The sequence below is a fragment of the Ictidomys tridecemlineatus genome, chromosome 7 (assembly GCF_052094955.1).
Source record: "Ictidomys tridecemlineatus isolate mIctTri1 chromosome 7, mIctTri1.hap1, whole genome shotgun sequence".
NCBI lineage: Eukaryota > Metazoa > Chordata > Mammalia > Rodentia > Sciuridae > Ictidomys > Ictidomys tridecemlineatus.
Window position 1 is genome coordinate 30,873,631 of NC_135483.1, and position 144,179 is coordinate 31,017,809.

At 35.0% G+C, this 144,179-nt stretch overlaps 1 long non-coding RNA gene across 1 annotated transcript; it reads right to left on the reverse strand.

Annotated features, from left to right (window-relative positions):
* Positions 1-20,118: 20,118 nt before the first annotated feature.
* LOC110597874 (uncharacterized) lies at positions 20,119-90,325 on the reverse strand. Its single transcript, XR_002483666.3, has 4 exons — positions 90,180-90,325; positions 86,478-86,522; positions 81,849-81,976; positions 20,119-20,817 (listed from the first exon to the last, which is right to left on the reverse strand). It is a non-coding gene; the product is annotated as an uncharacterized LOC110597874 (long non-coding RNA).
* Positions 90,326-144,179: the final 53,854 nt, after the last annotated feature.

Here is a 144,179-nt window from a genome sequence, read left to right on the forward strand (position 1 = left end):
ATTTACCCTTTTTGGAAATTCAGCTTATTCTTTTTGTCCATGACAAGTTGACACAAAGTCACTACCCAACATATATAATGGTCCTACCATTATTGTACTCCATTTGGATGCTCTCAAGAGGCGATGAGAGTTTGTGCAATTTTATAAACAGGTACGTTCTGAGACAGTCTTAAAAAATTTACAGTAAAATCATGATTCTCATACAAGTGCAAAGTAAATAAATGTCAAATATTTTATCTAACACATTAATTAATGAGAGATTCAGTAAAACGTGCTAAAAACTGATTTAAAAGAAACCCAGAAAAGTAAGCTGGGAAGTTCATGGTATTCAGTTCACCCTTTTTCTGTCTTTCTTCCATTTCATGTCAAGACATTTACAAGAGTAAATTCAGATTTCAGTTCCACAAAACCACTAAACTGAATATTATGCAAATGTTTAATAGAGTCATACACATTTCATCTTCTCTATATTTACACAGGAGATCCACTCAAAGTTAGCTAGAGTAATTGCTTATAAATACTGATGAATCTCTTTGAAGCAGAAAGCTGCTTCTTCTCAATGACTGGTTTATTATTATTATTATTATTATTATTATTATTATTATTATTATTATTGCTATTTTATACATTCAGGCATCAAGAGCTAACTGTTCTTGTGGACTGGTCAATTATCTGACACCTGGCCCTTATTTTTCACTTCTATTTCTCACACCTCAATCCAACTCTTTAGACAATAAATCATGGGGAATCTGGGTTAAGGTGCCAGTGGGTCTACCTTCCTTGAATCTGTCTTCACTCCAAAGTGCACTGTACTGCTATATTAGAAATACTATTTTCATGTTACTATCCTACCCAAATATTTTCTCACTTCCCAGTCTTTATATCTTCATATATAAGGGCAGCTGGTTATTGGAAAAGCAAATACAAGATAGATGAACTACCTTAAGCCCCCCCCCCCATCTTTTTTTAACAAACCAGTGGGTAACTAAGCAAAGAGAGCAATTAAACTTGATTTATTATGAGTAAAATACAGAAAGATTCATGGGTTTGTGAAATAGGAATTCTTCCCCAAATATCATTTAGAGGCTATCAGATTGTTATTCTTTCCTTTTTAGGGATAGCTGTGACATTTAAAAGAGAAGTCCAAGTTCACGGAAGTGCTGACATTCTTCATCTTTACTGTGACAGTGTGGCACAGCTTGATTCAGAAGAGCTTACTGGAGCTTTGGTACATGACTAATTAGCCAGTGACTCTGCTCAAATTGATTAACCTCTCTGAGCTGTATTTTTATAAAATGAAAATACAACTGATAGCAGTCCTATCTACCTCACAGAGTAATTGTAAGGATCAATTGAGATTCTACACATTAAAACAATTACTAATTCACAATCTATGATCAAATGCAAATAGTAATAAGCACAGTAGCACTGGCCTTTCCATACCTCTTCAATATAACTTATTCCTTATTGGACAAAGTTACCAGATATCAATGTTTACAAAAGTTGCTAGGAAGTATACTACCTATGTCAAAGACTCTTCTGCCATTTTCTTCCTAGGGCAAACACATGGTTTATAAGATTTTCCCAACTTTTGTTTTTGTTTATCTGAGAATAAAAATTACATTAGTGCAAAGACTTCCAAATCATAGCATATATCCAGAGGATGAAGTTTGAAGTGTTACCTTGGCTTCTTACAATTATGTGAAAATTTATACTACATTTTGTATATTTGAATTTCATTCATAAGAAATCCATATGAATTTCATTTGTAAGAAATTTCAACAAAGAAAATTGAAAATGAAAGAAACATATTTAATATAAGAAGAGGATTTTTAAAAAATTATTAATTTATAAGAAGAGAATTTTTTAAAAAAAGATATTAATTTAAGTCCTATGGTTTGGAAACATATCAAAACAATTAACAATCAATGACTATGACTATTCAAAAGGCAACATCTCATATCGTCCACTCTATTTAATCTAAATGGATACTACTCATCAGTCACAGTTTTCATTTGCATTGGCTGGATAAAACCTTGTGGAAATGCTTTAGAGAGTTAAGAATGAGCTCATTATTTATTGTATTTGTTTGAGGGCCTCATCAACCAGATTGTGACACAAGGCTTTGAATACAAGATGTTTATTTTGGAAATGAATGCAGGAAGAAAATTTCAGGAGTATGGAGGTAAGAGAAGAAATTGAGGACCACAAATAGTGTGCTTGGGCAGCATAGGTAAAATCCCACTCACAACCCTCTGAGAGACTGTATGAAACATACATTTCCACTGAGAGTAAAGAAACTGGAGTTTTAATCTGCCAACCACTGACCTTCTTGGTTAAAGATTTCCACAGGTCATTAACACTTCAGAGTTTGCAGTCTGTTTTGCAAAAGTACTAGGTACTCCTGATGCTCAGAGAATATACTTAGGCACAAATACTCAGGAAGCCATTGGCCTGTCAGGGGACTGTCTGCAGGAGACACTGCATCAGCAACACTAAACTGATGAAATTTGTCGTTATACTTACATTATGGGTACTCCGACAAGGCAGACAGACTAATGTGTTCCTTTTCATAGTTGAATTCCTTTCAAGAGTTGTATTTGTCATGTACAGACTATGCGTCAAATATTGAACAAGGTAGTAAGAATGTAATAAATAATAAAGCACAATATGTGTCCTTAGAATAAATAATAAAACACATTTTGTGCTCCAGGGGGATTATTTGTGCATCAGAAGATATACAAAAACTGTATTAGTCAGCTTTTCATCGCTACAATGAAATATCAGCAATAGGCTACTTATGAAGAAAAGGAAGTTTATTTTAGTCCACAGTTTTAGAAGCTAAAAGTCCAAATAGCATAGTTTAGGCTTAGTGAGGGCCACCTCTTAGCTGTATCCCTTTCTGGTGAGTGGCAGAGAGCAAAATGGAGGCAGTACATGCTGGCAGGAACAAAGTGATTACAACTCCAACCAGAGCAGAGAGAGCAAGTGTGGAGTGAGTTTGGGATTTTATAACAATCTTCTCCTGAGAACACCCAGGAGTCCCCTGATAACTACCTTCCAAGGGCATGTCCCCAGTGACCTGGGGACCTCCCATTAGCACAAACCCCTAAAGGTTTCACCACCTCCCAATAGCACCACCCTGTGGACCAAATCTTTAAGAAGTGGGCTTATAAGGGACAGTTGACATCCAACCCATAGGAACAATATTCCAACAAAAAGCCTGTTTGTATTTGAGACAGAGTGAATGTCAACCAATGAAGAGGGGCTATGGGCCATTTGTTGGTTATTAAAGAAAGAGAGAAGGTAGCTGCTGGCTCTCTAACAAGTATGAAATGAAGCCATCAGTGAACATGATTGGCCTCAGAGGAAGAAGAACTTGAACTTCCTCAGAAATTAGAGGGAAGGAAGAGAGCAGGGCCAGTAACACATATCAGCCAAGAGGGAAAAGGAGCTCTACCTCTGTGTCCTGCAGATTATCTTGTAAAGGATGTTTTCATAGCAAAACTCAGGAGAGATTGAGACAGTTTCCCATGTTCATGAATTAGTCAGCACACAGGAACAGGTTGAACATCCATGTGCTAGCTATTAAGATAGGTTCTGGATATGCTGCTTCAGAGCCCTAACAGCTTTGTGAGGGTAGGTTACAGAAATAGAAGCCTGAAGAAATTCTCAAACTCATCTTCATGGTCTAGCTGGGATTAGTGAATGGAGTCATTTTAGAAAGGGAATATTAAGTTTAGTTTTTGAAAAGTAGAATGTCAAACACAAATTAAGTATTCTAAAATATGTCACAATTAGTATTTTTGAAAGGAAGAATAAGAATCGTTTTGGGTCACCTGGTATAACTCCCACAGAGAGGCTGCCAATAAGATCTTCATAAAGTGCCACAGGCACATCGGGAGGTGAGGCTGAGGGTTGAAGGAAAAACACAGCAAAATTATTTTAATTTAAATACGGGGGCCAGTGAATCGAGGTGAGGGTGAGGAAAAGTAAGTGTTGAGTATGATCTGCAGAAGAATATGATGTGCCAGATTTTCATTTTAGTTTTGGCTTAATATAGGTTTAATGCTAGGACTTTATACCAGTAAATATGGCAGCTGGTTGAAGAGAGAGAACTTGAAGATCAGATCAGCCTATTTATGTTTAAGGAGACTGAAGCCTTGGATTGCAAATTTAGGCTTCTCTGATTGAAAAGCCTCTGTGTGTGTATACACACACACACACACACACACACACACACACACATATATATATATGTACTGAAAAATATATACTATGTATTATATACATAGGTATTAACAATTACATATATAATATCTACATTATATATATAATTAATAATATGTATAATATGCATATATTATGCATAATATATGAATACATACACAATATATTTCATATATGTACACTGAAAAATATACATAATCATATTGAAAAGTATATACATAAATGTATTTTATAAGAAAACACTAGAATTCTCATAATGAGTCCTTAGCTTCTGGAGATAATTGTTCCTTTATTGTAGACATGATATGATTTGCAGCCTGAATAAAAGATCTCACTGGGAGCTGAGGTGAGCGGAAATGAGAAAACTGTTGGATTTGGGTACAGTAGATCAGAAATACACCTTTAAATTTCCCAAAGGGCAAAAACAGCTAGAGGAGATGTCTCAGCCAGGAAATCCCAAGTAACGTGACATGAACTTTAACCATTGTTACAAAGACACCAAATGCCATGACAAGACCTGCCAATATTAAGTGATAATAAGGTCCTGCAAGTGTGATTTATACTTGGCTGCAGAAGTGCAGAGCACAGTGTTTTTCTATCCCTGGCTGCATCTCAGACATTCTGAATTCAACAGTCTGGGATGAGCCAAAGGTGTCAGAGATTTCAAAAATCTCTGCATATGACTCTAAAGTGTTGTCATGTTTGGAAAATGTGGACATAATGAAACACTGTATGGATGAATACATTTTAAATATTTGGAAAGGAGAAATTGTTATTTGCCCCAGCTTCTATTGTTTCATTCCTTACCATAAAATGTGCACATTTTCTATTTGTGGATGAGTTTTAAGTGCAAAGGAACAATAACAATAAATAAATAAATAAATAAATAAATAAATAAATTAATTAATTAATTAATTAATTAAAAGGGGTGTTTATTTTAGGCTTGTGAGTAAGTACAATGTTTCAAAATTTCTACTGTGTTGTCCCTCAAAAAGAATATACAGGTAGAACTCTCACTATGGAGCTTATTTCAAGCAAGTAAACCTTGTGTAAATGCGCATATGTACATATATGTATATGCATGTATATATTTATGCTTGTCAAGTTCTAGATGTTTCGATGGACTGATTTCAATTTGAGGATGTATACCTAAAGCAATAGTGGCCTGAAGATATGCTGATTTTATTTCCTACTTCTATTTCTTCATGTCATTCAAACGATGAACAAGTGCAGAATATACTCTTGAATTGAAGACTCCATTAGTCCATTAGTTCCCACATCTGCTGAAAGGATCCCTCCAAGAGGTATACAGTGTTTCAAGAGTTCACGGATTTGAAAAGATGAGAATGGAAAATGAGGGATCTAATATAGATGCTTTGTTCCTTCTCCTCCTTTCCCTTATCCAAGTTTCTATTCAAGTAACACTGCATTAGGTATGATATTAATCTAGTTAGTCATCTTTAATTCCCCAAGGATGACTTCAGGTACTCCAAGGGACATTTTCTTAAGAAAAAGGTCAGGTCCTGCATGTAGTTGAGGATGAAGAGAAAGAGGGATTAAGGAGGATGATAAAAATCATAACAATGAGTACAGATTTTTATTTGTTTTGCTATATTGTCATGCTCCCTCAAAGGAATGCATTAAATTTTCGTCATTCTCTTCATCTATTTTTAGATTAGAATATATATTATTTCTCATGATTATATTTTGTCAAGTGGACATTTTATATTGCTCAGAATTATATTTGATTATAACTTGTTTTGGGTGGTGTTGAGTCATCATTTTAGATCTCTCTGTCATATCTTCATTTTCTGTTGATGTCAAAGTCAGGATCATTCTATCCTGGAAGTGACTAAATCAAGTTAGTTTAGTCTTTGTGAGAAGTTTATTATTGAAGTCTAGAACTTTTGCCTTTCAGGTCACTGCAAGAATAGATTTCTAGGTCACCATTATGGTAAGCCTCAAATGCCCATGAGCAAGTTTTCTGTAAGGTATTAATTTTCCTCTCCAACTTCCATTATTGCCAGTATCTACCACATATTGGGATTTCTCCACTTATGTAGTCCAGTGGAAAAGTGTAGTCCACTTGCTTAAATTCTTACTGATGGACCTAAGATACACCATTATGATGATACATAAAAAATTACTGTGATCATGAAACTGACTGTTAGATTTTACATTTTATTCTGAAATTTTCTCTTAATTTTCAGTATTTTTTTTAATTCTTAAAGTTCTGATTTCAAAAACTTTCCCTGATTGCTTTAGAAAACTTTTTATTCTTCTCAACAATATTCCCTCTGGATTTCAAATTGGAGCTTGCAATAAACAGAACAGATATATTTAATAATTAGAGAGTTGTTAATAATTAGTGAATTTTTAATAAAAATAAACTAAATAGGGCCTACTTTAATCAAGGGTAGTTTAACTCATAAATAATAGAAAATATCATGTTCTTCTAATTTAGGGTTCATGTCCTCTCATAAAAGCTCAGAATGTGACGTCGGGAGAGATCATGATCTTTCCACATACTGAGGTTTGCTTTAGGTACCTTTAGAGATAGCAAGCTAGCACAGTGATTGGATATAAGATACTGGCTGATTCCATGATCTATTATTTTTTCTGTGTGATTTTGATGTACAGATCAACTAGGTCTCCATATTTTTTTAATTTTTTAGTTTTATTTTTTAGTTGTTGATAGACCTTGATTTATATGTGGTGCTGAGAATCGAACCCAGTGCCTCACACATGCCAGGCAAGTGCACTACCACTGAACCACAGACCCAGTCCCAGTCTCCATATTTTTAATCTATAAAATAAATAAAACAGTGCCCACCTTGCATGTTTGTTCTGTGGACTGAAATCGTGTCTGGCCTATAGCATGAACTCAGGTTGAAGACCCACGCGTGCCGTGAGCTCTTTACAGTTTAACTTACTCTTTATTAATATTGAGCTCTTCTATGCTTCTTTCACATTTGGTTTATCATAAAAAAGTCCAACATTTTTGGTTGTAAATAGCTCTTCTGGAATAACTTTTCATTTTCTCTCTACACCAAAAGTCAACTCTTCCAAAAACATTGAATTCTGTTTTTATAAATTTTTTTCTAGCAAATAATTTTATCCCACAGACTTATGGCTTAGAGTAATATGGCTTAGAACTATTTTCCTTTAGTGGTAATGTATTTTAAAAGAAGCCATGTTTTTTAATGAACTCTTTCTATGTATAAAAGTATTTCTTTGCAGTAGTGAGCCCTTGAAATGCAATGCTAATACTGTACTATAAAGTAGTAAACCATTTTTCAAGTCCAGCAAATTTTGAAGGTAAAAAATTACTTTTAATGTTTTTACTATCTGGATTATAAATGATGTTCCCAAATATATAAGGATAATGGCTTCTAAATACATAGTTTGAAGTGATTCTTCAGTACCTGCATATGATTAAATTAGATGTACATCTCATTCACAGAAATATTCATCTGTTGTCATAATAACTAACCAAGCATATTATAGATGGTAAAAACACTGCATTAATTGCTGATTGACCTTTTGATCTGCATGTAAATTATCGAATGAATGGACAGTTTCAGGTCAGTAGTATAACCTAAATTATTTTCATTGTGTCTTGATTATACTTTAATGTGAGCCACTTCCACTTATGGAAAAACATGAAATACATTAAAACAACACAGGGTGCTAGCTGAAGAGTTACTCAGGGGAATGTGGTGAGAGTATCTGATTGCTCATTCTTGGGTATCTGAGTGGTAACTTTATTTGGGTTATCATCTTGGTAATGATTTCATTTAAAAATGTATATGCACATCAGGAAAGTCCAGAGAAGCATCTTACCTTTGGATGAATTTTATATCGTGTGAGATGCAGCAAAAGATGACTTTCCCCAAATAATAATGCTTTTATAGACTTTCTTCAGTACAGCTCTGTTCAATCATGAAAGCAGTACTATGTTCAAATTGCTTTCTTAACATGAATTTGTGTATAGAAATTGGCTGATTGCATTAACCCTATGCTGAATGTGATTACAAGGGCAATATTCAAAGCCAGTTAAGATGGCTGCTGACAATTATAATACTTTTATCTTGAGAGTAGAAAAAGCAACATTTTTACTATTTCATGTTAGAGTTGCTTCCCAAGACTTTGAATGTTTCATCATAATGTTAAGAGTAAGCTTTGATTAATTAGTAGTTTATATCTCACCTATGACTATTTCCTTCTTTGCTAAAAATGATTTATCAAGGTTTTTTTTTTTTTTAAACTGGGGTAGAGGGGCCATGATTTCCTCATTCAAACTTGGCAGTTTTTACACTATGAATAAAATTATACTGATCAGAATCTGGACCTATTGGACTTGATAAAACTAATGATAGTTGTATTAGAAGCAATGACCTTATTTTTGGCATTTTTTTTAATCTTGTAAATCCATACAGTTAATTCAGAATTCTGCTTGTTACATTTGACTTATAAATGGAGAAATATATATTTCTGTGAACTCTGCCCAATGTTTCCAAAGAAACTGAATAAAATGGAGGATATTTTTAGATCTCATATGCAAATTAGGAAAGCAAGTTACAAAGAAGTTAAAATAACTTGCCTGATTCCACTCATTCTCACTCTTCAGGTCATCTTCAGAATGACCCAGAGAGAGTGGAACAGAGCTGGAATTCGTAAGTCCCTATGTAAGGAAAACCAGAAGAGGATGCTTTGGATAGAAAAATTGTGACAAAAGCTGTTTGGATGTTGGATAAGACAAGACCAAAACTGCTTATTGGAATTGTTAACATGCATTATACTATTTGGGAATCAAGCTGAGAGCAGTTCTGGAGAACTGGTCAGGTGGAAACTGCATTGCAATAGGTTGAAGATGAACTGAAGGTTGAGAAGGCAGCAATATCAAGTATACATGCATTTCCAAAGTGTGACTATGAAAGTGTACAGATCTTAAAATAAGGGCCACCAAAGGGGTCCAACACAGAGAAGACTTCATGCACAGCCTTTTGGCAGTTAACAAAGGTGTTATGTGTTATAGGTACTTAGATTGAGAAAAAAAATTACTAGCACACAAAAATATAATGTGAAGCAAATATTCTGTCTTTACTTCTCAAAAGTAGGTGCACCATGGAGAAACAAGTCAATAAAATAGGTTCTGGGATTTAAGTTTAGCAAGGACATTGGACAATTGAGCAAAGAGAGTATTCTCTTTAGTTTTCAATTTTACAATAAAAATTAAGACTAGGAACTTTCCTGGTATAGGGTGTTTCAAAAAAAAAACATGAATGAAACCATAATGGGAGGTGAATTTAGAGATGAAAACTATTAGAGCATATTTAGTCTCCAAAACAGAAAGACAGGTTGATTATGCAGGGAAGGAAGGACTAAGAGATGAAAAAAAAAATCTTTGAGAAGTAAAGAAGAGATAATTCCAAGATACAGGCAAGTCAAAGGAGCTATCAGGCTCTAAAAATATTTTTAATCTACAAAATTTAAGAGTTGGATTATATTTTTCTCTGAAGTTCACCATAGTCTACATATCTATGCTTATAATTGTCTTCTTAAAACTTGCTACAAAAATTTTAAAGACTTCTTTCTTTTGTTCTTAGGTACTTTTCATGCCATACTTAAAAGCTCAGAAAGTCTTTTTGGCTTTATAGTTGTCATAAAATTTAGAATTTTGAGGGTGATTTTCCTTTAAAATTTTTTCTACCTCTCCCTTTTGTCTCCTTCCTGAACTCCAATTACACATACATTAGGCTGCTTAGAGCTATTCTTCAGCTCACTAGTGTTGTTTTAATTTTTAAAATTATTTTTACTCAATCTTTTATTTTTGATATTTTTTATTGTCTTGTCTTTTAGAACATTAATTTTTTCCTATAATGTCCATTCTTTCATTAATAATAACCAATGTGGTTTTTTGCTTCCAGGAAATTGTAGTTTTAGTTTAAGTTCTGTTTCCTTTCAATGTTTTTCATGAGTTTTAGTCAGCTTTTTTATTGCTGTGATTAAAAGACCCAACCAGAACAATCATAGAGGAGGAAAAGTTCATTTAGGGGCTCATGGTTTCAGAGGTCTTATTCCATAGACAGTCGGCTCCATTCCTTGGGCCTCCAGGTGAGGCAGAACATCATGGCAGAAGAGTGTGGTGGAGAGAAGCAGCTCACCTTATGATCAGAAATCAGAGTTCAGCTTGCCAAATACAAATATACACCCCAAAGCTATGTCCCCAATGCCCCACCTCCTTCAATTACCACTGCTTCAATTGCCAGCCACACCCTACCTGCCTTCAATTACACTCAATTAATCAAACCAGGTGATTAATTCACTGATTGGGTTAAGGCAACATAGTCATTTCTCCTCTAAACCTTCTTGCATTGTCTCACATATGAGCTTTTGGGAGACAACTCAAATCCAAAGCACAACAATATGACTACACCTAGCATTTTTAACATATGGAATACAGTTTTGTGACTATTTAAAAATTCTTATCTGCTAGCTCTAACATCTTCCTCAGTTCAGGATAATTTTAAAAATTCTTTTTCCTTATTGTGTATTATGTTTTCCTACATATTTACATGGCTGGAACTCTTTTGCTGGATGCCAGAAGTTACAGATTTTACCTTGTTAGGTGCTCAGTATGCTTATATTCTAATAAATATGTATAAGCATTTTGAAATTCTGTTAACTTACTTGGAATCAGTCTATTTCTTTTCTTTTTTTTGTGTGTGATATAGGAATGTGTTTTTCTCTGTGGTCCTCTGTGAGCACCACATATTGTTACTTCTAGTTTATTCACATGAATCTTTTCCATGGAATCTTCTAAGATCTTATAATTTAGATAATTTCCTCTCTTTTTTGTTGTAATAATCTTTATTCATTATTTTAAAATATACATGACAGGGCTGGGGTTGTGGCCCAGTGGAAGAGCACTCACCTAATGTGTGAGGCCCTGGGTTCAATTCTCGGCACTACATAAAAATAAATAAATAAATAAAGGTATTGTGTCCAACTACCACTAAAAAACAAAAATATTTAAAAAATATATGGCAGTAGAGTATATTATGACATATTATACATAAATGGAATATAAATTATTCTAATTAAAATCTCATTCTAGAGGTTGTACATGATTCAGAGTACCACTTGTGGTGTATTCATATCTGAACATAGAAAAGTTGTGTCCAAATCATTCTACTGTTTCTTTGTTCTTGTTAAGGTCTGTAAACAAGTCAAAATAACACCTGGTATTTTGCCAGGGGAATGTTAGAGTTCCTAAACAAGTCTGGATGGTGCCTGGCAAAATGCCAGAGGGAGTGGTTTGAGAAGTAACAAAAGCGAGCCATTAAGTGTGGAGATTCCTTATTGGTTGACTGATGTATCTAGTTTATGCTAATTAAGATAAGCTGTGCAAAATGTATAAATAGCTCTGTTGTCCTACAATAATCGGCTTCTACTCCTGCTGTGTCAGTGTGCACAAGTTATTTGTCACCCCTCGGTTATTTTGCCCAGCCAGCCGGACTGCGGCAATTCTCATTCCCTTTCTCAACCCTTCCTTTCCCTTTGTCTAATCCAATGAACTTCTATTCTTCTCTCCTGCCCTTATTTGTGTTAGCATCCACACATCAAAGAGAACACTTGGCCTTTGGTTTGGGGGGGTTGACTCATTTCACTTAGCATGACAGTCTCTAGATCCATCCATTTACTGGCAAAATTCAGAAAGTCATTCCGTTTGTGACTGAGTAGTATTCCATTGTGTGTATATACCATATTTTCATTATTCATTCATTTCATTTACCTCTAAGTATTTTTTTATTATTTCATTCATCTGTTGAGGGCATCTAGGTTGGTTCCATAGGTTAGCTATTTTGAATTGAGCTGCTATACATATTGATGTGGCTGCATCACAATTCGCAGTCCCACCAGCAATATATGAATGTATTTTTTCCTCCGTATCCTCGCCAAAATTTATTGTTACTTGTAGTCTTGATTATTGTCATTCTGACTGGAGTGAGCTGGAATCTCAGTGTAGTTTTAACTTTCATTTCTCTAATTGCTAAACATTTTGAACATTTTTTAATATATTTGTTGACTGACCATATTTTTTTTTTGAAGTGTCTGTTCAGTTCCTTTGCCCATTTATTGTTTGGGTTATTTGTTTTGGGTGGTAAGTTCTTCGAGTTCTTTATATATCCTGAGATTATTGCTCTATCTGTGGTACAGATTTTCTCCCATTCTATAGTCTCTTTTTTCACATTCTTGATTGTTTCCTTTGCTGTGAAGAACCTTTTTAGTTTGATACCATCCCATTTATTGATCTTTGATTTTACTTCTTGTGATTTAGGAGTCTTGTTGAGGGATTCAGTTCCTAAGCCAACATGATGGAGAGTTGGACCTATATTTTCTTCCAGTAGGGCCTACATTTTCACTAGGACAAAAAAAAAGTGCCTAGGTCCTTGATCTTCTTTGAGTTGAGTTTTGTACAATGAAAGAGGGGTTAAATTTCATTCTGCTACATATGGGTTTCTAGTTTTCCCAGAACCATTTGTTAAAGAGATTCTTTCCTCAATGTATGTTTGTGGTACCTTTGTCTAGTATGAGGTAATTGTATTTATGTGGATTTTTCTCTTTGTCTTCTATTCTATTCCATTGGTCTTCATGTCTGTTTTGGTGCCAATACCATGCTGGTTTTGATATTATAGCTCTGTAGTATAATTTAAGGTCTGGTATTGTGATACCTCCTGCTTGACTTTTCTTGCTCAAGATTGCTTTGGCTATTCTGGGCCACTTTTTTTTTTCCAAATGAATTTCATGACTGCTTTTTCTATTTCTATGAAGACCATCAGTGGAACAATTTTAATAGGAATTGTCTTAAATCTGTGTAACAGTTTTGGTAGTATGGCCATTTTGACAATATTAATTCTGCCTATCTAAGAACAAGGGAGATCTTACCATCTTCTAAGATATTCTTCAATTTCTTTCTTTAGTATTCTGTAGTTTGCATTATACAGGTCTTTCACCTCTTTTGTTAGATTGATTCCCAAATATTTGTTCTTGTTGAGGCTATTGTAAATGGGATAGTTTTCCTAAGTTCTCTTTCAGCTGATTTATCATTTGTGCATAGAAATGCAATTGATTTACGGGTGTTGATTTTATATTCTGCTAGATTGCAGAATTCATTTTGGAGTTCTATAAATTTTCTGATGGAGTTTTTTGGGTCTTCTAAATATAGAATCATGTCATCAGCAAATAGGGATAGTTTGAGTTCATTTCCTATTTATGTCCCCTTTAATTTCTTTCTTTTGCCTAATTTTGCTTTGGCTAGAGTTTTCAGGACTATGTTGAATAGAAGTGGTGAAAGAGGGTATCCCTCTTTTGTTCCAGTTTTTTGAGGGAATTCTTTCAGTTTTTCTCCATTTTTAATGATGATGTCCTTGGTTTTAACATATATAGCTTTTACAATGTTGAGGTATGTTCCTAGTTTTTATAGTGTTTTGAAAATGAATGGATGCCATATTTTGTCAAATGCCTTTTCTGCATCTATTGAGAGAATCACATGATTCTTGTCTTCAGGTCTATTGATCTGGTTAATTACATTTATTGATTTCTGTATGTTGAACTAACCTTGCATCCCTGGGATGAATCCCACAAGGTCATGGTGCACTATCTTTTTGATATGGTTTTGTATGTGTGCCAGTATTTTATTAAGAATTTTTGTGTCTATTCAATATCATCAGGGATATTGGTCTGAGATTTATTCCTTGATGTGTCTTTGTCTGGTTTGGGCATCAGGTAATAACTAGCTTCAAAGAATGAGTTTAGAAGGGTTTCCTCCTTTTCTACTTTATATAATAATTTGAGGAGTATTAGTGTTAGTCCTTCTATAAAGGTCTGGTAGAACTTGGCTTAGAATGCATCTGATCTTGGGTTTTTAGGCTTTTGGTAGGATCTTCAATTTCATTGCTTGAAATTGATCTATTTAAATTGTATATGTCTTCATGATTCAATTTGTATACGTTATATATCTTTAGAAATTTGTCAATCTTTAAGATATTATATTTAATTGGAGTACATATTTTCAAACTTGTTTCTGATTGTCCTCTGTATTTCAGTAGTGTCCATGGTGATAACCCTTTCATCACAGATTTTAATAATTAGAGTTTTTTCCCTCTTTCTCCTGGTTAACTTGGCTAAGAGTTTATTGAGTTTATTTATTTTTTCAAAGAATCAATTTTTTGTTTTGTGGATTTTTTTTGAAATTTTTGTTTCAATTTCATTGATTTCAGCTCTGATTTTAATTATTTCCTGTCTTCTATTGCTTTTGGTATTGATTTGGCCTTCTTTTTCTAGGGCTTTGAGATGTAATGTTATTTATTGGGCGACTTTCAATCCTTTTAGTTAATGAGCTCAATACAGTGAACTTTCCTCTTGGAACTGCCTTCATAGTGTCAGTAGATTTTGATATTTTGTGTTGCTATTCTCATTTACCTCTAAGTATTTTTTAATTATTTCATTCATGATTTCTTCAGCTGCATATTGATCATTCAATAGTGCATCAGTTAGTCTCCAGGTGTCAGAGTAGTTTCTATTTTTTAATTTATTGTTTATTTCTAATTTCTTTCTATTATGATCTGATAGAATGCAAGGTATTATCTCTATTTTTTGTATTTGCTAAGAATTTCTTTGTAGTTTATGATATAGTATATTTTAGAGAAGGATCCATGTGCTGCCAAGAAGAAAATGTATTCAGTCATTGATGGATAAAATATTCTCTAGTCAGTTAAATCTAAATTATTAATTATATATATTTTTAGTTCTATAGTTTCTCTATTTAGTTTTAATTTGGAGGATCTATCCAGTGATGAGGAAGGTGTGTTAAAGTCACCCAGTGTTATTGTATTATGGTCTGATTCTTAAAATTAAGAAGGGTTTGTTTGATGTACATAGATATTTCATTGCTCCATTGTTTAGGGGTATAATTAATTATGCTCCAAATTTATGCCCCCATTTTTTTGATGAACAATTCCTTTAAGAAGTATGAAATGAACTTATTTGTTCCTTCTGATTAACTTTGTCTTGAAGTTCACTTTACCTGATATGAGATAGAAACCTCTGCTTGTTTACAAGATCCATGTAAATGATAATTGTCTCATATGCAAGAAACAGTCAACACTCTACTGGTCACAAAAGAAAGAACTTCTGTAGATTTTCAGTTTTAACTCTAAACAACTGTTTCTTCTCTGTGACTATTTCATGAATTCTAGGAACATGGTCTCTTCTCTTGGGATTCTGATTTTACCTCCTTAGACAGAATTGTCCCCTTGACTCCCCAGGATTCCCTTTTCTGTGTCATTGACTGAAAACTCAAGGCAGTACGTTGGGCAATAGTAGGGCTTGGCTCATTTGTTTCCCACTATTCAAGTTGACTGTCTTCCATTTTCAGATGTCCAGTGTCTTGGAAAACATTACTGCTTATATTTTGGCTGTTCTTTTATTTCATTCAATGGAAGTCTAGATCTATTCCTGCCCCAAATGCATACTTTTGGTTGTGGATTTCTTTCCTAACCCATTCATCTGAAGAATTAGTGTGAGATACTTTTTTTAGATTACACTTCTTCCAGTTTAAATATCACTCTGCCCAGTTATCTGCTAAGTTATTTCAAATTAAAACTTGATTCGTTAAATGTTTGTCAGTAAAATTCCATCATGTATGCAAGAAGAAAGTATTTCATTTTTCTAAAATATGTGCTTTTGCCATCACCTTTATACATCCAGAATGAGATATAATTATAAGAAAGTATCAAAACAAATGAAGCACATAGAAAAGAACAAAACGATGACAGAATATTTAGATAGATGCTTATGGTAACGCGTTCTATTATAATAATCTATAACTATGAAAATTCAGAATTCAAATAGTTTTTTGGTAAAAAAAAAAAGTAACTGCATACCTATCTATCACTGTCAAAAAGTCAAAATATAGAAAAATTCAAAACCACAGATCACTGGAAAAAGTAAATGAATCCACAGAGTACTAATTATTTTATGCCTGTTTGTATCTTTCCTTAAAGATGAAGACTGAAGATGATTTATATGCATTAACTTACTGTACAATTTAAATGTCCGAATATCTATTATATGCTTTATTCTGAAAAACATGAATGCTATCTGTTAAAAATTTTAATGGATATTTTAGACATTTTTAATAGCAGCTTTATGTTAAATACTGAAGGTCTAATGTATGCTTTCATTTTAGAAACAAATATCAAATGTCAGAAAATTTAATGAATATAGTAGACTTTGTTTATAGAGCCTGTATGTTAAATATTGAAAATCTTTCCTTAATGGCAATCTTAAAATTGAATTTTTTTCCCCCAGATATTTTAGGTAGTTAGAAACAGAAGGCTATAGATAAAGTGACACATTAAAACAAAGTTTAGGAATCATTCTTTGAGGAAATTCAGATAAATCTGTATTTTTTTCCTTCTTTGGTGTCACTAATATGAAACAATGAAAATGAAGAGCAGAGGGAGAAGGAGCTGTTTAGCATAACAACTGGAGGACATCACCTCTAACATTTTATCATGTCAAACATGTGTAACAAAAAATGTTGTGTATTCCAAAAATTTAAAAAGAGTTTTATAAGTGTGCAGGGCTGACTCTCACTTTTCTATTTCTTTTCTTAAGCCTTTCCCCTGTCAATAATTACTCTAATAGCTCTGTCCACATGCAGTAAATTTTCCTTTCTCAGTCACACAGTGTTCGTTTCTTACTCATACCTTTTAAACATTATGATTTAATTAATCATAATGTTTAAAGACAGTACAATAGCAACTACATTGGAAAGCTTCATTTTCAACATACAACTGAAAAGAAAAAAATACAAAATATTTCTTAATGAACCAGGAAGCAATGAAGCTCTTGCTAGAAAATTATTTTCGAGGATGATATTTCAATGTATACATTTTAAACTCTTTTTCCAGTGATCAGTTGAAATGATGAAATGATGTCAATTTCATGTTTGAGATTGTTTCTATTGAAAGAATTACAATTTAAAAATTTTACATTTCTACGTCAGAGCAGGTATCCTGCTTAATCACCATCTTCCACAGAGACAAGGGAAGACCCAGTGTATTATCTCCCGAGTCTGCCATTTTTTTTTTTTGGCAAAAATCTGTTTTCTCTATTAACTTGGGGTAAATCCCTGTGAAAGATGGAAGCAAATGAGAAATTTTCCAAACAGGTGAATAAGCTTCTAAAACCTGAAAAGAAGGAAAACCTGGATTTCCACTTTCAGTTTGATGTAGAAAGATATGAAATATCTTATACTTTTTACTCCCAGTGAAAAACTAAATTACTGCTTATACAAATCTAGATAATTATATCAGTACAGAGATGCAGTTATTCATGCACGTGTACATATACATATTTTATTTAAAGAGTTTAAGCACAAAGGTATTTAAACCCTAACAGCACTGAACTCAGATGAGTGCTTCTGCAGTGAACAAGTGGATAAGGAGAGTAAATGTTTATACCTGACTTATTGGTCAGCTGGGGGTTGGGAACTGGGAGCATAAGGCAGTTAAAAAGTGTTCTGTAGGATAAAAAATTTTGTTTAGATAAAGTGAAAACAACCAAAGTTGTGGCCAACACATGGAGCTAGTGTTTCAGGTGGTCTGCATTCAAAGATAATACTCTCTGTCAAGTAATTAATTTACACAGAAATATTGCTGAGAAATCAGAGACTAGAGACAGCATTCTAAAAATGAAAGAGCTTTTTGGTGTCATAGAATCACTACTTAAAAACCTGGAGATCTCAAGGTATTTTGCTTTACTTTCTCACTAGGATTAAGTCTTTCTCAGACATTGTCCCTCTAGCACACATTGCTATCTTTCTATCTCAAAGTAGCAAAACCTCATAGCCTTGCAGCCCCTTAATCTAGAAATCTCACAATTTATTGAATGGAAATCCAACGATCTGTCAAACACATGGTCTCAAAAAATCTTAAGATCTTAACTTTCTCAAGTTCAAGTTCTCAGTTTTAAGGTTTGATCATATCATAATGTTTAGTTCCAGGGCACACCTGAAGGAAAAGCCTGAATTCACTTTCAAGGTATTTTGGAAACCATTGCAACAAAATTCTCACATAGTTCAATTTACAGTGTAATCAAAACTATCAGCCTCTTATCAGCATAAAAAATCAGGGATTGAGCTGAAAAATTAAGTGTGTTAAACATCTGGTGCTTAAAGTTCAAGCATAGCAGGAAGATCAGTGAATATTTTCTAAGTGAGTAGAACTCAAAATCATAGTATAGAAACAGAACAAAGGCATGATGAACGTGGGTTAGTCAAAGATTTCTTAAACAGGGTATAAAAAGTCATGATCATAGAGGAAAAATAGGTTAGGCTTCAGAGTACACTGTTAAGAAATGAGAAGTTAACACATAAAATGAAGGGAAATATTTGCAAAATGTTTATCTGATAAGTGACTCACATCTAAATATAGATAGCAAATACATAAAAAATCCAATAAAAATTGGCAAACAATCATTTTACATAAAGAAACTTCATATTTAAGTAGATATATGAATGAAAAATAAGCATATCAAAACATACTCAAGATTAGTTATCAGCAAAATCAAATTAAATAATAATGTGATACTATTTCATACATGCTTTGTGTGTAGTCTGAATGCCCCAAGGGTTTTGTCTATCATCCCAGATGTGGACCACGCATAGAAGCTTGAAGTATATAATTTACAATTATGTAATTTATAATAAGATTATATAATAAGAATATAATTGTATTATAATATAATATGGTATACTAATGGTATATATGAAACCTAGATTATGATCTCCAACTAATTTTAATGCATGTATGTCAATATGGATGAAATATTTATATGATTGACAACTTGGGACTTAATGCATTAAAGTCTTCGTCCCTAGAATGACACTGTTGGGAGGTAGAAGGTCCTTACATTGTTAGAGGCTTGAGATAGTTTGTGTGCTATGCTTTGAGTTATTGAGAGATGATTGTCATAAAAGGAGCAAGTCTGCTCCCCTATTTGAAACATGACTACTTCCTCTCAAATGTACTCCTGTCATTGCTCTCTGCCACCATGTGATGTAGCCAAGAGCTGAGCTGATGCCATCAACATGTCCTTGAATCTCTGAAACTGTAATCCAAAAAAAAAAAAAAAAAACACCCAAAACAAACAAACAAAAAAAACAGTCTTTACTTCCTAAGTAGCAGGTATTGTCTCAGGTATTTCACTATAGTAACAAAACTCTCTAATACAAATCACATTTAAAACTTGAAAGTACCAAGTTCTGACAAGTCTACAGAGCAAAGGGAAGTCTCATACATTGCTTATGGGAATTAAATAGTCCAACCCTAAAGTTGAACACATGCCTACCCCAGGACCCTAGCATTTCCACACTTGGGTACTTACCCAAGAGAAGTAAAAATACGTGCCTACAAAGATATTTATCAATGTTTATAACAACTTTATTAATTTTATAAACAGTTAATGACTCAAATGTTCATCAGGGTCTGAGCTGGTGAGTAAATGTGGAATATTCATGTAATTCATTCATTGAATGCCCCTTCGCAATAGAAACAAAGAGACACCCAATTTCATACAGCAACATGAATGAAACTCAAATATTATATGGAGGGAAGTAAGCCAGACACAAAACGTGCATACAATCATCTTGCAATTATTTGAAATTGTAAAAGTTCTAACTAAATGCTCATAAAAGTAAAATCAGTGGGTAAACATCATTGATGATGGAAATATCTCCTATCTTGGCTCAAATGGAAGCTATATGATGCATGTATTTATCAACTGTCACATAAAATACACACATTGTATCATATGTAAAAGCACATTCAGTAAAGTTTATTAAAATAAACAAAAAGAAACCAGTTTACACAATCAGAACAAGTGTAAAAAATCCTGTAAAGGTGTTTATCATCTCTACTTTTAATGAAATAACTGCCATTTATTAATGTTCAGTAATGGTAAAGGACTAGGATAAGCATTATATATACTTGATCCCTTTCAAAACATCACAGTGAAACCATTAGTTTATGTTAGACTGCAATACATGGATAAAACAGTTTTTACTTAATCAGATTAAAAATATCATAAGACACACACAGAATTTTTTCCCATGAAATACTCCATTCAGATATGGACTGTGTCCATATTTATAGCTGTGTGACCCTATGTCCATGAGTTTACATCCTGAAACATTTATTTTGCCCACTCTATTGCCATCAGCAGCAACAGTCCTCCATATATTCCCCTTCCGTGGACATCCTATGACTTCAACCTCCACAGCTGATCAACACTTCTACCTGACTGTGCTGCCAAGGTCTCTTCTAACTGGACCATAAAGATAAATCAAAGGTTGTCATCTGTGAGAAGAGCTGTCAGCACATGATGAAATCTTGCTTTGTCTTCTCCTTGTACAGCAAAGTGGCTAAGAATTGCATCTTATCAGTTTTGTGTCCTCTGTTTCCATCTTTCAACACACTCTTCTGGAAGCAGAAAGAAATATATGTCCTTCTAGTTCTGCAAAAGTCCAAAAAGACTCAATTTGTTCCTCAGTCTAAGGTATCTTTAAACATTTGAATTTTAGATTACATGCGGATCCTTGACAAGTTTATCAAATGCTGCAGTCTCTCTTCTTGGACTGCAGGGAATGTCATAGTTGAAAGTGACTTTCTATTATGAATGTCCTATAAGAAATAGTAAGACTTGCCCTTCTTTTCATGTATATTACATAAGCAAAATTGGAGACATCAAACCTATTGATAAGTAATTAAGCAATAGCTTGATTATTTATAAAATAATTTGTCTTTAATTTCATTTATCCGACCATAAGCTTGTTCTGACCCCACCCTCCACCATTTTCTATATTGATATAATTTATTTCCAGTTGTCTTTATAATAAGAAGTGGGTTATAAATTATTCTGATTGGTGAAAAAAAAGATTGAAAGTCACTTATTATAAAATGTGCTTTAAAAATGTTATGGCATGTTCTCTAATGTACAAAATAACACATATAATTTGATTACATTCCATTATTAAAAGAAAATATAACAAACAACATAGCCACAAAAAATGGAACTAAAATAAGCTGTAAATTTACAAACAATAAAATAGAAAATCTCTATTTTGATTGAGGCAAGTTTAAATGCTCAATGTAAATGAACTTTATCAAAGCAATTTAAAAATAAACCAAATTTGACTTTTGTATTAGGATGTTACAAACATTATTTTTAATAGCATTTCAATATTTAGAGCTGTACACTGGAATATAATTTTATTATTTTTTTTTAATTTTGAGATGGGTGTTGCTAAGATATCCAGTTTTTCCTCATCTTTGTGATCCTCCTGCCTCCGCTTCCCAAGTAACTGGAATTATAGGAGAGTTCCACCATGCCTAACTTGGAATATGATTATTTTCAAAGAATCTGTTACAAAGCTATGCCTGTTTGTTCATCTTCCTGAAAAATGTAACTCATGGGCATGATTTTTTTATTCCCACCATATCCTCCACTTAGCATGAAAAATTCTCTCTCACAGAGAAGATCTCAAATTATATTTCATTTCTATCTCCAAAATAAGAAAGACCTACTAAGCCTTGCTCCTGCAATATAATGGTGTAAGATGAACAGTGATTCAGATTTATGATATCCTTCTTTTTTATTATGTGAATCAAGAATGGGGTCTCTAATTTTATAAACAGCCATATATTCATCCTTTTAAAATATATCCCTAAGAAAGTCAAAACTATGGCTCATTACATTTCCATAGTTAGGAGGTAAGTGACCTCAGTTTCAGTGTCTTTTTTTTTCAGTGTCCCACCTAATATTCTCAGTGTATGATTTCCAGAAAATTTCTTTATACATTTTATCATGGATTTCTTGTGATACAAATGTAAAAATATATGGTGTATATGTCTGAGCTGTTCCTGGGAGACACTGATATTGTCTACCTAATACCCATTTAGCTCCTTTCTTGCTAACACAAATCCAGTTGTGTTCGGAGTACCAATGCACCCTGAGAGAAGAGTTAATCTCTCATCTTCAACTGCAGTTAATAATGGCATGTGTTACACTTTCAGAAGATAAAATGCTGGATCTGACTTTCTTCATGAATAAAAAAACCAAGTCTTTCATGCCAGAAATGTGGATATAATAGGCACATGAATTGTGACCAGGAGGAGAAAAGATCCACGTTAAAGCAGCAGATTAAGATGATGGAAAGTACAGGAAATTTTGAGGGAAAATATGAGCAGATGTCCATTTCCTTATTTTATGTTAAGCAAGAAAAGCTAAAGCACATTCGATTAAATTACTGTTTCTGTGATTCTGCTAAATGCTATGCACACAATCATGCTTCAGTGTTGGTATTACCTAGTTTGGACAACAACTGCTCATTATCAAAATTTGCCAGACCAAGGTCTACCTTGAGCTTCAGTCCCACCCAATTTATGGGTCAAAAGCAAATAGAACAGTAACTATACTAGGCATTTCAACATGACCACTCTGAAGTTCTTATAGTAAATCTTGCTTCCAAAACATAAGGACTTAGGATCTGAGCAATTTAAAAAACTTTTAAAATTTGTTTTAATTATTTATACATGACAATAGAATGCATTTATGCACTTTGATATATCATACATAGATGGGATATAATTCTCATTTTTCTGAGAGTGTACATGTTGTAGAATGATATTGATCATGCAGTCACACATATACATAAATTAATAATGTCTGCTTCATTCTACTATCTTTCCTATCCCTACATCTCCTCCTCTCCCCCTCTTCACTTCACTCAACCTAATCTAAAGTAATGATATTCTTCTCTTGTGCTCCCCACCTTATTGTGAATTAGCATATTAGAGAAAACATTTGGCCTTTGGTTTTTGGGGATTGGCTTATTTTGCTTAGCATGATATGCTCCAACTTCATTCATTTACTGGAAAATGCCATAATTTCACTCTTCTTTATAGCTGAGCAATATTCCATTGAGAGTTATATCACATTTTCTTTATCCATTCATCTATTGAAGGACACCTAGCTGTTGTGAATTGAGCTGCTATAAATATTGATGTGGCTGCATTGCTGTAGTATGCTGATTTGAAGTTCTTTGGGTATAATCTGAGGAGTTGGATAGCTGGGTCAAATGGTGATGCCATTTTAAGTTTTATGAGGAATCTCCATGCTGTTTTCCATAGTGGTTGCACCAATTTGCAGTCCCACCAGCAATGTATGAGTATATCTTTTTTCCCAAATCTTTACCAACATTTATTGTTGCCTGTATCTTGATGGCTGCCATCCTGACAGGAATGAGATGAAATCTTAGTGCAGTTTTTATTTGCATTTCTTTAATTACTAGAGAAACCAGACAAAGATACAACAAGGAAGAGAAACTTCATAATGATATCCTTGATGAACATAGATGCAAAAATTCTCAATACAATTATGGCAAATCACATACAAAAACATATTAAAAAGATACTTCACCATGATCAAGTGGGATTCATCCCAGGGATGCAGGGTTGGTTCAACATATGGAAATCAATAAATGTAATTCATCACATCAACAGACTTAAAAATAAGAATCATATGATCATCTCAATATAGATGCAGAAAAAGCATTTGACAAAATACAGCACACCTTCATGTTCAAAACACAAGAGAAACTAGGGATAGTAGGAACATACCTCAACATTGTAAAAGTTATAAATGATAAACTCAGGACCAGCATCATTTTAAATGGAGAAGAAATTGAAAGCATTCCCTCTAAAAATTGGAACAAGACAAGGGTGTCCTCTTTCACCACTTCTATTCAACATCATCCTTGATACTCTAGCCAGAGCAATTAGACAAAAGAAAGAAATTAAAGGGATATAAATAGGTAAAGAAGAACTCAAACTATCACTATTTGCTGATGACATGATTCTCTACTTAGAAGATCCAAAAAATTCTACCAGAAAACTTCTAGAACTAATAAATGAATTTAGCAAAGTAGCAGGATATAAAATCAACACCCATAAATCAAACACATTCCTCTACATCTGCAATAAATCCACTTAAAGAGAAATTAGGAAAACTACTCCGTTTACAATAGCCTCAAATAAAATAAAATACCTGGGAATCAATCTAACAAAAGAAGTAAAAGACATCTACAATGAAAACTACAGAACACCAAAGAAAAGAGATTGAAGAAAACCCCAGAAGATGGAAAGATCTCCCATTCTCCTGGATAGACAGAATTAATATTGTCAAAATGTCCATACTACCTCAAGTGTTATACAGATTTAATGCAATTCCTATTAAAATCCCAATGGCATTATTTATAGAAATAGAAAAAGCAATCATAAAATTTATTTGGAAAAATAAGGGAGCCAAAATAGCTAAAGCAATCCTTAGCAAGAAAAGTGAAGCAGCAGACATCACATTACCTGACCTTAAACTATAGTAACAAAAAGAGCATGGTATTGGCACCAAAATAGACTTGTAGACCAATGGTACAGAACAGAGGATTCAGAGACACACCCACATAAATACAGTTATGTCATACTAGACAAAGGTATCAAAAACATTCACTGGAGAAAAGATGGACTATTCAACAAATGATGTTGGCAAAACTGGAAATCCATATGTAGCAAAATAAAATAAAACATTTGTCTCTCCCCCTGCACAAAAAAATCAATTCAAAGTGGATCAGACTTAGGCACTAGGACAGAGACCCTGAACCTAATAGAACAAAAAATAGGCACATAAATAGGATTTTTATGTCCTGAAATTATATTGACTTAGCTTGAGAATTTGTTCTCTCTCTCTCTCTCTCTCTCTCTCTCTCTCTCTCTCTCTCTCTCTCTCTCTCTCTCTAGCATTGAAGTTTCGTCCATCACTGTAGGGTTGCTTTAGCCTCAACCTATTTGAATACAGACTTGACATTAGGACTCATATAGCCTCATTCTTGTCAGTGTTCTCCTAGATGAATGGATTATTCCAGCTAACAAAATAGGAAGATAAGAGGATACTCTTCCACCAATGAGGAGAGTCCGGCTGTGAATGATCAAATGGTTGTATTTTCTATTTTCTTAGAACTTCTTGCAATTATACCACAGTTATAACCTGGTCTATCCTCAGACGTTTTAAAAATTTACAATCCCTGAAAAAGAAGAGCTTGCTTCATTGATTTAACACTGTTTTGAGGCATGCAAGTGTTTTATTTTAGGTCAATTTTTGCAACTGTTTGTTTACTTTAATATAAGATGGTGTGAGCTGCTGAGATTCCATTGTACTTCATGGCCCAAACGTCTCTTATTAAGGTGAGTGACTCAAGAAGCAGATAGTACTCATGAATTATAACGCAATTTAAAGTCAGACTCTCCTTGGAAAATAAAAGTTTCAAATAGACATAGGTGAAATTAGAAAATCCACCAGGACTAGTAATATTAAAGTCTTGACGTGAAAATAACATAAAATGACAGCGTTTTCATAACTTTTGGACTATAAAAACTGAAACTTTCAAGAATTAATGAGACATTGAACTCCAGGGGCAGAGGCTTATTCCTTTTTGTCTAAAAGATTTTTTTTTATTTAAACCAGAAAGATTCCCCAAACATTCAGAGAAGCTGTAGTGCTCTGTTGAGTTCTGGGGGCTCTAGGCTTACCAATGTCAAATGAGAAAGAAGGTTTGAAGCTCTAAACTTTTAACTGTCCCCATTATTGTTATAAAGATTTCAACACAGATTAGTAGCTGCTTTGTCATTTTGGGAAAGCAACATGAATGTGAATGGTACAAGTGTATGTAGATATAAATGTATACACGTGTACAATTTCTGTGAAATTAATTGATGATATTTACATTTTAAAATCTAGATTCTCAGTGAAATAAGGACCATACACTCAAAGACATTTTGAAGAATTATCTGGAATATCTGAGTTAAGATATCCAATAAATTAATTTTTCTTCCACTAAATAAACTGACCCAAACAAGCTCCAAAACAAGGACATTTTGTAACTTAAGACTACCATAAAAGTGAGGAATGTGAATTTATAGTCTTGCCCTAAATTAGTCCAGATAAGAAAGTGCAATGTTCACACCACTACAGCTTTGTACCCATTGTTCAACTTCATGATGTCACTCGTTAACGGGTCCTCAAAAAAATGACAGATTTCATCTATTTTGAAGCTCAGAGTCAGAGCATTCTATGATATGTAAAATTTTATCAGATAATATGGTTGTTCCCTCTCTTTACATTATTTCTTACTTTAATGTTTAGTAGAAGGTGCCATCTAATCCCTTTTCCTAACACATCTATTTTCATTTGTTTTCTATGTGGTTTTTAACCTATTGTTTATCTTAAAAATTGTTCTCAATTGGATGTTTTAAAATTTTAACCTATGTAATTTTGTGAAGGCAATTTAAATTCAAACTCTCCTTGACAGTAGGTGGAAAAACAAATGCATGTACAGCTATAGTAATTCCATTGAATTGTAAAAATTGAAATAATTTGATATTATTGTGAATATTAAAATCATATCTAAAATATCACACAATTAGTTTTCATACTTAAAATGAATTGTTGTTTCCTTGTATATTATTTACAAACAGGTTGAAAAGTTGGATTCTCCCATTGAATCAACCATGTAAGCAACACTATTTAAATAATAACAAGAGCAGTGTGAAATTATATGGAAAAAATATAACATAATTCTCTATAATTGACCCCATTTGAGCAGCATTTGAAATTTAATTTTGAAATACAAGTAACAAAACTAAGCACAATTTGTGATGATAAATTCATATGAGAAATAATTGTTTCTGTGGTACAGAAAATTTTATAGAATCATTTTGCATAATCAAAAAGATTTATTCAGAAGAGTTATTGTTGACATCATTTGGTTTTAACTAAGAAGAAATAAAAGGTGATTAAAAGGTTTTGGAACATGATATGTTTTGAACCTGCACATTTGTGTTGCAATCAGTGACAAGGCAGCAGCAGTCTCTCAGTTATTGTGCAGCTAGGCTGTGTATTAGAACATGACTAGGTAAATACTGTACCACTTTACCACTCTTATACTGGGGTTTTCCTCTGTACTGTCTCCTCCCTTAGTGATACATCTTCAAATTCCTCAATTTTAGCATACTTCATAATAATATGCCTAAACGTGGAATCATATATAAACACATACACACACACCCAACATAGATATAAAATAATACACACACACACACACACCAAAACAAAAAAACTCAAGTAAATATTGTGTATACAAAAAATATTATTTAAAACACATTATAAAATTAAGAAAAGGAGGCAAAGGAAATATGGATAGTGAAGTAATAATTGGTCATTTTCAACAAATAGAATCAGAAACCAGGTAATATATTGTATCTAAAAATCATTAGTTTTAAAGTTAACAATTTTCATAACACCAAGAAAAGAATGCTTTCAATTATGCTAAATTAAGTATGACACATTATTTGTTAGAACTTGTATCCTTGCCTCCTGATTTCAGCAATATTAAAATGTAAATAAAGGTTTATTTTAGAATCCATGAAATATGTGCTGAATAATTTTTTTGACTATTCTTTATTTTGGGTGATATTCTTATTTTAAGGTCTTCATTTTTAAGATTAATATATTAGGTTTATATTGAAGCTTTTCCTCTAAGTAACTGGAATGGTAAATGAAAGTGGTAAATTTAATATAATACAAAAGTTTCCTTTTTTAATCAGTTACTTCTAAAGCCTGAGGGTGTTTGGCACTCCATTTATAAGGAAAAGTTCTCCAAATAAATGAAAGAGTTCATGGATTTGATACAAATGAGTTTTTGTTATTCAGTGTCTGGAACCTTCTGGGCTCAGGCATGTGAGTTAATAATTAATGTGGAATTGGAACATATTTGTCTATTTTTTTGTTTCTTTTAGACTAATATTTAAAGTCTCTATTTTTAGACTAATTTCTTCCTCCAATTTAGAGTCCTTCAACAAATGTGCTATTCAGTCTTAAAAAAAAAAAAAATGCATCTACCTTGTTCCAATTAATGGAATTCTTAGGCAGTTAAATATTCTTTTCAAGTCCCTAAGGTTTTGTTGTTATCTATTATTACATGATTAAATGATGCAATCCAATATCTCACTAGGCTACAGATAAAGGTAACTTAATTATTCCTTTTCTAATAAATGCTAAATATTGGTTTTAATATTTTAAGGAATAAAATGATCAGAGCTGATATGAGTTTTCCTGTAGGTCTCATTGATATAATAGCAAGACAACATTGAACTTATTGACAACTTTGAGGTATGAGACTAGTTTTTAAATTTTATTACTGGTATCAGTTTATTAATGTTTCTTTCCCAGGTTTGTAATATTTTCATGTAGGTTAAAGTGAAAATCCAATTCGGATTACTGAAAAACTAGCAGTTCCTCTGCATGTTGTTTCTTTAAAACTTAAAATTTAAACATATTTTTAAATGTTTTAAAGAAGCAAAAGCAAATTATTCCATACTTGTATGATTACATCAAAATGAAACCCAATGCTATGTATAACTATAGTGAACTAATACATAAACTTAAAAAACATATTTTAGAAATTTGAACTATCTGATAAATTGAATCTGTCTCTGGCTGCTATACACAGCTAATTGTACAACAAACTGCCTGCTCTTAGCTCATGACATGGTGTTATAATGCGACAGTAGCTTGATTGACACAGCTGCTAATTGAGGTGTACCGTGTGAAGAATATACAACTAGCAACTGTTCTAAGTCTTTAGTACCTTGCTTGATGGACGTTCCATGACAAGAGAGCAACATATGTAAGTTGTATTGTAGTAGCTTTTCATTCACATTTTTTTGGCTAACACTTTATTTTTGGTTTTGCTTAACAGCAAAGGATACTGGGAAATTTAACCCTGAGAGCATCTACTTGGTAGCAACAACTCTGCCAAGGAAATGGGAAACAGGTATCCAATGGACAGCTCTAAGTCTCTGGCATACCTACATGTCAAGAGGGTATTTAGTTTTACAAATTTACAAATTGATTATTAACATTTAAATATTAGTGTATTTCATTTTAAAGACTTTCCTAACTCAGTCTTCTCTTGAAAAATCAGAAGATCTGTCAAAACTGGGGTTTTCCACTGGGCAACAATCGGTTGGAGCTGAGTAGCAGATGCCTGTGTGCTTTACAAAAACTCTAAAAGAGGGTGTGACTGATATAATACTGTCTCTTTAGATGAAGAAATTGAGGCATAGAGAACAAAATGTGACTTTGAATAATACAGCATATAGTAATATTGATTATTAATTTTCAAAATAAATTAAAAATTAATATTTAAAATTAATCTAAATTAAATTTAAAATATTTAAAAATTAATATTTAACTCACCAACTAGAGTTACCAGAGATCCCTGGAGAGAGCATCTGGCTAACCTCACTTCCCAAATCCATAGCCACTGAATTTGTCCCTAGGAGTGATTAGAAGATGAAAACCTTCATTTCAGAAAACTGAATTTGGGGGACATTTGGAGAAAGGAAAGTTCATATTTCTGTGCCAACTGCTCCAAATATACAATTCAGAGCATGTGTAGAGAAATGTAATAGGTAAAGAATGTCCACTTTAAAATAAGTGTGAAGAGAAATGCACTAACATTTAGAAGGAGAGAGAGGGAAGGGAAAGAGGAGAGAAATGGGGTGTCAGGGAGGGACAGAAATGTTTTAAAATGGCAAGTAAGAGTGAAATTCAGTTTTCAAGGTAAACAGACATGAGGATTGAAATAAAACAAAGGTTTTTGGAGAATCTAATGAGTAGAAGATTTTTTATTCTATTTTGTATATTTAGCAAGTTGTGTTTAGCAGGAGATAACAATAAAATGGTTTCATGGTATGGATATGAGGTGTCCTCCCCAAATTCCTGTATTAATGCAGGAGGTAAATGATTAGATTATGGGAGGTGTTATACAATCAGTCCATCCTACTTTGAATGGACTAACAGTAGGGAGGTGGGCCACTGGGGGCATGCCCTGGAAAGATTCACCTTCCCTGAGGCCCTTTCCCTCTTTGTCTGCTTCCTGACCACCATGAGTGGAGCAGTACTCCTACACCATGCCCTCCCTCCATGATGTTCTGCCTCATGTTGGGCTTAGAATAATGGAACTATTTCACCGTGAACTAAACATCTGAAACTGTGAGCCAAAATGAATTTGTCCTCCACTATGCTGTTCTTGTTGGGTGTTTTGTTGACAGTGATGGCAAGTTGATTAACACAAATGATGATTATGATATTAGTAATACAGAATGACAACTAAGATTTGTAGTATAATTTCCTCTTTCCTAACAATGTGCTAAGTGATTTCTACAGTTTGGTTTATTTACTCTTTCAAAGATCACGGCTTAAAACCTACAAAAGTAGTCACTGGTGGCCAACAAGATATTAGGCACAAAATGCAAAGATAGAGAGATCCCTTCTCTAGGAAGGAAGCTTAAAATAAATAATTTTGATAAATTCTTGATTGGATATCCTGTTGTACAAGGGAGCAGATGCACCAAAATGTGTAAATTCTGAAGTTTGCTTCCTAATTTATGACACAAAATTACTATATTATCTATCGACTGACTTTCAAACTGTTTTGTCGCATTGAATATACAATTTATGGTTTTTTTTTAAATTTTTTAATGCCTTCTAAATTCTGGCAGTGATGAAGGAGAACACAGATTCTAATGTAGAAAATCAACCCAGATGTAATCCATGGTTGAAGATTATTTTCAAAGACAATATTCTTTAAATGAAAGATCAGTAACATGATACTTCTTTCTATTCATCTTTTCCTTCCACAAGTTATTTTCCTGCATAATGGACATAATTTGCTTTTTAAAATCAGTGTGAACTATCTAGAGATGATAAGGTACATGCATCATTACTGTGAAAGCATGCATTTAGATTTACTAATGGGAAATAAGAGAGGAGCTTGACAGAAATCCAAAAAAGCAGAGTTTTGTTCTTCTCTGAGGAAGTAAGCTCCATTTTTATCCTAAATGATTTTTGGAATATAATTCCCTCCAGTAACTTTAAAAAAAACCCTAAGATTAGCCTGAAATAGTTTTCTTGTCAAATAATAAGTAAGACACTAGGCTGGTCAATATCTTCTTCAGTCACTAGTTTATCTAGACACAAAAGAATAAGAGAAACGTTAAGATAATATTTTCAGCAACAAGAAATTAATGTTATTAAAGTCTTAGCATATTGAACTAGAGAATCTTGAGCAATTACATATTAGATAAGCCAATAGATTCATCAGACTGTTTTTAGCTTGATGGTGGACAGTTTCAAGGTTAAGTAAGGATTCTTCTTGCCTTGTTGCATCTGAAAACTATTAAATTATTTCCTTATTTACCTCAAAATCTTCCAAGAATTCTTTTTTCTTTTCTAAGAATTTTAATTGAATTTAGTACATAAGGCACTGGGTTATCATCTGTGGAAAATATTTATATTTTAAATATTTAAAGAATTCTTTAATATGTGAAAGCTGAACTGTGTTCATCCTGGAAACTTAAAAAAAAATAATAAAGCTGAAATGAGGCATCATACAAAAATAAAAACTTTAAACTAGCTTATTTTTCACAATAAAACTTCTTTGATTTCTGTTCAAATATTTTCCACTTTCATAATAATTTTGTAATGGATAATCCTAAGCCTTATGTTTACCACACAGAAATTGTTATTTTAAAAATGCAAACCTTCATTTATGCAAATACTTGAACTTCTTTAGTTCTTTATTATGAAACAAGACCTCTGTTCATTCTCCCCCTTTTTTCCTTACTCAATCTACCATCTTGTTTTGATTGCTTCTCCAGTCCATAGCAAGCATTCATCATGTATTCCTCATGCACTTAGAAGGTCACTCCCCTCTTCTTCAAAGTCCAGCTATCGGAAGGCCAGGGGGAATGTGGGGATCTTCCTTGGAATCACTGCTCCTAAAGGTTCAGCAGTGGACCCTAGAGACTGGCTGTTGTTTCAGCTGAGGATCACTGAGAAGTAAAAATGTGAAATAAAGGAGAATGGGTAGCCACATAAGCTGTCAACCCTTTCTTGGGAACCAACCTCTCCTTGTGAAAGCATTAGGATGGAAGGCACAGAGTGACTATGGCTTCTCATGGCTCTTCAGGATTCCCTCAAATCTTAGCACCTGAATAACAGTAAAAAACACAAACAGGGCTGGAGCTGTGACTCAGTGATAGCACACTTGCCTGGCATGTATGAGGCACTGGGTTCGATTCTCAGCACTACATATTAATAAATAAAATAAAGGTCTATCAACAACTAAAAAAATTTTTTTAAAAAAATAACACAAACATTCACATCCAGACTCCAGCCAAAATCTAATAGGAGTACTGAAAGGGACACCAGGTAAGCAAAGAAGCTAATCTGTATCAATTTTCAATATTCAAAAACAAATGGCAGATCCATGTAGAAATAGTTAAATTTTAAAATAAAGGGAAAATAAGACGTTTATGCAGTAAGTATGGAGCATAAAGAAAAGCAAGCATAGCACAGTATCTTCCATATGCTTGATAAAAAGCATCCAAAGACCCCATCACCTCCCCCAGATAACAGGAGATAGATTGGATAACGTCATCTTCTTAAAGGATATTAAATGAAATACCAATTCCATGAAATAGGAGACAAGATGACAAGGAAATAGGCTGGAATGAAAGGGAAGTTAGCATGAAATAAATTGAGGAGAAAAATGACATTGATGATCTTAAAACTGCCTTGGAAGCAGGAAAGAGAAGTAATAATGTAAAGGCCACTGAATGGAGGACAGATTTGAGAATATCATTCCATTCAAAGAATGTGATTGCAGAGATGATAGTTGAAATTACAGAAAATGATGGAAATCTGTCACTGAGATAATAGTAAAGATGAATATGAAAAAGGAACAGATGTGACTGACAAAATTTCAAAGATAAAATAAGCCATGCCTGAATTGAATGAGTACTTAAAACTATAGATTAATAGGTTGTCATATAAAGAAAAAAATGTAGTAAAGACCAATCAACATTCAGAAACACGTTAGTGAATTATTGCACTCTAAGAGTCAGGAAAGAATGCTTTAAATATTGAGACAGTGAAAGAAGGTCACCTACAAGTGAAAAAAAATTAGCTTCAAATTGTCAACAAAACCACCTTTATATATAGAATGTGTATGTACTAGCAGTTTATACAGTCCCGTTGATGCAAAGACATGAGAAATGTCAATTATGTGAAGATTCAGAAATATATAATCCATTTATCTTTCCTGATGAGTCTACTAAATAATTTAGAATAATAAAAAATTAAATGTAAATGTCATGAAAATCTTTCTTTGTATATATTTGAACACAGAATTATATCTTAATGGTTATAATTACAAATTGTATAGAGAATAGTACATATTATTTGTTAAGGTAAAAGATTGCATCTGATAATAATATTATGGAGACCAAAACCCTAGTGTGCCGGGTGAAAAGCTTCCAGAAGGAAAAGATGAAAATTGGCAAGGTTCAATAATCTAATTTCCTCACACTTTGTTAGAAGAGGTCCATTAGATACTGTGGCAAGGTAGAAAACACATATATTGACAAAATTATACTTTCAAATATGTTATTTAAAGTTATGATTATATACTTTCTAAAATATAAAATTGGAAAGGATTGGGGATTTGTCAGGGTAGAGCTGGTTGGAATACCCAGCACTACAAAATACATAGAAATTTTTTTAAAAAGTGTTCAAGAGGAAATAATAAGAAATGATAATGAAAATATAACTAAATCACAATACCAAACAAGTTGTCTAATAATAACTATTTTAGTAAGAAAAAGAGAATGAAGTTGATTGGTTTGGGGAGGGGAAACTGAACCATATGAAATGTACCCTCAATCTGCTTTAAAAGTAAATGAAAAAAAGAAAAGAAAATACAGAAGGAAGTCAAAGTTGGGGCATGCACACATCCACCCACAAACCAAGCAAATGTGAGCTAAAGCAAAATAAGTCACATATTGTCCATGTCAAAGAAACTTACATATGATAACTTTATATTAATGGGGGTTAAATTCACAATGGAGATAAGGATGTAATGAATCCCTATATTTCTAAGAAGGTTGTATAAAATGCATAGAACAAAACCCTTCAGAAATATGAGAGAAAATAAGAAATACAATAATGGTGGATTACTTCTATGTAGCTTTCTCAGTCTTTAACAGACCAAGTAGACAAAACATAAAGAAGGACAAACTGCAGCAAGGATATTGAAAATTGTCCTTTATGTATCATAAATAAATATATTATGTGGAATACACTTTCTTTTCCATCATTATTTTGTGAACTGATGCTTTGTAAGTCAGTATGTCTATTTCAGGAAATTCCCCAAACTAGAAAGTATATAGACTACACACTTTAACTACAATGCTATATAATTGGAAATAGATAAGAGTAGCAAAAAAAAAAAAAAAAAAAAAAAAAAAAAAAAAGAAAGAAAGAAAGAAAGAAAGAAAAAGAAAAAGAAAACAAACAAAAAAACCTTATAATTTATTTTTTTTAAATATCTCAGAGGTCCAGTAGTATGTGCAGTATGAACACTGCACTTCAGGTGATCCCATCTGTACAAAGACAGAATAAATATTTAAAGTGAGACCAGATAGTAAGGACGCACAATGAGAAGGACACCCAAGTTACTAAGGCTCAGAAATAGATAACTAGGCCTTAGCAGAGATTGCAGCAATGTGACTTGGTAAAGACATGGAAAGGAGAAGTCTATGACAGAACAGAGTCTAAGACAATTGCTAGGATTTGATTTGTGTGATCAGGTAGACAGTGGTGTGGCGGTGGCAGAGATTTCCCTCGGGAAGGGTGAGGTTTGAGATGCCTGAGATGGTCAAGTGGTGATCTCCAGCTGTTGAAAATATACAGTGGATTTCAGAGCCATCAAGTACAAGGTATAATGAAATCTATGACAAAACAGAAATTTCCTGAGAGGAGTGACTTAGATTAGAGAGCATGCTCTTGGAGGACACACAGTATTGCTAGAGTGTTCTTTCATGCATCTTGGATTCACTCATTCATTCAAGCTCTCATGCCCCTTAAATTCTAAGCACTGTACTCGGTACTAAACATGCAATCATAAGCTCTAACCCAAATGTATGTTAGTCTCCCAAATAAATTTTGGGAATTTTAGTTAACACACAAGTTTCTCTGAGGCAGAATAGCGGCTGTTCCTGTATTCATTTTTTTATTGCTTCATGACAAATTTGTACCTACTTAGTGGATTAAAATAATACTACAGCCTTTATTGTCTCAGTCTTTATGGGTCAGAAACGTGAACACATCATACCCCTCATCCTTTACTCAGATTCTCACAAGGCAACAATCCAGGGCTGAACAAGGCTACATTCTCAGGCAGAGGGTTGACTGGGCAAGAGTCCACTTCCAAGATAACTTGAGGTGTCGGCAGATATTATTTCCTTGTGGTCCTGAGGCCCTGGTTTCTCACTGGCTTTCTATGGAGCTGCTCTGAGCATCTAGAAGGTAACAGCAGTTCCTCCAGGCTGCTTGTCCTTTTTGCCACTTGATTTTTCCAACATGGCTGCTTAATTGGGCAAGAGGACAAAGAATGTAGAGAGGGTCTACTGGCAAAGGAGTCCGGTCTTACATAATGTAAGGAATCATGGAAGTAACATGCTATCACTTTTGCCACCCTCGAGGCAAGTCACAGGTCCCACCATCACTCAATGGAAGGGTACTCAAAGCCATGAATACCAGAACAAAGCTCATGGGGGAGGGTCACCTCAGGGTCTGTGGAGTACAGTTCTTTTAGATGATATTGTGTGTATCCTTAGAGAAAACTCACAGAGCATACATTACGTCCCGCTTTCGGGACTGAAAACACGGGTGCTCCCAAAAACATGTGCTGAGAAATGCTAGCCCAGGAGAAAGCAAGCCATACACATGAATATGGTTGACTTCTTGTTCATTTTTATCTGCATTTCCATTTCCCTTGCTGTTCCTCTCTATACACACAAACCTTACAATATGACTTTATTAAAACTCAAATCCTACTAAGTCAAATATCACTGGAAAATTTTGTTTTTACAGCTGCTCAGTGGGATCAATGCTTCTTAGCAGTATAGCTGAGCTTCCTCCAGCTTTTTAAATGTTATTATTCACTAAGAATCCCAGTTTCATTGGCTCCTGTGGCTACTTTGTCACACTTGTGTGGAGACCATTTCACTGTGAATGTCTGAGTCTTTGTATTCCAAGAGGCCTCAGTTTTCCTTGAGACTGCTCACAGCTTTCCTCTAGAGCTCAGACACACATATTAGACCAGTCGGAGAAAGAGGGTCTAATCTGCTCTCTACTTTGCCAGGAACAGTGGTCCTAGTTTTTTCTTCTTCTTCCTTAGCAAGTTAATTCTGATCAATAGACATCATCAGCTTCTGCTCAACCTGCCCTATCTGCTCCACATTTTTTTTTAAGGCTCAGCTAATTTCCCTATTATACTCTTCCACCACTTTTGGCAATTTTGACATTTCGAATGAGAATACTTCTTCTGTGGAGTCTTCCATATTATGCCATAATGGAGACCAACCAAGGAAGAGGTGGGAGGAATGTATCATGTAGGAGAACAGAGTGGAAGTGTTACCAGGGTCTCTGGCCAGATTTCATCACCAAACTGCATTGGAAATAAGAGAAAAAAACTATGTAAAAAGAAAAATAAATTTATTTTCAGTTTGGCCAAACAGATGTCAACTAATCTGCCTTGCTAAAACTCATAGAAGCATTCAGATTAAGTAAAGGAAGAACAAAAACAGGGATCCCAGAGGTATTAGGCTGCATGAGGCTGCAAATCTGGTTTGGGGGTCTTATTGACATCCCCGTGACTCCAGGGCCAGGCTCTGGAGGACAGTTTCCAATCAGTTTCTGTTGTTAGCATGAGATGATCCTAGGAGGCTGAGATGGTGAAATAAAATACAGGTAAGCAGGGAAATGTCTGGCTCTTTGAATTTTTCAGTTTAGAAGGAGCAGCTGTTCCACTGGGAAGGTGGCTATTGCAGGTGTACTGGGAATGAAGTCACTACATAGTGGCACTGATGAGAGACTAGAGTGGGGATTGAGGGTGGCATGGAAGAAACCCAGTAAACCTCTCCTTTCTCATTTCTCAAGTTAGAATTTGGTTCTTTCCAAATTATGTTCCTTGGAGTTCTGAGGTTCAGAAAAAATTTGTTGCTTTTCTTCAAGGGACAATTTAGAGATTGATTTGGGCCACTCCATCCTCACAGCCAGAGAAGCACGAGAAAATGTAGGAGTTGAATGTTGTTAGATAATGTGCAAGCAAACGTTGCAATAGACAGAAACAAGCAAGGATGCCTTTATTCAGGCTATTTCAGTAGAAGAGAGTCTGAATTGTACTTCACTGTAAGAAAAGCCTAAGGGTTTTCAAGTTCTGGGGTGAGCAAGTGGAAAAGTACTGGAGAACAACATGGCCCTCCCACCACCCAGTACCAGGGAGATTGGTCAATTCAGTGAGTTGAGCACATCGAGTTATTTCTGAATTCCAGGATGCTTTTCTCTATGATTAGGCATCTGTGTTTGCTAATTGATGCTCATGGAAATTAGGCTTCCATCCTCCCATAGAGACTGGGGAACAGGGGTGTTCTTTCATGTTTACATTTCAAAGAGAAGCTTCCCAGGTATGTGAGAAAGATATTCTTAGATTATAAAACTGGCAAGAGTCTTTTGAAAAGATTTATATCTCAAAGGGGCAAAGAAAGATTATAATGACAAGTTTTCTAAAATAAATGCTGTAAGAAAAGAGGTCTTGGGGTCAAGAAGACTTCCTGAAGTTCAGTGAAGTGACAGGACATGTTAAAATGTCATAGTGGCTAAGGCCTGCAGTCAATAAAGTATTCTGATCCAAATAAGAGGAACTATTCCTTACCTGCTTTTACAGAAGAGAGTCAAAAAATAAAGCAGTACATCTGAATATTTTAGCAGAGCTCTCCTAAACCACAATAAAGAACACAGTTAATTTAGGTTGTATCTGGAGGCTTCACTCCGTAAATTTAAACCAGGAATTTCCATGTTCCAATAAGGGAGAGAAAAACTGCTAAGTGAGTGGGGGAAAACTTCCTGAGAGACTTATTATTCTAGCAGAAGATTCATAGGATAAAGAGAGAGACGTGAGAGCAAATCAGATTCTGTGTTCATTAATAACTGCTCATTAGCAAACTTGTATTAATCTGGTCAATTGTATTAGTAGTGAATCTTCTTCCTTTAGGGAGGCAATGAGAGAGGGGTGAAGGAAGAATGATGAAGAAAATTTCAGTTTGCAACACAGAGCACACGATTTTGTTTCATAAATTATTTCTACAGCTACAAACAAAACTTTAAAAACCTGAGATTGAAAGCCCTCTAAAACTCCTTTCAGGTCAGGCACATCATTCTCTATATATCTGCATCTTTATCTGGCTATCTATATCTCCTTTTATTGTGTTTGAATTCTATTCTGTTTAATATTGCTTAAAAGAAACTGCTTATTATCTGGACTTCATATTTTACAAGAGTTTTCTGATTTTGTTGATTTTGTAGCTTGACTGATTTGAAGATTAGGGAAACGTAGCAAACTGTTTTGGGCCTTGAGAATCACATGGATGTACAACTACTGGTGCTATTAAGAAATTGCATTGAAATTGTGAATTAATACTTCTCTCCAATAGATACTTTTCTTCTATCCTAATTTTTCCCATTGAAACACTTAGTCAAGTCATAACTGAATACAGCTGAGCATCTGGGGATAGTTTCTCAGATCCATAGCAGCTGAATGAGATGTAGTTATAATCATGTTGGAGTGTGAATTATCAATTTGATGTTTGTAATATTTATGGCAAAAGACCTTGGTTGAGGCAAAACTGGATACAGATATTTCAACAATAATCAACTCTCGAATAATTTTCTGGGTAAATTTAGCATACTTTTACATTAAGTTTTTGAAATGGCCTTTGAATTTGGTAGAAAAGGTTGAAGCACTGTTTTACAGCATTAGGATGAGAGTTATGTTTTATTCTAAAAGTTACTTTAGGATAAATATCACGATTTTTAAATGTTTGAGGGACTTCCACATAGTTTTCCATAATGTCTGTACTAATCTTCATTCCCAAAAGCCATGTGCAAAAACAAACTAGTTTTTCAAAGATTTTAAACCATATTATTTGGACTTCCTTCCTTCCTTTATTCTTTCCTTCTTTCCTACCTTCCTTCCCATTTGTTCCTTCTTCCATCTCCTCCTTTCTTTGACTATCTCTTTAGCAATTTAACATAGTAGACTTGCCTTCATTTATTATATTGAACTAAAAGCAGAATGCTATCCAGGGCCCACTATTTTTTTTCATTACTTCATTTAGGATTTATTTATAGCTTCCATCTTTTTCCCTCAAGAATATAATAAATTGCTATTAATTTTGGTCACCATGTTGTATAATAGCTATCTTAAATTTAGTTCTCCTCTTTAACTTAAATTTTGATTCACTTGATAATAATCAAGTTCCCCCAACCCCAGTCTCTAGTAACTGCCATTCTACTCTCTGCTTCTATGAGTTCGAGATTTTTAGATTCCATGTATAAGTGAAATCATGCAGCACTTGTCTTTCTGCACCTGGTTTATTTCGCCTAGCATAATGACCTCCAGGTGCATCCATTTAGGTGCAAATGACAGGATTTTCTTCTTTAATAGGCTGAATAAAATTTCATTGTGCCTATATCCCACATTTTCTTTATCCATTGTTGCATTAAATTGATGGACACTTGTACTGATTCCATATTTTGGCTACTGTGACTGGTGTTGCAATAAACATGGTAGTATAGTTATTTCTTTGACAAACTGGTTTCAGTGTGTGTGTTATGTGTATGTGTGTGTGTATGTTATTGATATTGGTGAATCATTATTTTTAAATGTTTGAGGGACTTCCATGTAGTTTTCCATAATGTCTGTACTAATCTTCATTCCCCCAAACAGTGTGCAAAGATCTGTGAGTGTTGCACAATGCCTAGAGCCATGGGGGCTGACCAGGAGGCTAGAGCTATGAGGGCAGCATGTGGTCTGAAGCCATCAGAGTCTCTCTGGGGATGAAACTATAGGACAGGCCTAGAGCCAGAATCTGTGCATTGGATCTGGCAATAGGGTCAGTATGATGCTTGGGGTTGCTGGAGTTGATATGGCAGTAGGGTACTCCCAAAGGCAGAGTGTGGTAGGTAAGCCTAGAGTCTGGAGCTATGGGATCCTGGCTGGTGCCTGGGTAGGTCTGGTAGCTCAGTCCATGGATACAAGCTAAGTGCTTGGGGTGATGAAGGCCTCCCCAGGCCTGCATTTCGCTGGACAAGCCTAGTGTTAAGGTCCAAGGCAAAGTCATGGGCTCATTTCCCTCTCCTTCTCCAAAGTAGAGAGTGTACCTTTTCTGGCTCTTTGTCTGGCTCTTCGGAGGATGACATGGGTATTATGGCTAATCTTGGTTGTCAGCTGGACTGGATTGAGAGATGCCTACAATACTGATAAAACACACTTCTGGGTGTGTCTGTTTTCACAGACAATTGGCATGTTGGTCAGCAAACTGAGGGGAGAAGGCACCTGGAATATTGGAAGCACCATCCAACAGACTGGGGGCCAATATGCAATCAAAATCAGAGTAGGGATCTCTCACATTTGCAGAAGCTTCATTTTTCTTGAATGGATTTTTCAGCTGCAGATATCAGACTTAAGCTACTTCCAACTTTGAATATGAATTTATACCAATGACTTTCCATGGAGCCTCCAGGTTTTCAGCCTCAGACTGGGCCTGCACAATTGGTCCCTCTTCTCCTGGAGCTTTAGCTTCTTCGTCTGAGGAGTTGATAGTTTGCCTGGCTTTCCAGCTTGCAAACAGCCAAGGTGGGACTATCCAGCTCTATGTAAGCATCAAATAAATCCCCTTTTATCATTTTATGTGCATTTTCTTAGTTCTGTCCCTCTAGACAATCCTGGCTAATACAATGGGTAATAAAATTGTCCTCTCTACCCTCATTAATGCATCTTTTCTTATTTGGGGGCTATATCCATGTGTTTTCATCTCTCACCTGCTTCCTTAACTCTTGTGAAGGCATTTAAAGTGTGAATAGCTGTTCAAATTGATGTTTATGTTAGGGGATCAATGTGAAAAATTCTCTTCCATCATGGTGCTCAAATCTGATGGGGGTGCTTTTTTAAATTTGGTTGAGTATATTCCAAATAATGTGTAAACTTAAAAAAATAAGTTACAGAAAAGGGCTTTCTGAATTCAAATAGTATATTGTCCTCTTAAAATGTGGTGAAGCATAAGACACTTAAGTTCTCTGTGCCTCATTTCCCCCTAATATAAAATGGGAGTATACAATTGTGTAGGAGAATTAACCCAGTTAACATAGTGCTCAGCAAAGTCAAGTGCTAAGTCAGTTTTTATTATTACTACAGTCTATAACTAAAAAAGCTCCAGAAATTATTACCAAAACTGCTTTCATTTTTCAATGTTGTTTGGTTTTACATCCTATAGATTTGAAAAAAACATCTTTTGTAATTATTTAATATTTTATGGATCCATATTATACCATCCTTCTCTTCAATAATTGGCCATTTTAATTATTAATTAAATAAAATTTATCATTGTTAATAAAGCACTATCGCCAGTCACCTATTTATAATATAAAATGTCTACACCATTTTGACCTGAATTACCTAAATTCAGATATAACTGATATATACAATTTTTGATCATGATTGGAAATTACACAACATTCAAGATTTTCTAGTTGACATAAAAGTCATTGTACATTAATGGTCAAATTCATAATTTTTGTTCATATCATAACTTATATTATTTTTCTGACAAGAGAATTTTCTAAAGTGAACTTATGACTGCATCTTGACCCATGAAATGATTGAGAGACCCTACAAAAGCTTGAGACAGAACTGACTTAGTGGAGGAGTTTCAAGATGGTGGACTAGAGAAGGTTGCATTACTGAATGCTACATGGCGTAGAATCAAGAAATAGAGGAACAGCTTCTCAGCAAGGTGGGTGAATGAGAAAAAAAGCAAGGGGAATTTAATACTGGACACTCAAAGCAGGTTGAGGACTCAGGAGGTTGGATTTAATAAAATAAGAAAGAAATCCTCAGCACCAGAGCTCCTGCTGTGGCCAGAGTTACCACGCAGAGCAATCCCTCCCCAAGCAAAGTGGTGGGATAAGTAAATTAAAGGAACCCATATTTTTAAGAGGACTAAGGTGTATCTGGGTACACAGGGATTAGAGATCAAAGACACCGCCAGAGTAAGTTGAAAGGTGCAAAGCACAATACCCTTGTATGGAAACAAAACTGCATCTCTCCTGGCATTGTGTGGTGAACAGAAAAAGGAACCATTTTGCAGCCAAGGTACAGGGCCTAACAGCTGAGGAAGCCAGCAGCTGAGGGAGCAGATTCTTAGCAAACCCAAGTTTGACCCAAAATACAGGCCTGGCAAACCCACACCCCATAACATAGAGTGTGCCTAATTGACCAGGAGAAAATCAAACATGGAGAGAGGTTTACACAGGGGGCAACTGGTCATAGAAACTCACCTGGCTGTCCTGTTGCCCTTCCAATCTGGCTTCTTGCAGGACCCACTAGGAAAGAAGCACCTGGATGAGGTTTTGAAAGGGCAAGGGTGGAAGATATTGAGTTTGGAGACTGAATCTTGCCAATGTCTTGGCTGGGCACAAGATCATGAGCCACCACACACCTTTGTAGATTCAAACAGCAATTCTTTATTCCCAAACTCACACCGGCCCTGTACAAACACGTTCTGGGGAAATCCCAGTTCTGCCCGCCAATTCACGTCCCCAAAACTTTCTGAATTCCAGGAGAACTCAAGGGGAACTCAGGCAGCAGGAACGCCCTATTCCCAGCAGGAATAACCTTCAACCTGGAACTTCCCTAAACCCAGATTATCTTAAACTGGGAACGCCTTAAACTTGTCTTAAACCGGGAACCCCCTAAACCCAAGGAGGGGGATACTTCCTCAAACCTGCAGGATACACCTTAAACCTGGATCCACCCTCGTCCTTGAGCAGGGTCACCTTTCTCAAACACACATGCAAGGTCACAGCGGATTTCCAAGGCAAGTCCATTTAACATGGGGTATGCTGGCAAGGAAATTTCGATGCGTCATTTCTACTGGGCAATGGCCCTCAGCATCTCCCCCCTTCTGATTAATTAAACAACAAGCAATGTGGCTTAAGGACCGTGCCTGGTAGGTTGTCCAATTCAACATATGGTTCTTACCCGTCATGGGAAAACTGACCTTTAGGCGTCAGCCTCCTGTCTTAGGTTGATACCACTGCAATCAGATCAACCCGTCACTGACTACTGGTCCAACATTGGCCCTCAGCAGAATCTGAGACCAGGAAATGTGTGGTCCATGGGTGATGGAGAGGACTAAGAATTGGCTCTTCCACAACATGAGGGGAACCAAGGGAGATCCCTGGGGTGCAGTCTTTCTGCAAGGACCAGAAAATGCTGGGCTCTGGAGGAGTGCTAATTTATTTTATTTATTTATTCTTTTTTATTGGTTGCTCAAAACATTATAATGACCTTGACATATCATATTTCATACATTTGATTCAAGTGGGGTATGGATTCTTATTTTTACCACGTGTATAGATTACAGGATCACATTGGTTATACATCCACGTTTATACATATTGCCATACTAGTGTCTGTTGTATTCTGCTGCCTTTCCTATAGGAGTGCTGATTTAAAATCTCAAAAAACATGAAAAGGCAAGAGAACAAATCTTCCAAAACAAATCAAGATATTTCAATAACAGAATCCATCAACACCATAGTGGAAGAAATGTCAGAGAAGGAGTTTAGAATGTACACAGTTAAACTGATTTGCAAGGTAAAGGATGATGTAAGGAGTAAAATCAGAGAAAACACAAGAAGTGAAAGATCACTTCAATAAAGAGATAGAGATTCAGAAAAAAATCAAACAGAAATCCTCAAAATGAAGGAATCAATAAACCAAATTAAAAATTCAATGGAAAGCATCACCAACAGACTAGACCACTTGGAATGCAGAGTTTCAGTCAATGAAGACAAAACTACAGAATCTTAAAGTTAATCATGTAGAAAGCATGTTAAGAAACCGTAAACAGAACTTCCAAGAAATATGGGATAACCTCAAAGACCAAATTTAAGATTTATTGGCATAGATGAAAGATTGGAGATACATACCAAAGGAATGCTCAGTGATTTTCAAAGAAATAAAATTTCCCAAACCTAAAGAATGAAATGGAAAATAAAATACAGGAGGCTTACAGGACCTCCACATATACAAAATATAATAGACCCACACCAAGGAACATTATTATGAAAATGCCTAACATATAGAATAAGAATAGAATTTTAAAGACTGCCAGATAAAAACAAAACATTTAGAGGGAGACAATACATATCTTAGTTGATTTCTCAACATAGACCCCTAAAAGCTAGGAGGTCTTGAAATAATATATATCAAGCTCTGAAAGAAAATGGATGCTAACCAAGAATACTATGACCAACAAAATAAGTTTCAGAATTGACAATAAAATAAAAACCATCTATGATAAATAAGAACTGAAAAAATCCACATCTAGAAAGAGTGCACTACAAAACATATTCAGTAAAATATTTCATGAAGAATAAATGAAAAATAACACTGAAAACCAGAAAATGGATGAAATATGCTAGAAAAAATCAAAGGAGAAACTAATTCCATTAAAACCCAGAAAAAAAATCAAAATAACAGGGAATAAAAGTTATTTCCCAACAATAACATTGAATGTAAATGGCTTATACTCATCAATCAAAAGACATAGGCAAGCCAGGCACAGTGGCACACATCTGTAATCCCAGCAGCTTGGGAGGCTGAGGCAGGAGGATCATGAGTTCAAAGCCAGCCTCAGCAAAAGTGAGGCACTAAGCAACTCAGGGAGATCCTGTCTCTACGTAAAATACAAAACAGGGCTGGGTATGTGACTCAGTGGCCAAGTGCCCCTGAGTTCAATCCCTGGCACCCCCCACACACACATGCAAAACAAAAGATACAGGCAGATTGAATTAAAAAAACACCAAGAGGATCTATCAATATGCTGTCTCTAAGAGACTCATCTCATTGTCAAAGACACTAACAGACTGAAGGTAAAAAGATGTGAAAAAAATATCATTCACATGAATGATGTAAAAATGCAGAGGTTTCCATCCTGATGTGAGATAAAGTGGATTTGAAGCCAAATTTAGTCAGAAGGGACAAAGAAGGACATTTCATATGGTTTAAGGGTAATATATAACAACAAGACATAACAATCATAAATATTTATGCCCCAAACAATGGAGCATCTATGTACATCAAGCAAACCCTCCTCAATTTCAAGAATCAGATAGACTTAAATACAATAATACTGGGTGACTTTAACATGCCTATCTCACCACTCAATAAATCCTCCAAACAAAAACTAAATAAAGAAGGTACAGAACTAAAAAAATATAATTAATAATTTAGACTTAACAGATATATATCAAGTATTTCATCCATCAGTGATTAATACACTTTCTTCTAAACAGCACACAGATCCTTCTCTAAAATTGACCATACTCTAAGCCATAAAGCAATTCAAATATAAAAAATAGAAATAATACCTTGCATTCTAGCATATCATAATGGAATGAAATTAGGAATCAACAATAAAATAAAAATAGAAGCTACTCTAACACCCAGAGACTAAATAATACACTACTGAATGGCTAATGCAGAAGAAATCCCAGAGATGAAATAAAAAATACTTTTAAATAAATGAGCATAGTAATACAATACATCAAAATCTCTGGGACACTATGAAGGCAGTGATAAAAGGAATGTTCATTGCATTGAGCTTATTCATCAAAAGAATAGAAAGTCAACAAATAAAGAACCTGACATTACTTCTGAAAAACCTAGAAAGAAAGAAAAAAACAAACCAGCACAAAAGACAGCAAAAGACTGGGAATGATTAAAATCAGAGATGAGATGAAATTGAAATTTTAAAAAATCCAAAAAAATCAATGAAACAAAGTTGGTTCTTTGAATAAATAAATGGATAAACCCTTAGCTAAGCTAATGAAGAGAAAAAGAAAAATTCGTAAAATTTGTGTTGAAAAAAGCAATATCACAATGGACACTACTGAAATGTAGAGGACAATCACATATTATTTTGAAAATTTATACTCTAATAAAATGGGGAATCCTGAAGACATCGACAAATTACATATGACCTACTGATTGAATTAGGAAATAAGAAAATTTAAACAGATCAAATTCAAGCAAAGAAATTGAAGATGCCATCAAAAGTCAACTAAGAAAAGCCAAGGCCCAGATGGATTCTCAGCTGAGTTCTATCAGACCTTCAAAAAAGAACTAACACCAATCTTCCTTAAATTATTCCAAGAAAGAAAAAAAGAAGGAACCTTTCCAAAACCATTCTAGGAAGCTATTGTCACCCTGATATCAAAACCAGACAAAGACCATCAAGGAAAGAAAACTTTACATCAGTATCCCTGATGAACACAGCTGCAAAATTCTTAATAAAATACTGGCAAATGGGATACAAAAACACATTAGAAAGATAGTACACCATGATCATGTAGGGTTCATCCTAAGGATATAAGGTTGTTTAAACATATGGAAATCAATAACATAATTCATCACATCAACAGACTTAATGACAAGAATCACATGATTATCCCAATGCATATAGAAAAAATATTTGACAAGATATAGCACCTATTCATGGTCGAAACATTAGAAAAATAGGGATAATAGAAATTACTTCAACATTGTAAAAGCTAAATATGCTAAACCCAAGCCCAAGATCATTCTAACTAGTGAAAAATTGAAAGAATTCTCTCTAAAAACTGGAAAAAGATGGGGATGCCCTCTTTCACCAATGCTATTCAACATAGCCTGGAAACTCTAGCCAGAACAATTAGATAGAAAAAGGAAATTAAAGGGATACAAAAGGAAAAGAACTCACTCTATCCCTATTTGCTGAAGACATAATTCTATATTTAGAAGACCCAAAAAAATTCCACTAGAAAACTTCTAGAACTCATAGAATTCTGTAAAGTAGCAGGATGTAAAATTGCCATCCATAAACCAATTGCATTCCTATACATCAGTGATAAATCAGTCACTGGGAATCAATTTAACAAAAGACAGACCTCTACAATGAAAACTATAGAACACTAAAGAAAAATATTGAATCAGACCATAGAAAATGGAAAGACCTACCATGTTCTTGGATAGGAAGAATTAATAATGTCAAAATGGTCATAATTCCCAAAGTGCTACACGGATTTACTGAAATTCCTATTAAAATACCAATAACATTCTTCATATAAATAGAAAAAGCAGTTTTGAAATTCATTCTGAAAAATAAGGAGCCCAGAATAGACAGAGGAATCCTCAGTGAGAAAAATAAAGCACAAAGAATCACAATACCAGACCTTAAATTATACTACATAGCTATAATTACAAACATGGCATGGTATTGGCACCAAAACAGATGTGAAGAACAATGGAACAGAACAGAAGACACAGAGACAAACCCATGTAAATGCAGTTATCACATACTAGTCAAAGGTGTCATAAACATTCATTGAGAAAAGATAGTCTCTTTAAAAAAATGGTGCTTGGAAAACTGGAAATCCATATGTAGCAATGTGAAATTAAACCCGTATCTCTCATCCTGAACAAAACTCAACTCAAAGTATATCAGGGACATAGACATTAGATCAGAGACCCTGTGCCTACTAGAAAAAAAAAGTAGGCTCAAATCATGTCAGCTTAGGAACCAAATTCCTCAAAAAGACCCCTAAACTGTAAGAAGCACAATCAAGAATCAATAGATGGAATGGTATCAAACTAACAATCTTCTTCACAGCAAAGAAACAACCAAGAACATGAACAGAGAGTCTACAGAATGGGAGAAAATCTTTACTACCTTCACCTCAGATAGAGCATTAATCTCCAAGATATATGAAAAACTCTAGTAACTTAATACCAAAAGGACAAATAACCCAATCAATAAATAGACAACAGAACTGAATAGGCACTTCACACAAGAATAAATATAAATTGTCAACAAATATATGAAAAAAAGTTCAACATCTCTAGAAATTAGAGAAATACAAATCAAAAATACACTAAGATTTCATTTAATTCCAGTCAGAATGGCAATTATCAAAAATATAAGTAACAGTAAATATTGGCAAATATGTGGGGGGGAAAGGTATTCTCATACATTACTGGTACTGGAAATTGGTACAACCATTCTTGAAAGAATAATAAAGAATCCTTGAAAAACTTGGAATGGAATCATCATTTGACCCAGCTATCCCACTCCTTGGCATATACCTGAAGGATTTAAAATCAGCGTACTACAGTAACTTGGGCACATCAATGTTTATAGCAGCTCAATTCACAATAACTAAGCTATGGAAACTACCTAGGTGCTTTTCAACCTATGAATGGATAAAGAAAATGTAACATTTATACATAATGAAATATTTCTCAGACATAAAGAAGAATGAAATGATAGCATTTGCATGTAAATGGATGGAACTGGAGACTATCATGTTATGTAAAATAAGCCAATCCCAAAATACCAAAGGCTGGATGTTCTCTCTGAAACATGGATGCTAACACAAATTAAGGGTGGGGGAGAATAAAAGTACTTTGGATTAGACAAAGAGAAATGAACTGAAGGGAGGGAGGATGGGAAAAGGAAAAACAGTAAAATGAATCAGACATTAATTTCCTATATTCATATAAGAATACATGACCACTATAACTCCACAACAAGAACCAAAAGTTATACTCCATGTATGTAAAATATGTCAAAATACATTTTACTGTCATGCATAAGTAAACGGAACAAATTTTTTAAAAATCAATTAAAAAAAAAAAAGAATTGACTTACTTGAATATCAGTCAAGGAGCTCTTTAGGAATCCTGGGTTGCTTCTCAGCTCTTATTAGGTTTTGTTTGTTTTGTTTTGTTTTTTGTTTTTGTTTGTTTGTGTGTGTGTGTGTGTGTGTGTGTGTGTGTGTTTCTTCACAATTTAGCTTCATTCTGTAAAGCAATTCCCTATAATATTATGAATGACCACATTTAATATAAGCATAAAAATATCTAAAGTCAAAGGGAAAATAAAAGTTTATTGTTCTGTTTCTAAAGTATAGCTTAAACCAACTTATTATTTCTCCCTAATAATGCTACTACACTACCTTTTGCATTTTATAATAATTAGGCTTTCCCCAATACATTAATTCATGTGACATTTATTTAAACTTTTTTTTTTCATTCTTCAACCCTCCTTTATACCAACACATAGCCCAATGTAAATACTAATATGTGACCTCTTAGAGAGTACTAGTGGACATTAAAAACTAAAGAGGAATGAGTCCAAAAGGAAATAAAGACTTCAACCAGAAAACAACAACACTATAATGCAACAAGAGAGCTAGACAGATGGCTAGTATGTTCTCAGTCTTTCCTAATTTTTATGGAATTGATCCTGAAGCAGGAATAGCAGTACTGCCCTAATCCATGACTGTCTTTGGGTTATAGCTGGAATAGACGCCTGACCCCAATGAGGCTCATACCATTCACTTTCTGAAAAACTGGGGTTTCTGGCATGATATGTTCACACACATGTACTTTACACTTGAGTCCTGTTTATGTCTCAAGGCTCAGGCATAAAGCATTAATTCCCACTCTTCAACCTGCCCTTGGAGTAATCTGTTATGGGAATTATGATAATTACTATCCATTTTCTAACACTCTTTCGAACATTAGTATGTTAGGAACTCTGCTAAGTGATTACTGAGGACTGGGCCACTAGATCCATTCAACAACCCTCAAAGTTTGGTGCACACTGTCTCAGCATTTTGTACATGAGGAAATCTGCTTAGTGCATTAAATAAATGATTGCACTCCCTCAACTATGGAATATGATTGATTTGCATATTCTCCCTAAGAAAATGCTTACTAAATGATTTCTAAGAGGCAGAGATTTTAAGAGAATGAAAGACACGCATGTGTAGGCTTGAAAAATACCTTAGAAAACCCTGAATTTCTGTCTATGCCACCCAAATATAAGAGGTTTTCAGGTAGCTATTTAGGAAAAACATCAATTTTACTCATCTAAAACTTTGATTTCTTTACATTTTGTCTGCAATCTAAAAAAATAATAACAAGAAGAAGAAGTCAATTTTCTTTTGTGTACTCCTAAACTCAGCAACAGCAATTTTCCCAAGTCTTAAACCTCAACTCAGATTCAAAAGAAACATAAATGAATCTGAGGGGAATGTTTACACAAATGTTGGGAAATTGAACATTTGGATGTGTATAGCAATACCCTACAGGGAGGAATGAAGCACTGGAAATGACAGCAGCCAGTCTCAGTCTGGAAAATAGCAGAATAACAGAAAGTACTCTCTTGTAAGAGGCGATAAAAATGAGTCCCTATGCTAACTATAGTGGGAATAGCTTCTGCGAGTTATTTAAAGACACATACAATTAGTTCCAAAGTTAATGTATCTCTGAAGTCCAACAAGAAGTTAAAATTAAAGTTTAGAGCTGCTTCCTTATTATACTGGGACTTGAATCCAAAGAAGAAGAGGGGTCCAATAAGCTTCAGAGTGTGGTCACTGACATAGTTAGCTGTTGGAAACATATTCTTTCTGATGGATGCTAGTACGTCAAATGATCAATCTCTAGTTACTGGGATAATTTTCAGAGCTCTTTAGAGTATCAATCCAGCTTCAGCAGTGTTTTCTAGTGCTCGAAATATTTTGACATGAATATTATAGGCTTTCCTAAAAAGGATTAGAAAGTAATAGCAGAAGAAAATGAATGGTCTTCAAGCATTTGCTCATTCAGCAATGGACAAATTATAAGAGCTCTAACAACACAAGGATTACAGAAGCAGCAAGGTTTATGCATGTGTGTCTTCCCTGCTTGATGTGTACATTCAATGGAGTCTGACACAACACCTTGCATCTGATTCAGACACTTACTCTACGATTAGAAGCTAAGTATAATTCCGTTATACTCCACTTTTATAAAACTAAACTTTAGCATAGTCACAATTTGTCTATTCAGTGGTCAAATGGTCTTATCCCAAAGAACAAATCATAGTACAGGTATTATTATCCCCACTTGGTGGGTATAAAATAAGATTAATAGCTTATCAATGGCAACAAAATAAAACTAAATGTTTCACCTCAAGGTTACAACTTGATATTCTGAATTATTAAAAATTGATTCAAATGTTAAATATTTCACATTAATTATTTCTCTTTGCTCAATCTTGTTGCTTCGAAACATACATTTTTTAGGAGTTTAACAGAACAGCATCTAAAAGAAATTGTTGGAGTAAAGAATCAGGAAAAAAAGGCAATGAAAGAAGGGAAAAGTTATAAGAAGGAAAAATAAAATCACAAAAGGCAATGAAAACATAGGTATAAATTTCAGGGTTAATAAAGTTTAAAATAAATAAATAAATAACTTTGTTTAAAGAACCAGTAAACGATTGACAACTAAAATGGCTTCAATAAGTATTATTTATTGGTCATAAAATTAAATGAGCTTAAATACGAATCAATATCACCCCTCATATTTTGTCACATTATACTTGGCATTAAGTTTATTGATTTTCTATTAAAAGTTAAGCAAAGATATACAGATGAAAGAAATGGGTGTGGTGCCACATGCTTGTAATCCCCGTTAGGCAGGAAGCTGAGGTAGTTCAAGGGCAGCTTCAAGAAATTAGCAAGACCCTGCCTGTCCCAAAATAAAATTAAAAGGTCTGAAAACATATGTAAGTGGTAGAATGCTTGCCTAGCTTGTGCAAGGTCCTGGGTTTAATCCTTCATACTGATAAAAAGAAAGAAAGACAGGGATGGAGGAAGGGAAGAAGGAAGGAAGGAGGGAAGGAAGGAAGGAAAGAAGGAAAATAAATGGAAGATTTCTTAATGCAGACAAAAAGTCTCTCAGTATTACATGAACTAAAGAAGTTCAAAACAATGACAAAGCATTTTAGTTAATAGAAAAAGCAAGTAAACAACCTGGTCATGATCCAGCCATATATCAAATCACCCAAGGGGGAGATACAAAGAAAGAAACAGTTTCTTTTCTCTGTACACTCTAGGATTAAGTTATGGAAGACTGCAAATGAATTTCTACCGCAGTGGTTCTCAGCAGGATGGAATATTGAGGCTCAGGGTAAAATAGTACCATTCCCCTGTCAACTGAAATGTTGGGAAAATCATTAGGGGCATGCTAATTGTCTCAACAACTACAGCTACCTGAATTTAGAGCCCAAAGACCAGGAGTCCCTATATGTGCAGCATTCCTGTGCAACAAAGAAGCATCTTATTCCAACTTCCGGAGCATCCTCATTAAGAGACATTGGATGGGTTATCTGTACCAGGTAGAAACAAGTCTGTTCAGTGGCTCAAACCTAGGGTGATAGCACTGTTCTGACAATGAGTTTGGCATGTTTTCTTTACCTCTGTCAACCAGAACCTAACAATCCAGTGCATGTACTTAAGTGGTGCTTAGTAGAAGTTTGCTAATAATTTTGTGTACATAATAATAATAATAATTAAATAAAATGCAAAAGTTTTAAAATGATGAAGAGAGAAAGCATTGTTCCATGTTCAAGCTGGGCCTCAGCCTATTATGATTTTTGAGTGGGGTTACTAAGGAACAAAAATTTGATCATATCAGTTTATTTACAAATGGAGAAAATTTGCAAGGCCAAACCATATGAATCAAACTAATGAATCTCAAAGTACCAGTAATTCTCCTTCTGTCTTTGGGTGAACTCCAAATGATTACATGAGAAGCAGCATTGCCAGTGAGGATGGCTAGGCTGTGTACAACACAATTCAGAAAGACTCTATTCACACAGACAATATTTTTTTTAGGATTGAGCAGACCAGCCATATACAGCAACTCTAAAACATTGGTGAGCAATGAAAGATTAATATTCATAGGAAAAATTACCATCAAGTTATGAGATTCCATTTGCAATTCATCACTATATGCAAATATTGTAGAGTCAGTAACCATCTCTAGACTTCTCCCTTTTCCTGGACAGTAAAATTCTAATAACAATATTTTTTCTTAGAAGAATCACAAGTAATCACTTGTAAGAATCACATGTACTTTGGTGTACTTGCTAGGAAATAGTCTAAGAACATTATGTGTTGTAATGAATTTTATCTTCAAAACAATCTGAAGTCACAAAGATATTTATTAATATATTCATCTTAAGAGGAAGTTATAATAGTACATAAATTATGATTCAGTTGAAATGCTTAGACTAGGGTTGAAACATGGTTAAGTTTTAAAACATGGGAACTGTGACTGCAGAGAGACAATATCAACACTTCCCATTATCAACTCTGTCTTGAAAGGTGACTTTAAAAAACAATCTCATACATAAGGTTTTTTTTTTTTTCAAATTCATGGAAAATTCCTTGTTTGGAGTTTATAGATCTCTATATACAAAATTAAAATCTGGTGAGTTATTTAATAAAAGGGAGGCTTGATTTTCACCTTTGACCCTGGTAATAACACCAAACAGGAAGGGAGGTTTCTAATTCAAAATGACATATCCCTTGGCTGGGAGGGGTTAAAAAAAAACTCTGCTTATTGATTAATTCTAAACAGGAAGTTGAAGGATCTTAGACCTAAAGGGAGCACTTCTTGCTTCTCCTGTCCCTAGACACTGACATCCTCCAGGTGTTAGGAAAGAATTGAATTCTTGGTAATTGCAATTTTCACTGAATTTTCTTCTCCCATAGTGACTACACTGTTATTCACAAACATCTCAGTTTTTATAATGAGAAGGCTAAGAACATCAGCAAAAAGCAACAAAAATGCAAGTATTAAGGTGACAAATGACAGTTATGCAGACACAAATTTATGACTAAAAATAATCAATGGATGGTTCCCAGAATTATTACTCAAACATATAAAATGGTACAGAAATTTTGAGTAGTGTAAGGCATTTTCTGGGAATGTTAGAAAGTTCTCTTTTTAAAAGAAAAACAAAACAAAACAAAAAACCAGTTCTACTGAGTAGACCAGGGAGATAGATTTTTAAATTCATTAGAGTTGTTTGCCTTGGGGAAGCTTCTATGTTCAAATCGAATTGGATGTCAAGCAGGACTCCTGGGGGAATGCAATTAAAATTATAGGGGCAGGGAGCACACCTACATAGAAAAGACCTTGGTATATATATTTTTAGAGAGCTTGGTGGGGGAGCTCAGCCTTACCTTGGATACAAATTTAAATCATTATGAGGTTTACCATCTCTGCAATAAATGTGAAACTGTTTATTAAGCTTTTGTATCTATTGCAATGGAAATGGAAAGCATATAACTTGACAATTAAGTCGTAACATTATGTTTGCCACTCACTTTGTGCCTAGCATCATGCTAGAGAATTGGAATAAAGCAGTTTTGATCTGAAAAACTGGAAGAAGGAGGCATGACCACAGGAGGTTGCTATTTAACCCTGTGCCCCTTGCTTCCACAGAGTTGACCAAATATGAGCATCTGATCTAAATCAAGCCCAATGTACCATCTCATCTCTGGATGTAAATGACTGGCCCAGGATTGAGTTCTGGACCCATGATGAACCTACAAGGTCCTTCTGCAGAAGGAAATGTTGTGAGAGCAAAGATCGTCAATATCTCTTAGGAGTCTGAATCTATGATATATGAAATCCTGAAACCTGAGAGAAAACAGGAGTTGCGCCGATCCAAAACATTTATGTACTTGAGATGGAAAGCTACCTGACAGCGAGGGATAGAGTTTTCAAGGTATTCTGTTCCCACACATGGTTTCATAATTTCTGGAGACTATTAGGGTAGAGGATTGTATGACTTTCTAAATGTGGTCATGATTTTCTAAGTGTAGTTGAGGCTCAAGCAAGGCCTTGTCCCACTACCACATTCCTCTTCAGACCCTCATCTCACTCAGATGTGACTGTTTCCCATTGTCTTGCTCCAATGGCTGTGAATTCTAGAGGATGCACATTTCCACGTATCAGCAGACCTTGTATTTATCCTACTTTGTAATGGAATCTCTTTCCCTCCAAACTTACAGAGCATGTGTATAAAGGCAGCTTCTGTGTACAAATCAAATTAGGGGGCAAGCTGTGGGCCTGGAGGAATGCAGTTAAACTCACATGTCAGGCAGCTATCTGTAGGATTTGCCAAGCTGAGTATGAATGATTTTGATGAGGTTGATTGTGGATGATGGGCACAGGAACCTAGAAACCTACACCATCTGATATAAATTCTCCTTCTTTCATTTGGAAATTCTCTGTCCAGCCCCAAATAACTACCAGTGCTAATTCAGTTAACAGATACTGAAAACCTGAGGTTAGGAAAAACAGTGTCCTATACTACGGTATTCTACCTCCCAAATAAGCTGCAGCTCCCCAGAGTGCCAGGGGCTAGGAGATTGGGCAGAGGATGATCTTCCATCTAAAATTACATTGAGCATCAAGAAGTATCATGGAAAGGAAATTTAAGAGTGTAAAGAGCTATGTTCCAATTTGTACAAACTACTTAATAGTCAGCCAATCAGTTTGCTAATATTTAAAGTTGGACAATCAAATCACCTATATCATCTTTCTGTAGCTGCGTGAAGATTTATATTGACAATGGAAGTAAGAGCAAAATAATAGAATCCAAGAGACATAAGTAATCTCATTTTCAATAGTCAGAAAGCTTCACAATGGTGAAAGAATTATGAAGCCAGTGAGCAGAGGCAGAGATGAAGGGCTCATTCAATTATGTGATAAATATATATTGAGTGATGATGATTACCAGGGATTCCCTAGTGGTGTTCAGTACCTGAATCCAGTTACTCCTGAGGCCTATCTGCCTTACTGCCTTTCCTAAACTTGGTCATTTCTTTATATTTTCTAACATCATTTCAAAAATTTCCTTTTTTACTCAAATGAAACTCTTTAGTCACAGGTAAAGGTTGGTCAATAGAGTAGACTAAGGAGGTCAAGGGGGAGGAAGGAGAGACAGGAAAAGGAAAGAAGACTGGAGTGAATCTGACTGAGCTTTCATATGCACATACATGAATATACCACAGTGAATCCCAACATCAAGTATATCCACAAGACACTAATTTAAAAAAAAAAATCCATCTGAGAGGAGGGAAACATGACACTCAGACTGACTGCTGATATCTTACAGACCAAGGTTTGTCAAAGATTTTTATAAATGGAAGAAATGCCCAAGTGAAATGTAATAACCACCGCTAATGTAATAATAAAATGGTTACAGGTGATGTCTCTTTAATATTCTTAATAAGTTCATAGTTTTACCATTTTAGTTTATCATTTTACCATTTTTATGTAGTTAATCAACAAAGACAATGAGCCTGTTTGGATGAGTACACATTTGATAGGGAGAATTATGCATAATAGTTTTAGGCATGTCAGCCTTGGGATTCATGAAAATTGAAATATTTTCAGTCATCCCTCATAATGCTGTTTGTAAATTATAGACCATGTCCAGGTTTTTTCATTTAAAGGTGCATTATTGGATATGGAATTAAAATAAACATCTCACATTAACTAGCTTATGCACAGTATACAACATGACTTGAGTTTCAAAGAATATACTAAAGTTTATAATAAAATGTATTCAATTTGCTTAAAATTCACAAATAAAGTGTATGAATATATACTCTAAAAATTTGATTCAGAAATTGCCAATTATTTCTTTTAGAACATAGTAAAAATTTCAGCCAGTTCAGGTTCACATTTTGTAAAAATATTCACGAAGAATGCTCTGATTCTGGCTGATTACTATTGATTGAGCAATTGGAATAAAATCATTTGTCCTCATATGACTCTCAACTGCACCATGATTAGTTTGAGCTCCCCTAAGAAGTCTTTGCACCATGATTATAATATGACTAGGTCGAGCTCTCAGTGGAGAGAAAAACTACTAATTTGGAGTAATTGTCAAGGATATCTGTTAAGTTCTCCTGGCAAAGTATCTCATTCTAGTTTTCTCTCTCCTTCCCTCTCTCATTTCTTTCCTCCCTGTTTTCCTTTCTCCTTTCCCTCCCTCCCTCCACCCCTGCTTTCCTTCCTTCCTTCCTCTCACTCTTTTTCTTCCATCTTTAACCTTATTTTCATCTCTTAATAATGGTTTTTTCCTCTTAGATTAAATTCCAAATGGAAATTTAAAAATCTGCTCATGAAAATAGCAGTACTTACCTTGTGTGTTCATTAGTGAAAATCTGATGGAACATTTGATATGTGTACAATTTGAATTACATATTAAATATTTCGGCACTAATGTCAGAGAACTATTTAAATTAACTAAAATTAAACAAAATTAAAAGTCAGTTGTTCAGTTGCTCTAACCTCATTTCAAATGCTTAATAGTCACATGGTTAGGCTCTGGTGTCAGACTACACAGATAGAGAAAAATTCCATTGTTATAGAAAGCACTTTTGGACAGCATTGTTATAGGGAATACTAAAGTATGAACCTCCATTCCTGCCCTTTAAAGACTGCTTTGTTTGGTTAAGAGAATAAAAATAACATACATGGAGCAATTAGGTCAACAATGCTGATAAGTGGAGAGTTACATGTTAAAGCAGAGTAGAGCTGACTTTAGAAAACATATCCCAACTTCATAGGTAATAAAAAACAGTTAAAGTAGGAAATCAAACAAATAAAGGAGTAACTAACAAGCAAAATTACTCCAACCTTCTGAGACACCAGAGGAAAAATATGAGCATAAAACTCAGAATTTAATAGGGTGGGAATTAAGAAAGAAAGAAAATTTTAAAAGTCCAGAGTTTAGAAAAAGAAAGATGACTCTGCTATCTGAAGGGCTTACATGGCAAAGCTGAAAAGAATTAGAAAAGAGAGATTAACTGGATTTTTCCTCCTCTCCTCAAGCACAAACTCTATTGGGGGGAAAAAAAGAAGAGAAAGAAAAGCTCAGCTCTTTGCAAATGAAGGGACAGTTAGGAAAATGTTCCTTCACCTCTTTATGGGGTTAAATTAAAGTCTATTTACTATCTTTAAGAATTAACCTTTCCCCTGTGGATGAAGGCTTATGTTGCATCTAATTTAATGAGTCTCTGGAAACCTAAAAGATTATAAAGTATTTCTACTATAAGGTCTTGGAAAGATACTAAACTTGAATGGTCCACATTTTCCCTGGAATTTTCAGCAAGACTTGAAAAGTGTAGGCTACCAACAATTCTTTTTTGTCTTCCTGGTCATTCCAAGGCATTATTTTAGATAAAATTACCTAGACAGAGGAAAACATATTTGTTGGGGCACTTGGGTGGAGTGCAGTGGATAAAGGCTCAACATACATGAAGCACAAGGGCTAGCTGGGCTTGAGACTTGTTTCTTCTTTAATATTTTGTTGTACTAAATAGCCCAAGTGGTAATTTTACCGTATTTTTCTGGTCTGAGTGAAACCACTTTATCCAATGAATAAAAGTCAAACATAATTATAAATAAATTTGCTTATAAATTTAAAATAAATACACACGAGTGCCTCATGTCCTGAAGTTAATTAGACCTTGAATGATTTCCTGAGACAACCTTAGTACCTGGAGATTCCAATTCTTTGCCCTTGGAATAATTTTAGCCTCTAAACAGCTTGCTGAGTTATTGCTAGGCTGCCAAGTTAAGGTTCAGTGGGATTGTTAATAGAGAGTATAATTTGGTGCATTTTTAAAATAATTATTATTGTCCCAGAAAAAATTACATTTGTGTCAATTGATGCATACAGGTGAACATATATTTAATAATGCAAACAAAGTTTTAAACTTGTTAGAGGCAGATTTCATTTGTCCTCTTCTTCAAAAGCAACTCTACTTTTCCTGTAATCTATGCCATTGTATGATATTTGAACTAACAACAAAAGCTCAGTGACTTCCTTATTCTAAACTGCTTTTTTACAGGGGGAGGAGGTACAGGAGATTGAACCCAGAGGTATTATACCACTCAACTACATTGCAGCCCTTTCATTTTTTTTTTTTTTTTAAGAAAGTGTCTTGCTAAGTTGCTAAGAGTCTTGCTAAATTGCTAAGGCTGGCCTCAAACTTTCAATCCTCTTATCTCAGCATCCTGAGTCACTTGGACTACAGGTGTGTGGCACATTGCCTGACTAAACCACTTTTCATTAACCCTTCAGCATCTTCATTGTTTTTTGTAATTTAAAAATTATATTATCTGCTTTATATTCCTGGATTTTCCCAGTGCAAGCATGAGAGATAATTCATTGAAACACAAAGAGTATGGACTTTGAAATTACACAGGATTGGGTTGGAGTCAACTTGGGAAATTATTTGTTGCTTTCTTCAATTTATTTAACCACTCTGAGACCAATAGTAACACAAAACGATTTGAGGAACTGCAAAGACCAAATGAGACAGAATATATTAAAATACCTGGCACACAGTAGAAACTACATTTATATATTCTTTCTATTTCACAGGTAACTCAGAGAATTAAATTTATTTGTTGATGTCATATAGTAATGGCCAGTTCAAATTTTCTTTTTCTTCTTGATAATTATTTTTGGATTTGTGTTAATTGTAAAATTAATGCCATATATTTTTGTGTTAAATTATGCAGTGTGGTAGTTTAGCATTGTGTAAAAACAGGCTGAGATAGATATCCATTCAATGATTGGCAATAATTATTAAAGAAGACCAAAATCTCTGTGAACATTCATTCATTTACCATCCTGTCCTTGGAGGATGCTTAGACTCTTTGGGCTATAAAGTAGGTGTGTGGTTTTGCTGGTCTATTGATACCAGCTGCCACCCCACAGGACTCTGAATTCACTTCTGGGTTCATTCTTCCCCAATTGATGGTCATACACATTCTTGATACTAGTTGAAAGAAGGAAGCCACCTGGCATTTAAGATGAGATTCATGTATTAATTTTCAGAAAAAAATACAAAATCCCCAAATACAGTTAAATAAGCTTGGCATGTCTAAATCCAAACTCATCAAATCTTTCTCAAAATCTACTCATTCTATTGACTTTCCTGTTTCAAGTGCACACTCAGGGATCATGGCCACTCATAATATTGACTAAAGAAGTCACCTCCTTAGTTTAGAAAAGGTCTCATATTTTAGAAATGCTCAAACTTGGGAAGAAGTGCACAAAGTGGGACGGGGGAGACGGGATCCTGGTGCAATTGTTGAGATGCACAGAATGAGCACAGCTTGTCAGTGCAGTGAGAGATGGGCACCTCTTTCTCACTTTCCATTTGCTAATTTTTCCTCTCCCGTGGGAAGATATTAAAGTTACCAGAACCAGAAGCCCTGTGCTAATCTTCCTCTCCTCCTCAATTTCACCTCTTAATTCAGTCATTCATAAAGTCAGATGGCTACCACCACTCCAGAGTCCCAGGCTTGATACCATCCTTTCTGTTGCCAGATACACTGTACTGGCTCATGTCCTTGTTACTGAAATAGCCTCACAGCAGCTCATCCTTGTCTGTTGCCACCTGCAACTAAGTCATTCAGGGTCACTCCAGGTGAATCTGGATTGGTACAAAATAACCTCACAGAGACAGAGAAGATACCTTTTTCTTGGGATTCTTCAGTGATGGCTTCTCTGCTCCAGCTCCTACAAGGAAAGCAGGCAAAAAAGAGAAGGAGGATGTTTTGAAGCCCCTTTTTATTGAGGAGAAGACACTCAAGAAAGTTCCACCCCAATGAGGAGGGGTCAGGTTTCAGGGGGTTGAGTCTAGCTTCCTGATGTCTTATGGTCAGATTGACTGACATCTTGGAAGGACACACCCATCTCAGGTGCTGTGTGGGATCAAAAGGCAGAACGAGCAAAAAAGACATAGCCATACACAGCCCAAACAGAGCAGCAATGTTAGTCCTGTCTGATTGTGTGCCCAGAATGCTCACAGCTCACACACACAGCCCAAGGCTGACCCGTGACACTTGTCTCCTGCAAATCTAGTGCTAATGATCAGGCATATGATCTTCAAATAGATCAGAGCCTATCATTTCCCCACACCATGCCATTCTTCCCTATTACAGATGGAATGGAGTATGATGTCTTTCCTCTTAAACTCACCATCTTGTCTCAGCATTCTGCTCAGCTTTCTGTCCCAAGGGTCTCAGAATTTATTCTTTAGCCAATCTTGGTTCTCTCCCAGTGCATCTCTTTACAGTCTCTATTTCTTTCTTCCAGTTCCATATGCAGAAACACTGTTTGTATTTCAAGAAACATCTTAAACATTAACTCTTCCCATCATACTTTCCATGATTGCCCAGGTTGCATGAGGTTTCTTCCTCATTTGAATCTCCATATACTTCCCACATGCACCTGCTTTCCTGCATTTTACTATAGCTATAAAGTTATATAGCTCCATAAATTTTATATAGCCTGTATATCCTATTGCTAACACCTTGCACATAACAGAAGCTCCATAGATATTTGTTGTAATGGAAATAGGAGATATCCTGCCAGCTCAATGAAAACATAACTGGATTTTCTTGTTTCTTAATCTTGAAACTGCTGTTCCTTGAGTTTCTCTTAGCATGGTGTATACACCTGTAAAAGACTCTCTGATATCCTTGATTCACTACCTACCTATGATCTATAATACATAATAGGATGCTCTTTTTCATAACTCCACATTGCCTTATGTTAGCAGCATAAAGCCAAATAACATTCAGTTTATCACACAGGAAGTTGTTTTGTTTTTTCCCAGTGACTAAAAGACCTGACAAGAATAATTTGAGAGGAGGAAAAATTTATTTGAGGACTCATGATTTCAGAGTTCTCAGTTTATAGACAGCAGACTTCATTCCTTGGGGTTCAAGGTGAGGCTGAAGATCATGAAGGAAGTGCTCTACCACTGAGCTACAGACCCAGCCCAGCTGGAAGGAAGCAGCTCACATGATGACCAGAAAGCTGAGAGAGATTCCACTCATCAGATACAAAATGTATGCCCTAAATCCACACCCCCAAATCCCACCTCCTCCAGCCACTTCCTTCAGTTTCCACTCAGTTAACCCTATTATGGAATTAATTCACTGATTGGATTAAGGCTCTCATACACCAATCATTTCTCCTCTAAACCTTCTTGCATTGTCTCACACATGAGCTTGTGTGGGATGTCTCACATCCACTCTATAACAGAAGTGATATGATTAATGTACACTGAGACTTCCGGTGAGCCAAAATATTAATTAATTTACCTATCATACCTGATAAATTATATCTAAAAATGAGACTAATTCACTGGTGTTAGTCACATATCTTTCTCAGTTTTTATGTGAAAGTGCTTTTAAACAGTAAAATGCAAACATAAGGTAAAATTACAGAGTCTTTTTTCAAGAGAGAAAAGATATTTGACTGACAGGATTAGGGATAACAATCACAGTCTTTAAGGAGAAGAAACTTCCTGTTTAATGTGGTATAACAATACATTATCTTGACCTTGTTTTCAAGATCCTCTACAGATCTCTAACATCACCATACTTGGGCATAAACCATATAGAACATTACCATTCATAAGCTCAAGGAGAATACTATTTGAGAACCTACAGTGTTTTAGGTATTGTCCCAGGACATTATCAATACACATTATCTTTCAGTTCTTACCCCAGAAATCAGGAATCATTAATCCTATTTATGGATGATGTGAGTGAAGCTTAGTAAAGATATATCTCATGCCCCAAATCAGATAACTAGTATGTTTTAACTCAGATTTTTGTTTCATCCCAAAGCTAAATCAGTATACAACTTCCCACACGAATTTCAAGGACCATGAAAATGATGCTCTAGCAACATAGAAGTGACATCATTCTCAGCATACATGGGTTATTTCTAATGTTAACTTTGTTGTAAAGGTTGCTCCCTCATTGTGAACTACTGGTTCCCTTCTTCTCCCAATGTCACACGAGCCAGCCCTCATTGATCCAATCTTTGCTGTCCTTTCCTTCTCAATTCAGATCATTTCACTCCTGCAACGCTTCAGGCCAGTCTGGTTAAATTGAGCCCCCAACATTCTGTCTCTGTCCTTGTGCACACATTGGTCATAACAGTTGCCATAGGGGATGCCTATTGGGTCTTTGTGAACTGGTCCCCTCCGCTAGACCATGAACATTGTAAGTATATTTCCTGGTTGAATTATCAATAGGAAAATAAAAATAAAAACAACATCAGAATTCAAATGTTAATGATATTGAAAGATTTCTTCTTTCTGTTGTGATACCCCAAATCTTCACTTCTGATTTGTATTGGTATTATAGGAATCTTTTTAATCTTGATTTTATAAAATTACTCATAAATTATAATCATTGAACTCTGCTATTAAAGCTGAAAAGGTATAAGTTGATAATAGCTATGCATTTTAATTTTAACATTAATTGGCTCCTTATTTTGCTACATAATAGAGTCCCATGTGTTCATAGAACAGACTTTTGCCAAACACAAGAAAAATAGTTTAGTTCCAAACAGAGACATTAAAATATAGCCTCTGGTTAGCAGGAAATTAGGTTCTACATGTACTTTGCATCAGAGAAAAGAACTCAGATCAGACCTGCTGAATTGCACAAGGGATTAGATAGCAATTTGGATGAGATGAATTTTTGTGCTGCTTCCTAAATTTAGAAATTCTTTGTTTCTAGCAGCTAGCAACAAAATAAAAAACCGGGGTAAGTTCTTATGTCTTACATACATGATGTATAATATATGTACTTATAATGTTTAATAATATGACTTAAACAAGACATATTTAAATTTATTTTTGGAAAGTATTAAGACATAACTTCATGAATATACACACACGTGAAGTACAAACCCTAAAAAACATAGGAAGGAAGCTTCCTGTTTTTTTCATTGTGTCTGCATCTCATCTTCCATGAACATCTATTTAAGACTTTATAATTCTACGAAACTTTCCTTGAGAAATCTAATTCATGTTACTTCCTCTTCAGCCCCAGAAATTTATTCCTTACACAATTAGCTTCTTATCACATGATACCCTCTTCTCTAATGTCACTTACTATTCATTTCTGTACATGAGGCTCAGTCACTAATTCTTTTATGTATAATTTCTCACTTCTATTACAAGGCTATTATATTATTTTGAATGATAATCATACCATATTGTTTGGCAACCCCTAATAATTTTTAGGGTGTTGGAATTATTAATTGGCAAAGGATGAGGCATGGCCTTTATAACGTAGTTTATATTCTAGTAAAAAAATAATACTACATACATTTACAATGCTATCTTTTGCCTACTTGGATCATTTGTGGATGAATAAGATTCCTTTGAAACTTCCATCAAAATCTCTGTAGATGATTTAAGGGTGTTTCCTATGCAAAGTTTTAAAATACATGTAAAATGTATTGGACCATTAATTTACCATTAAATTAATGTACCATTAATTTAGAAGTATTTGTAATAAAATTATAAAATATGAAAAGGGCTTTTCTTCTAACATATTCTGCTCTGTGTTCCATAATTATTTTAAATTGATGCTTTAAAATAGTTTCATGAGATTCATTTTAAAGGACAACCCAATATTTTTAAAGTCTGAAATAGGTTCTTCTCAAATGAAAATCTTTCTCACTCCAAACACATTACAAAAACAGGCTGAATATACACACATAAAGTATAAACCCTAAAAAAACGCAGGAAGGAAGCTTTCTGTGTTTTTCATTGTATCTGCATCTCATCTTCCATGAACATCTATTTAAGACTTTATAATCCTAAGAAACTTTCCTTGAGAAGTCTAATTCATGTTACTTATTCCTATCCTTTACTTGATGTTCAAAACTCCATTTACCTTGAACTTAAATATTTTCCCAGAAGTATAATGCCCAGTGCTGATCATTGCCACTCATCTTTTACTCAAGATAACAGTAGGTGTGGTCAGGGAAGACGTGTCAGAAGTTGTCATTTGTGCTTATATTAAAATTATGACAGCCAGCCATATGGAGATCTTTGAAAAGATTAACCCAGAGAGAAACAACAACAAAGACAAAGTCCAGAAGTACGTAAAAATATAACATGTGCATAGAACTAGAAATCCAGTCACAGTGCTGTAGCTTACTGAACAATCAGGAGCATAAGGAGGCAGGGGTGGGCATCCAAGGAACAAATAAACTAGGCTTCCCATGGGGTCCTTGTCCTCAGCCTCATGAGTTTAGTCCATGGCCAATGATGCTCAGTTCTTTTGCAAGTTCAGGAGCATGAGAGAATGTACTCTATCCTGTGATCAATGCTCTTTGATACAAAATTTAAAATAGCCTGGCACTAATAGTGGAACAGAATTGCTCATCTCATTACACTTACAAGACATATTCAATTATTCTTTTCTCCCTGGATCAATTTATTCTGTCAGTCTAAAAACTGAAATGAATTGATATGTCCAAATGCATGCTATAAATCTTCTTGTTCCCAATAATGTTGCCTATATGTTGTTTATATTTATTATTTTTAATCAGGCTTTGATTGCAATAAACCCTACCACTCTGAGTGAGGAATAGCATGAGTCAGCAAGTGTTTCTCCAGGGTGTATTTTTTAAGTAAATTTGTAGCTGGCTATATTAAGTTGTCTTTTTTTTTTTTTTACCTCTAGAAAAACTTTTGCAAAGGTTGCAGCAAAGCAAGAGTCTAATTTAATATTTTTATTTATAAAAAGAAAATCAATTACTTTAGCCCAATATATGACAGAATGTCATTTTGATTAGTGTCCTGTTAGCTACAATCAGGCTATTTAATTTCAGTAAAAGATGGCCAGAATATATCTTCAGGCAGGAAATTTGACAGAACTTGTAAATGCTGTCATAGCAAAAGTAGCATTATTTTAAGGGGATTCTATTAGCCTCTGACAACAACTTCATTTTTGGTGCCCTTCCAAGGAAGGCTGCTGGGAAACTGGGTGGACATGAAATAAGATTTAGGGAAATGTATACAAAAAAAATGCCTCAGAAGATCTGGTTTGGATGACAGGTTTTGTCTCCTAACTATGAAAATGGGAATTGAGTATTATATCAGCCTCAATTTGCTGAACTTGAAAAAGGAGTTAACAATGATACTTTAAATTTCAATAACCATAGAAACTATTTTTCATAATTCTATGCAAAACAAATTTGAAAGTAAGTATAATTATCCAATTTTGCAGAAAATTTTGAATTTACCAAAAGGAAAAAAAAAGAAAACCTATTGAATAATTTAAATACTGATTCCAATGGAAGATCAATTTATCAAAAAGTATTCCACCAAAATCACAAGGCTCAGATGACTTCACAGAGAAATTTTATCAAACCTTCAAAAGCAAATAAATGGAAATGTTATTTAGATTGCTTCAAAGAATAGGAAGACAGATAAACTTCCAAAATTGTTTTGCAGTCAGTAACATTAATTCCAAATGTGGAAGTCAAATTTCAAAGTGAACAGCCGAGCAATATTACCTATACCAATCTCCCGAAATAAATTTTAAGTTATAAGAAAGCAGAATGTAGCAGAGCATTGATAGTATAATGTATCGTGAAAGATTGAGATTTAGTCTAAGAATGCAAGGATGGCTCAATATTAAATAGTCTATAAAATTAATTGTATTATAAGTGATAAAAGAAATATCTTGATCATCCATTATAAAGTTATTTGACAAAGTGTGATAAATATTTATAAGATAAATTTAGTGAAAAATTTTAGTTTAGACTGTGATGTAGACTGTGATCATTTGTATAAAAACAGGAGAGGGAAAAAGAATGTTTGCACTTATGTATTCTTAAGGAAATTATGGAAGGATTTATACAAGACATTTTTGTAGTTTTATATAGCCTTTTCAAGAAACAAATAAGTAAACATAATGACTGAAAAAGAATAATACTCTTACCATACCTTTGAAGGACAAAATACATAAATATAAGTTTTGTAAGCTGCAAAATTTTGTGCAGATAAAAAAAATGATATCTAATGGTTGAGTGTCTTTGTGTTCAGTGCCATGCTTATGTTTTACATATACATTCTTTTTCTCCTCATAACAGTCTTATGAAGTTAGTTTCACTATTCCCATTTTCAAATGAGACTCAAGCTCCCAAATGTCAAATAATTTCTGGGATTATGCAAAGAATAAATAGCATAGTTGATTCAACTCAGATTTTCTTCTCAGCTGTGGCTCTTAATCATTGTTAGTTTTATTCACATGCACATGATATGACACAATTGGATGCCAAATGGCTACTTTGAGTCACTTAAATTCCATGAATCCACAGGAAGAAATCTATATTCTATTCTGGGCTTGTTTTTTTTTCTTTCTTCTTTTTTTAAGCATCATCACACAATGAAAGAGTTTTATCTGTTATTCTTGAGTTAAGATTGTAAATACTTCCCACTCTTCTATTCAAGAGGTAAGTTAGGGGATCCAGGGAGAAGCCTTCCAAGGACCCTGTCTTGGTACTGTGGTTTCTGGATTGCCTGAAATAACAGGTAAGGGACAGAGCTGCCATTATTCCTGTAGACAGGATGGTCAATTCCTTAATGATCCCCATGTTCACTTCCTCACCTAATTCAGTGTCTTTGTTCAGGTACCACCTCCTCAGTGGAGACCTTTCCCTAATACAGCATATATTTAAAAGTTGGAAATGCAGTCCACTTCTGGCCATCATTTCCAATTCTCTATTCCTTACTTATTTTCCCCTTACCACTTACAATTATGTGTATTTTATATAATTTTATATGTTATGTTTCACTTTTTTTAGTAAGACATTATGTCTATTTTGTTAACCACTGTTTTCCCAGTACTAGACATTGCTGAGCACATAGTAGATATACAATAAATATTTAGTAGTGAATGAATTCTTGTCACCCTTGTAGCAATAATTTTTCATTAGCATTTTTAGACTATGTTCCAGTCTGGGAATATTCCACACTGATTTTCCATATTACTCTTCACTGGTATTCAATATTCCCAGGAGTAGAAGTAATCAGCTGTAAAACACATGCATTTTTAACCACCCTCCCCCAGATAATGTCAAATTAGTTTCTCAAGAAGTTGTACCAAATTATATTTCTATACACATTGTTAAGAGTTATCACTGATCTACATTCTTCAATCCTAATTTGTAGGTTCAAACTTCTGAAAATGTCTACCAATCTGATAGAGGTAAAATTATAATTCATTGGACTTCAGTGTGTATTTTTCTGAATGTTATAGAGTTTCAGCATATGAGCATATGGGCATTATTGTATCTTTTCTGTTCTGTGGCACACTATTTGTCCATTTGGATCTGTTGTCTGTTTTTCTTACTCTTGCATAGGAGTTTTTATGTATATTCACATTATATATTTTTTTTAGTTTTAGGTCCTGCTAATATTATTTTTGCATTTCTGCTTGTCATTGCACTGTCATTGTGTCTTTTAATGAACAGAATTTCTCTTAATTTACTTTATTAACAGAATTCAATACTTTAGTAACAGAATTGCAATGTAATTTACTTTATTAATATTTATTTAACATTTGAAGTCAGTTTTAAGGTTTTTTTTCAGAACATCACATGTATATTCTACAGAAAATTTATTTTAAAAAATTTTATGCCTGACCTTTAGTCTTGACTCCATCTGGAGTAAAAATGGATGTTCTGAGGTAGGGATCCTATTGACATTTTCCCATCTGCTCTAAACATCATTTTTTGAATATTTGGTCAATTACTTACAGATCTGCAATATAACTTGCAAGATGTACTGTTTTCATTTATTTTATGGGCTCATACTATTATATGATCTGTCAGTCTCTTATAACCATACTGCTATAACTTAATTATAGGCTAATAATAATTATTATAAGAGTTATTACTGTCTGGTATTATATGTCCTTCTTATTCATCCTGGATAAATTTGACCATTTTACTTATAAATTTGGAATCATTTTGTCAACTCTTATATAAATTTTATTGATTAATTTGGGGATAAGTGACGTCTTTCCAACACTGAGTTCTTTTTAATTTGGTTACATTCAATTACTTCATTATCTGGTTTTCCTTAACATCATATAATGAAATCTTATAAATTTTCCTCATAAAGTTCTGTTAGATTTCTGTGACTTTAACAAAATATTTGAGATTATCAACTTGAAAGAAGGAAAGATTTATCTTGGCTCGGGTTTCAGAGGTTTATGTCCATGGATGATTGGTTCCATTGCCTCTGGGTCTGTGGCATGACAGACCATCATGGGGGAAGCTTGTGATGAAGCAAAGTTGCTTACCTTACACTGGCCAGAAGAAAAATAGAGCCACTGAAAGGGGCCAGAGTCTGGATACCCACTTCAAGTGTACTCCCTCATTAAAGTAACTTCCTTCCACTAGGTCTCACCTCTTAAAGATTTCATGACCTCCTAACAGCACCACAGGTTGGTGACCAAGACTTCAGCCTTTAGCCTATGGGTCTTTGGGGCATTTAAGATCCAAATCACAATACGTCTTGTACACCCTGTATAGCATGTTCTTGGCTACCATATTTTTTTGGATCACCATTCCATGAAGATATCCTTCTCTTCCTAAAATACTAAGGGTTTGTATGACAAATTGAGTTTGCATATTATCAAAGTTCATTCTTTTAATCTACAGATGTAATTTAATTGCCTCTGTGTGAATTTAATTAAGAAAAAAAATGAGTAAAATTATATTAAGGTTTAGGTGTAAAACCTGCATATATAAAATAAATCATACTTGATCTCAGTAGAATGTGCTTTTAAATGCGCTATTGATTTTGATTAGCCATGATTATTATTTAAAATGTTGTCCCGGATTTATAATACTTTGTCCAGTTGCAATTTTCCATTTTATATACCAATCTTCAAAGACTTTTGTGTATTTTGCTTTTGGTTGACCTATTAATCAACATATTTATGGGATAGAGTATATCACAACTTGCATGATATTTGTTTAGTTTTCCTGAACTATGGCTGTTAGTCAGATTAGAAATATTAAAAGTATAAGAAATTTTTAAAAATAAAGACAAGACATGGAAATAAGTGAAAACGAGGAGCACAGCGTGATGATCCAGTCCTAATGGAGACTAAATCTAACAACAAAGTGGATCCTGTGCTTTATTTAAATGGGTAATGAGTTGCTGAGGAAAACAGGAAGAAGATGGCAAAGACAACTTGGGGCTTAGCAGGTTGAGCTTACCTCCTCTACTTCTGGGCTGCTGCATTTGAACCTAGGACTATCTAAGCCAATGGGCAAGGTGTCAGTATAATCTGAGCAATCTCAAATCGGAGGAATTTCACAGAGAGTCCCCAGAAAAGCAACCACTCTGCCTTGAGATGGCCCAAACAAACCCATAATTCATTTAGGGCCCCCTACAAGAGTGCTCTATGATATCTGGTATATATATTTAAGATGTAATGTTCAAATCAGGATAATTGGCAATTTTATCACCTCATGTACATATCATTTCTTGTGTTGTGAATATTCAAGATTCTTTCTATATTAAGATAATACTTAACATGTAAAATGGGAATGTTTCTTATATGTTCTTTAAAAAAAATTATACAAGACAGGAATATTTTTGTTCTTTAAATATTTTATAGAAGTTGCTGCTAAGAATTGGGTCTCTTATTTTTGTGGGAAGATATAAAAATAAGTATTCAACCACAATAAGTTTTATTGTTCAACTTCATAACCAGAATCATTTGTTTTATGTTTCCCTCCAATGAAAATTTTAAAGGATTTTTGTTGTTGTTGTTCTCTTAAGGCTTAAATTTAGCGAAATTCATTTGATTTTTAAAAACAGTTCCATTATCTTTCTAGTCTAAGCTCTAATATTATATGTTGGGTCCCTCTCTTTTTCCTTCAGCAATATTTCCAGGAGTTTTTTAAACTCTAATGTCTTGTGAAAGACTGAATTCTAGTCTTATTACTACTGTCTGGGTTTTTTATTTTTATTTTTTGTTTCTCTTCTATTTCATTAATTCTAGAACTCGAATTATTTTCCTTTGTGTTAGCTTTTCATCACTGTGACCAACATACCTGACAAAAACAACTTAGAGGAAGAAAAATTTATTTTGGGGCTCATAGTTTCAGAGGTTTTGGTCCATGGTCAGTGATTTCCATCACGGTGGGTCTTGGGTAAGGTACAACATTATGGCTAAAGAGTAGCATGGCATGCTGGGAAGCAGAGGAAGAAAGAGAAGATGAAGCCTTCCAGGGAACAACCTCAGCGACCCACCTCCTCTAGCCATGCCCCAGCTGTCTACAGTCACCCGTCAGTCATCCCATTCAAACTAGGATGGACTGATTAGATCACAGCTCTCATAATCCTATCATTTGACCTTTAAAGATTCCTGCATTAACACAGCAACTTTGGGGGGACATTTCATATCCAAACCATAAAACTTGTTTCTCAAGTTTTTGAGACATCATCTCATTGTTTCCTTCCTAACCTTTTAAGTTGATGTTTAATGAACAAATGCCCAGTACTTCTTTTGTAAATTGTGATCTTCAGTTGTAAGCATTTCTCTTGCCATGACTTGACACAGGATTTAATATGTATTATTTTAATTTTGATCCAGTTCTTCTCATTTTTAATTTGTACTAATTTCTTGGGCCAATGATTTAATTGGAGCAATGTTTTTAACCTTACAGACATGTGGAATTTTCAATTATATTTTGTGGTTAATTTCAGACTTAATTGCATTGTAGCAAGAGAGTGTGGTCTGTAAGTTACTGATACTTTGGGATGTGTTGCTGATTATTTCATTACTTAGCACATTTTCAGTGCTTTAATGATCCATGGACTTGAAGACAACATACATTACTAAGCCTTGGATACACTTTTTCTAAATTCATTAGATCAAGCTTACTAATTGTGCACTTCAAATGTGCAATATCCTTCCTGATTTCTTTTTCTGTTTCACCTATCAGTTGCTCAGAGCAATTTCCCACTGTTATGAAGATCTGTCAATGTACTTGAGTGTTCAGACATGTTTGCTTACACATTTTGAATCTCTCTCTCTCTCTCTCTCTCTCTCTCTCTTTATCTTTTCTCACGGATTCTGGAAAGCTCTAAGTCACTCACTCTTCAAATATTGCTTCTGCAACATAATTCTTTTTCTTGCCTCTGAAACTATATTACATCTTACTATATCTTCTCTTATTTTCCATCTGTGTGTCTCACCATCCAGCCTCATAAATACTTTTCTTGAAGGGAATCTTTAAGCTCAGTAATTCTTTGTGCATTTGGATTAATCTGTGAAGTAATTCATCCAATGAGTCTCTGATAGCAATTGTTACTCTTTTTTTCAGATTATTAAAGCTACCTGGTTATTTTTGATTATCTCTTATTTATATATCATACTTTCAATGTCTGATTTTTTTAAAAGATGTATTTACTCTCCTCATGGTTTGTTTAGTTGACATACCTATAGTTTTAATGTGATACATTGTATTTTTAAAATTGTGAGGTTGATACAATTTTACTGTTTGGGATACTGTCATTTTATGTTAGTTTATTTTCATTTAGTGTTTACACTTGGGTTTAGAATGCCCTAACCCTGAAAGGATTGGCATTTACTTTTGTACATCACCTAGGGTCAAATTAAAAGTACCAACTTATGAAGACTTTCATAGAAGGAACCTGAGTTTTAATTTCTCTTCTACATAAAATCAAAACCAAATGAGTAGTTCTGCTGTCTTGTTTTGTGCTTTCCCTCTGTTTTCCCTGGAAGCATCCTGGCTTTATACAAGGGTTCTTCTCTCAATTCCTGAGCTACAAGTACAGAATTTCATCTTGCCTCCCTTTGGAGAAAAGTCTACTTGAGTCCAAGTTTGGACAACAGGAATTAGCATGTGCCACCAGGGGAACGAGTGAATCAGTAACCCTTTTCTATGTGAATTGAACTCCTGGAATCACTCTTAGTTTCTGCCAACTCAGTGATGCATTTGAAAACATTTTTAATACATCTGATACAGAAAGTTTAGTTTGTCATACAAAAAATGCCATAGAGATATCTTACAACTGCTTAAGCCCAAATGGACATGTATAACCAAATCAATGTATTTGCTAACTCTTTCCTTCTTTCATGAATTATTGATTGAGAGACCTTTATGTGCCAAATACTGGACACATAAACCATCTGGAGACTCTTAAGAAGTTTAAATACTGTGGAAGGAACGAAATAGAAAATAATAGCAATTCAGTGTGAGGAATAAAGGAAGCTCTAGTGTGACCCATCTCCTGGGCCTGGGCCACAGTGGAGTTCTGGTAGACCAGATTTGGTCACCCACCCATATCAGAAATAAGAGAAAAGGACATAAAAAGGAAAAATGAATTTAATCACAGGCCAAAATTGGGAAGATAGCTCATCACCTTCACCATCCTCCAGGACTATTATAATTTATGGAGATAAAAGCCAGACAATATGCATAGATTCATCCAAACTGTGCCAGCCAGGAATGTTACAATTTCAATCTCTTCGCCTTTTCTGGCACCTGCCCAGACTTTAGGGACAGTCTCTCAGTTTTCATTCACAGTATGAGAAAACTGGGACTGAGAAATATAGGTTAGCAGGAATTAAAAAAAAAAAAAAGCAAAACAAACCACAATAAAACAATTTGGTGATTTGAATTCCTAAGGGACCCTGGAATACCAGGAATGCCTGAGAAGGGCATTGAGAGCTTGAGAGTTAGCTGGTTAAGGTTTCTCAGAGAAGGGGATAACTAACATGATTTGAACAATGTATTTCCTTTAAAACTTTTCCCCACATTTTTTAGCTTCCCTTTGCTACCATCCTCTTTTCACTTCTGGAGGATCCCAATTTGATATCTTCTGTGTGGAAATTTTCCCATAAAGTAGTATAAAAAGAAAGAAAATTAGAGAGAGATTAGGCATTACTCTTGCAATTTAATAGCCTTTGATTTCATCTGTCCTTTTTTCTGAAAAGTCCACTTCTGTGAGTATCCAGGGACACAACCATGCTGCCCTCTGGTGGTAATTCGGCAGACACAATCATGCCGACCTCTGGTGGTAATTCAACAATGATTTTTAAGTATGCAAAATGTTTGTATGAATTCAAAATTCATAACCCAATTATCTTTCTGAATCTGGGTACTAGGGAAGTACAAACACTTTTTCATATAAAAGGAAAATTGCTTAAATTTAATGTAATTATTTTTTTTGAATCCTCATAGATCTCAAAGAGAAAATTAGCATTTGGGAATGTTTAATGGTGGATTACAAAGAGAAATATCCAAGAACAGAAAATTTTTTAAGGTTATTCAGACCTCCATTCTTTAAATTTATCTTATTTTATAAAAGTCTCCTGTTTGAAGGTTAAAAGAGGAAGGGTAAAATAAGTTATTTTATTTTTAATACATATTATGAATAATACTACATTATATATTTCGGTATTTGGTGCTGAGGCTAAATAACAGTGTCAGTATGAAGGGGGGAATTTAATAAATTAATTTTTGATATATTTCAGTTTGGAAGCAGGATGATATTATAAGGAGTTAAAAAATACTGTGGAAAGGCCACAGGTCTCACATCACATAAGGTGAAACCCTACCTTTGTCACTGGGTGACACTGGAAAAGATACTTGAACGTTTTCTGAATGACACCCAAAAGGTCAGCGCTGGGAAGTACATGTAGAAGAGTCGAACACAGCATGGACTCGTGAAGGGCCAGCTACTATAGAATTATGTCCTGAACGTGGTAGGTATAAGCTTCTCACACACACCTGGAGGAAAGACCATTTCAAGTACACATTGAGAGGATTCGATTTGGGGGTTTGAAATCTGTCTGATGAAAGAGTTGATGGACCAGCTCAACATTTTCCTAGTTTCTCCCCCCCATCTAACTCTCTTCTGCTCTATGTTCATAAAATGCTAGCTGACTCAGTAATTAATACCTCCCCAGCTTTTGAACATTTACAGAAATATATTTGAAGAGACCACAAGTCTAATCACAAAAGCATTTTTAATAAAGTGGAAATCAAAAGAGGGAAAGAGACCGTGCTGACAAATGTATTTCTAAGCTTGGATGAGCAAGTGTGTTTGGTCTGTTTGTGAATCATCCACAAATGTAGGGGACAACCATTAAGTATAGAAATAGAAAGGGGAAAAAATCCTCAAGCTGAGTTTGGATTTTATGCCATCTAGATAGAACACTTCTGATAATAAATTTAACCTTGGATATTATAATTATGCATTTCCAGTGAGCATTATAAATATTTGAATCAGAATATTTGGATCTAGTAAAAAGGATTATCATTTACATACTCTTTTATTAAAAAGTTATCTATCATCTACCTTTGATAATAGGTTCTTAGGAAAAATACAGATTTACATAATTCTTCACTGGGTAAATATTTATTTTCCCATCTCTTTGTATATTGCCATAAATTTGCAATATGCTACATTTACATTTTTTTCATTTGTTGCATCAATTATGAAAGAGAAAGTAAGGGATAATGGGATTTGTTAGCTAATTTGTGCTCTTTAGCTTTCTCTGAGTTGTTGTCCCAAAGCATATAAACATAATGCAGAGCCCTGTGTAAATTGCAGTTGTATTGATATCCTTCTTTTCCACAAGGAGAATTGTGAACAACAACAACAACAACAAAAAGAACTCTCAATGCCTTCTGACCACTGTCTCACACATGGAATAAACTCAGAAAATATTGTACCAACATAAAAATGAATGAATGGAAGAATGGATAAGTCAGAAAGTTTCAACGTGTAATTTAAGAATCTAGGGTATTTTTCTGAAAGTATTATTTCTGTCGATCAGAAACAGTTAAAAATTTAGTATTGTCAGAAAAAGGGAGTATTTCATTATGATGATTTATAAAATAAATGGAGCTTAGCACTTGGAACTATAAACATTTTTAAAATGTGACTACTGCTCAAACTGGGGGACACTAGTCTCAAAACTAGTGATTTTATTGTGCTGTTGTACAATTAGGCACCCAGGTCTAATCAAGCAGGCAGGACCTGATCAGATGTAAAGTGCTTTGCAACTTGTTTTTAGGTTTGATTTTTGTTTTCTCCTTCACTCTCAAGCTGGAAGCACTTCTTTTCTGTTGCATCAAGATATCAATCCCTACAAGTTTTCCTCTCCTTTCATTGCTGATTTCCTTTTGTGTTTTTAAGTTTGTAATCAGATCATTTACTACATTAGATTCCCTTGTAAAATGCCACAGGCGGTCCCATGAATGAGATGTTCATGTTGGCTCTTGATGGCTTTTAGTGATGCCCAAGGCCTTTGCTCATTTTTTTGAGCAGCTGGCCTTGTATCTAGTGCTCTAGATCCTTGGGTTTGCCAGGCCTGCTAGGATAATTTAGCTAATGCTATAGTGTTATTGTGTAGCTGCTGATAACAAGCGAGCAAACTTTAATCCTCTTTCTCTCTCTCTCTGTCCAGATCTCTGTTTAAACAAATAATAATTCCTCTCTTCTAAACTTATCCAAATTAGATCTATGTGATCCTTCACAAAAAGTTCCCAATCCACCAACTTCTCTAACTTGCTGTTTAAATGTGACTTTGAATCTTCTGAGTTAATACATAGTTCTCTACAAAACACCTATTCACGAAAAAAGACACAAATCAATGTAGTATTAGTTCTGGGAATTATTAACACTTGGAACCACTTGGAAGAATGGGTTTCTTTATCATTATTTTATAAATGAGGACATTGAGTGTCAGAGAAACCAAGTATTTCGCAAATAGTTAGGAAGCAATGAAGTCAGGACATTTCAGTTTATCCTCAGAGACTATATGTTTTCCTCATGTTCCGCATGGTCTCTATATTTGAATATGAAATTTACACGTGTGTTACATGTAACTAATGTTTTTCTTAGTCTACTTTCTGCAGCTATAACAGAATGCCTGAAACTGGGTAATTTATAAAAAGCATAGCTTTCTTTGGCTTATGGTTCTGGAGGCTGGGAAGTCCAAGAAAACAGTACTGCCAACTGGTGAGCTTCTGTGTTGTGCCATCAAAAGATAGACGGCGAAAATTCAAGAGAGGGCAGAAGAAAGCAAAAGAGGGCCAAACTTGTTTTATAACTAACCTACTGCTGCGATAATGACATTAATATACTTGTGAGGGCCTACTTACCTTCTTCAACCTTCACCTCCCAACATAGCTATCCTGGGGTTTCCAGCACATGACCTTTAGGGAACAAATTCAGACCATAGCAGTATTGTTACCTCCAGTGGCAGAACTTTGTGACTGAGTCACATACTTTATATTTTAAAAAGTAGTTTTTTTGTATATGTCCCTTAAGGTTTTTATGAGGACTTCTTTGAAGAATAAAAATGTTCTTGAAGGAACTGTGTAGACCATAAAGCACAATAGTACTTTTTAGTTATTATTAATATATGGTTTTGCCTAAAAGTATCGCAACAGATGGGCATAAATTAAAAGTTTTAAAGTAGGAGCAGCCCAGGTGACATCTAAGCAGATCTCATTTAAGGGTAACAACCCTATCTAAGTAGTGAATGAGGCTCAAGCTGAACTGGCATTTCCATAAGCTGAAAAATGATGGAGATTGAATAGTCAATTCTACAACATTTGAGAGAATAAGACACTGGCTCTGGGCCTATGCTTTCTGTGAGATCTGTGGATCTCACATCCTAAGTAAGCAATTATCAGGATGAACAAGAAACTGGACTAAGGATGTCCTTTTCCTTAGCCCGAAGTGACTGAAACTCAGAAAGTGCTAACATTATTTCTTAAAAGATCTTGGCATTTCCCTGACAATGTTATTGTGCCTCTCAGGACAGGTGGAGACTAAAAAGCAGGATGTTGTTGCAATAGCAACATCTGCTGGCTCTTTGGTAGAATTACACAAACTAGTTCCCAGATTTCCCCCCTCCCCAACTCCCCCCAAGGAACTATTTTCTTTAAATGAATTGGTGGATTTTTATTTATATGCTATACTGTAAGCTAAAGAAAGTGCTTAGATAGTGAAGATATGAGGTGTATACATTGGGAGAATCAGTGGGATACCAAAAAAAATTAAAGGAATGATTATTGGTTCAGAACAAAGACTCACAAATGTTTCTTACAGGCACAAAAAGTAAACCAACAAAGTTTAGGACCCAAAGACCATCAGGGAGATAAAAAAATGAATGACTATGTAAAAATTGGAACTTTGTAATGAAAATAATGAATGGGATATACACAGAACTTCTAATAATCAGAATAAACATGCAGTGCTACTCCAGTTACCTGCCACCTTTACCTGAAGCTTCCAGAAATCCACTCATTCATTCAACAAATATGCATTGAGCTGTGTGCCACTCTGTGCCAAGATTTATTCCATGCACCAGAAATTCTACCGTGAAAGAAACAAGTCCTTACCCTAAAGGATCTTACCTGCTGGGAAGAGATGGGTGGCAGTGTCAGCAAGGGAAAGAAAAGCAAATAAGTGAACACATATCAGTGCCCCTATCATACCCTTCCTGTCAAGTGACAGGAAGATAAATAAAGACAAGGAGCTAGATTAATTGGGAGGGATATTGATTTGCATAGGTAATTAGGAAATCTCTCTCTAATGAGGGGCCTCTGAGCAGAGATGTGAAATAGAGGGGTAAGAGTGAGTCATGCAGTAGGGGTGAGTGTTCTAGGCTAGGAAATAACAGAACACAGACCCGAAAGCTTGGCTGATTTATTGACTATCAAGAAGCTCCTAGAGTGAACTGAATGAAAGGAGTGTCAGGGGTGGGAGAGGATTGACCAGAGGAGCAGACTCCCTGGGGTTTTCAGTTCTGGGTCAGAAATGGGTCTTTCCTCTGGGAGAGAATGGAATCCATCAAAAGCATTGAGATGCGGAAGAAATGCAATGAGAAGGAAAGTTGTTGGCCACAGAGAAGAGCAGTTGTTGGCTATGGGGATACATTCAGCCTCCTTGCCGGTGAGCGGAAGAACATCTCACACTTCTATCCTCCCAGCTACAGTGGTCCTGTAGCTGGCCTCGAATCCCGACCATTTATCCCAAATGATCTCTCTCTTGTGAAACTTGGTTGAAAGACTAATGGGCATAATTTTCAATTGATGTGTTATGATTCATGTATAGATTTTAATAAAGTTAACTTGGATCCATCCTTGACTCTGAATTGTAATGTACATTACTATCTCAATAGGACCAGTCTGATCTCTGCGCTTTTCATAGGAACGTACACTGAATATTTTCATACTTCCAATGTATTGTTATGGCTTGGTATGAGGTGTCCCCCCAAAGCTCCTGTGCTAATGCAGGAATGTTCAGAGGTTAGATGATTAGATATGGAGCTGTATGTAACCTAATCAGCCATCTTAGTTTGAATGGACTGATGGTAGGCAGGCAGGGGCATAGCTGGAGGATGTGGGTTACTGGGGGCATGTCTATGGAAAGATTTGTCTTCTCTGCTGCCCCTTTCCTTTTCTTCATCTGTTCCCTGGCATCTATGAGGTGAGACACATGCCTCTGTCATACCCTTCTGCCATGATGTTTTGCCTCACCTTGGGCTCAGAACAATGGAGTCAACCCACCAGAGACTACATCTCTGACAGCATAAGCCAAAATAAACTTTGGCTCCTCTAAGTTGTTCTTGTTAAGTATTTTTGTCACAGTGACACAAAACTGACTAGCATACCTATGAAAACAAAGAACAATACAGCACGGACCAAGGCAGGGTGTGAACTAGTACAACATGTAGAAGTGTGGAAGATACAGCATCAACAGGGAATGGAAGAAATAGTTCAGGCTGTACCAGTCTTTTCCATTAATTCCATGCATGTCAATGCCTTTCAGGCATTTTATGCTCCATATAACTAAAACTGACCTCATGAGATCTCCCAACATCCAACCCTGCTCTTCCTGTGTAATCTCTATTTCAGTAAGTGATGCCATCCCTTACCCAGTTGCATAGGTTCAAAAACTTGAAGTCATTCTGACATCTCTTGTCTATACCCTTCACTAAAAATCAATTGCAAAGTGTTATTAATTATTCTATAAATTATTTCATCTACTTTGATCCAGACCCTTTTCCATCACCAAGGTACAAGCCACCACTATTACTCATCTGAACTACTACGATTGATGCATGTTTGGTTACTTCTTTGTCCTCTCAACCCACGTTTCACCCATTAAGGTGTAAAGTTCTAGCCTTTAGAAAGGAAATAAATGAAGTACTAGGCATAGAAGAAATAATAATTAGCAAATATTAAACAAATGTAGAAACTCCTGCATCCAACCTTGAGTCTTGCATAGATAACAAAATCTTGAATTTTGCATGTTAATTGCTTTTTTAATAAAAGAACAATAATATAAAAACTTTTAAATTGTAATATGAAAAATACCATTAACTTTGGAATCATTTTAATAACAACTGCTAAAAGAGAAAATCCACTATTAAACTGCATATTTAGGTTTTGATTAGCTGAGGAGTCTATTGCTTTAATAATCAGAGGTATTCTTCTACCTTGATGGGGTGCTGAAGCATGTAGGACTCACTGGGAAATAAGAAAATTAAGTGCCATATGTTGCAAATACACTGTAGGACCAGCTGTTTCCTCCTATCTTTTATCTCCACTAACATGGATGTGTCTGCTTTTTCTATCCCTTGTTAAATATAAACTAGATGATGTGATGAGATAAAACATCCCAGTGCTCTCAGTGTTATTTTCAACTGACTTAATCCTTAAATTTGCTATTTTGAAAATCTCCCCACCAGATTTCCACGTGGAAGTAAAATTACCATGACTTTAAAGAAAACTAGAAAGCAAGACTTGAAAGTCATTATTATTCTACAGACCCATGTTGGGGTTTACATGATCCTCATTTTCTTTCTTGAAATACAGCGTTTGATACAAAAAATATAAAAATAAAAAAATAAAAATTCATTGCAGTAGAACCTAAATAGGAACTCACCACAAAGAAATAACTAAAGTGTGTCAAAATTTGGGAGCTGCATGTAAAGCAGGAATTAATGGGAAATTTAGAAATTTACATGCTTACATTGGAAGAGAAGAAATAAAACCAATGACTTAAGGTTCCATTTCACAAAGCCAGAGAAAAGAGAGCAAAATAAATAGAAGAAAGTAATAAAGATATGGAAGAAATTAAAACACTAAAAATCAGACAATAAAGAGAATTAACTGTTTCCAGAAAAAGATGAACAAGATTCATAAAACCCTAGCTATCCTTGAGCTCAAAAGAGGGAATATAAATCAGTTCAGAAAAGAAAAAAAGAAAAACTTATTGCCACAGATCCTACAAATATGTAAAGAAGACTATGAGCCATTTTAGTCCAGCAAATTGACATTTTAGATGAAATGGAAAATTTTTTCTTCAACATTGATTTTGCTATTATTGCTGTATTTAAAAAAAAAGAAAAAAAAACTCACCCCCAAAGCTCAGTGGCATAAAACAATTGTTTCATCTTTGTGAAATTTTCCAGGTCAGGGCTTCAGACAGAGCACAATAGGGATGGTTTTTCTCTGTTCCGTGATGTCTGGAGCCTCAGCAGGGTGGACTGAAAAACGAGGAACTCAAAAGTCAGAGCCTAGAATTATCTGCAAGTGTCTTTACTGGCACCTGACAGGTGAATTCTCTGATTAGTCCCTCAAGTTAACTGAGCACCTGGGCATCTCCTCTGTGTGGTCTGTGCTTCCTCAGAGAACATCAGCTTAGAGCACCAGGGTTTCATATATGGATGCCCAGGCCTGCTAAGGTCAGTGTCCTACACAGAGACAGAAACTGTGACACTTTTTCTAGTCCAGGCTCAAAGGTGTATACCACTTCTACTGTGTTCTACTATATTTGTCAACAGCCAATTTACTTTGAATTTGCTCTTTGTCCTAAGGCCTGTTGTTACTTTGAGAACACTTTGTTGTTAGAAACAAACAAAACTCCAGAACTCTTCTGAACACTGTACATTTCTTCCAAATTGTACTTAAAAAGTCTCTCCCTTTCATTGTTATAGGTGGTGTTACCACAACCAGCAGTTTTGCAACCTTTCTAGCGCTTTACAACAAAGACCTTCTTCCCTCCCACTTCCAATAACACTTCTCCTGTTCTTCTAGGTGTCATTAACTCCCTCCCCAAGTGTCTTCAGTTTTCTCTGATAGTGCCCTCGAGGCCCTTCGAGCCCCTAACTTGGCCAGCTTCAAAGCCATGTTTTTGTCATGGTAGCTCCTAACTTTCAGTTCCAAGTTTGGCTATGAATTTTTATTCCATAACCATCCCAAGGCTTACTGTTCTAGTTGTTTCATTTACTTAAAACTAGGATAGGGATTCACACAAAGCATAAAAAGGATAAAAGAATGACATCTTCCATGATGTCTAAGGCCTCAGCTGGGAAGACCAAAACCTTCAGAATTCTTAATGACTGAGTCCTGGAATCATCTGGAGGGATATTTATTCATGTGTCCCCTGGTTACTATGGAAGGTTGGCTGGGTGTCACTGATGCTGTCAGGAAGAGCATCTGCACATGGATCACAGAATAGATGTTATCTTGATAATGAAGGGCCTTGCCAAACTGGACTCCAAAGTGATTTTATGCTACCTCCAAGAGTGAGCACAGATTATTCCACTATCTCATCCACATTTGATGTCAATCTTTATTTTAGTTTAGGCATTCCAGTGGGTACAAAATATTAAAACACTGATTTTGATTCGCATGTCTTTGATGACTGATGATGCTGGGCAACATCTTATATGATTATTTGGAATCTATGTCTTCATTTGTGAGGTGCTGATTCAAGTCTGACCCTTTTCAAAAACTGGATTGTCTTTATTATTGAACTGTAGGAGAGACAGTTATGCTAGCATACAAATTGCCAATATTTTTTTCCTGATATTTTATTTTAACCTCCTTCCATTTGCTTGTCCTATATCTCTTCTTCATGTTATCTTTTTAGAAGAGTCATAGAGCCATTTTTAGCTCCTGTTATTATTGAAAAATACTCCCTCATAATTTTGTTACTGTATTCCTTAATGAAATTCCAATTCTATATTACATTATTAATCTACTTTTAACTGATAATTCTTCCCCTTTGAGTTTTGTTGACAAATGCTTTTTTTCCATAATTACATGTGGTTTCTATGCTAGTTTCTAACTAGATTTTCCCTAATCTTTATTGGGAATACTTGTCTAATATCTGTTGAGGTATCTGTGGGAAGGAATAGGAGGGAATTAGTTGCTAAATTCGGAGCAAAGATGAGATTTTTTAAAAATAAAATATTATCATATTATTGTTTTTAACCTTAGAATAATGTCTCAATTTTGTTGTCATGGAAACTATTGGTCTTCAAATGAAGGCCAGGATTAAATTCCTTTATCTTTCTCTACGGAAATAGAACAGTTCTTCCTCTCCCTTCTCCTTCCTTAACTCCATTTCTCTTTGGGCCATCTTCCTGGGGCAGACATTTAGGATATCTGAAGCAATAAAGGCATCTCCTTGTGGTATTTTCCCTTCACTTCAAATTTCCCCATAGGTCTGATATGTGGACTTTGGGTGACAGGGAACTCCTTTTTTTTTTCTGTAACCTTTTCAAACCTGCAGATATATCACTTCAATTTGAGTATTAATGGATGAGTTTTTTCAGATTTATGACACATATTCTATCTTCACCAAGCACTGGGGAGGTCAGGGTTAACTGTCAGTGCCCAACTCTGTATTGTCCAAATGTACCACCTGTAATAGGTGTTCTTCACACTTTGTATTTTGGAGTCACAGAAAGAAAAGAGGAGTTCCTTTACCTTTTTTTTAGAAAAAAAAAACTGGTAATTCTGTGATTAAAAGACTATTACTACATGGATCATGTTATGAAAACTTGTGGAATTTTATGTGAAAACTTGGAAATTCAGTGTAAATATAATTTTCAGAATATGTCATCATTTTTGAAAAATCTTTCTGTTACATAATTGTCAGAATTTTTAGTTATACTAAAAGATGTCCAGCATGGTCTCTTGGTTTTCATACACTGTACGGACTCAGAGATCAATGAAGCAAAAGGACATAGCAGAATATGGAGTTGCAGACAGCTCACTTTATTCTATGAGCAACACCTAACACTGCTACCAGGGCCTCCACATGTGGCCATGCTGATTGTGCCTTGCAATACAAAGGGACATGATTCACAGTCTTGTCCACATGAGGTCTACTCCCTGGAGTCATACACTATGTGACTATTCATTTATGTGCCACAGTGCCCTGCTCCCATCATGCCCCTGCAGTTGGGCATCTTGAAAAATAGCTAAACTTCTCAATTCATCTAAATATGCTGTTCTATGTGTCATCTCCAACACTATATACACATAATTTAGTTTGGGGCATTACAACTTGGATTATTCCTACAAAAGCAATATTTGCATATTTTTAGAAGTCTGGAACACATAGGTACAATGTACAACTACATACAATTCAATCATCTATCATATAAAGGTATCATATTGATTCATAACGACTGGACTGCCATTAATTGCCAGTTGTGGGCTGTTCCTAAAGCCTTTAAGTTGTAACACCAAGTTTTGATCTCAACAGATCCCATAATCCCTACTCCCCCAAGTCTTATAGGCATTGTTGGATGGCATGTCATCTATGCATTGAGGTACCAGGGTTAAATGTTGATCAACAGGAAATTGAAGAAGATAATTTATTGGCAACTTGCAAGCAATAGTGGGAGCAGAGAGAGATGTCTACAAATGTTTTACTTGTCACAATGCATACAGACATACTCAATCTTACTTGATCTTAATTATTTGATGAAAAAGTTATCATTCCATTTTTTTATATGTGAAAACTATACATAATGAGTTATTTACACAAATTGCTAAGTAATAAGTGGCTGACCAAGGACTTTTTTTTTTCAAGTTCTCTAATTCTAAACCTTGTGGTCCTCCTATGGTACTAGAAATTCTCTAAAATAGTTTGTTCTTTGTAAAATGCTTGACTAGATATTCATACATGTTGTGATAGTTCTGATTTTTACAAGAAGATAATTTAATCAAATTGAGACAGTCACAGTGTGTAAATTACCTGCCACTCTAAAAATATCATCAAAAATTGCCATTAAGTCCTTGAAAGAATAAGAAAAATATAGATTATTTCAGATATAATTCAAATGAAATATCAGAAACAATTACATAGGAAGTAATTATTCCCATTACCAAATATTTCTTCCTGTATAAAAAGATTCACTGTGGAACCCTTAAATAATACTCATTAAGTGAACTTTAATCTAATTTATTGACATTAAATTTCTACAAAATTCAGTAGAAATATAGGTTATTGCAGAGTGAAAAAAGAGAACAGGAAACAACAGAGAGTTACCTATTCTGACTATAGCTCTTTTGTAATGTGGGATAAGTGTGACTTTATTATATAATTCTTTAGTTATAAAGTATTTTTAAAAGGCAAATTGTTGTTAGCTTTTAAGAAAACTGAGATTTAATTAATTTCAATAAATGTTTATTAGGTGCAACCATATTCACAGCACCTCTGTAGGAGCTGGAGACATACATAATAACCCATGGCCCCTGGTCTTCAGTGAAAGCAGCCAACAGGCACTTGTATAGCAAATGCTGCCCTAGAACAATAATATGTACCAGAGGAACTGGGCAGAAGAGTTTACCCAAACTTAAGCTTCAAGGGGCACATAGATCTAAGTGAACATAAAGTCTCTGAATCTTAAAGGATGACCAAAACCCACATTTCAGTTTAAAGATATTGCTACTTTTATTTAACCATTTTTAAGGTCCTATTTGATAAGCTCAATTTTGTACATATGAGTTCTTAGCAATAATTATATGTAACAATGTGTGGATTTATGATCAATGGAGCATACATTATGATTCAATAAATAGCTCCCATATTCTCCACTAAAAAAAAAAATAGAGAAACACAACAGAGTAATGAAGAGTGCTAGCTAGCATTGGTACTACGGATAGAAGTCAGTGTAGAGGGTGGTGGATTGATGTGTGTTCTAAATGCACTCTTGAAGCAAACCCAGAATAGAAAAATTTACTCACCAGTCACAGCAGCCCTGGCCTTCTCACCAGCCTTTGCCTCCCTCCCTAGGGCAGAGAAGGGAGAAGTGGCCAAGAGTGATTTGTATAGTCAGCAAAGCTAGAGAGGAAGGCTGCATCCCATCCCAGCTAAGCAAAGGAGTTTATTGTGCAAGTAAGTTACTTCGCCTTTCCAGGGGAAGGGGAAGGAAACCAGAGTGGGACCAGAGTGTTGAGAGAACATTCTCTGCCTCATGGAAGCAGCAGTGTGGAACATGTGGTCCATCTTTAATATCCCACAAGATGATTCTGATTGCTGGGGAAGACACAGATGTTTATATTTTGATTATAGTTTTTCTTTTACAAATTCCACATCCCTATACATTTTTTTGAGAATGGTGGATTTTTCTAAAAGTCTTCAATTTTCTCTTATATCCTTATAAAATCTAAATCAACAGTATGATAATAGATAAAAGTACAAGAATTTTAGTCATTAATAACCTGTTTTATTTACATACATAACCTCTGAACTCCTCACGTACCTTTTAGTATTTGTAGGGGATGGGGGGAGGGTTGGTAGTGCCAGGGATTAAACCCAGAGGTGCTTAACCATTGAGCCACATCCCCAACCCTTTTATGTTTTTTTTAAATTTTATTTTATTTTGCTTTTATTTTGAGACAGGGCCTTGCTAAGTTGCAGAGGCTGGCTTTGAACTTGCCATCCTCCTGCTTCTGCCTCCCAAGCCTCTGGGATTGATTATAGGTGTGTGTCACAGTGTCTGGCCATTTTTAAAAACATTTTTATGGGCACATATTAATTATACAGAATAGAGGGCTTCTTTGTAGCATATTTATGCATAATATAACAATTTAGCCAATGCTATTCCCCAATAACTCACCTTCCCGACTCCTCCCCACTCCTCCTGCTCTCCTTCCTCTACCCTAATGGTTTTCCTTCTCCATTTGTGACATTCCCTTTTTTTCTTTCATTTAAAATAGTCTGCTACCCTTACTCAGCAGGGGTTGCTCGAGTATACAGTAGTGAGGGTTTTTATTCATTGATTATTATACTTAAAACCAAAAGGCAAAAAAGAGAATGAAAATACATGAGATAGGAAAAAAATGGCAAAAGAAAAATTGGCATGGTGGAATTCTAGAAAAATTAAGACTTAATTTCTTAAAATTAAGTCTTTCCTTTCTGTAAGGGCACAGGTATACTTCTCTTCAGAGTGAATGCTCAAAAGCAACTGAAGTTATCACTTTTAATAAGGAAAACATACATCATGCTATTTTCCACCAGAGGGTATATTTTTGGAGTTAAAAACAGTGGTCCCATTGTGGTGCATTATGGCTATCCTACAGGTTTTCAAGTCAAGGTTCTTCTTGAAGATTTTCCTACTCTGTGAATTATTATCATTTTCTTCTGTGGCTTGCCAATATGGGAGGCATTCTGGCAGGAGAAATAACCTTGCTGGCCTTGAAAATGTGAAGTTGTAATTAGTGGAGAACAGTGACAACTCGTGCCACCTGGAAAATGTTTAAAATTCCTTCCTAATGAGATGACTGTTACTTCCCTGCAATCATCCTTTCCAGGGTTCCCAATCACCCCACGCTATTTTTAGATTCATTTGAATTGGCTAATTATGAGGGTTTGCATGAATTATGCCTAGTAATTCTGTTGTCCAAGGGGGCCCTGCCATGTCAGAATTATTATCTTGGGATTCTATAATAGCTGAGCAAGCAAAGGCTAGAAATGGTTGAAGTGACACCCCACACTACACAAAATTATTGGAAAAATGTCTTATCTTAAAATCAGGTCTTGATTAGTAGTGTTCTTCTAGAAGAAGAAAATGAGGGGGGAGTGGGTTGTGTCACAAGCAAACACCTGACACAGAATGTGTTCTGCCAACCTCAGATTTCCTGAGATCATTTTTTAATGGAGGGAATAAATAGATAACCAACAACATATTGAAGAAAAGGGGCTAGATTTGAAAGAATTTTGCTAGTAATCCTGACATTCAGAGTAAGGTGAAGATGATTAAAAATGTTAAAGTCAATTAAAAGGATTTTTAAATTACCCTGGGAACACAATGACTAAAATAGCATGACAGAAATATATCTTGGTAAAGAATGACAAAAACCACCTGGAACAATTCAACTTGTTCTGGAGAATGAAGCATTTTCTGGAGAGTACCTTGCACTTTTAAATGAGTCAAAGTATTGTTTTGGAAGGCCAGCATCCCAGAATTCTCTGAAAACTGAAGATCAACTTCCTCCTCGTCCCTTCTTTGTGAACTCTGAGCAATGCTAGAGACCAAGAGAAACACTAAAATAGAATAGGGAGTTTTGATTTTTCAAGGTTGGAGCAGATTCCATAGTCTAGTGAGCTCAAGCTTAACATGGACTAAATTGTTATAGGGATGATTTGTGAGCTTCTATAAGAGGCATATTTGAAGGGCTTCAATGTAGCATTCCTAATAGTCACCCAAAGTAGAAGGTGCTAATACAGGAGACACTAACTTTTCCATGATTGGATATACTCCTTCTAAGCTAAATATTCACATGACACGATATAAAAAGATAGTCATTAAACTTACCACAATAAAAGCAGTCCTCTTGATACTTTGTTTTTATAACATTCAGGATTCAGTCAAGAGGATTAAGTCACACCACTTATTTTAACAGAAACAATTTAATTTTTTTTTTAAAGTGTCAATTAGGAATAAAATTCTGGCCAGGCATGGGGCATACCTGTAACCCCTGCTAGTTAGGAGGCTGAGGCAAGAGGGTTGCCAGTTGGAGTTCAGCCTGGGCAACCTAGCAAGACTCTGTCTCTAAGAAATAAAAAGAAGCCAGGTGCAGTGGCACACACTGTGGTCCCAGCAAATCAGGAGGCTGAGGCAGGAGGACTGAGGCCAGTCTTAGCAGCTTAGTGAGATCCTGTCTCAAAATTTAAAATAAAATAAAATAAAAATAAAAAGGGCTGGAAATGTGGCTCAGTGGTAGAATGCCCCTTAGGTCAATCCCTAGTACTGCAGAAACTAAAACCAAAAGAAAAAATAAATTCTGAGCTAGTTCTGAATTCAGAATTCATTTGCTAGAGCTTCCATAACAGAGAATGCAGAAGACAGGCAGAGAATGCAGAAGACAAGATATTTGCTGGAGCTTCCATAACATTGTACCATAAAATCTATTGTCTCACAATAAATGACTAGTAGTTCTGGAAGCTAAGAGTCCCCGACCAAGGTGTCTGTAGTGTTTCTTCCTTTTGAGTTCTGAGAGTGAGATCACTTCCATGTCCCTCTCCCAGCTCCTAGTGGTTGGTTTTCTGCAATCTGCGATCTCCTTGGCAGGTAGATATATCACCCTGATCTCTGATTTCATCTTCACCTGGCCTGTCTGCACACCTGTCTCTGTGTCCACATTTCTACTTTTTATAATAGAATCATATCGGATTAGGACCAACTCTAATGACCTCGTCTCAACTAGATTATCTGCGAAGATCCTATTTACAAATTAGATTAACATTCACAGGTTCATCGGAGTAAGGCTTCATATAATAGGGGGACACAATTCAACTTATAATGCTCAGTAACCTCATAAGCAAAACATTTTCAGAGGTAGAAGAGCTACCACCTGGAGGGCTGGAAGAACAAAGGAAAGGGGTTGAACTTACCAGAACTCAGAATCTTGGAAAAAGGGCCCAAGGAGCCCAAACTCACCCACCTGAGGGTCCCATGTCCTGATATCTCTGGGCAGCTGGGGCAGGATGAAGCAGCTTCTGAAAACCTTGGCAGCACTGTGAACATTGAGAAAACTGCAAACTGTATTCAGCTGCTACTAAAAGAAAGAATTGTTCCTGCCAGAGTGAATAAGTGTCACAGGGCCACTGCTCCTAAGAGCTGCATGCTGAGTTCTCCTTTTTCTTTAGCTAGCACTCCCTATGAGCAGAGCCCAGCAGGGGGCAGCTGGCCAAGCAGAGAAGAGGCCTATGGAGTCCTGGCTCCAGCATCATAAAGCAAAGTAGGAAAAGGTGGGTTTGCAGCTGATCGACAGTAAATGGATTATTGGCACACTTTTTAATTGTATTGAGACAGAATCAGCAAATGATCCAGCGACAAATGGAGAAAATTTTCAAAGCCTGTGGTCCTCCAAACAAAGGACCCCAGATTGTCACAAACTTTTTAGATCTATGGAGTTACTGGTGTATAAGTGTTTGCCTTAATTTCCTTATCTATAAAATAGGTATGATAACAATAAGGACATGATGAGATAGTCACGATAAAAAAGGAAATCATTTAAAACAATGTCTGCTGTCAAAGAGTAGGTGACACAGACTGAGAGCTTGTGACTCAGTAAATGTTGGCTATTGTTTATTACTTCATTGCTAAATTAAATAGTCAAAAATTCAATTATTAACAACATAATTCAGGGTCTATCTCACCCTATTTAAGGAAGTAATGAAGCAAGAAAATATTCAGGTGTTTGCTTACTACCATTATAGCACCTGCAAGTAAGTGTGGACTTACTCAATTTTTTCATAAACTAAAATCAATTATCTCAGCCTTCTGTTAACACTTAGCATTTCATGGCTGATGATTGCTTTCAGAGCTTTACAAAATTTTGATGAAATAGTTTCTGACTGAAAAGGCCAGGATGACAAACAGGTTTCATTGTGACTATTACTAACAGGCAGTGGCCACTTGGAATGAGGAGCTGAAATATGTGGGGCAGAGTCCAGGATCAATCAGCAATCATTGTCAAATGCACAGGAGGGTGCCTTGGTGGCTCTCTGTTTCTCCCTTGGTTTTATGAACATAGGAATCCTGAGTTTGGCTTCCAGGATCAAAACTAAATTCAAGTTCTTGTTCTCTTTTCAAAGCTGAGGATGGAGGTAATGAATAAATACCTCAAATGGTTATTTTGAGGATTAAATGGAAAATTCCTACCATGTTGTTTTAGTCAACTTTTTCATCTCAGTGACCGTAAGACCCAACAAGGACAATGTAGAGGAGGAAAAGTTTATTTGGGGCTCATGGTTTCAGAGTTCTCAGTCCATAGATGGCTAACTCTCCACTGTTCTGAGCCCAAGTGAGGCAAAACACCATGGCAGAAGGGTGCAGAAGGGGAAGGCTGCTCAGCTCCAGGGACATAATATAAACCCCAGAGGCCTGACCCTAATAACCTACTTCCCCCAGTCATACTCTACCTGCCTACAGTTATCACACAATTAATCCATATCAATGGAGGAAGTCACTAATTATGGCACAACTCTCATAATCTAATCATAGTACCTCTAAACGTTCTTTCATTGTCTCATACCTGAGCTTCTGGGGACATCACATATCCCACTCATAACACAATTCTATGGAACTCAGTAAGTGTAAGTTCTTTTCTCTCTGTGTAGTTTGACAATGATGCATGCTGACCTTACAACTGTATTCAGACTTGCCATATTTCATAATGTTGTTATGACTTGATCAGCTATGCAGAAGTGACCATTGTGAAATACAGTTTATTTTAAAATTTTTAATATAGTTAAAACTTATTCATATAGAGTAGGCTACATAGAGTCATTTCATTTATCCCCCCAAATTTAAATTGAACTATTTTGGGTGAATGAGTGCATTGGGATGAAGTTTGGCCTCTCTACCCGTACAATTACTTCAGCATCTACAGAAAACACAGATTAAATGTGATGCATTTGATTCCTCCGCCTTTTGTTGAATTAGGGAAGAAATGTTTTCAGTTGCCTGAAAAACAAAAGAAACAGTTTCATGGATAAAAATAAGTAGCTTTCACAGGCTGAGACTCTGTTAGAAAAGGCTATTTTGTTCACTAGTGAAAAGGTCAGTGTCCGTGGTCATTTTGCCAAAGGGCTCCATGCAGTTCTGTCAAGTAGCTGCTCCAGATGATTCATTCCCCTCCCCTGGGTTTTTCTAATATATTTTCTCAAAGACCTCCCTACCAGAAAGTAAGTTCAATTCATATTTTTAAGAAAGAATCTGGTGAATATATGAATATATTTTGGATACAATTCTTGGATCTTCAGTTTTCTGTTTTCGACTTCATTGTTTAAAAGGGCAGCACCACCTGGTGGCTGAATACAATCATTGGAATGTTATTGCCTCCTAAAAATGGGAAAAATATAGATTCAGCAGCAGAAAAACATCCAATTATTTTCTACATTAAACTGAGATTAATCATTGCAAGTTTATGCTTTTTGGTTTCCTTCTTTTAATTATGTCTAGTTTTAAAAATACACAAACTCATAAACCATAAGAATTTTTATCCTTTGCCAAGTGTACTCCTTTTCTTTAGCATCCTTTAATTTTTATTGAGAAGGTCACTCACATATAATTTTAATATTGTAATCTTTAAAAATTAAATTGAAAGAACTTTTGAGAAATTCCTTTTTGTGAGGCAGTTTAATTCACTCACTAAAGTTATCTTACTGCACTTTTCTTCTCAAGTAGTCTCATTTGTAAGGAACTATAGTCCAGGCACTTACTTTAAAAATAAATTTACTCATAAAAACACCATCAGAATTAATAATAGCTATTTGGAGAAAGACATGTAATTGTTACACTGTAATTATGATTTTTAGACCCAATAGTGAGCTTCAAACGAGGCATTTGATTCAAAATGCAATGCTGCTGCCCTCTTGTGGTGGAAAAGCAGAGTTCCCTCTGGAAACAACAGCCTCCAAAGAAATAATAATTTGATACATGACAGAGAAAGCCAAGTAAGAGCAATTAACTTCTTTTAATTTCTTATTTGGTGAACACTTAGCAATAAAAATCCCTTCTTCCATAACTTTTAGGATCCTTCACCAGTTCCATGAAATATTCTTTTGCAAATGCAAAGTCTAACACCTTTCAACTAAAACCAGTATGATTAGTTTATTTCCCAGTGTCCTAATGTTCGGTGAAGAATAAACTACTGTCAACTAATCGAATTCAAAGAAGAAGAAAAAAAATAAATTCTCCTTCACTGTGCTTCTGGTTTAGCCTGGGATGCGTTCAGGAGACTTTTCCAAGGTGCAGAACATGCATTTACCTTGCTGAAACACTTTGGCCCTTGCAATTGTGACACTGAATGAAAAACAAGCTTTAGAGACACATTCCAAATGGAGGAGCCAAGCTTTTCCTGGGCACATTGGCTCTGCTGCTCTGCTGCTAGAAATGAATGGCGCTTTTCAGATTTCTCCATATGAACAGAACTAATTCTCTAAGAGCTGCTCATGGCTCTGTGTTTACATCTCTCACCTTGAATTGTGAGTGTTATCCTGGATTAAAGGAAAACAAGAAGGAAACAAAGGGATGATTCTGTCTTTGCATTAAATTCCAGGCACTATAGGACGGGAGTTTAATTCACCAGCTCTGTCTGAGTTTCCTGTGGCCACCTCTTCTGTACAACACTCCACATGCACTTGCATTAACTAAATGGGATTTGGTTATTGTTGAGGAGAAAGAAATAAAGCAATCAATTATATCCTGCCTTCATTTAATTAGCTCCAGAGAAAGTAAGCAGAGACAACAGCAAAAATGGTGGTTGGTTTAGGGGTTTGGGGCACCACTTTGACTCCTAGCCTGGCATTTCTGAGCCTCCCCTCACCTTGAGGTGAACTGTTGTCTCCTTGTGGATCAGCAGCTTTTAGCAGGGGGCTTTACCCAAGTGGTTTTCTTGGATTGGTGGACATTTCCTTTCTCTCCTTCTTATTTTTTCCTGAACAGATGTCTGAGGTTTGTCTATAATGTCTGCACGAGAAAGCCATAACAGAAGCAGAGATGGGTTAGAGCAACTTTATATGTTCAGTATCTTCTTACAAGACCTCACAGACCATGCCTTTATGTTTCACTTGAAAATGGTATCTGCAAGGGCAGGGAGTTCTGAGTTCTGCCTCAGACCCAGACTTTAGGGATCCCCAGACTTCCCAGAATTCTCCCAAGGACCTTTCCAGAAGGGCTCTTGTAGACCTCATGGGAGAGAAAGTGAGACTCAGACACTGTTCAGCCTGTCTTCTTCTGGGAGTCTTCCTCTACCACACTCCCATGTTACGTAGGCCAAGCTAAAGCCACACTTGTCGGTCAGGTAAGGGCTCTTCAGAAACTCACCTCTTCTCCATTCCTACAACCCCTGTTATATGGATGGGCAAGAGATTTTTAAACTGCATGAAAGATTAAAGTTTTAACATTGGAACAGATTATATTTTAAAATTTTTGGAAATACATTTAGTCTTAAGGAAATGCTACCAAAATACTACAAAAGTTTCCATAAAAATCTCATCCCCCCAAAAAATGAATAAACACAAACACACAAACTTCTACCCAGCTTGCCCTCATGTTAACATAGTTTGTAACTGCACTACAATTACACTAATAAATTTACATTTGTAAAATATTACTACCTGAACTAAAATATCAATACCTCAGTGGTAGCGTGCAGTACAATGCCACCAGTTATTCCACTTTTGTTGTGATGGTTGTTCCAGGATTCGATGCATATGGAGTTTAGTTTTCAATCATCCTTGGTCTCCTCTAATCAGTTTCTGTTCCTTATTTCTTTCTCATCCTTCATGACCATGATATTTTGAAATAGTTCTGGCCAGTTACTTTGTGGAATATCTCTGTTTGAATTTGCACATATTTTCTTGGGATTACATTGGGAACATGTAAGAACACCACAGAACTGAAATCCTCTTTTCATTGGCAAATATCAAGGGGTATATGATATGGATGTCTTCTTATTGGTGGTGATTATAATTTGGTTAAGGCACTGCTTATGGGGTTTGCTAACTATAAATGTTATTGTTCACTTGATAATTAATAAATATATTGGGGTAGGGCCCTAGATGTTGTGCAAATATCCCACTTCTTTCCTCAAAATTTTGCCCACTAATTTTGGTGTCTTGACTACAGTAATTATGAGAATGACATAGTAATGGTGATATTCCATTTCCTATGTTTCTTCTGTTTATTACTTGTATTCTTTTGTAAGGTAGAACCATCTATTCTTCTTTGTTTGTTTGTTTGTTTATTTATTCAGTTATTTATTCATGTGCACTGCAACTGGCAAGGCTGAAGAAGCAGAGATGCCAAAGCCCTTTGGAGAGAACAACTTGCTATCATGTCTCCCAGATGCCAGAAGTAGAGCTACAAGACTCGTTTGCCCATCTGGGTTTGGGGTTTGGGTTTTGGTTTGGCCCCACCATTTCTTTCCTTCCTTCTGGATTGTGAATGTTTACTCGTGTGTGTGTGTGTGTGTGTGTGTGTGTGTGTGTGTGTGTGTGTGTGCGCGCGCACGCGCTACTGTGGGAACATACAGAGGTGAAATCATTGAATTGTGACCTAATCAGTTCATCCTAGTTTAGATAGAATGACTTGTTTTAACTGAAGGCAGGTGCAGCAGGCTAGGGATGGGTCACTAGAGCATGTCCTAGGAGAATTCATTTGCCCTGTGTCCTCTTCTCTGTCTGCTTCCTAACCTCTCCATGAGTTGAACAGCTTTCTTCCACTGTGCCCTTCCACCATGATGTTCCACCTCACCTGGGCCCCTAAAGAATGAAACCAGTTGAACATGGACTGAAATTTGTAAAGTATGAACCAAAGTAAACTCCCCCCATTAATCTGTTTTTGTCAGGTATTTGGTCAAAATGACAAAAATCTGCTTAACACATGTGGTAAGTATATATTTCACTTCATAGGGAAAAAATGTCATATTCTACACTGTTGTATCATTTTGTTCTTCTATGAACAATATATGCAGGTTGCAGTTGCTCAGCATCAGTGGTTAATATTTATTTCTTTATATATTGCAAGAATGTGGTTTTAAAGTACATTTCTCTAATTATGATTTATATTTCCCTAATGATGTTGAGTAACTTCTCATATACTATTTGTCCTCTGGGTATCTTCCTTGATGAAGTGTATCTGTTCTCATCTTCGGTTCATTTGTCAATTGGGTTGTTTTCTCATTGCTGAGTTTTAAGTGGCATTTTTCTACCTATTTATATATTTTGGTCTAAGGATTGAACCTAGGGTCACTACACCACTAAAATACATCTATAGACCTATCTATCTATCTATCTATCTATCTATCTATCTATCTATCTATCTATCTATCTATCTATCTATCCATCTATCTATCTATCTATTTGAGATAAGATCTCACTAAATTTCTTAGAGCCCTGCTAATCTGATGAGAGTGTCCTTTGAAATTATAATCTTCCTGTCTAAGCATTCTGAATTGCTGGGATGATAGTTAAGTGTTTTTTTACATATTCCACATAGAAGTGCTGTTAGGAATGGTTTTTCAAATACTTCTTTCAGCATTTGACTTGTTTTTCCTATTCTCTTAAAAATGAATTTTAAAAATTAATTTTATATAATAAATATTTTTAATATTAATGAGGTCCAATTTATCATTTTTTCTCTTATAGATCACTTTCTGGTGTTATATTTAAAACTCTTTGCCTATTCAAAGTCATACATATGGTCTTTTTAAAATAAAGTTTTGCAGTTTGGGGTTTATTGACTATACGGTACAAGGTTTATCTCAAATGTTTTTCATAATTGGATACATAAGTGTCCAATTATTTAGCACTATTTGTTGAAAGGCTACTGTTTGTCATTTGATTGCCTTTGAACCACTATCAAAAATCAGTTGCATCAATATAAATAGTTGAGGTCATATTGTATGAATCTTACAGAGAGAGCTTTAAAGATTTCATGTTGTTTGTAGTTTTGCTTAGCTGATACTCTCATTTTTAGTAGCTAATACAGAAATGTAACTCAATTCTATCTTTTTATACAATCTTTGATTTTTTTTATTACACTTATCTGGTACAATCTTCATCACAAAAAGGAATTCATGTGTGAGCTAAATTTATTTTTGAAAAACATTTTGCTTCTCAATCTCTTAATAAAAATATCCTGTGTCCTTCAAATTCTACAGAAAAATAAAAAACACCAAAACTCTTGGTATACGTGTGCTGTGTGAATCCATGGTCTTCCAACCTGGCCTGGAGTCATGAAGGAGGGTGAGCCTGGATTCAGGCAGTAAAACATATGCGTGGTCCTCAGCATGTTCTTCTTTGTGGTTGCCTCCACTGAGGCACTATTTTATGTTTTGGTAAAAGAAGTCAGTTTAATCCAATGAGGAATGAAGTTTTAGAAACTAGTCTTTCATGGTCTACCTTTTCTCTGTTAATTATTAAAAATGTCCATTTGCATGTTAACCATTGTAACATTATCTACATAATGTTCAGCTGTAAAATTTTCTGACAGCCACCATCTCACCATATCAATTCTGGGCTCCACTATTATTCTGGCTGGATGTCACTGTGCCTTCCCGGAAGGACTGGCTCTTCTTCAGGCTATCATTATAAAAGATGGACACCACCCCTCTCACCTTCTAATGACAATTACTAAAGTGTGACATTGGGTACATCCCTGAAACTGAGCTCCCAAGGGGTAAACTTGCAAGAGTGTGTGAGGCAAGGGAACAGAATCCTTTGTCCCTTCTTCTTCATATTTTTTATGACTCTCACTAGGCAAAGTGTATGCACGTGTGTTGTGCACAGACTTCAAGTGTACAATTTTAGTTTGCTCTTCTGACTTCTTCTTCCCATGGAGTGCAGCCTCTTCCAGAAGCTTCTATTCCCCTTACAAAGAGGACTTTGGTTACCATGAATTTTCTAGACAACCTCTGACATGTCTTAATTCCAGTTTAGCTCAAAATTGAACTCTCTAAAAATGTACTTTTAGATAGATAGAGATTACCTCCTGATCAATGCTTTTCCATATGCAAATGAGGCTGGTTTTATAAAAAAAAAAAAGATTCATTTTTAAAGTATAAAGGAGATGGGAAGATTGTAGACTGAAAAGAAGAATCATTTAAGACAATCGGCTGTTTCCCCCTGACACTCACATGATGATGAATGTATATCATGATGTCTCCTTTGCTTCTCTGGTGACTTACCCCTGCCTGGTATGGGATTCAAAAGGCCCATGAGGACTAGCTGCCTGGCTTACATGGTAAGTTAGGTACATACTTTATAACTCAGTGATATTTCTCATGCCACAGCTCAAGGGCTTAGAGATCAAAGAGTAAACCTCCTTCACTTGATACCAGCTCTACATCGGTTTAAGTTGCTTTTAAATTTCTTACTTCTCCCATTGTCACAGGACTGCAAATCCTCCCGAGGGGCCAGGTGCAGGGCAAGCTGACCTAAGCTATACCCTGAGCTAGTCTGCAAAGCTGCACGCTGAGGTTACCCTTCACCCTGGCTTCCCACACAATCATTCCGAGTTCTCCCAGAGAGCTAAAGGAACAGCTATAGTTAGATTTTTCATTTAAAATTTGGCACTGCCTGAAGTCATTCCCATTCCTTCCAAGGACTGTTGCCATTATATTAAAAAGAGTAAATTTGCTGCTGCATTACTTACTGCCCAGAAAATCCAGCTGAAAACTGCTACTGCCAAATCTGCAGTTTCAATGCAAGGCCAGAGCCTTTAAATAGCTCCAGCTAGTGAGGATTTTCTGCTCTCTAAAAAAAATATATTATTATTTTTTTTTTATATAAAGCTTCAGTTTGAAGGATTGGACATGGACCATTAGAAACAGAAAATGGTTGTCTCTGTCTCTCTCAATTTCTGACTGCCCCATTTGCGTAATTCTTAAAGGTGAAGTCTCCTAAGATTAGTGGTGTTGGGCATCTTTAATCAGAGTGAAGGAGTTTTCCTTTACTTTCATTTTGCTGCAGTTCCTCAAATCCTTCTTTAGACTCTCTTTCTCCACACCTAAAATGTTTATGTTTACATATTCCCAAGTACATAAAAAAATAAAAACATGTTTTAAAAACTAGTGGAAAGAGAGTAGTAAAAAAATAAGAGTTTTCTGTTAGGTTTTCATATTGAATCATGAATCATGACCTCCTTCTGAAATTTAATTTGATTTCCTTTACTTATTTCATTGCTCTGGTGACAAGAAAGCAGGGAGATGAAGAATTGGCTTGTTTGCTTTGGGCTTGGCTTGTTTTGTTTGCATTCCTCTAGCTCCACATTATCTTGGACTAAAACTTTTCCAAGTGTTGGACATGGAATGGTGAAATGTTGCAAGAGTAAGAAGAAATTGATAAGAGATATCTTCGTATTAATAAAAGTCACTTTTTTGTGGAAAGAAGTTTAAGATTTTGTAGTTAGGAGGGCATTAACATCCTCATCAAATATATTTAGAGAATCAAGTCTGAAGCTTGATTGTCTAATTTGCTCCCAACTTGGGAGCTACAGAGACATCTTAACTCTCTACTACATTGGCAGGATGCTCCTAGATGCCCAAGGGTCAGGATACAGGGGGTTCCCTGAGAGAGATACAGATTTGATGACCTCTTCCTGGATGAGGGATATGTAGTATGGTACACTATTGTGATGCTGGGCAGTGGCATCAAGTTCAGCTCTCCATCAGCCACACAACCAGGAGAGAACAACTGATGTCTACAGTGGGCTGAGTTGCTAAGCTAGGACATTTGAGAGGGGTCTCTGTTAAAATGTTAAGGGAAACTCTAGCCTTCCTGAAATTCCTTTCATCCGGCAGTTTTCATTTAATTTCTAGTGGCCATGCGGAAGATATTTAACCCCCGTCCACAAAAGATTATTTAGAGATCATGTTCATTTCTCCCTGACAATAGTGTGGCATCTTACATAGATATCTTGTATCTCATTTGGCCTTGTACCATGGTTTGGGAATTCATTCCTACCATTGTGCTGTGGCTCCCCCTGCTTTTGGGTGTGCTCTACCTATGGAGTTTTTAAGATGACTTTGTGTGTGTGTGTTTGGGATTGAACCAGGGCCTTGTGCATGTGAGGTAAGTACTTTACCATCTGAGCTATATCCCCAGCCCTTTTAGATGACTGTTGCAAGCAGGTAGAGAAGCAGTATACCTGGTTATTTATTGCCCGTCTCCATGGCCTTTGGACAATGAGTCACAGGTAGGGAAGTTCTCTTGCCTACCTGCTCAGGACAACTTTGAGGTGAAGCTTTCAGTCAAGAGCTTCCTACTTCAACTAGGTAGAGGTAGAACTTAAATCACTTCCTGTTTGGCTTCCTTCCATCCCCAATTCTGCTTTTTTACAATCTTCCTCATCAATTTTTCTTTGAACACTTCCTCAAAAGAACTCTTTCACGTAGGTCCTCATTTCAGAGTCTGCTTCTTGGTAACTGGACTTAAGACAGAGTATCTTCTTCTTAAAGAGTAGCAATCAAAAGAATCGTGACTCCCTGCCTGGTTTAATCAGTATACAGAAAAGTCAAATTTACTGTTGGTTTATTCTAGGCATTGCCTTCCCACTAGCCTAAATTTGAATTCTACATTTTTTAGACAACCATATCACACCAATGATTACTATCACTGCCAATCAAACCCCTAATATGTTTTTCTCTATTGGTCATTAAAATTAACACCCCCAGTGGGTCTGAAATAATAGAGAATTCAGTACTTATATGTGATTTTAATAATAATGGAGTTGGCTAATGTGAAAAGCTGCAATTATAAAGGTCACAGTCAGATATCCAGTTCTAAACATATTGTAGACTCAATTGCTCAGAAGCTCTTTAAAATCAAGACTCTTCTATGACACTTATATATTCTATATAAAATATTTTATCCAGAAAAATTTTTTGATTTTATATATTTTTCAAGAGGTAATATATTCACAGGATCTAATAATGAAAGCACCAAAGAATTTATAGTAAAGCCACCTCCCCTGACTGATATGTAGCTACCCTATCTCATTTCACAGACATAAAAAAGGTATAAGTTTATCAAGTATGTATTTTTTGAACTATACTATGCCTATAAAGAAAAAAACATGCATCATATGTACATATATCTATGTATACATATGCAATATATAACATAAGGCAATAAATTGTTTTTTTTTCACATGAAGTATTTTAAACAACATTGAATTATATACCTCAAAATAGGAGAGAGTATTTACTTTGCACTACAAAAAGTGAAGAAAGACAATGGATATGTTAATTACCCTGAGTTTATCACTACCTGATGTATATGTGAATCAAAACATCCCATTTTTATCTCAAATATGTAGAACATTATGTATTAATAAAAAATAAAAATACCTGAAAAATTCCATTGTGTATATATGCCACATTTTTTTATTCATTCATCAACTGAGGGGCATATAGTTTGGCTCCACAGTTTAGCTATTGTGAATTGTGCTGCTATATACATTGATGTGGCTGTGTCCCGTAATATGCTATTTTTAGGTCCTTTGGATATAGTCCGAGAATAGGATAGCTGGGTCAAATGGTGGTTCCATTCCTAGATTTCCAAGGAATCTGCATACTACTTTCCATATTGGCTGCACCAATTTGCAGTCCCACCAGCAATGTATGAGTGTACCTTTTTCCCCACATCCTCACCAACACTTACTGTTGTTTGTATACATAATAGGGACCATTCTTACTGGAGTGAGATGATATCTTAGAGTAGTTTTTATTTGCATTTCTCTAATTGCTACAGATGATGAGCATTTTTAATATATTTGTTGATTGATTGTATATCCTCTTCTGAGAAGTGTCAGGTAAATGGCTGGCATTGGAGAAGATAATGCTAAGTGAAGTTAGCCAATCCCCAAAAAACAAATGCCAAATGTTTTCTCTGATATAAGGAGGCTGATTCATAGTGGGATAGAGAGGGGGAGCATGGGAGAATAGATGAATTCTAGATAGGGAAGAAGGGTAGAAGGGAAAGGGAGGAGGCAGGGGAATAACAAGGGTAGTGGAATGTTATAGACATCATTATGTAAAGTCCATGTATGAAGACACGAATTGGGTGTCAACATACTTCATATATAAGCAGAGATATGAAAAATTTTGGTATATATGTATAATAAGAATTGTAATGCATTCTGCTGCCATTTTATTTAAATCAAAATAAATAAATAAATAAATAAAAATACAATATGATTTTAGAGACAGTTACTTTTTTAAGTGAAGTAAAAATACAATTTTTAAAAAACTATACTGTAAGACTATAAAAGAAGTTATTTAACTGGCCCCCAAATGGTTGCCATTTAAGTTGTTTCAAAAATTTTCTATTATAAAATTTGATGTAACAAATGTTCTCTGTACATATGTCATTTTACATACATACAACCAGGGTCCTGAAATGAAAAAAAATAGCAAAAGCAATTTTGTGATGAAATTCTGACTAGCATGGAATGGAAATCGTGATAGTCACCTAGGGATTTAAATTCTCATCTTAATCAGATAATGAAGAAAGAAACCTCCCTTGATGAAGAGTCACACAGTCAGCAAAAGGGCAGTCTGGAAACAATTCAGTAATCAACACGAAGACAAGGTGGTTATCCTGTGTGGGATTAGACAGTGAGAGGCAATTTAAATGATTTCCCTGTTGAGGTTTGAATTTATACTATCTGGAAAGTCCAGTTACTCCCAAACATAAAACAGTTTCCTACAGACTCTTGCTTCTGGCCATGAAGAAGCAGCTTGTAACAAACCAGCCTTTTATCAAAAATCAGCATAAAACTGTCCAAAAAATGCAAAATAACTATTTACAGATGCTAGAAAACTGGCAGTGCAGGTCTTACACTCAGGTGAGGTTGGCACTAGTATCACATAATTCTCTCTGGTGGCACCTCCAGACAGCTGTAACAGGTCAGGGAGCTCAAACAGAGGTTAGAAGATAGGATGAGACTATGGGGGTAGTGAGACAGTGTGAAGCAAGATGATCAAAGAGAAGGGATTTTTGCAGAAAAATAGCTGCCCAAACCTGTGTAAATGTCCCCTTGAGTTTCAGTCTAAAATATGAACTGTGCATACATAGGAAAGGATTCCAATATGTCAGCCAAAAGTATAAGGAAAGGGATCAGTAATGAGAGCTTGATAAACCTCAATGAACACCCTAAGAATATGGTGGAGCAGTTATTCCCCACCAATTCACAGAGCTTCTCAAGTGGGTCTGATATGTTTTCTAAAAACAGACATGATCAATGAGAGTTTCATGCATGTATGACCTGTCATATTCCAAAGTATATATATTTAATCATAATTATTTTCAGTTGTCAGACAACCAATGTATTGGTGAGATGCTTCCTTTTATAGCTTTTTCTCTGAATTTTCTGATAATACACAGTAGTAAGCCATGACCACTGGGCATAAGAGTAACCGAATTTTATTTATTTTTTTTTACAACTTCAAGTGAAATGAGATACCCCAAATCAAAAACTCTGTGTAGCGTAAGTGGCATTAGCTACTGTCAATTTCTTTTTCGTTCACTTTCAATGTGCCAAATCCCATTGCTATCATCAGACAAGTACTCAAAATGGGAATCAATAGTAGCAGATAAATAAAGCATATGAAGAAACCATTGGGAAACGCTTCCAAAGAAATGTATATACTTTTCAAGGAAGGTATTTTCAATATATATGATATATTCAGTCTGTAGTTTCAATATCAAGGTTTTTCCTTTAATGATGTGTAAATTACTTTGTAAACATGTTAACATTTTCATTGCAGTCCTGAAGTCAGCTTTAGGAGAACCATGTACCCATAGAGCAGGCATCCCTATGTATACTAGAAAAGCTTAATGTTGTTTACATATGAATATAAGTTGTATGGTATCACATGGAATCTTCAATCATAGGAAGTAGCTGGATCTTTATTCAAAACTTGGACATGATATGAATGTCTTTTATAGTGATAAAATATAAAAGAAAAAGAAAAAGAGGAAATAACCTGCTATATTGCTTGTAGTCACCTGATAATCCTCACCACCCTCATTGTTTAATGTTTATATTTAAGTATCTATTGCAGCTCTAACCTAGGCACCCTCAACTCCCCAACTTCTGGCAATAAATATATAGTTTCCCTAATCAGATGTCTTTGAATCAAAATAAACAAACACATAATAGCATATAATGCTAAAGATTGAATTAGGTATAATTAACCTTCTTACTTATTTTCTACCACTCTAATCAAAACATTTTTTTTTTTTTGCTGGCAATTAACATGAGTCCTTGTACTTTCTAAAGCTTTGAAGAAATCAAACCTTTGAAGAAATCAAATCTCACATTTCTCAATGAGCTAAATATGAAGATGACTTAGGTATGAAGCCTATTAGAAAATTTTTTAAATTGCTGTTTGACAATTTATGTTGATTAGCATTCTCCATCAGAACAGGAAAAGAGGATTTTTCTATACATACACTTGTGGGTACATATCCAGACCCAATCAGCAGGTTTGAAAAATCAGGCAGTCTTAAGGCAGCTTTTTTTTTCCTCCACTTGTAGATTTGTAGAACCAGAAAACAAGTTATTTGCTTCCAAATTACAAGGGTAAGACAGAATAAGAGAGGATAAACATTCCTATTCCATTAGACATTGTTTTATATGTCTTCAGGGTGACCTTAGGCTTTTTCTATTATGTGCCTCAAAATTCTTCCCAACTCTACTCATTCCCCTTTTGCATTTTAAGTATTTATAACCCTGTACCCCATTTTGTAGTACTAATGTCTATATTAGTGTTCTAACTCTCTCACAAAAATGTACCCAGATCTAGGTGAAGAGGAGACAGAGACGGGAGTGATGTTTCTATGAGCTGAGGAACAGCAAGGATCACCAGGAGCAGGCAGAAGCCAGCAACAAGCAGAAGGCAAGAATGGTCTTCCTGGAGGCATTTGGAGAGGGATGTGGTCCTGGTGACCCCTTGCTTCCCAACTAGGGGCTTACAGAACTGTGAAAGAAAACAGTTTTGCTGTTAAGCCACTGATTTCAGTATTTTGTTAAAGAACCACAGATAATTACAGAACTAAAGCCCTATTAAGCCTAGCTTTTAAAATTTTATTGTCTTCTGTATTAAATATGCTGCATTCTTCAGCAACTTCTCTTTGTGTTGAACTTTAGAAAGGCATTAAGTTCATGACTGTATCTGTTGCTCTTTCTCTTTCCATTTGCTAATTGCCAGTGGACAGTCATACACTCTTAGCTTGGCATTTCCACCAATTCCTCTCCTCTTATTCTATATACTATATCTTCCTAATAGGGAAATCCTTCATATGTTCTCCTACTGGTTCACCCAGACCAAAGACAGACACAGTTCCCATGCAGATCAATTTCATCAGGATGAGCTCTACCATGATGTAAGTCTATATAATTGCAAATATCCAAATTGAAATATTAATTTAACATTTATTTTGTGCTTACTCTGTTCCATATACTATACTAATCATTACATAGATGACTTAAAAATGACTCCCTGATGCTAGTTTCCTTCTCTTACTAGCCCATGTTACTAAGACCTCATGTGTGCCATAGTTCAATTACTGCATTGAAACACAACCTCTGTACCACCTGTCTGACTTTAGGCAATTTGATTTGATTTCTCTGTACTGCATTTGTAACAGCTTCAAAGGCTATGATAATAGACCACACCTCTCCCAGTGGTTATAAAGACAGACATAATATCCTATCCTGAGAAAACACAACATGAACTACTGTTAATTATCATAACTGCTGCTCCTAAGGGCCATGTTGTCTATTGGGGAAGGATATTGAGAAATCACTTCCAGGTCTATCAAAACTATGTATACTTGTAACCAGCTTGAGTGGTATCTTTCCTGCCAAACTGACTCCTGTCTAACTTTTATATTTATTTAGGAAGTTACAAATACAGATTAAATTGGTCAGACCCAGTGTTTCTGGAGTTAGATGATTGAGAGCAGGTGTACTCTAAGGCAAATAAAGGCAAGGTCCTCTTGAGAACAAAAGACAGATCATGTCCCACCTCTAGATAAGGAAGCCTTTACTAGTTGCTCACTCTGGCTTCAAATACCTCCCTTGTTTCTTCCCATTTATTGATCAAGAACATCTCTGGATCTGGCCTCTGTTTTTGCCTGGAAACAGCTGAGAAATAATCAGCATTCAACTTGGTTTTATTGGTGGGGGATCACTGACTAGGACTGGAGGTATCTCAAGATAACTTGGCTGGTTAGAGGGGCCTTTATAATCTCACTTGTCATTGATAACCTCACCCTTTAACCCAAATTTATTGTGCTAAGGCAATAAGACAAAGTCAGATGTTGGTTTGAATCCCGTCTGTACAAGTTGGTAGCTATTAGTCTTTCTGTTTGTTTATTTTATGCCAAATTACCTAATCTCTCTGAGTTTCACCTTCTTCATGTATAAATTAAGAAATTAAGGATTAAATGAAGTAATCAGATGAAGAGATAGGACATGGTAGGTTCACAAAGCAATAATGAGGGTAATGGATTCCACTATTGTCATGTATAATAAATAAATAAATAAATAAATAAATAAATAAATAAATAAATAAATAAATGGCAGCTCTCTTATCTTTAGGCTTCAACCCTCATCATGTTGACTTACCAAGGCATTTTCAAATAAAGCCAAGCATGTGGAATGTGGGAGAAAAAAAAAGCCATTGAATATTGAGCAGAAAATAAAGCATGAGGACAGGTGTTTGCTATTCTTGAGCTGCCTAGCATCTACTTATCCATGATGTTGATCTCAGACTTTATTCCTGCACCTTCCCTTTCCAATCAGTCCTTTCTTCAACTTCCCTTTCTTTCTTTTTTTTCTTATTTTTCTTAGTACAACTTCCTTTCGTTTTCCAAACATACCTTACACAACGTATGGATAAAGCAATTATTTACTTTCCCAGTCAAAAACAACAGTCACTAATACGCCATTATGTAAAAATGTGAGTATGTAACAGATGTGATTCTGCAAACTGTATTTGGGGTAGAAATGGGAGTTCAAAACCCAATGGAGTCAAATGTATGAAAGATGATTTATCAAGAGCTCTGTAATGTTTTGAACAATCAATAAAAAAATTTTAAAAAAAGGAAAAAAAAGAAATTAATGTTTAAGAAAAAAAAGGACACTGTGAAGCTGTATAGAGAAGTCTGTAAAACATGGATTTGAATTCAATTTCTTCTAAGTACTAGTTCTGTGACCTTGAACATGTTACTTATCTCTCTGAACTTTAGTTTCCTCACTTAAAAATGGCTATAATTTTATATGCTCAAACTGGGTTTTGAAAGGAAGAAATATATTGCTTACAAAGTACCTGAAACATGTTCTGCTTTGAAACTGATAGCCAAAATGTCTAACTATTACTGAAATTACCATCAATACTACAGAGAAATAAATTATTTTAACTGACAGTTTCTAAGGCAAAATATTCATGATATTCTTTTTTGTAGAATAATAAACAGATGAGGGGAAAACTAATGATATTTTGAAAATAAGTGGAGGAACTTATCATAATAGGTATTAAATATATATTTATAGCTGATTTTAAAAAGGGTATATTCACTGATGATTCAATAGATATATCAACTTAATAGATTATGCTAAAGCAAACTTTATTATAGATATGAGAACTTACTCTGTAGTAAAGGAAGAGTTATAGAGTAATTAGAAGGGAATAAATTGTTTAATAAATAATACTAGGAATTTTAGCAAAATATTAATAAACAGATCATTAAATTCCATGCTGAAAATACAAAAACTAGAATAAAAGATTGAAGAGGTTAAAAAACTTTCTCAAGATTTCTGAATTAATGAAAAGTATAGTGGAAATTAAATCCATACATTCTAACCACTGCACCATGTAACATGAAACTACATAGAAAGAATGTTATCAGTAAATACTATTAAATATATATATATAATACATACATATAAAGATGTATATACACACACAGATATGCACTTGTATGTATTTAAATGAATATTTCCTAGAGAAAAATGCTATGGCAATGGAATATAATATGGTAATGAATAATAATAATTTTCCATGGTGGTTAAAATTACATTTTTGTCTGTATAATTTTCTGCATTTTCTTTAAAAGACCTTTGTTACCTTTGTAATTTAAGAAACCTTTAAAAAGTATTTGTTCTTTTTTAAAAAAAGCATTTGAAACTATTTGCTTCTTTATACATATATGCCTGTGTTTTCTTGGTATTTGTGGTCTTCAAAGTTCAATGAGGAATTCTGCATTAATTCATGGTAATGCTTGTTGCTAGGTAATTAGTGGGTAAGGAGGAAATCGCCCTTGCTTGCTTGACTCTCATTGTCTCTTCCTTCTTACATTTTCCCTTTCTGTTAAATAAAATGAACAGAAGGGCATGTTTAACTCTAATTTTGCTACCTTCTTTATTTTTTTCTACTTAAAATCTGGAAATACTGTTATTTTGAAGATATGATGACTTAACAAAAAACCGAATATTCTTAGTTTCCAAACTAGGAGACTTAAGACTGGTGTGATTTCAAGATCATTTCACGTACTATATAACTTGAAAGTAATGCCTTACATGCTGTCCATGACTTAATGTTCAATCATGGTTAATCCAATAATTTAGCTTAGAAATAGACCTGAGGAAACTTCTGGTTCCTGCCATGATAGTGAGCCAGTATAGTCTACTGGGTCAAAATTAAACCTAAAAATTTATGGGAGCCAGAGAGAGCTAATAAATCATGAAAAGCTTCAGGCCAGATTGAAATCTATCTTCAACTCAAGTTTATAGTGTGTGTGTGTGTGTGTGTGTGTGTGTGTGTGTGTGTGTGTGTGTGAGCTTTCTATTTGCTTATGTTGTTTGTACCTGAAACTCATGGCAGCTGGAGAAAGCCCAGACAGGTCTGGATTCAAGAAAACTTTGTCCTGGCAAATCATTAGGAGAATCAATGCCCTGAGAGAGAACTCAGACTTCCAGCAGATGCAAGCATGAGAAGCTTTCTACCCAACCACAGTTTGTATGGACTCAAACTCCATACTAGTGTTCAACAGGTCTGTTTCCTGTTTTGCATGGAAATATAACTTCATTCTCTGCTGTCGGTTTACACACAGTGCCTAGCAGTTAATCAAATATCAAGGAACATGAAGAGAAGCAAGAAAATTTAATCTATTTCTTATAAAATATGGGAAAATAAAGCAGGGTAGAGAAAGAAGAGCTATCCTATCAGATAAAGATATAATAACTCTCAATACTTTAGTAGATCAAAGTCTATAGAGACAAAAACAGTGTGTTGTGTTGAACTAAGAAGAGACATATTGGCAAGTGAACAGAATTATTGGAGAATCTTTTATAGGATGGTAGGATTTCTCTACCCAGGTAGATGAATATTACATGGTATGCTGAGACAAAATCAATTTATAAACAGTAACATGTCAACAAAACAGCCCACAGAGAAACTTAATGCCTTTCATTGTTCCTAAATCACACTCTGTGATCCACTGTTTGACCTGGAATATGTTGTGTCGCAATAAAGGGCAGGGAAACCAAAGTCACTGTTAACTAGTCTTTGAATAATTAACAGAGCTGACAGTTTAGATCTCAATAAATAGTCTCTAGTACTTTTATGTTAAATGCTAATTACAGCATCAGACCTCACTGGTTAATTGAATTGGTAGTCAGAAAATTTAACATTTATTTTATATTGACCACATGCTGTGTTTGCAGAATGAGAATCTGCTCTCTGGTGATGGTTATACTAAACTAGCACTATGTTTCCTTAGGAGAGATGCATAGGGATCATCATATAAACATGACAGTACCCTGGTGAAGCTTGAGAACTGTGCAATTAACCATGGCCTCTTTGTGGTAGTTATTGAGCTGCAATTAAAGCTCTGTTTGCCATTATTGTCTTTGGATCAAATGATGGAAAGCACATACATTTCTTCAGTGGATGTTTTAGTCAGCTTTTTTTTCATTGTGTAATTAGCCAAAAATCCTGAGGAGCGATGTAGAGGAGGAAAAGGTTATTTGGGGCTCATCACTGCTCTGGGTGAAGGAAAGCAGCTCAGGACATAGCAACCAGTAAGCAGAGAAACAGTGCAACTCCACCAAATACCAAAACCAAAGGCACACCCCCAGAGACCTGCCCCCTCCACCAACACTCCATCTGCCTACAGTTACCGCCCAGTTAATCCATTCCAGTGGATCAATGCACCGATCAGTTTAAAACTCTCATAATCTGATCATTTCACCTACAAACTTGCTTGCATCGTCTCACACCTGAGTTTTTGGGAGACACCTCATTTCTAAACCATAATAGTGGGATTGGGAGACTTCAGAAGAACTTTGTGGATTAGTTTTGCACATACAGTTGTTTTTCTAAAATAGACAATGTTTATATCCTTAATATATACTTTCTTGAGAATATCAAAATCCTCTTAGGACAGAGAGGATACCATGGATTTCTGCACAGGTCATGATAGGATTTTGATTTTGCAATTATGGTCCATTTTTCAAATATCTTATTTGCTTAGAATACCTGCAGATATGATTAACGTAATATCTAATGTTTAAAATTTTTGTATATTTTAAGAATTATACATGTCACCTTCCTAAGAACCAGATGAGACAGGAACAATAATTATTCTCGTCTGTAAAATGAAGAAACAGAGGCACAGAAAGATATATAAGTTGTAGTTCTATTATTAGAATCCAAGCTAATTCCTTTGTTCATGCTCTTCACCTACATATAAAAAAAGCACAAAGGGTATTCTAGAAAAGGACTGATGTCTAAAACTCTCTATCTGGGAAAATATATGGTGTGTTCTAGGACCGAAATGGAGACTGACATTTGGCTAGGGTGTGATATAAACAAGGGCAACATGAAGAAACAGGAGAAATTCGGAAAGAAGCTGAGGTACAATGATTCAGGGCCTTGAAGATTAGCATAAGGAATGTGAATGTTCTCAGAAAAATAGGAAGCCACCAATTCTCAACTTTGGAACATGACTTTTGCTGCTATAAACATTGATGTTATTGTGTCCCTGTAGTATTCTGTTTTTAAGTCCTTTGGTTATAGACCCAGGAGTGGGATAGCTAGGTCAAATGGTGGTTCCATTCTCAGTTTTCCAAGGATTATCCATACTACTTTCCATATTGGTTGTCCCAATTTGCAGTCCCACCAGCAATGTATGAGTGTGCTATGTGGAAAATGGGTGGACTGCTTCTTTTCATAAATACACTTTTACAGAACCTCGGTCACATCCATTTTTTTTGTATGTTTTATATGGCCGCTTTCATGCCATAGTGGCAGAGTTGAGTAGTGGCATCAGGGACAGCATGGTCCAGAAAAGCCTTGGTTCCTTGGTTCTTTGTTGGAAAAGTTTACTGACCGTGGGTTGGAGAATGAAGTTAGGTAAAACTACTTAAGAAGCTCTTTCAGTTGTATGGAGCAGAGATATAGAAGAATGGTGGTGGAGGTGAAGAGAGGTTTAGATGTACTTTGAAGAATAATCATCAAAGGTAGTTCTCTAGCTTTAGTTAAAGATTAATAGGGAGAATTCTAGAAATGTAGGTGCTTGGCTACTACAAATTGATGTGATTAAACCGTTGAAGGGGAAGCAATGTTGACAGAAGGATCATGTCACCTGCATTTCTAACCAGCTCCCCAGCAAAGGGTTCTTGGACCCCACATGGAGAGCCCTGGAGAGCCACTTGTTTAGATGGGGTTTAAGGAGGCAGGCAAGGGTTGAAAGAAGGGTGGGCTCAAGAGGCTTCCAGGTTTGAGGAATTAGATGCATAGCAATGACATTTCATACAATGAGTAAGGCAGGGGAAGGAAAAGATTTCAAGGAGAAAAGAAATCAAGACTTCAGTCTGGAACGTCTAGAGTTTCGTGGGAGATATTTTAGTGAAGATGAGATAGATAAATGAGAAGGATCACAGCGATGAGGTTAGGGTCAGAGACATAAAGACCACTGGGTAGTATTTTAAAACTATCAGAATGAAAAACTATCTAAGAGTCCATGTAGAGAAAGAATATAAATTTCAAAAGGTTCCTTCAGGAATTCTGTCCTTTAGGAGGTGGCATGTGGGAGAAAGATCAAGCAAATAAAGACAGAAATTAGCATCCAAAGACACGGAAGAGAACATTGCCATCATTTAAACAGCCAACAACTTTTCTTTAAAGGAGATTATTGAAGTATCTTTTTAGATCATATTCTAGTCTCCAAAACATTCTTCATATTGCAGCTAGAGAGATGTATCAAAAAGAAAATATGATCCAGGTGTTCCTTCACTTCAAATAATATTTCAATCAACAATCTTTATGGTTTGACTCTGAGCCATGAGATGATATGATTTTTTTATTTTGGAAAATCATTTCAGGGAATTTCCACAGACAGATCACAGAAAGCAGACAGTTTGATCAGCAGAACACAGAGAATTACTGTTCACCCCATTGAAAGTCAGTGACATTTTCATTGGCTCTGGCAGAAGTCTTGGTATTTATTTCTAACACTTACTAAGGACACTAAGAGGCACAATTTCAAGATGTACAGCTTTCTTTTTTATTTAAAATTTTTTATTTATTATATATGACCACAGAATGCATTACAATTCATATTATCCATATAGAGCACAATTTTTCATATCCCTGGTTGTACACAAAGTAGAGTCACATCCTTTGTGTCTTCATCCATATACTTAGAGTAATGATGACCATCAAATTCCACCATCTTTCCTACACCTATCCCCCCTCTCTTCACTTCCCTCCCCTTTTCCCCTTTGTCCTAGCTAGAGTTCATTTAATCCCCTCCACACACACACATACACATATTATGAATCAGCATCCTTAAATCAGAGAAATCATTCAGCATTTGTTTTTTTTTATTTTTTTTTTTTTTGGCGGGGGGATTGGCTAATTTCACTTAGCATTATATTCTTGAGCTCCATCCATTTCCTGCAAATGCCATGACTTTATTCTATTATAATGCTGAATAATATTCCATTGTGTATATATACCACATTTTCTTTATCCATTCATCTACTGAAGGGCATCTAGGTTGGTTCCATAGTAGTTATAAAATTAGTAATAACCTTTAAATTTTAGTTTACCAGCATGTTAACTTGTTTGATCACTTTGAGGACAGACTCTTTCTTATCCATCCACTGTCTCTCTAGCAGATAGCACAGGGCTTTGCATATACATGACCAAAAATTATTGCTGAATGTGTCAGTGCAATTACATTAATAAAACCATTATTTTACCATTTTTTTGGTAACCTCAAAATGTATTGAATGTATGATTTGTTCTAAGGAATATGCTAGATACTAGGAATGAAGGAATGAAGCAAAAATACAATGTTCCACATTACAGGAAGCAGGGCATTTCTTTCTTACTTAGCTAATTCCATTCAAATCATTTCACTGAAACTCAGCTCAGATCAACTCAATTACAACCTAAATCAACACACATCCTAATTCATCTCCACTAAGTCCAACCTGATCAAATGCAAAACAACACAATTCACTTCAGTACATAAAATCACATGCAATTGAACATAAGTTAATGGAGTATCTGAAGGGTGGAACTCATCTAAGAAAGGAAAACATTAAATGCCTCCTAAGACTCTTACAAACAATTTGGAAAATATGGACCCTAAAGAAGGTATTGAATATGACATTGTAGAGTATGTCTACTGACAATATGAATGTTAAAGATTATTTTGAATTTCTCTAAGTAAAAACAAATTCTGCTTTCACCACTGACATAGAAATATCTTCTTTTTTAAAAAAAATAAGGACTTAAAATATAAAGATTTCTCAACTGCGAAATTATTTTTTTCATAATTATAAATTTAAAACTTTAACTAAAAATAAACAACATAAAAACTGTTTGTAACCTAGAGTGTAATTCCAAATGCATATGGTTCAGCAGTTAGTGATAGCTTTGAGTCTTTAGGAAGTTACTTATTTATCTATTCTTTATGTTTTAGGTACAATGAGCACAGGAGATGTTAAAATATTCCTTCAATTGATGTGCTTGGATGTGTGCTAGTTATGTGTAAGAAACAATGATCAGTTTTCTCAGGGTCTGACATAGTTGTGATGCTCTGTTGCATTTCCATCAGACCATCTTGAGGTATAAGGGATCAGTTTCACATTGTGTCAGCCAATTTAGTTTATCACTGAAGAAAGGCCTTCCAAGTTTCTGAAGAATCCGGTTGTATACTCTGGTTCCCTCAGTCCCTATCCAATCCCCCTAATATTTGTCCTATTCACTTTACTAGAACTCATTTTCCCTTCTCTCACAATCTAAAATTTAAGCTTTGTCAGTTCAGTAGTGCAAATACACTTCATTCTTTCTTACCCTGATGCCACAGAGGAATTTTACTACTGGCTTAATTATCTTTTTACATTCCAGCATCCAAAGCCCAAAGCAAACTTGAAATTCATAGAAAAGTTATATTTGTTTTTCCCCCATTTTTATAAAATAAAATAAACAAATACAACTACTTATTCTTTGAGTTTCAGATGTTTTTTGCATCCTTCCAGATTACATTAGGGATCTTTACAATGTTCTCTCTCACCCCTATCAACCCTGTTATCATTCTGAATATAAATTGCTTCACTAATTGTTTACCTTCTCCATAGACTAAGAGTTAGGTGAGAAATTGGGCCTTTTCAACTGTGCCCTTCCAGAATTGGCACATAGTGGGCACCTAATGCATGTGTGCTGAGTGAGTACCCAAGAAGCCTGAAGCATATTATTAGTATTATCTTTTATCTTTGAGTAGGATCCTTTGGGGAGGACTCTTTTGAAATTGGTATTTACTGAGTTTTCTTGCATTAGATTCAACTGTTTGGCAGCATTTTAGAATCACATCTGTAATTAAATTTGTAGCGAAATATGCATCTGTTTTAGAGAAGAAATGTGCAAAAGACTGTATGCTGATCCAGTGCTATGGATTGTGGGTAAATGAAGCCATTCTTCCATCAGTTCATGCCAATCACCTGGAATCCTCTTCTCTTCCTGTATGGCAGGTTTACCAGCAGTACTCCAGACCTCCTAAGTAAAATACAAGCACTGCCTAGGCATAAAAGAAAAAGCAAGATACATTATTTTAAAGTAGGTGCTTTCATGATCTACACATCAAGTACATTTTGGGGTGACCTCTAGGATGGCTTTTATATGTAGAAAAGTCAACTCATGGTTTCACTTTGTTATAAAATACTTATTTCATTACACTTACAAATACAAGAATCTGCTCTTTTAAGAAGCTTTTGTTTGAGTTACATTTCTCATAATTCTATTTAAAATTATAGCCAATTCTACCAAATACCTAATTGCCTTTGGAAAATATTTGGTTTCATTTACAATTTCATTAAATTTATTCTAAGTACTTTGGTTGTCTGAATTAACAAATAAACTACTTCTAAGAACTTAAACAACTTTTATATATCTGATAATTGGAACATACATGATGAAAATTAAATTCTGTTAAGTGCTCCAGAACTCTAAGTCAAAATATACATCAATATGGAATATCTATAGCTAGCTTATTATTCCAATATACCAAAACCTCTACAATATTACTAATACACAAAATCACAAATATACATGAATTATTTAACAAAGTGTATAAATGTTATGAATTTGTGTCAAATGTTTATACATTTATAAATATTTCCATTATAAAGAATGTAGAAACACAGAAAACTATTAGAAAATTATTCCCATATTAGGAGGACTATCACCTTGTATAATTTTGAAGTTGCTTTATCAGAATGTTTGAAGCTATCATTTTAAAGACAAAAAAATGTAGACTAAAAGACTGACAGGATTCTGGAAAATCCACTGAACCCTGTGTCATGGATGACAGAACTTCAAGATGGAAGTGGGCTAACAGGATACATCCAATTCTCTATCCTCATAGCAGTCTGTTGGATTGTGCATTTCTCTCTCTGTTTGTTAGGCCATGGAAATGCCTTTTAAATCTAATTCTTCAGTTTCTGAGTGTGGTGCTAGGGATCGAACCCAGATTTGTACATGGTTGGCAAGCACTCTACTACTGAGCTACATCCCCAGATCACTAATTGTAAGATTTTTAAAGCTTAATTAAGACTCCCCCCCCTATATTTTTAGAATACCATAGCTCTGAAAATGTTTGTGAAATATATAATTGAATCATTAGTTATTAAGTCACAACTACTGATGTCCTTTTTTTAAAAAAATTATTTATTTTATTCATTTTAGTTGTTGATGGACATTTATTTTTTTATTTATATGTGGTGCTGACAATTGAACCCAGTGCCTCACACATTCGAGGAAATCACTCTACCATTGAGTCACAACCCCAGCCCCAATATCCTTCTTTTTGCTGTATTCTTCCAGTGGATGTTTTTCATTGATTCAAGGGAAATGTAGCATTCTCTGCTCATATATTCATGCGTATAGAAAAAAAGAAGTCATATAACTTTAATTACTTATGACCTCCACAATAGAGGAAGAATGGAAGAGGGTCTGTGTATAGTTTTCAAAATGGCAGTGCCACCTTCCCAATTTCTTTTTAATTAACCCCTGACATAAACTTCCAACATATAACCTTTTCTCAATATGATCTAGAAGAGTTAGTGCTTAGAATGGAAGTATATAGTTCTCTGTGTGTTCTAGCCATTTTAGGCTATAAAAAATAAAAGAACATATAAAAGACATCCTCTGCGTGGATCCGGAGGAGGCTGTCCTATAATTCTTGCAAACCCAGAGAGATTTCTTAGGTATGCTTAATGCTATATCTGTATCTATGGTCCTTTTCCTTTGGGAGATTATTTCATTTCTATTTAAACTAACTTTGTTATTGAATAGAAGCTCAAGGAAAACCTTCCAGTTCAGGTGACTGAAATGATACACTCCTCTTTGAGACTATCTCAGAAAAACACTCAGGAGCTTTGAGGACAAAGCCTGAACTGGGTTTTAAATAGAAAATATTAATCCAAATAGCAAAAGGATTGTTTTGTTTCTGAGATTTGCTAATATCAGAATACCTCAGAGAGGTGATAATATCTTTGATCTTGTGAGAATCTTCAAAAATGAAGTTTTTCCCCAAGTCATTGACCTTGTTCTCAACTTATTGCCAGGCAAAGTAGTTTCAGATGACTTCAAGTTAGATCACATGGGCCAGCAGCTCGTTAAGGCGTTCCCAACACCCTTTAACTAGAATCCAGTGACAATATAGTAAAATACAAAATATCACAACCAAAAATGAAGTCTGCTAGATTATTGGCATCAGAAATCTAAAGGGGGAACTTCAAGGTAAATGGAGATGGATTAAGGGAAAGACAAAAAGATGGCAACAGGACTCTGGCCTTTTTATGTCCAGCATTGTCATTGGCAGGTTCAGTAACAAAGAACTCTGGAAAAAATACATTCCAGGATTGTGGTCCCAATGGATCCCATCATATGAGAAACAGCAAGATTTAATGGATGAAATTTTCTCCTAGTTAGAATAGGGTTGAATTTAAAAAAAAATTTGCAAGAAATTGTGAATTCAGCTATAAGGTTGAAACTGTACATATGTATTAGCCTCCCCCAATATACCTTACCTCTATCTACTAAAAAGTACTTCTCAAATTTCAAGGGTACATAACAAGGAAAAGGAAATGAAAGGCAGTATATAGAAATACTTGGGTAAGCAACACATGAAAAAGAAGAATCTCTAAGATTCTAAGGCCATTTTTATGATCCTGATAGTTGGAGAAGTAGAAATTAATTCTTAAATTAATGATAACCATAAACAATGCCCTGACCAGGGGAAGATAAATACTTTTTTTCCATTGATAAAGATATATCAACTCAGATCATGTAAGAAAAAAGTTATTCAACAATATACTTTATATGTATCTAATCCAAAATGCCCAGGAAGAGTATCAATAAAAGGAATAAGTGATTATTCATCTATCTAGCAGAGAAAGAAAAACAAGGATTCTACAATTTAGACAGAATATTAATCTACACTAGGCCCCCTCATATACCATAAACTGTACCTGCTAAAAACTTGATAAGTCTAGAAATGCATTAAATTGATCTTTGCTCTGACAAAGTGTACAATTTTAAATGATTTTATAATACTTATGATTTTTAAAATTTTAATAACAGTCTTGGAACCCATAAAGAAACAACTGGATTAAAATGTGGAGGAAACTTTACAGAAAAGTAATCATAATGGAACATATAATTTCAAGCTGTTCATATGGAATAAGGAAGAATGACCATATAAGGGACTGCAAATAAATTAATAAATTAATATAATTGAGTTTCTGTAGACATTGTTTCTTTCTTAAAAAATGTAAGTGTAAGGTTTACTTAAGGGCCACAAGCAAGATACACAATATTAGCTCATTTTGTGTAAATCCAACAGATGAAAATTGAACTTCTAACAATATAATTGGTTCAATATCATTTTCCAGTATTTCCCCTTTCTCTTCCCCCTCTCAATCCCAGTCCCTTTCCTCTACTCTACCATTTCCCACTGTTTTCATGAGAGTCTCCCAACACAACTTTCTTTTCCTTTTTTTTCTCTAACTTTCATAAAGGAGAGAAAACATGTGACCCCTGACCTTCTGAGTTTGGCTTACTTAGCTTAACCTAATATTCTCAAGTTCCATTCATTTTCCTGCAAATGACATAATTTCTTCCCTATGATTGGATAAAACTTCATATGCATGTATGAAGTTTTATCCAATCATTTTATCCAAATGAATTTTCTTAATTCATTTGTCCATTGACAGACACCTAGAGTGGTTCCAGAATTTGGCTACTGTGAAATTATGCTGTTCTGAATACGGGTGTGGATGTTATCACTATAGTATGCTGACTTTAATTATTTAGGATAAATACTGGGTTATATGGTGATTCCACTCTAGTCTTTTGAGGAAATGCCATACTAATTTCCACCATGGTTGTACTAATTTACAATTCCCCAAATAGTGTAAAAGTGTTTCTTTTCCCCCACACTCTCTCCAGCATTTTTTATTGTTTGTATAACTGGTGGAAGATAAAATCTCAGTGTAGTTTGACTTGCATTTTCCTTGCTAAAGATGTTGAACATTTTTCATACATTTGTTGACCATTTGTATTTCTTCTTTTGAGAATTATCTATTTAGTTCACTTTCCATTCTTTAATCGGGCTTCTTTGATATGTGTGTGTGTTTGAGTTCTTTATATATTCTGAATATTAATCCTCTATCAGAAGAATATCTAGCAAAGATTTACTCCCATTCTGTAAGTTTTCTCTCCACATTCTTGTTTCCTTTGCTATGCAGATGCTTTTAAATTTGATGCTATCCACTTGTATAATTTTGGTTTTATTTCTTGTACTTTAGGAGTCTTGATAAAGAAATCAGTGACTATGTCAATGTTGAACTTACATTGTCTTCATTTTGAGTTGATTTCTGTGCAGGATGAAAGATAAGGATCTAGTCCCTTCCTTCTACATATGGGTAGGCAGACTTTCTAGCACCATTTGTAAAAAGGCTATCTTTTCTCTAATATATGTTTGTGGCACCTTTGTCAAGGATCAAATGACATTATCTGTGTGGATTTGTGTCTGTATCATCTATTCTGTACCACTGGTCTAAGTGTCTGTTTTCATTCCAGTACCATGCTGTTTTTGTTACTTTAGTTCTATAGTATAGTTTGGAGGTCAGGTATTGTGATGCCTCTGGCCATACTCTTTTGGCTTTGAATTGCTTTGGATATTTAAGGTTTTGGTTTTACCAAATGCATTTTAATACAGTTTTTTTTCTAGTTCTGTGAAAAACATCATTGATAGTTTGATAGGGATTGCATTGAACAGGTATGTTGATTTTGTAGAATGGCCATTTTAACAAGATTAATGCTGCCTATCTCTGAACACGGAAGGTCTTTACAGATTTCTGTGTCTTCTTCAAGTCATTTTTCCAATGTTCTAGAATGTTCATTGTAGAATCTTTCACCTTCTTGGTTAGATTTATTACTATGTTTTGTGTTCTTCCTTTGAGGATATTGTGAATAGGATCATTTTCTGATGTCTTTTCTTTTAAAAGTCACTTTTACACTTTTTTTAGTTATACATGGGCATAATATCTTTATTTTGTTTTTTTATTTTTATGTGGTGCTGAGAATTGAACCCAGTGCCTCACATGTGCAAGGCAAGCCCTCTGCCACTGAGCAACAACCTCAACCCCAGTTCCTGATTTCCTTATTAGCAGATTTGCTGTTGGTGTATAGGAACAATATTTATTCTTTCTTTTTGATGAAAACATTCAAAATCCTTCCTCCTTCCTGCTCCTCTTCCTCTTCTTCTTCTTATCCACCTCTTTCTTTCCCTCTTCCTTTTCTCTTCTTTCTCCTCCTCCTCCTCCTCCTCCTCCTCCTCCTTCTTTTTTTTTTAAGCTGAGGAACATACCCAAAAGTCTAGATACACATTAGGCAAGAGCTCTGTCACTGAGCCCTACTCCCAGCCCTAGCTTTTCATTTCCTTAAATATGTAGATATATAGTACCTAGAAAATGAAAACATCTTTCTCCTGAATATATCTTAGTACCCAATAATCAATATTTTCCCAATCCTCCCTCTTTCCTATTTTCCCCAATCTTTACTAATCATCATTCTTCTCTCAACCTTTATGAGATCAACATTTTTATATTCCACATGAGTGAGATTATGTAATACTTGTTCTGTGCCTGAATTATTTCACTTAACATAGTAATATCCAGTTCAATCTACGTTGTTGAAAGTGACAGGATTTTATTCATTAATAATAGAAGAGTATAGTATTGTATTGTGTATTTATGTGTGACACATTTTCTTTATACATTCATCATTTGACAGATACTGAGGTTTTTTTCCATTTCATGGTTAACAGATACTGTGGTTTTTTCCATTTCATGGTTATCATGAATAGCTGCCACAAACATGGAGGTGCAGATGTCTCTTCAACCTATTGAAGTTTTTTTCCTATAGATATGTGCTCAGTAGTGGCATACCTGAATCATACATATAATTTTGAGGGAACCCTCCTTACTCTTTCCCACAACGGCTGTACTAATTTACATTTCCACCAATAGTGTGGAAAGTTTGGTACTTTTCCCATCCTCACCAGCTCTTGTTATTGTTTTCCCCCACACTCCTTTTTTGGTACTGAATTGAACCTAGGAGTGCTTTACCATTAAGCTACAACCCCAGCCCTTTTTATTTATTTTTTTTATTTTGAGACAGAATCTTGCTAAATTGTTAGGGCTAAGCCTTGAACTTGTTATCCTTCTGCTCCTGCCTCCGGAGTGTCTGGGCTTACCATGCAACACCTCACCTAGAATTTTATCTTTTTATAATAGCCATTTTAATTGGAATAAGGTGATTTTACATATATGGATTCAATTTACATTTCCCTGATTAATGACATTGCACATTTTTTCATGTGTTTATTTTGTTTATTTTTTTCCTTTGGAAAAATGTCTATTCAATTCTTTCATCATCTTTTTAATTGGTTTGCATTTTTACTACTGAGCTTGGTGTCTTGCATATTTTAGATATGAAATCCTTATTAGATATTTGGCATTGATTTTTTCTATTCTGTGAAAAATGACATTAGAAAAAAAATAGATATTTTTCAATTTCTTTTTGTCTTCAATTTCTTCTGTCAGTGTATTATGGTGTTAAGTGTACAGGTCTTTCACATCCTTGGATAAATTTATTCATAAGTATTTTATTTCCTGGTGCTATTGGAAATAGAATCACTTTCTTAGTTTCTTTTTAAGATAGATTGTTATTGACATAAATAAATATAATTGATTTTTGTGTTGATTTTCAAACATACAACTTTACTGAATTTGTTCATTAGTTGAAACAGATTGTTTTAAAAAATGTTTATGGTTTTCAATATATTAACTGATATCATTTGAGAACAGATATAATTTTACTTCTTTCTTTCTCATTTGGATGCCAATTCTTTTTCTTATCTAGTTGGGCTTGCTAGTCCTTCCAGTATTATACCAAATAGAAGTGGCAAGAGTGAGCATTATTGCACTTTACCAAACCTTATAGGAAAAGCTTTTAAGTTTTTATCTACATTTTAGACAGTAGTGGCATGCTTTTCAAATAAGGCCTTTATTGTGTTGAGGAAGTTACCATATATAACTATTTTCTTGAAAGTTTTTGTCATAAATGGATGTTGACCCTTTATCAAATGATTTTCTCCATCTACTGAGATGAGCATGTAGTTTTGATTTTTCATTCTGTTAATTTTCTGTATCACATTGGTTGATTCATGTCTAATAAACTCAACTTGTAAACCCGGGATAAGTCTACCATTATCATGGTATATAATCTTTTTAGCATGTTGTCAAATTCGGCTTCTTATGTATTTTATTGAGTCTATTTGCATTTGTGTTCATCAAAGATAGTCTCCTGTAATTTTTTCTTGCAATGTGTTCATCTGACTTGGGCATCAGGATAATTCGGGGTTCTAAAAAAAGTTCACAAATATCCCCTTTATTTTTTGAAAGCATCTAAAAAGATTTGGTATCAATTATTCTTTGAATGTTTGACAAAATTCAATTCTGAAGCTATCTGCTCCTAAATTTTCCTTGTTGGGAGGTTTTTTATTGCCACTTCAACCCCCTTATTTTGTTACCAGTCTGTCCATGCTCTCTGCTGCTTCTTGATGTTAGCTTAGCAGTTTGTACGTTTCTAGGCATTTGTCCATTTTTTCTAAGTTATCCAGTGTGTTAGGATATAATTGTTTAAAATAGTCTCATGATTCTTTTTATAGAAGATATAAAAATCATGTTCCTTTTTATAACCTTTTACATCTATTATAATTTCTCCTCATTTGAGTCTTCTCAAATTTTCCTTAGCCTTGACACAGTTTTGTCTATTTTTTTATTTTATTAAAAAAATTCAATTCAAATTTTGTTGATTTTTCTGTAGTTTTTCTTTTTCATTGGATATTTTTCTGTTCTGACATTTAATATTTTTTTTTCTTTTTTTTTAACTAAGTTTACCCTTAGAGTACTCTTCTTAGCATGTTTCACTAGGTTGTTGAGATGTTTCTTCTTTTTAATACAATTTTCATGTATAAACTTTCAGTACCAACTTTTTCTTTTTTTATTTGTTTTAATTAGTTACACATGACAGTACAATGATCTTGACATATTTTCAGGACTAACTTTGCTGTAGTTCATAAGTTTTTGTAAGTTGTGCTTTTGTTATTACTTATCTCTAGAATATCAAGAGCTCTCAGTTTTTAACACTCCCTTCACATTATATGTCCTAATTTACATATATTTGCATAATTTATATATTAGCATAATTAATTTATAGCTTTTAAAATAGTTTTTTCTTTTACATTTTATAGTAGAAATAAAGGCAGTTTATTCACTACTTCTATAGTAATGTATGATTTTTGCCCTTGTCCATATGTTTACTTTTACCAATGAATTTCATACTTAGGCTCTCACAGAAAGTCAGCAGGAAAAAAACCCACACACTTGTAAGTTTGTGAATATTTTCTTTGTCTTTATCATTTGCCTTTTGAAGTTTGGTTTAGCTATTCATTTGGTTCTAAAGAGTTCCTGGAAAACTTGTTTATGGTGATTTTTAAAACTAAAACTAATCTTATTAACTTGACATTTGCTAGTGTTGTAGCTATCTTTTCTCTTAGACTGTGAGCCCTTCGTAGTAGTTCCAGTACTTAATCTATTTTTTAGCACATAATAGATCATCAATATGCGTTTATCAAATGAACAAATAATTATCATCACACTTATTGAATAAAAAAGAGGAAGGACAATATTTACTTGGATAATGACAAGTTTTCTAAGATTTATTAGGTACACAGCTTAAGACTTCTACTTAAAAAATAAATTGCAGAATGCAGCACCATGTTATAGATTCAAATCAGGAGGAAGTTGCATTCTGTGATTCAGAATGGCTTCAGGAGTCTTAGAAGCTCAGTATAAAATCCTATTCTATTCTACTATATTCTAGTTTGGTGACAGTAATAACTAACATTTACTCTTTAATATAAATTACCTCATTTAAGTCATGAAAACAACCCCTGGAAATGTAAAAGATGAAACTGCAAGATATAAAAACTTTCTTCCAAATTGCAAGTGTCCCACCTGTTCCTAGAATTTCAGAGCCAAGTTGGCTATTCCAATCTTAAAAAAGTCATTTCTCTTTTTAACTATATTTGTTACTCCACAAGATAAGGAAACTGAGACAACTCCCTTTTGTGGTTGTCACGAGGATTCAACAATACTTTGCTGGTAAACTTCTCACATTTATGAAGAGCTGCATCTTGACTATCCTGAGGATAATAGTAAATAAAGATTTCTCTACTTATCTTGGCCATCTATATTTTTGAGTTATGGAATGCAACCTTGAACAACTTAAGGTTCTCTATGTTGATTTTACTGAGGGCATGGCAGCTCCTTACAACTTTTTTTCCACTGTCTAAATTTGAAAGACTGTACGGTGTTACAGTTAAATCAAAGTATATTCCAGTGGAAAACATTTCAAGGAGATGTCAGGAAGCATATAGAGACCATGGACAATATCTGAAAATAGACTATGGACAATAAATATCCATGCCACAGTAAATTTAAGTATCCTAGAAATCAAACCTTAAACGCTCTGCTGCAAGAGAGAACCAAGACCAAACCTATTTTAAGAAAGATATACTCTAAGTTCTAGGGATATCACGTATGAGCCTAATCTCAGTAGTAGTAGTAGTAATATTAATAGCTAAGATTTAATGAAATCTTAGCATAGTCCAGACAACGTGCTTTACACAGAGTATCTTATAAAACCCCTTTGCCAAGATATTGTAAATGTCATCAATATTACAGAATTACAGATAAGAATGTGAGGCTTAGAGGTGTGTGTGTGTGCGCCACTGAACTAGAGCAGAAGATGTCTGAGTAGTAGAAAACTTGAAAATGTTCAGCATCAATATCTGAAAATAGAAAATAAATCTTAATGACAATCTTACAGGATCCAAGAAAGAAACACTATCCATTCCCACATCTAGAAAAGCTACAAATTTCATACTTTTTATTATCCAAGAAAAAAATATTTCAAAGCCAAATTTTCTCTCACTTGCAGCAATGCTCATTTTGCTTCTTTAGACCTAAAGACTTCACAGTTTCAATTGATACTTTTAATGACAAGTTTTCTTTCTCAACATCAATGGAACTCTAGTTAGATTCATTCAAGGCTTTTTCCATAGACCACCTGCTGGATCCAAATTATATAGCTACTTTGATTCACTGGGATACAAAAGTCATTGTTGTTAATCCTTTTAATGAGAGTTTGAAAAATCTATTAAAATCAATTTTTTCTGAGCAAGATATAGCTTGATCATCTTTGTATAGGAATAGTTTATTAGATAGACATTGAAAAAGGCTTGATTTTTTTTGCCACAACCCACAAAAATTAGTACAATAAAATATACCATGAAATGTGGCTCTTACTTCAACTTTTTAGTATTATGTTTAGTTTTCATCAAATAGCTTTGGATAGAAACTGGACTAAAATAACTCTCCCTTGTTGCCAAACTACTTTATTTGGGGGGGAAAGTCATTAAATCATCTAAGACTCACTTATTAAATTACTTATCATCATATAAACATCTACTGAAGTTCTCTCTCCCCATGTACATTCACACATACACATATATGTATTTACACACTTGACCATAAAGAAAATAAATTTACATTCAAACAGCTAACCTGTCAAAGAGATATGTAGTGGTTTGGAACAAAAATTTGCAGTAGAGGGCTGGGGATGTGGCTCAAGCGGTAGCGCGGTTGCCTGGTATGCGTGCGGCCCGGGTTCGATCCTCAGCCCCATATACCAATGAAGATGTTGTGTCTGCCGAAAATTTAAAAAATAAATAAATATTTTAAAAAATTCTCTCTCCCTCTCTATCTATCTATCTTTAAAAAAATGTGCAGTAGACTGTTGAGTTAAAAAGAACCATGTTTTATGCTACAATCTGACTGAATACAATAGCATCTTTAAGGGTAGATATACTAGTTATAAAAATGGATTGGTTAACAATAAGAGACAGAGAAAAGGGAAAATTGCTGGGGTGAACAATGACAATGCTTATCCTTAGTAGAATCTGAAAGAAGATGCCCAGAAAAATCAATGGGCTAGTAGACCAGAGTTAACCAAAGGTAACAGGGCTTTGAGTTGCTACTTGTATGGGACATGATAAAAAGCATTTGGGAAATTATGGATTTGAAAATAAAAGCTGATTCAAATAAGTAATGTGCTTATTGATTTACATCTATCACAAGTTCCTTATGTTATCTTGAGCTCATAACAAATCATGGATGAGCAAAAGCCCCCAAACCATATTTTATATTGTTTTAGACCTTATGAGGTAATACTAAATCTTTTTATTAATGACAACAGTGTACCTGCTATTTACCCAGGTCATAGTAATTTTTCTAGGATGTTCAATTCCTTTCTACTTTGTCCAGATGTAAGATTCTCCCTTTAAATTCACAGAATGTATTCTGTCTCCACTCCTGCACCTTCACCTTGAAATCCTATTGTTCTCAGGCAGAAGTTTGTAGGTAGTCTCAGTTTAACAACTTGGTGCTGGACACCTTCCTGTATATCTTGATCCTCCTAAAGAAAGTTCCTTCATTCCCTTTGACACTTAGGTCTCCATTCCCATCATTGATTTCTCTTCAATCAAAAAATATGTTGTTTCATCATAATTTTTCTTTTTAATTCAGTCTTTGGGAAGAAAAACCTATCTCTGAAAATGTGCATTTAACCTGTTATTCACTTAGGCTAATGAAACCTTTAAAGTTTCATTTCTATTGCTCTAGGGGCTGAAGGAGGGGGAAGTGGCTCTGAGGAGACCAGCAAGTCAACATAGAGAAGAAGGGGAAAAAATCATAGAAAATATGTAGTGCAGTAATATATGATGCAGGCTTGCTACATTTTCAACATCTGCAATATGATTGCTAGTTTAAGGTAGTTAACCAATGACTAAATAAATTAATGTGACAGGCCTTACTCTTTCCAGAGGAGGAAATCTAAATGGGAGATAAGTACTTCATTTGATTGTCTATTCAACTTATGCATGTTTATTAGGTGTCTATTATTTTTCAGGTACTGTGTTAAAAGTGGTTGGTAAAATGACAAGCAGAACAGCCAGACAATTTTCAAAACTCAATGTAAAATGAAAATGTGGGAATCTTTATTGGAAATTGATTAAAAATTTTAATAGAGTGGTAGCAGAGCATTAAACCAAATGCAGAACCCTACTATAGGTAGGGCTCTGCGCCACCACACAATTTGTATGTCCAAAAATCCAGTCCTGATAGATAACAAGAAAAAAACTGGTCTTCTCATGAAGAAGATTGTTAAACAACTTAAAATGTGACACATGCAATGACATAGGATATCAGGAGAACTCACTTTGGTTTAGAAGATTGGAGAAGATTTCCCAGAAGTAACATTCAAACTGAGATATACAGAATGTTGTTCATGTCAATAGAATAGCAATGGGTTTTGGTAACCAAATATGTTTCATTTCTATATTGGACAGCATAATGCAAAAAAAATAAGAGGATGAGAGAGGAGGAAGATTTTATTGTTAGCTTAAAAGGTAAGGTCTTCACCACTGAAGAAGTTTAAGTAGGGATGTCTTAATCTAAAGTCTTCCTTTAAAAGTAATTTAGATTACAGAGTATGGGGAGAATGCATTGGTGAGTTCAAGGGTGACATTGAATGGATTGCTAAAATAAAATGGGATGTTATTATAAATAGCCCAAGGCAACTTGTTCCAGGCTGATGGCCATTGAAAGGGAAAAATGTACAGTTTATGAGATGTTTAAGATACAAAATTAAAAAGATTATGGGAAAAAGCGAGAAAGGAGATATCTAATCTGCATTATTGAACTTATTTGCTGCAATGAACTTTGGGATTACAATTTCATCTTCATTCCCTAACCCTATTGACATTGAACTTACCCTCTTTCAAGAGATACACTGGCAGAATGATTTTGTATCTTGTTCATAAGCATAACACCCAACATGTACATTCTTGGTGAATGTTTTTCAGTGAAAGATTTAATGAACCCCAAAATATTTTCTTTCTCTTGCTGTTCACTTTCATAAAGCTTGTGAGAAAAGTATTTGTTTAGGAAAAAATTATTTGTTTAGAAAAACATTTAATTAAAAATTTACCTATTGACATGTGTAAAGTCTAATGTTTGAAACCACCAACCACACATAGCCAAAGGCAAATGATCTTTCACTTTAGCTAAGAAGAGGCATCATATCAAATGTTAGTAATACAAAGACTAATGATAATAATTATCATAAAAACATCTTGCATATCTAGAATGCCTTGCTGTTTCCAAGTTTGACATCTCTGATCATAAGGATACATGACAGGTCTCTTCAAAGGGTTGGGAGTGCAGATGAGTCTTACACACAGATGAAGATGATACAAGGCCGATCTGCCAAGTGCCACAATAGTATGACTTCGTGTCAAGGTGCAGAGAGCCTTATCCTGATATTAAGATCTGGAATCAAGTCTCTTGCGTTTGAACAGCCTTGGTGTGTAGGGAGATTGTGATGGACTTAAAATACAAGGCCACAATATTTTGTATTGATTAGCCCTGTAAACTTGATGCTATTACATATTTTATGCTGTGGAAATTAGAGTTTCTACATAGGTTAAGCGAATCTTCAAAGATCCCACAGCTAAGGAGTAATGTAACTGAAATTTGAGCCCAAGGTATCTTGCTAACACATTACCCATTTGAAAAAGTATCCAACAATTTGAGGGAAGTATCTTAGTGCTCAAAAGGAACACATTCTGGTAATTTCCCAAGAGGGATATTAAGACTCAGAGAAGTAGGGAAGACCCTATAGGAGTATTAGGCATGCTTCTCTTATGATGAGAGGAAACACTATATTCCCAAGTAATCAAAAGAAGAGTCCTACTTTTCTCATTAGTGAATGGCAATACACAAAATATGTCAAAATGTCCCAATTTTGGTGGTAAATATTATGGTCAGACTTGAGACAAACTTTAGACCCTAAACCCTGTCTTTATGGATAAGGATGCTAATAATTTTTTTTTAAGTTTGAGAGTTCAACATTTTATATCTTAAAGTAGTCACCTTATCAGTCAATCTGTGTATCTCTCTCTGGCATGCTAAGGAGAAGAATGTCTGCTCTTCTAAATAATAGGGACCCTTCTCCAGAGCTGTTACCTGTTATCTTTTAGATTTAGTGCTATCTGTGGTTGAAAATGATATTATAAAATGCACTATGTAATGTTTTGAACAACCAACAATAAAAAAAATAATAAATAAAAAAAAATAAAATGTAAATGGTACTTAATGAATCTAATCAAAGAAGGCATTATTTCAATGTGCAATAAAGCTATTAGAGAAGTGGGATATAATTATATTCAATCTGTCAGAAATAGTAGTTTAGCAGTATTATTTCCATTACTATGTGTTTATATAATGTGTGAGCTAAATTTTCAATTTGCTGTTTTGGTATTTTAGTAGACCACTTTTTAAATTTTCTATTTCTATCTAGGAAACCATTTTACAAGCTTATCATGCTGAATTTTGATGAAGGTATTTCTAGGAATAAGTTGCCTATTTTAAATAGTGTCTTAAAGATCATTTATTAAAGAAGCAAGAAAACTGTATGACAGCTGGTACAGGACAGGAAAAGAGTGACTCTAAAAGGTCACCACATTGTTTTCTTTCTCATTCTTAGAAGTTTCCATAGAAGAGAATGATTCCATGATTCATTTCAATGGATGTTTGTTGATATTAGTTGCATCTTTTGCAAGCCTGACCTGATTCTTTATGGTCAATTTAAAATCTAGGTGATCTGCTAGAAGGCAGCTTTTATGTTAGATAGTTTTTAATACCTGTGGGTAATAGACATGTGCTTACCAATGACCCCTACACCAATTTTAAAGGAAGTTTAATATTTTCCTTTTGCTTTGAGAATAGTCCATCTCTCAACATAATGTTTTCAGTAGGTAATGAGCCAAATCCGTTATTCTTATCAGAGATGCATCATATCTCTCATGAAGCTGTTGGGAGCTTCTTCAAAATGGATTTGAACTCTACTGTTCCCTGTCCCCTTTAAGCTCAGCAGTTTGTCTTTTGAAGGGCACCTGCTTTTCCTGGACAAAGTTTCCCCCCCCACCACCCTTAACTTCTTAAAATCCTGTAAAGAAGAAAACATTTCTTTGTGTCTTTGCCTGGTTAAAAGTTTTGAGGAACATTTAATCCCTTGCAGAACTAGTACTTTATCGGGATTATTACTTTCAACTGAACTAGACTTGGTATGGTGGGAGTGTTTCTAATTCAGCTTCACGTCTCATTTTGAGTAGGAAATCAAATCCAAATACTCTAAGCATATTTGTTTCTTATATTGACTAGTGTGTTAGCAAAAATGGTCATATATGGGTGACAAGGAGTTATTATCAGCTTCTCAGTTTTCCACTGAAACCATTTTATAATAGTAAGAATAATAAGAAAATGTGTTATCTTCTATATTGGCATTTTATTTTCTGCTATATAGCAGATATACTTTTTAAAGTTCAAGAATTTATAACAACTAAATGGGCTTGAGCTAACATTTTTTTGATGATTTGGGAATATATCAAAAACCCAGAAGTTATTTAATATTTTAATCATTTGTACTTTTATTTATAAATATAATATCAATGTTTTATATGTATATATAAACCAATATATTTATAATCATGGACATAGGTGTCTCATCTTCCTGGGGATAAAATCTGAATAGTGAGGAAGGATGTTGATATACTTAATTCTCTCTCCAATTTGCTTCTCCATGAGTGAAGTGCTTGTAACATTCCATCAAACAACATAAAGGGAACTTTAGTGAGTTGGGGATCTAATTATATGCTAAACTTAGTTTTTAGGCTGATGCAGGGTTTTCATTGTAGATGTTATTTATTGATAACACAATAATGAGTACCTTACCATATGATGGAACTGTGTAGCTGGCTGCAGCATCAAAATCATTCCAGTATTGGGACAGGAGTAAGGAAATTCATTGGCTTTGTGATTCAAGATAATAGAATGCCTTTACTTTGTCAGGGGTTAATCAAACCCAAACTTCTTTGTATTAGTCAGTTTTCAATCTCTATAACAAAATACCTCATGTCATCAATTTAAGAGAAGAGATTTATTTTGGCTCAGTTTTGGAGCTTTGAGTTCATGATCAGTTCGCTTCATTGCTTTGTGCCTGAGGTGAGGTAGTACACCATGGAGTGAGTCCATGGCAGAGCAAAACCATTCACTTCATGACTGGGAAACTAAAGAGAGTGGGGAAGGAAGACAGATTTGAATGGGCTATCTTTCTAGTTGTTCATGGTTGCCAAACCATGAACAAATTCACTTTTTAAATTTATTAACATCTATCTCTTCTGTTAACTAAATTCCTGATACAGGTATTGACCAAATACAGTCTGTAGGGGCCCTCACAATCAAGCCTGTGGTGGTCAAGTGTCCCAGTAACAGAACTGTTGTTTGGGGTGGGTTGGCACCTGCAGCTGCAAAACTAATTTTGTTTTGAGATCCTCCTTTTCATTTTGATCCAGCATTAACTGCTCTTACCATTCTTTGTTGAAGCAGATAGATTAATCTTTGAAATCTGCAGAGCCTGGTATGTTCTACCAACAGGCTTTCTTTGTATTTTCTTGTCATTTGGAACTCTTCTGAGCCATTTGGGGGGTCTTCTAAACCAATTTCAGGCTTTGGCCACTTGATTGGCAGGAAAGTTTGGGTTTTTGCTTATGATTTTAGCAATTTGCTGGGAAGGTACTTAAGGTGTATAGGAAAAGCCAGGATGTTTGGAGATCTGTGTTGTGATTGTGTGAGAATGGGAGGTCCTAATTCTATCTTGGAACTTCTAGGGAAAATTCTGACTGGAAACTGAAAGAGCACTCTGGTTTTATGTAACTATTTCATATAACTTCTATCTATTAGCATAGCTGCTGGCTTAATAGAGGCTAAAGAAATTTGATGGCTGAATTCAAATGTTGAATTTGAAGTCAAATTTAGAATTCTAAGTTTTATTAGAAATTTATTTACATGAGGGTTTCTAGACTCTGATGGGATAAATACTCCTTCCAGCTCACTCTGGGCAGCTGTTAGATGACTTGGGTCTTTATGAAAGGTCTGGGTGACCAGCCCATCATATGAAGCAATCTCAGAGAAAGCCATTTAGGAAGAACACATCCCATTGCTAGGCTGGAAGGACTCTAACAACTTGTCCAGGTGTTAGCTGGGAGTTCTGGGACACCAAGATGGCAGAGGCAAGGCAAAGAAAAATACCATGGGCAGTGGTGGGGAAGACAGGGAGATGAGTCATCATGTCCTTTCTTCTTAAAAGTCCCATTACCAAGAGAGCTCCTACTACTGAAAATTTATCATCCATGATGACTCCTGTCACAGTTTGGGTATTCCAAAATAACCAATGAGGGTAATGTGGACAGTATTCTAATTAAGTTTTCTAAACTAGCCAATAGGGGGGCAGTATTGGACAGTATTCTAATCAGGTAGCATAAGGTAACCTATGGGAGTAAATGGGGTAAGTTTTTCCATCGAGTCTGCATAGGGAAGAGAATGCCTAATAGCTCAACATATAAGACAAGAATTTCCAAACATTGGGGCCTTGAGTCTCTGTCTTGCTCAGTGCACTCTACTCTATCTTACAGAATGCTACTTTGCCTTCCCCTTCAATAAATCTGTACTTTGCCTGTTGATTCTGTGTGTCTTGCTCAATTCTTTGTTTGGGACACCAAGATCCTGGACCCCAACAGGACACCCCAATGTCTACACAGGGAGTGTACTTAAGGAGTGATCACCCTGTACCCTGAGCTCCTCTTCGGTCTTGGTGTTTGGGGATGTCTGAACCCCTAAGGAAATATCTAATCTATGGTAACACTCTGGAAAGGAAACCCTAAAAGAACACACTTACTCACTCAAAACACCCAAAATATTTCTTATGAGCACCATGAAGATAATCTTTTGTCTGCAATTGCAAGGTTAATATGTAAAGGCTTTGCCTCTCTGCTTTACATTTTGTTTTGTTTCTGCTATCTTTCCTAAAAGTAATCAGATATTCAAGGTTGACTGGAGATTGGTTATTTCAACTAGTCCTATCTAGAATGTAGAAATCCAAGAGATGACTCACAGACTGATATGGGGAAGGTGTCTGCCCTAAAACTGAGGGAGCTGAGAAGGCAGCCCTCTTCCCTGGCTCTTGCAAATGCCAGAAAGATTCCAGTCATGTCACTCATAGTAATGGACATGAGTTTATTAGGACGCATAGGAAAAGGGAAAAGGGGGCCCTCCTGAGGGAAAGAGTGCATCCTCTCAGAGAGGAGAAGAACGTTCAGTTATATTGAGGAATCCCAGGGACGTGTCCCTAAAATCCCATCTAAGTCCACCTTGACTTTGGTCTCACAGCATAAGAATTGTATGATCAATTCCATAAAGAGAAGATGGTGTAAGTGCTTAGAGTTGGGAGGTTTTAAGGAAATTGAATGCCCCTCTTCCGGTCTCAACTTCCTGTCCCCATAATCAGTTTGTTAGTGTTTGATAATCTTCAGCAAGCTTTCTTTGTAAAGGTCGTAATGTTTTGGTTGCCGAGGTTTTTGTGTGTTATTATAGTTTTGGAGATAAGGGAGGGTCCAAGTGGCCTTGTGGTATATGTCATGATCTTGAAACAATTTCTTAAGGGGATGCAATTATGTCGGGGGAGGTTTTAAGAGGCTCCCTGTAATATGAGGCTTCCTGTGGTTTTCAGTTGCCCTTCATAGTCCTTTGTTTGTGCACCCATTCATGACCAACATAGCTACCTAAAAAGGCTACTTAGGAAAGCTTTTTTTTTTTTAAATAAGCTGCTGCTATGTATAAAATGTGGCTCAAGGATTGACTAAGATTTGCAAAATAATTCTTAAAATTTAATCACAGAAACAAGTGATCTTAACTTGTTTCAATTGGTCATAAGTATAAATTTGACTTAAATATCTGTTTAGAAGCCTGTTGAATTTATATCACCTTGTTGCTGTGTCTTGTGACTACAATTTTAATACAAGTAGATCTCTGAAAAAGGGTTAATTGAAATTTGTTGAGATGGTAAAATAGAGATGCCTTGAGAATTGTTAACATACATTTTGCCTAGGTTGCTAGCCAATCAGGATTGTATTTATCTCTACTTATGTTTAAGATTGAATGTCCATTGCTTTTCGTGTGCAGCAACTTCTGGGGTGTTTCTGTATCAAAGAAATAAAATGTTGATTATTTTTGTCTGATACCTTGTATTTTTAGATAATCTAGAGATAATTTAAAAACAAATAATTGGATAAACAATTAAAATGATAATATTTACATATAATAGAGACCAAACATCTGAGCCATTCATAAGTAACTTAAAGTACAAAACACTCATCACTAAACATAAATTCAAATACTCTTGATTTCTTAAAATCTATAAAAAGAGAATGCATTTGGGTCTTTAGATATGGTTTCATAATTTTTTGATATATAAAAATAGTTTAAGATGGCTTTCTTCCTGGTTTTTAATTTAAAAAGCAAGATTAGTAAGAATTAATACTCTAATTAACATTTGTCCTAGAGTATACCTATTTACTGATAAGATTAAAATTATCTGAGGAATGAACTTTGACATAACATGCTTTCCACGCACTACTGCAAGCTTTTCTGCATTGAAGGGGTCATTCCTAACTGAGGTTCTCCTACAGAGCCTTAGTCTTCTAAACAATGGCCCAAGGGATTTTGTTGCTTAGGCCAGAAAGTGGCATACTCAGAGGAAAAGAAAAAAAGCTGATAGATTTTTCACAGTATTAATTTTTCTTCCATGAAATTTTGTTGTCTCTGACACTTGCTGTAGTTCTCAAAAGAAGAACTACAAATGGCCAATAAGTATATAAAAAAATGCTCAGTATCTTCACCCATTAGGGAAATACAAATCAAAACTACATAGAAATTTCATCTGAACCCAATCAGGATGGCTTTTATCAAACACAAAAATTAACAAACGCTGACGAGAATGTGAAAAAATAAGAAACTTTATACACTGTTGGTGGGAATGTAAATTAGGCCAGCCACTATGGAAACTAGTATGGAGTTTCCTCAAAATCTACAAATAGAACTACCACATGATTCACTCCTGGATACTCATCTGAAGGAAATGATGCCTCAAAAAAAAGAGACAAGTGCAAACCCACATTTACTGCTACACCATTTACAAGAGTCAAGACATTAAATCAGCCCAAGTGCCATCAACAGATTTGAGTGGATAAAGAAAATATGTTACATACACACAATGGAGAATTATTCATCCATAAAGAAAAAAAAAGAAATTGTGTCATTTGTAGAAAAATGGACAGAACTAGAGGATATTATGTTAAGTTTAATTATGTAGACATGGAAAGACAAGTGTCATATTTTCTCTCATATATGGAAACTAGAAAACAAATAAACAAAGAAAAGTTGTCCTGAAAGTAGAAGATGAACTATTAAGGAATAGAAAGGGGATTCAGGGTAAGAGAGAGAGAGAGAGAGAGAGAGAGAGTGGGAAAGGTAGAAGGAAGGGTGGATATGATCAAAACATGATATATGCCTGAATGGAAATGTCACAGTGAAACCCATGAATCTGTACAATTCATATGTGTTCATAAGTGTAGTGTTTAAAAAAGAGAGCCAGGGACGGGATGCCTGGAGTCCTAGAATACTGTCATATTCCCAGTGACAAAAGAACTCCTACTGAACCCCAACTCTGGAAAGTTCCACCAACTCCCAATATTGCACGCTGTGACCCAATCCATGAAGACATTGGACCTTGGGAGATATTCAGGGTCTAAACTACAGTGTGTTTTTTGTTATGTGATATCAGCAAAAGCACTGAATTGGTTTCTTCTCTTAGCAAGAAGAAGAAATTGGTTTCTTCTTTTAGTAAAGGGTCAACTATGCATGTACATATCTGATGGCCATTTTTGTTTCAGAACCACCAAAGCCCAAGGCATTTCAGGTAGAAATTTTTCTTCTGCTTCCTTCTTGGAAAAAGTTTTGGAGACATCCTCAATGGGGCTTATTAGGTGTGATTTTCTAGAAATTAATGTCATTTTATTTATTTTTTATTATAGAAACCTTGAAGTCATTCATTTATTCTCTTCTCAAAATTATGTTGAGCTGATAAACATGACTTAGATTTATTAAATAAATGTTCTCCTAAAAAAATTACTTGAACTTAAACAACAACAGAATTCTATTGAGAAGATTTTTCTGGTACCTAGACTAAACTTAAAGTGTGCTTCAACCACCTAAAGCAAATAATATGGGCCAGTAAAATGTTATGTTAAGTTTAATTATCTAGACATGGAAATTATCTAGACATGACATAAACAGACTTCTCAAAAGAAGAACTACATATGGTCAATAAATATACAAAAAAATCCTCAGAATCTTCAGCCACAAGGGAAATACAAATCAAAATTAAATAGATACAGAGTACATTTCTAAATATGATTCTTTCTTCTCCCCCACTTTATTTCACTCATAGTTATTAGTTCTTATGCTATTAAAGTAGTTGGAAAATCTGGGGTTTCTTACTAGATCAAATACTGTCAGGTATCTCACAACCCATTTCTATGATGTAGCTGTCAGTGGATGAATTGCATGATTTCTTAACTCTCCAAGTGCCTGCAAAAGATTGTGTGATTATCCATATGTGCAATTTTCTAGAGAAACTAATCAGTTTATTGAAAAATTCTATTACACAAAAGTAGTTATGAATCACAGACACAATAGAAAACATTGATATCTTATCACAAAAGCAGTTCCAACAGTATGGAAAAAATAAGATGCATTAACTTAAAAATCAATCTAGAAAACTAAATCTTGAGAGCATTTTTACAGAATATATTAATGGATGATAAACTTTAATTAATTTGCTGAATTACTATCAATTTGTAAATATCGCTTTTTGAATCTGAGTGCCCTAGTCTTGCCCAGCACTGCAGAGATCCACCAGTTCAAGGTGTCCCCAATCAGGAGTCCAGGGTAATCAGTAGCTGGGCTCTCACTCTTCAGACGGTGCTGACCACTCATTTGTTGAACGTCTCTAATTGCTACAAAGATTCCCCTTGTGTGACACTGCACTTCCATATCTGTTCCCTATGAAATTGTGACAAGAACAGAAGTTATCCTTCACATGGAATTGCCCCCAATTTCCCAAAGTTCACATTTTCTTAGCTGTGACATTTGTTAGTGAAATGAAAGTTTAGACTGCGTATCTGGCAACCATCTGTGATTAGCTAATTGAATTGTTCCAAGGCACTTGATTCTACCTTCAGAAGGATTTTCAGCTTGAATGACCATGTCTCCCTTCAAGCTAGTCTTGACCTATGGTTGCTCCTATTAATTTTGAAGGTAAAATACATGAGTAATTTATCCACCCAATTTGACAGTTACTCCTTTAGTCTAAACTATCTCATTAAAAGTACACTCTAAAAGTCACATTTGTTTAGTTATAGAAATACAGATTATTGTTGATTTTTGTAGAATTAAAATTATAAAAAATTTTAAATTTTTCCTTGTTGATAGACCTTTATTTTATTCATTTATTTATATGTGGTACTGAAAATCGAACCTAGTGTCTCACACATTCTAGGCCAGTGCTCTACCACTAAGCCATAATCCTAGTCCAAAACTATAAAAAAATTAAGATTAAAACTCCCAGAAAGAGAGAGATTATTTAACTAAAGTTAATAATGTTCTTTACAAATCTTTTTCTTTTTGGAGACAAATTGCACAACTTTTAGCTCCACCTGTGAAACAACAAAGCTAAGTGTTAAAAAGTTAACAAAGTTATTGTTTGTTTTGTTTAATGAATTAATAGTTTTTGTCTCCCTATTTACAGGATAGTTTTTCTCATTTAGTCCAGATACAGATTAAACCTTCTATTCGTCTTACTAGGACATCCTATCCTGCTTCTTCCAGCTCCCCTTAGTGGATTTTATAAAGTCCACCTGTTCTCTCTTTGACCCTACCTGTTGTCCATGCCTGAAGGAGAATTCCCTTTGGCTATGGGAACCACATTGCCTTCTTTTCTTTTCTTTTCTTTGTTTCTGTGATGGCCTTTTAGTCAGTTAAAACAGTGTTTTTCAAACTGTAGGATGTGATCCATAAATGGGTTGTGAAATCAATTCAGTGGTCACAACTAGCATTTTATAAACAAACTACAATGGCCTAGAATAGAAGTAGAAAGAAGAGGAGAATAGAATATACCAAAGTGCATCTAACAGTAAGGGTAATAACTATATTGTGAGACATTGGTTTTTCAGTTGTGAGATGGAGAGAGATTGTGTATGTTCTCCAGGTAAACTTTTATATTTCTTGCCACTGGTTATGATAAAACAATATTTCAAACTAGTGAGTTAAAATTCTGGGTCTAGGATAGCATCTCCCCTATATTCCACATATGGGGTTTAAACTCCTTAGATATCTTAATAGCTTGTATCAGAGGCTCTTGAATGTTTATAGAAAGATCTCTTTTTAAATATGTTAAAAATTGTGTCCCTTTAAACAGAAAAATGCACCAGAGCACATGGTCAAAAATATTATTTTGCATACGTGCTTAAGGATGCTGACCTTATAATTATTTTAAAATGATTGGGAATTTTTTCCAAATTCTTAAACATTTCATTTCATCCCATGCCTCCAATTTTAATTCATACATTCGCATAGCTATCTGTTTAATATGATTTTCTATCTCTGCCACTTTGTCTTTCCTTTCTCTCATTTTCTTAACCACACCTTTGCTACTGGAGCTTAAGAAAATTTTCAGATACAAATCATCTAGCCAGACCTCTGTGCAATTTCCTTATTTAATATTCTGAAAATCCTGTCTCTCAGGGGTTGTTGGCATATCTAAAGAGAGGAGCTGGAAATGGCACTCCTACACATTTGCCTTTCTTTTCTTTGAAAGAATTTAGGTATGTGTCTCTTTAGAATGAAATCTGATGGATAATGAACAACTCTACATGTGTGCCCAGATGTGCTCTATAAATGTGGTTCTTATAAAAAGGGACTTCCTCATTCTTAGAAACCAGTCATCCAATAATGTAGACATACATTATTGCTGAACTGACATGCTAAAATTGTCCGGCGTTTGACAAAATGAAAACAGGTTGCACTTGCTCTTCAAATGCTAGCAATGGTTAAAAGCTGCACTTTCATGCAAACATAAATTACAAATGGAATTATGATAACTGATTACCCCCCAAAATGCACACGAATCATTTGTAATCCTGCCCTGGAGTGCTGTATAGTTGGCTCATTGCATATGCTTGCAGCGTTTGTCAGGTTATTCAATCACTGCTACTTCCCATGGCAAAGTGTACAGGGGTGTTTAGAAAAGCCGTATGTCTCTATTCCCCTAAATCTACTATTAGGGTGTAGAATCGTCACTGCAGAGCACTGCTGCTTCACAATAGGTATAATCCTGAGTGTGTATCTTCGTTTTATTCATCTTCAATTTCTGTTTGACAGAATTTCATGCTGCTGGAAGATGTTACATTGACAGTCGAGAGATAATTTTCGTTTTTAATCCAGAGAACAAGAGCCACTTGGGAAGTGACTATAAATGTCCTCTGGGTGTCCCAGAGATATGCCTCATCCCTGAGCTGGAAGGAACACACCTCTGGGAAGAAAACAACTTTGATCAGTAATTCTCTTTGGAAAACATTAAGAGAAATAGATTTCAGTGATTCTCCTATGAGTCATGGGGTCTGAGATAAGTCAACCCTTCCATTTCCGCATCGGCTTTCAAGTGGCAGCAACTCTGTCATTACTCACAGTCCTCCGTGAGGAATGGAAGGAGATCATTAGTCCTAAATGAGCCTTTTTTAATTCAAGTTAGCGTGCAAAGTAAGGCCTTCTTATAACAAAGGTGTTGTCACTCTCTGATTCTCAGCATTGTGTTTGCTGGCTGAGACTGGCCAGTGCTGCCTGCTAGGTACTGGATGAACTGACTGAGGTCTTGATCTTTAAAACTATAGTGTTCGCCTATAGCCAACCCTCCTGACCTTCCTGGTCTGCTTAAGGACAGCAGCTTTATCCCCAAATTCAGAAATTTCCCAACTTTGCCCCCCCTCCTCCGCCCCAAACGTTTGGGAACTATTTCACTGAAAGTACAAGAGACCATTCCATTCTTTTCCTGACCATTGGGAAACTGCTTCCTTTCTCTGTGAGGCAGATCACTGTCTTCTCTCTCTAATGAACTACTGGTCTACTATGGTGTGTGTGTGTGTGTAGATATGTGCACACACATATACATATATGCACAGGGATATCAGATGCACGTATCCTCAGTACAAATCCAAATAATGCATATATATGACATAAGGGCTAAATATATGCATGTATACAAATATGGAACTGATCTAATTTATGTCTTTTATGGGCCAGGGTTCATTTCATATTTATCATGAGTATGAATTTTATACACATATGTATATGTGTGTATGACATTTGTTATATAAAGCAAATACATGTTAAAGGCCTCTATTTGTACACATAAATGTTATTATATATAAAATATATACATAAATATATATGTATGTACATATACATACATATATATATATATCTGTCATTTTGTGTGTGTGTATGTATATTTGTCTCATTGGTGTATGTGTATGTGTTTGTGTGTGTGTGAGTGTGTGTGACCAAAGGTCTTCAAAGACAGGTACTTTTTGCTCCTTCTTGTCTTTCAGTACCTAACCCTGCAAATGACAAGCAGATGGATTCAATGACTTCAACAAGTACTTGAACTTCGTGCAATCACCACCCCTATTTCAACTAGCAGGCTTTTCTCACTGGTGGCTTGGGTCTTCTCACATGACCTTGGTGATCTTTAGTCAGCTCCTTGACTCGTGTGGTCCCTGAACAACACTAGTTTATCACACTGATTGTGAGATAATGTGGACACTCACCACAGGCTCATTTGGAGCTGGTCCCTTTTCCTTGCTCTGAGAATAACACTGCTTACCTCTCTCAGTTCTTTCAATGGGTCACATTCTCTTCGGTTGCCAGCTCATATGTTTTTTCTCTTTCTGAAACACTCTAACCTACCTTTTTTGTCTATCAAAAATCTACCATACTTCCATTCTGAAGGGAAGCCTTCTACATGTTCTATAGTCGAAATTATTGTTTATGTACTAGCTCTTCCCTTGGAATCTCCAGCCCCAACTTACGATGTACTTAAGATTTATTAGTTGAATAAATGTATTACCCAACAAGAGAACAAAATAAAAATGAAGCGCAAATAACAGACTGGTGGCATTAGATAGCTGTATCATGGACGAGAGATTAGCTAGTGAGGCCAGAAAGCATAGACTTAAATGTAGGGAGTTGCTTAGTGCCAAAAATACAGTCAAGCATGGACTCCAATTCTCTGTTTTCCTAGGAGAGACCCCAAGTTGTTAATTCATCACATTTCATCCTAAATGTCCTTTTTCCAAGTCCTCTTCTCACAGCAACCACAGAAGAGGGGGAATGAGTGACAGAAGTTGCCAATGGGAGGTAGGAAAGGAAGTGAAATTCACCAAGCCCAATGCCACTCTGGGTACTCCTACTAGGTATTCTCTACAGACCAGTAGCTGAAATACTTCCTCAAACCTTATGGTCTTCTCCTCTGGCTCTGGCCTATAATGAGAGGGAGTGAAATGAAGTAGTTAGCAGATGGGCTTTGGAATCCCACATGCTGAATCTGAATACTAGTTTTGTCCTGGACTAGCTGTGTGTTTGAGTATTTTTCTTTATTAACCTATTGCTCATGATAAAAGGAGAACAGAACATTACTTGCCTCACAAGTTGCTGAAGTATTAAATAACTCTGTGTTATATTCAAGTCTCTTTCTTTATAAATGTCCTTAAAAACATCTTTATACTCAGAGAAGATCATTATGAAGTTACTTTGGATTTAAGATTATTCAGAAATGTAGATTTCCTTAAGGGTTTATGCTTAATTTATGAGTCTTATTATTCTATTTATAACTTTAACAGGTTTAATTTTCACTTTTTAATGTCATTGTATTTTTTATAACTTTACTTTATTTATTTATTTTTATATGGTGCTAGGATTTAACCCAGGGCCTCACACATGCTGGGCAAACGCTCTACCACTGAGCTACAAACTGCAGCCACTTACTCTTCACTTTTAAGGAATATTTAAATATTTGTCTCATCTACAACATGTAAAACTTCAGAAACTATTATATTTCATGCATGAACAATATATTTGTATCTTTTTAAAAGTTTTTCAGTTTCACATTGACATAGATTTCTAAAAAGTATACAAGTTTGGTAATTTCAACAAATTCATGTAATAAAATATAAATATTAAATTCTCTTAATGGTTTTGGCATTGTTTACAAGTATGGAACAAATTCAATTTAAAATTAGAAATTTCAATTTGATTCAAATATATAATTGAGATCACAATTGCATTTTTGATGTAATAATTCTAAATCATTATGTCATCTAAAACAATTTTGGGGTTTGCTGTTCAGGTATTCTTCTCAGCTTGTTGAAATCTCTTACTAATCAGAGGGTGGTAGGCCAGAATGCACCAATAATTAACAGGCCGTTTTTTTCATATTGATGCTGTGTTAAAGTCTCCCAAAGAAGTGGTCACAACACCTTTGTCCACTGGTTTCAAATTATATGTTACTTAATATTCAGATTGTTTCTTGAGTTAGTATTTCCAACTAAGATGATTGTGCTAGATTATATCAAATTATGTGGTGCTTTTTCACTACTGAATTGTTATGTTATTTCCATTCGTTATTACTATGATTATATTTATTATATTCATGGTTGTGTCAGAATTGTTTCCAGTCATTTCTGTGTTTTGGTGATTTTGGTAGAGACTGACTGGTACTTCATACACACACACACACACACACACACACACACACATACACACACATACATACATACATACATACAGGGGACTGAATGCAGGGATGCTTCATCTTTGAGCTAAAACCCTATTTTCCCTATTTTTTTTTTTTTAATTTTGAGACAGCTCTTATTGAATTGCCATGGCTGGCCTCAAACCTGTGATCCTCCTGCCTCAGCCTCCAGGGTAACTGAGAATTCAGCTGTGTGTTCCACTGCACCTGGCTGGATAGTGATTCTTTAAACATATTGCCTTGTGTTTCTGGGCACATAGTGGTCTATTTCGCTTTCTCCTTTTCGCTTAAGCATAGATATATGAGAGGATTCTATCAATGGAATATGGTGAGGTGGGATACAAGCTGCTTCTAGGCCTGGTTCATTAAAACCTGCCTTCAAGTCCTCATCTTTGTTTCTGGCTGTTAGCAGGATATCGCTGTTTAGGGAATTTAAAGTCCTTGTGTTAATAATGGAAGAAGCTCTGCCACCCTGGACACCTGAATGGTCTCTTCTGCCTATTGGACGTTTTGGGGGTAAGAAATAAATTTTTATGTCTTAAATTATTGGAATTTCTTTCCTTATCTATTATAATAACTACCATTATTGAACTAGTAGAGTGATAAAGAATGTCTTTTTAAAAAATAATGAATGTTTAAAAATGAACAACTAGAATAAAATTTTCTATTCTAGAATAAGTCAAGTCCAAGAAATTTCCAGACCTTGTCTTTTAGAATGTCTGACGCATTTACGTCATAAAAGTGGTGGTAGGGAAGTGTTTTCATAAGTGGCTAATGACTTAATTATTTAAAGTTCTCTTTTGTTAGCATACAAGCAAAGTTGTTTATCTTTTA